Source organism: Lottia gigantea (genome assembly GCF_000327385.1).
Source record: "Lottia gigantea unplaced genomic scaffold LOTGIsca_96, whole genome shotgun sequence".
Classification (NCBI taxonomy): domain Eukaryota; kingdom Metazoa; phylum Mollusca; class Gastropoda; family Lottiidae; genus Lottia; species Lottia gigantea.
Window position 1 is genome coordinate 342,782 of NW_008711113.1, and position 144,179 is coordinate 486,960.

General features: G+C 35.5%; 15 protein-coding genes across 15 annotated transcripts in view; 6 read left to right on the forward strand and 9 right to left on the reverse strand.

The window, feature by feature from the left end:
• Positions 1-7,573: 7,573 nt before the first annotated feature.
• LOTGIDRAFT_135199 (hypothetical protein) lies at positions 7,574-7,978 on the reverse strand (the record flags this gene model as incomplete). Its single annotated transcript, XM_009068915.1, has 1 exon — positions 7,574-7,978. A coding segment is annotated over one exon (405 nt), but the record flags the coding sequence as incomplete, so codon positions are not given.
• A 2,586-nt stretch (positions 7,979-10,564) lies between these two features.
• Positions 10,565-10,972, forward strand: LOTGIDRAFT_135191 (hypothetical protein; the record flags this gene model as incomplete). Its single annotated transcript, XM_009068916.1, has 1 exon — positions 10,565-10,972. A coding segment is annotated over one exon (408 nt), but the record flags the coding sequence as incomplete, so codon positions are not given.
• A 17,842-nt stretch (positions 10,973-28,814) lies between these two features.
• LOTGIDRAFT_135206 (hypothetical protein) lies at positions 28,815-34,065 on the reverse strand (the record flags this gene model as incomplete). The annotated part of the gene is made up of 10 exons (XM_009068917.1): positions 28,815-29,081; positions 29,503-29,562; positions 30,301-30,486; positions 31,194-31,360; positions 31,593-31,695; positions 31,951-32,145; positions 32,457-32,540; positions 32,848-33,021; positions 33,387-33,533; positions 33,889-34,065. Coding segments are annotated over 10 exons (1,560 nt in total), but the record flags the coding sequence as incomplete, so codon positions are not given.
• A 3,550-nt stretch (positions 34,066-37,615) lies between these two features.
• Positions 37,616-43,117, reverse strand: LOTGIDRAFT_135247 (hypothetical protein; the record flags this gene model as incomplete). The annotated part of the gene is made up of 10 exons (XM_009068918.1): positions 37,616-37,903; positions 38,363-38,422; positions 38,747-38,926; positions 39,324-39,490; positions 40,061-40,163; positions 40,627-40,821; positions 41,211-41,294; positions 41,639-41,812; positions 42,218-42,364; positions 42,812-43,117. The coding sequence occupies 10 exons, from the start codon at positions 43,115-43,117 to the stop codon at positions 37,616-37,618; spliced, it is 1,704 nt and encodes a 567-aa protein (XP_009067166.1).
• Positions 43,118-54,917: 11,800 nt separating this feature from the next.
• LOTGIDRAFT_170286 (hypothetical protein) lies at positions 54,918-56,681 on the forward strand (the record flags this gene model as incomplete). Its single annotated transcript, XM_009068919.1, has 1 exon — positions 54,918-56,681. The coding sequence occupies one exon, from the start codon at positions 54,918-54,920 to the stop codon at positions 56,679-56,681; it is 1,764 nt and encodes a 587-aa protein (XP_009067167.1).
• Positions 56,682-58,189: 1,508 nt separating this feature from the next.
• LOTGIDRAFT_65488 (hypothetical protein) lies at positions 58,190-58,933 on the reverse strand (the record flags this gene model as incomplete). The annotated part of the gene is made up of 1 exon (XM_009068898.1): positions 58,190-58,933. A coding segment is annotated over one exon (744 nt), but the record flags the coding sequence as incomplete, so codon positions are not given.
• Positions 58,934-64,685: 5,752 nt separating this feature from the next.
• LOTGIDRAFT_65428 (hypothetical protein) lies at positions 64,686-65,687 on the reverse strand (the record flags this gene model as incomplete). The annotated part of the gene is made up of 1 exon (XM_009068897.1): positions 64,686-65,687. A coding segment is annotated over one exon (1,002 nt), but the record flags the coding sequence as incomplete, so codon positions are not given.
• Positions 65,688-78,315: 12,628 nt separating this feature from the next.
• On the reverse strand, positions 78,316-78,864 carry LOTGIDRAFT_135241 (hypothetical protein; the record flags this gene model as incomplete). Its single annotated transcript, XM_009068920.1, has 1 exon — positions 78,316-78,864. A coding segment is annotated over one exon (549 nt), but the record flags the coding sequence as incomplete, so codon positions are not given.
• Positions 78,865-93,770: 14,906 nt separating this feature from the next.
• Positions 93,771-105,744, forward strand: LOTGIDRAFT_237130 (hypothetical protein; the record flags this gene model as incomplete). Its single annotated transcript, XM_009068921.1, has 8 exons — positions 93,771-93,816; positions 95,581-95,662; positions 96,464-96,544; positions 97,012-97,193; positions 101,982-102,089; positions 103,077-103,206; positions 103,759-103,832; positions 105,668-105,744. 8 exons carry the CDS (start codon positions 93,771-93,773, stop codon positions 105,742-105,744), a joined length of 780 nt encoding a protein of 259 aa, XP_009067169.1.
• Positions 105,745-105,899: 155 nt separating this feature from the next.
• On the reverse strand, positions 105,900-107,831 carry LOTGIDRAFT_237131 (hypothetical protein; the record flags this gene model as incomplete). Its single annotated transcript, XM_009068922.1, has 4 exons — positions 105,900-106,118; positions 106,506-106,635; positions 106,836-106,943; positions 107,756-107,831. The coding sequence occupies 4 exons, from the start codon at positions 107,829-107,831 to the stop codon at positions 105,968-105,970; spliced, it is 465 nt and encodes a 154-aa protein (XP_009067170.1). The 3' UTR covers positions 105,900-105,967.
• Positions 107,832-117,998: 10,167 nt separating this feature from the next.
• LOTGIDRAFT_237132 (hypothetical protein) lies at positions 117,999-127,429 on the forward strand (the record flags this gene model as incomplete). The annotated part of the gene is made up of 22 exons (XM_009068923.1): positions 117,999-118,082; positions 119,656-119,775; positions 119,989-120,052; positions 120,471-120,581; positions 120,856-120,921; positions 121,277-121,348; positions 121,655-121,690; positions 121,984-122,055; positions 122,445-122,480; positions 122,668-122,739; positions 123,241-123,279; positions 123,500-123,571; positions 124,128-124,163; positions 124,478-124,549; positions 124,827-124,958; positions 125,534-125,617; positions 125,712-125,789; positions 126,100-126,135; positions 126,335-126,424; positions 126,578-126,634; positions 126,966-127,055; positions 127,341-127,429. 22 exons carry the CDS (start codon positions 117,999-118,001, stop codon positions 127,379-127,381), a joined length of 1,560 nt encoding a protein of 519 aa, XP_009067171.1. The 3' UTR covers positions 127,382-127,429.
• Positions 127,430-128,869: 1,440 nt separating this feature from the next.
• On the forward strand, positions 128,870-135,620 carry LOTGIDRAFT_170292 (hypothetical protein; the record flags this gene model as incomplete). Its single annotated transcript, XM_009068924.1, has 16 exons — positions 128,870-128,983; positions 129,812-129,869; positions 130,247-130,312; positions 130,550-130,570; positions 130,806-130,838; positions 130,965-131,033; positions 131,359-131,379; positions 131,663-131,695; positions 132,295-132,363; positions 133,068-133,088; positions 133,548-133,613; positions 133,924-133,944; positions 134,614-134,682; positions 135,039-135,059; positions 135,415-135,459; positions 135,616-135,620. 16 exons carry the CDS (start codon positions 128,870-128,872, stop codon positions 135,618-135,620), a joined length of 732 nt encoding a protein of 243 aa, XP_009067172.1.
• Positions 135,621-136,139: 519 nt separating this feature from the next.
• Positions 136,140-138,718, reverse strand: LOTGIDRAFT_198219 (hypothetical protein). The gene is made up of 5 exons (XM_009068925.1): positions 138,526-138,718; positions 137,646-137,825; positions 137,094-137,309; positions 136,610-136,741; positions 136,140-136,390 (listed from the first exon to the last, which is right to left on the reverse strand). The coding sequence occupies exons 1-5, from the start codon at positions 138,689-138,691 to the stop codon at positions 136,203-136,205; spliced, it is 882 nt and encodes a 293-aa protein (XP_009067173.1). The 5' UTR covers positions 138,692-138,718; the 3' UTR covers positions 136,140-136,202.
• Positions 138,719-140,530: 1,812 nt separating this feature from the next.
• LOTGIDRAFT_170294 (hypothetical protein) lies at positions 140,531-140,977 on the forward strand (the record flags this gene model as incomplete). Its single annotated transcript, XM_009068926.1, has 1 exon — positions 140,531-140,977. The coding sequence occupies one exon, from the start codon at positions 140,531-140,533 to the stop codon at positions 140,975-140,977; it is 447 nt and encodes a 148-aa protein (XP_009067174.1).
• A 255-nt stretch (positions 140,978-141,232) lies between these two features.
• The window catches only part of LOTGIDRAFT_170295 (hypothetical protein), a gene marked incomplete at both ends in the record, with an annotated part of 3,484 nt that continues 537 nt past the window's right edge, over positions 141,233-144,179 (reverse strand). Inside the window, 2 exons of the mRNA XM_009068927.1 lie at positions 141,233-141,699; positions 143,687-144,179. The exon at positions 143,687-144,179 is cut by the window's right edge and continues 537 nt beyond it. Of these exons, the coding sequence (XP_009067175.1) occupies positions 141,233-141,699; positions 143,687-144,179 (960 nt within the window). The remainder of the gene's footprint in view (positions 141,700-143,686) is intronic.

The following is a 144,179-nucleotide window of genomic DNA, read 5'->3' on the forward strand; positions in this document are numbered from 1 at the left end:
ACAAAATTACCAGGCAACCAATCAACCAACCAAACATCTACCTTAAGACAACCAAAGTTACTCACAGCATTGTATATCTATTTAGTTGAAATAAAATCGACGAAATGATCAGCCAACCAACCAACCCATTGTATAGTCATATGTCGGCAAAGTGAAAAGCCAACCAACCAACCAATCAACCGTTCCACCCAAAGACAACTCAAACTAACTACCATAAGACAACCAAAGTTACTCACAAAATTGTATATCCATTTATTTGAAATAAAATCGACGAAATGATCAGCCAATCAACCAACCAACCCATTGTATACAGTATAGTCATATGTCGGCAAAGTGAAAAGCCAACCAACCAACCAACCAACCAATCAACCGTACTACCCAAAGACAACCCAAACTAACTACCTTAAGACAACCAAAGTTACTCGCAAAATTGTATATCCATTTAGTTGAAATAAAATCGACGAAATGATCAGCCAACCAACCAACCAACCCATTGTATGGTCATATGTCGGCAAAGTGAAAAGCCAACCAAGACAAACTAAACTACCAACAAAATTGAAATCTTTATTGTTTATTCGGTTGAGACCAAGTCGACAAATCCTACCAACCAGTCAACCAACATGGAGTATATCAGCTCGTCAATGATGAATGATTTTCCTCTTTAATCAAGTCTAATATCCATCAAGTAAATCAGATATAGTTATTGGTATCTTTTGTAATTTATTAGTTAATATTGCCCTCGCGTGCTGATATTGCCCAGTAAGTGATCAATCTTCAGTTTGAAATAGTTAAGAAAGTCAAATAGTTGGTTAACTAATTAGTTAAAAGCTAAATTTGGCCATATACCAGTCAATATCGTAAAAACTGCTCGTGAGTATTCCGACGACTACATTCACGTAGACGTCGAAAAAGGGTAGCTGTCACCTAAGACTACGACAGAAGGAAACCCCACAGAGAATCCGCTGTCCACTGACTTCGAAAGAAATCGACACAACGGTATACCGAGACGTCGACAAAGAGAGACACAACCGTCCTCGTAGACATCACCACAAGAAGACACCGCTGTACAAAGATAAACCACTGTCAAAAAAGAGACAACATCGTCCTCTTAGACATAGACAGACAGAGGATTTCCAGAAAGGCACAGCTGTCCAAGAGACGGCGAAATGAATGTTCTCTTGACATAGAAATGCACTGGCCACGTAGACATAGTCGACATAGGAAGGCACCATGATTGTGAACATCGACATTGGGAGTTATAAGTCATTTAAAATGTCGACATAAAAAGGTACGATCCGAGAAGACATTAGTATACACTTCCATGTCGATATAGGAACCATCGGCAAGGTTACACAGAGAGACACCACTGTCAGTGTTACAACCGACATCGGGAAATGAAATGAAGTGAAGTTTTACGTCCTACTTTTCTTTTCCAGTTTGCGACAATGAAGGCAATTTTTAACAGACGGTGGTATAATTTTGTCTGAAACGAACAACGAACATGGCTGTCCACCTAGACGTAGGCTTGTCAATTCTTCAGACGGTTTTCACGAGCAACGACGTACTTTACACCAAATTAAGACATCGCAACCCAATTGACGAAATTCTTTTTGAATTCCGAAAACAAATTGTTTATAGTGGTGCTTGGCGAATTACACTTGAAGGGGGTCATTATAAGACTTATTCAACACTTGAAGCATACTATTCATGACATAATCAAATTTACGCCCGTATCGTCCGAGTTTGGTTTGAACACTTCACAAAGGCGAAGGCGACATGGTATAATTGCAATTACCGCTAATTGGTACAGAACAAATTTGCATAATTTCTATAGTCCTTTGTGGCATCACGACATAAATTGAAACTGTACATCTAATATTAAAGCCTTGTTCTTTTCAAGCGTCTGGTTAGAGAAACTAAAGAGATACTGTCTAACGTTCTATATTTAAGGCATGCCATCATCAAAATCTTAGAAATAATTTTCACAATTTCGAAAGTTCTTTTTGGCGTAAATGGATACCTTACATTTCAAATGAAAGAGATGTACGGGAAAATAGCGAGTGGTTATTTCAAAAGGGGTAGAAAGAGAGAAAGTTATTTATACAGGGGTACTGGCGAAGGAAAGTTATTTATAAAGGGGTACTGGTGAGAGAAAGTTATTATACAGTGGTACTGGTGAGGGCAAGTTTTTCATAAAGGGGTACTGGTGAGAGAAAGTTATTATACAGTGGTACTGGTGAGGGAAAGTTATTATACAGTGGTACTGGTGAGGGAAAGATTTTCATAAAGGGGTACTGGTGAGAGAAAGTTATATATACAGTGGTACTGGTGAGGGAAAGATTTTCATAAAGGGGTACTGGTGAGAGAAAGTTATATATACAGTGGTAATGGTGAGGGAAAGTTATTTAAAAAGGGGTACTGGTGAGAGAAAGTTATTATACAGTGGTACTGGTGGGGGAAAGTTATTATACAGTGGTACTGGTGGGGGAAAGTTATTATACAGTGGTACTGGTGAGGGAAAGATTTTCATAAAGGGGTACTGGTGAGAGAAAGTTATATATACAGTGGTACTGGTGAGGGAAAGTTTTTCATAAAGGGGTACTGGTGAGAGAAAGTTATTATACAGTGGTACTGGTGAGGGAAAGATTTTCATAAAGGGGTACTGGTGAGAGAAAGTTATTATACAGTGGTACTAGTGAGGGAAAGTTTTTCATAAAGGGGTACTGGCGAGGTAAAGTTATTTATACAGTGGTACTGGTGAGGGAAAGTTATTTATAAAGGGGTACTGGTGAGAGAAAGTTATTATACAGTGGTACTGGTGAGGGAAAGTTTTTCATAAAGAGGTACTGGTGAGAGAAAGTTATTATACAGTGGTACTGGTGAGGGAAAGTTATTACACAGTGGTACTGGTGAGGGAAAGTTTTTCATAAAGGGGTACTGGTGAGAGAAAGTTATTTATACAGTGGTACTGGTTAGGGAAAGTTATTTATAAAGGGGTACTGGTGAGAGAAAGTTATTATACAGTGGTACTGGTGAGGGAAAGTTTTTCATAAAGGGGTACTGGCGAGGTAAAGTTATTTATACAGAAGTACTGGTAATGGACTGGTTATTTGTATAAAAGGGTTTTGGCGAGCAAGTGGTTATTACAAAGGGATATTGGCGAGCGATAGAAAGAAACAACCAACTTTAAAGGATAATAACTTAGGTTCAAAAGGACCCTGTTTATAGCCAGTCCTTGTAACATCTAAATATGATTTGTAAATTGGCAAATTCCCCCCACCTCTTTTTCCGTTTGGTTGTAAAGTGTTGACATTCGGTATCTAACGAGACACTATATCTATCAATTAGCTTGAAAAAGGTAAAGAAAAAAATATGAAAAGAAATTGAAGTCGTGGCTTGTAGAAGTGGAATTTTAACGAAGTGCCTTGCCGATACTTGTTAACATTACCGACGTTTGTTTGCTACAAAATGAAGCCTAATTGCTCGCATTAACATAGTCATTCTGATCATTAGTCCGCTACGCGTGGAGAGGAGTTTATTTTTCCTACCGTCTTAAAGAGATTGTGAAGAGGTTTTCCAAACTTTTTATGTGTATGAGGGCCACTGAGTGATTTACACTTTTCAATTTGTTAGTCGGATGTCTGTGGTTCCTGTAATTATACAATGCTTAACTGTATCGCTAGAAATCATAAGCAGCTTTTGCGATAGTGACGTCATAAAACGCTTAGGTTTATTGGAATTGCAAGAAACACAGACTTCTGAATTGGAATGGTGCAAATTGATGCTATCAGTGTCCCCGATACACATAAAAAGTTAAGAAAACCTCTTCACAATTCCTTTAATACAGAAATACTAATTATTTTTGTCGAGAAGAGCAGCTGTCATTTTTTTACAGCCGTTTTAACCAACGTGATATTAATGAACGCTACCCCATTCTCGACGGACTAATTTATCCATGGAAAAGCTAAACTGTCAACAATCCGCATTGCTCATTAATGACAAGTTTTGTTTTTTTTTTTGGTCTTTCTTACTTTTTAACAAAAAATTATTGGATTGAAGTTTTACAAAAAATTGAATGCCCTTAGTAACATGTTTCGAAAACCGTACTGGTAAGACAGTCCAGTTTCCAAAAACCAGTACAAAACGTAGTGCAAAATGTAAAACAAAGTTTCGCCACCGTCAAGATCTATGAATTTTAGAAACGATCCTTCCACGTGTACAACCAAGTTTCGTCAAAGTGTAAATACTGAATTTTAGAAACGATACTACCCCAGTTTCACCAATGATCCGCAAATTTAAGAAACGACCCTATCCCAAGTTTACAACCAAGTTTCGCCACCTTCAAAAGCCTACAATTTCAACGATCCTACCCCAGTTTACAACCAACTTTCGCCACTGTCTAGATCCACGATTTTTAGAAACGATCCTACACCAGTTTATAATCAAGTTTCGCCTCTGTCAAGATCAACCAATTTCAGAAAAGACCCTTTTTCGGATCGGCCCTGGGTTCATGTGGCATGTCAAATAATTCCATGTCACTCGGGCTACTCCGGCTACTGATGGTGTGATCCGGGATGCTCAGTGTCTGGTCTGTGACTACACCGGATCATCCGGCCATCATTTGGGTCTACTCCTTCGCTCATCCGTATCTTGTCCGGATGTATGTATTTTTCTTAAAACTTCACCCAAAAATCCGGGGAGTGGTCCGGGACATATCGGTGTAGACCTATTTTGTCGTAGGCTACTCCCGGCTGAAGTCCTAGTATGTGGGACTGGGGCTTTAGAAACGATCCTACCAAATATTGCCCTGATTTCGTGTATTATTAGATTTATGTCAATAGAATCAGTTTATTTGGAACTGCCACCTGAAACGACTAATTGGGATTTTCACGACGCGAAAAGAACTAATTTGAAAGCTAATTGTGAAAACAATGCCAGAAGGAATACAACGAAGCAATTTGTGGAAGCTTTGACACCTGTGTCTTATTGTTCATTAGTTTAAAATTACAAGTTTTCAAATCTTCAATTTGTCTTAATGTCTCAAACGGGATTATAGACTTTACTTGTCGACTTGTCCCTTTTATCACCCGTTATCTATAATATTATTCTTCTTTTCAAGGGATTCTTTCCCATAAAAAAATAATTTCGATATCCTGAATACCATACAAATCTTCAATTTGTCTCTCAACGGGATTAAAGGCTTTACTTGTCGATTTGCACCATTATTTTTCTTTTTAAGAGATTCTTTCCCATAGAAAAATAATATCAATATATCTATATCGTTATTCTTCTTATCAAGGGATTCTTTCCCATAAAAAAATAATTTTGATATGAATATATCGCTATATAATTGAAAGGCATTTTTAACTGAGATGCGAAACGAAGATGTCTTGTTGCTTTAAAGGGACAGTTTCGCCAATCGTCTCAAAATCAGCTCCAGATAATAGCAAACCACGGTTTTTAATATTAAAAGACATAATGTAAAAATTGAATTTTTTTTTGAATTAAAGGCATACAATTTTTTTTTTTCAAATTTCTCATTATATTTCCAGGAAACATTCCGTATTATAGTGCATTTAAAGGGGCATTCTTTTTTGTTATTTTTTTTTCGTAGGTCGAAAAATTTGTTGCTCAAAGTTACGAAAACTATACACTAAAATCAAGAGACATGTGTCCCTGGAGGTTTAATTTAACGTCAGAACTATTTAAAAAGTTTACGTAAACTTTTAAAGTTCGTTATGCTTTAGGCCTATTGCATCTGTACAAAAGCAAAATAAACGCCTAGTGTAATATATCTTCAACTTATTCTCCTGCTGAAGCTATTCCCAACGCCAAAACTTGTTAAAGATGGGTTCCCTTATTTTCATTGATGAAAATGAAAATGCTAATACTAATATGAATAGAAAGTAGAGGTGTTCTAATGATTTTGGAAAATACCAGTTAATCTCACATTGTCCATAATTAATTCATAATTAGCTAAAATTAGAAGAAAATTACCAGCAGAATTCCAATGAGTGACCGATCAAGAAAGGTCAAAATCTCTTTTTATTTATCCAGGCTGTACTTACATGGACATTTGTAATTAGTTAATTATATGCAATAAGAACATAATGATATGATTAAGAATACATAATAATTCAATATTTTGTTTAATTTGACACTAAAAAATGAGGAAACCCATCTTTAAGGCTGCTTAATTAATCATTTCTATACTATGTTTTTAATTAACCCTATTAAAACGAATTCAGTTTGATCAAGAAGATACATAGATATAAATAGCATATATATACAATATTTTTAAATATAATTTACGACGTGGCCCTTCAAAGAGACAGGTGCGCCATTTTGGGGGTGGATTTGAGTCTTGAATATGTAGTCTTCAAAAGTACTAGAAATGTACGAAAATCTCACAATTTTGTCAAAAATATCTCAAACTAGTAATTTCTTTAATTATGACTATAGATGTCTTGTCTATATCTCAAGAAACGACGACTCGTCCTTTTAACTTTCATAAGCGGATAATTCTGGGCACATATGGATTTGAAGCCCACACTATTACTGATGGGCTAATCTAAAAAGATATCGTTTCTCAGATAAAGATTGGTCAAAAAATGGCTCAACTGCCCCTTTAAGTGGCGATTGTTTGGAGTACTTTAATGAAATGTTATTTTCACATTAACTTCTCGGCTTTCATCAATGTAACCACTTGAGGCATAAATGAATTCGTCCCAGTCGAGAAATTTCCATCTTCCATCCATCCGTGCCATCCCTTAAATTCAGGAATGTGTTGGAAACGGTCTCAACTGTAATCGTATAAATAATCCAGGTCGGTGTCGATTGGATCTGTATCCTCCCACCAATCATATTCTGGTAAATATGTCCAATCAACTTTTTTCCTAGATTTATTTTTTTTTTTCTTTTTCTTTTCGCCCTGATTTACAGGCGCTGATTCGCTACAAAAGCCAATGGCGCTGCCAGTAGAAAACCCCTGCTCTTTTGTTACAGATTCAGTATTCCAATCAGGTGCATATTTATTCAAAGTTTGTCTTTCTATAACCAATTGATTTGTATATTTCACACGTCCTATCATATGTTGTGATACACGCCGATCAGAAATTTCAAATTGGACGTTTTGAATGGTAGGCAACACAATTGTTTTATCCATGACAGAAAGAACATCTTTTGCTCTTTGAGATGTATTTATCAATTTAACAACCGAAGATTCACTCTTCAGTTTGTCTAAAATGTCAGTTTTGAGTGTAGCAGGAGATTGCTTGATGTTATTGGTTTCGTCTTTGAGCTTTTTTTTACTTAAAATGACGTGATTTCTGATTTCCGCTACAACAGCTTCTCCTTGTTGACGTATAGAAGCACAAATCTCTTCAACATGGTCTGTGACTTTCTTTATTTCCTTTTCAGATTGTACAGAAAGTTCCAACATTTTCTCATCCACTGTTTTTATCAATCCCTTATTTCGTTCATCCATAGCTTCTAATTTGCTTTTTATCTGCAACAATTCCTTTAAAAATCTCTGCCGCGTGTTATCTTCATCCAAATCTAACAGATTGTGTGTCTTATGTGTGGAGAAGCTACATTTGGAACAAGCTACAACCTTGCAGTCAACACAAAAGAACTCAACCTCTTTCTTTGGGTGCTTTTCACAAAAATCTTTCTGGACCTCTTTAGAATTTCCAGGTAAATCTTCAGCAGCTAATTTTGTTTTTCTGGACCTTGATTTCTTAGCATATGATTCATTTTGTGAATTGATGTAAAAATTTGCACTAAATTCACCAACTCCACCAGGGGGAACTTTAACCTCTTTCCTACAAACTGGACAGTTGAATTTATCATTTTTAGATGTATTCCTGATAAAATCGTCCAAACATTTAAAACAGAAAGAATGATGACAACTGATGAGTCTGGGATTCTGGAAAATTTCTAAACAGATGCTACACGGATTTATGTTTCTAGCAGCCATCTTAATTACCTGAAATAAATAAATAAATAAATAAATAGTAGGCTCTATACGCATTAAAACTGAAAGTAAAAGAGGGGCATTCAGGGTCCAAAAACCAAAAATCTAAATTGTCCAAGATAGCTAATTATTGATTTTAACACACAGTATTCCCTGAAGTTCTAACATATCACGTCCACATTTAACATAATTAAAGTGTATCATTAAAATCAGTTAAAACTGTAGTCTGTATTGTGTTCATGAACAAATTTTGAGGCAAGTCAAGGGCAATAACTCAAATGCCGTTTATCAAAAATCGTCAAATTCGAACTTGACCACGATCTCGTTGTTATAGATGATTACACCAAATTTCATTTAAATCGGGTGAAATCTGTAGTCTCTAAGGTGTTCACAAACAAATTGTTTTTACTCAGTCAAAGGCAATAACTCAAAAACTCATGATTTAGAGATCATTGTTTGTATTAACACATTAAAACTGAAAGTGAAAGTAGGATATTCATGCACTATGATAGATTACTCATTTTATTTCCTATTTTTAGAATTTATCATTATAAGGTTGTATTTAAGTTCTCTTGACTGTTGACGTTGTTTCCAGTAGTGAATCAATTATAGCCTAGACGTTTTATATGCCTTCTGAGAAAGTTTGAATACTTCGTAGAGATATAAAACTTTTAGCTTTTAGCCTACCTTTTCGTTGAGTTCACTTTAGTTTCTGTTAATTCCAAGGTCAAGGTCATCTAAGATAACTCTTGTATCATAATATCGATTATTAACCACAACCATAGAGTTATATAATAAGAACTATTTTTTACTTTATGACCAGTTCTACCTACTAAAAGTCTACTGATGGCGTGAGCACATGAACGGTCGGCGTTTTTTGTCGCCGACTAGAGTTTTGTCGAGAGTTTCACCGACCGACTGATCATCAATTGAAAGAAAAATGAATCTGATTGGATGATGACGCTGTGTCTTGGCAAAAGAAAAATTAATCGACGACAAAGACTGTTCGTGTGCACGCATCCGTAATGAGCCACAGGGGGGAGGGGGGGAGGGGGGGCAGGGGGCTAGTTTTTCGGGCAAGGCATTAAAAAAAAAAATTTTGAACGGCCCGATTTTATTTTTTTTTTTTTTGGAATTTAAAAATGAAATCATATCTTGGCCCGAATATCCTATACTATAACTGTATTTTTTTAAATTGATAATATTTCATAATTCATATTATTAAAGGATCGAAATCACTGCCCGAATGTCATTCGTACGATTATATTTTACATATTTCAAAAATTGAAATCGCAGCCCGAAAGTAGAGTTTAGAACTTTTTTTTTACACAACCAAAAAAGGCAATTCGGGCACAGATTTCGATTTTCGGGCAACTTCACATATCGCGTTTCAGAGAATTGACTCTCTAATTCTCTAAAAAAAAAAAATTTCTAGAGGTCCCCAGGCTTAAGAAAATCGTATTTCCAGGTTTCCAATCGGCGTCCTCGGCAGCAATAAAGATAGCAATAACTCAATAGAGAGCAGGGCTGTATTAATACGAACAATTCACAAAGTTTTCCGGATGGGGAGGGGGATACCTAAACTGCCCCTGGCTGGCTACGGGCCTGGTGTGCGCCGACCTTTAATTAAGACAGGTTCATAGTTGAAAAATACTGTCGGCCTTGACCTTGCAATCTAGACTATAGACTCTTCAGTCAGTGTAAACAGGAACAGTTTTATATCTGTTAATATTAGTGAATATTGAGTATTCTAACTGTCTTAGAAGATATATAAATTGAATTTGATTACTTAATTACTCGGAACAATATTGGTACAGTGGCAAATTCTTAAAAGAGAAAATAAAATGAACAATTTAGTAGGCTTTTACGTGTTAAAGTCGATCGAAGTTCTACTTTCACTTTCAGCTGTTATGGTTTTGTGCATAATATTGAACCGTGGGTAAAGGTAAATGCTTTTATACGTGTTTCCCTGAGGACGACTGTATGTATGTATGTTTGGTCCCCCTGAGATCTTTCAACCAATTTCATTAATCCAACAGAAGACCAAAGCCCTATTGCAACTTGTTGATTCATCATTGATTATTAGATTGGTGTATTGTTGATTGCTTTCTTTTTGATTGCTTGATTTGTTGATTCATCATTGATTGATTGATATGTTGATTGCTTTCTTTATGATTGGTTTATTTGTTGATTCATCATTAATTGATTGATTTGTTTATTGTTGATTTATTTCTTTTTGATTTATTGATGTGTTGATTCATCATTGATTGATTGATATGTTGATTGCTGATTGCTTTCTTTATGATTGGTTTATTTGTTGATTCATCATTAATAGATTGATTTGTTTATTGTTGATTTATTTCTTTTTGATTTATTGATGTGTTGATTCATCATTGATTGATTGATATGTTGAAGGGTTTCTTTTTGATTGCTTGATTCATCATTGATTGATTTGTTTATTGTTGATTTGTTTCTTTTTGATTGATTGATTTGTTAATTCATCATTGATTGATTGATTTGTTTATTGTTGATTGATTCTTTTGATTTATTGATTTAATTAATATTTTGTTTATATTTCAGGTAATTAAGATGGCTGCTGGAAACATAAATCCGTTAGAATGTAGCATCTGTTTAGAAAATTTCCAGAATCCCAGACTCATCAGTTGTCATCATTCTTTCTGTTTTAAATGTTTGGACGATTTTATCAGGAATACATCTAAAAATAATAAATTCAACTGTCCAGTTTGTAGGAAAGAGGTTAAAGTTCCCCCTGGTGGAGTTGGTGAATTTAGTGCAAATTTTTACATCAATTCACAAAATGAATCATATGCTAAGAAATCAAGGTCCAGAAAAACAAAATTAGCTGCTGAAGATTTACCTGGAAATTCTAAAGAGGTCCAGAAAGATTTTTGTGAAAAGCACCCAAAGAAAGAGGTTGAGTTCTTTTGTGTTTACTGCAAGGTTGTAGCTTGTTCCAAATGCAGTGTCTCCACACATAAGACACACAATCTGTTAGATTTAGACGAAGATGCCACCCAACAGATATTTTTAAAGGAATTGTCGCAGATAAAAAGCAAATTAGAAACTATGGATGAACGAAAAAAGGGATTGATAAAAACAGCGAATGAGAAAATGATGGAACTTTCTGAACAATCTGGAAAGGAAATAAAGAAAATCACAGACCATGTTGAAGAGATTTGTGCTTCAATACGTCAACAAGGAGAAGCTGTTGTAGCGGAAATCAGAAATCACGTCAGTTTAGGTAAAAAAAAGCTCAAAGACGAAACCAATAAAATTAAGCTGTGTCCTTCCACACTCAAAACTGACATCCAAAACATCCAAAATGAATCTTCAGTTGTAGATTTGATAAAAACAACTCAGAGAGCCAAAGATGTTCTTTCTGTCATGGATAAAACGGTTGTGTTGCCTATCATTAAAAACGTCCAATTTGAAATTTCTGATCGGTGTGTATCACAGCAAATGATAGGACGTGTGAAATATATAAATCAATTGGTTATAGAAAGACTAAATTTGAAGATTTTTGGACCTGATCTGAAAACAGAATCTGTTACATTACAGACTCAATATACTTTTCAAAACTTTTGTTGGAGCTTATCAATTCGTAAGCTTTATTCAACCTTAAGGTTTTATCTAGTTCGAAATGATATTTTCAACGAAGTGCCTGGCGTGCAATCCATTCGCGATGACACAATTCCAAACTACACCATCACGTTACTGAATTTTAATGACCCATCACAATCCATTCCAATAAGTCTGAATGAAGGGAAAGTGTCCGGATGGAAATTTCTCAACTGGGACAGTTTCATTGATCCCTTGAATGGTTTCATTGATGAAAACCGAGATTTTCATGTAAAAATAACATTTTAGTCAATTAAAATTTAACATTTTATCTTCAAAGTTTCTATATATATATTAATTTATAACTTTATAACTGTCATATTTTTGGTAATGTAGTTGATAGGAGTGGTTAATATAAAAAGTCAACAACTGGTTGTCTAGCAAGATACACCCCCTTTCCTCATACATTTTCAGTATATCAAGGGCAGTCACCTATCTGTGTCAAATCATACCAAAAATCTAATTTGTGCAAGATACTGTTGATTTAAAACACACATTATTTAATAAAATTCTGACATAAACTGTCACCTCTATCGCATTAACAAGCCAACAAATTTTGAGGCATTTCTACTAAGTCAAGGGCAATAAGTCAAATTCCGTTGATCGAAAAATCGTCAAATTCAATCTTGACTAAGATCTCATCATTATAAATGATCATACCAAAAACACTTTGTATGGAATGAGAGATATCGTCTAGTATCGATACATGACCTAGCCATACGATAATATGCTTAGCGTGGCATGTCATATCTGGGCATGGTGCCACGCCCAACCCCCACCCTGGGTTAGCAAAAATTAAAAATATATACTTCTTTCACTGCGAAAATTGCGTTAGATGCATTTTCCTAGAGCTGCCTTAACGTTCTATAACTGTCTTAAGCAGTGAAGTGATTTGACCTCCTCAATTGAAGAGTTGAATGAAACACAAACTTCAATTGAAATTGCTTAATGTCCTCAAGCGTTGTGCACAATTGAATAGGGTCACAAGGGAAATAGAATTGATAAACAGTAATTTACTAATATTGAACTATTCTACAGGTCCATACTGAGTGTCAATTATTGGAATAAATATATTCAATCAAAGATATTCTCAGTGTATTCAATGCTAAATTAATTATCTTAAATCAGCCACTTCAATTCCTAACCAATTGTTACATCAAGTTAAGGCAGCTTAACTATCCAACGTTCTTTGAGCTTGGTTTATGTTTTTTGATTGGTGTTCAAGCGGGTATAAAAGTTAAGTCAGCTTTGACATTTATTTCGGGAAATTTCAGAGGTCATAATATATTACCCATGAGCATTATGACAATAATAATAATGGTGGAGATTTGTTCAGAGGAACGCGTACAAGCTTGGTAGCCAGTTTCGTTCAGACGGTCAATCTAAACTGACTTAACTATTCAATCCTGGTTTTAACCCACCTCCAAAGTAAGTCAAAGTAAAGGTAGCAGCTAAGCTTTTGGTTAACCGGTTGCATTCAGGCGGCTAATAAAAACCGTGCTCGAAGAACGGTTAATAGTTAAGCTACCTTAAAGATGGGTTCCCTTATTTTAATTTATGAAAATAAAATTCTATTACTTATATGAATAGAAAGTAGAGGTGTTCTAATGACTTGGAAAAATACCAGTTTGTCTCACATGTCTATAATTAATTCATAATTAGCTAAATTAGAAGAGAATTACCAGCAGAATTCCAATGAGTGACAGTGTATATCCTGACTGTACATTCATTGACATTTATGATTGGTTAAACCCTTTATCATATGCAATAAGAACATAATGATATGATTTAGAATACATGATAATTCATTAGAAACACCAATTAATCTAACAGTTTGCTTAATTTGACACTAAAAAATAAGGAAACCTATCTTTAACTTTAGTCATCTGAACTCACTATAAGTTCGTTCTAGTTTGATGTTCATGGTGCCATTGCACTCATGCAAAAGTTGTCATAATTTATCTTAACGAATCAAAACACTTTTAAAGGTACAAGTCCATCATTCGTTTGACTAATCGTACCTTAGTCTCAGAAATTGAAATTGTTTAGCTAATCAGTAATAGTGTTCACAGCTCACTGTCAAAATCTGAGCCTTCAAATCCATGTGTGTCCAGAATTATCTGCATTTGAAATTTAAAATGATAGCTTATTATCTCTTGCCATATATAGAAAACATATATATAGAAATAGACAGTAAAATTTTAAGATTTTGGTATTTTTGAAGACATTCGTGCCATTCTAGTTTTATCCAAGACCAAAATCAACCCTAGAAATTGGCAAAGCATGGCCTTTAAAAGTATGCTATGAATAAGATTATTAATGAATACCCCACATTTCTTCATTAATAGTCACGACATTTGATTGGTTAATATTTTCATGATCCAGAGCAGGTGCTCCATAAATTTTGTCAGATCATGAATTACAGAAAAAAATATCTAACCAAAAGTTTGATGTGCACTTTAACAAAATTATGAGAAAATGTGACCTCTCAAAAATCAAAACTTAAAATTTGGGAAGTTCATAATTCAGAATTAAAAATTATTTAAAAAAAATATTGACTAAAAATGAAAACTCCAATCTAAGTCATTATTGAACAGAGCATTTGATTGGTTAATATTTTCATGACCCAGAGCAGGAGTTATATAATTTTGTCAGATCATGGACGGCAAGTGAAGACCACCACAGAAAAAATACGCAACGAAAAAAAATATCATACATATTACTGTTTGAAATTCAATATAGAAAAAAATAATAATATACTAAAAATATGTTTCGATAAAAAAATCCCCATTTCAAATTTTGAAAAAAAAAAAATGGAAAGAAAAATCTGAAGAAAAAAAAAACTGAAGAGGCTGGGGCTCACATGGCTCCTGCATCATGTCTGTTTTTTTTATATACATAATTTTAAGTTTAACAAAAGGCAGGTAATCAGTGCTGACTTGTAACATAATAGAGCAAAATTATTGCTGTTAAACTCAATTTATGTCAGAATTTGTGGTGGACGAATACCAACAATCAAAGTCCTAATATAGCATACCCACTGCTTGTAAACAGATGTTTCCTTTTAGAATTTGGATAACTAAATTGAGTTTTATGGGTCCTCGATTGGACATGCAGTGTGAAATGAGGGGAATTTTCTCAGCCCAGCAGCATCTTTTAACGTTAGGAATCTCTAACGTGCACAGCCCGTGCATGCAGAGCCCTTTTAAGTTGTGATTGCTATACTGAGTTTTATGGTCCTACTTTCTGTTCATGATTTGGCTAATGAAGATATGCGTTACCATGCAGTGTGCAATAAGGGAAATTTTGACATGATAGCAGCATTAGACTACTCTTTTCAATTCCTAACTGTAAAGGGATCTTAAACATGCATGGCATGTAGCAAAGAGGAGCCTTTTAAACTTCAGATTACTAAAACCACTTTTACGGACCTACTATTCTGTCCCTGATTAAACTTATTAAATCAACACAACACAATGCAGTGCTCAATAGGGGAAATTTTGCCAGGACAGCAGCGTTAGCCTGCTCTTTTTTCGATTTCCAAATCGTGTCAGCACTAATATAGACAAAATAATCTTACCAAGAAAGGGAAGAGGAGTTGTTTACAACATATTATATTCCTGGAAAATGTGACTTTAAGTAGAAATAGAATTGAAAAAAAAAAACAGATTATGACATGTGATTTAATTGACCCCATTTCAAAATGGTGTAAAACGTCTGCAATATTTTCACTTCCTGATTAAAAATGTACATCTCTATATTTATTGCAGTCTACTACCAGCTGCTCACATGAGATGCTTTTTTTTTCTTTAATTTTTGTGTTCAGATTTTTCAACTAAAGAAAGAAAGAAGCAAACAACTATTTTTTACAAAATCTTCATGAGCATCCTTTCTACTAACTGGTCTGTGGTCAAACCTCTTGGCGTTGATCTTTCCAGAATTATCTGCACCCTTTCACAGTTTGGTCAACTGTAATATTAATGAACTATGTAATAAAGATAACAACAGCTATGATCCCTTCTACCAGCTGGTCCTTGGTCAAACCTCTTGGCATTGATCTTTCCAGAATTATCCCTACCCATTTACTGCATGGTCAACTCAGGTTCACTATGATTCCTTCTACCAGCTAGTCCTTGGCCAAATATCCTGGCATTGATCTTTCCCACAATTATTTGTACCCGTTTACTGCATGGTCAACTCAGGTTCACTATGATTCCTTCTACCAGCTGGTCCTTGGTCAAACCTCTTGGCATTAATCTTTCCAGTCCTGACCCATTTACAGTTGGGTCAACTCAGATTCACAATGATCCCTTCTACCAGCTGGTCCTTGACCAAACCTCTTGGCATTAATCTTTCCAGAATTATCCCTACCCATTTACAGTTGGGTCAACTCAGGTTCACAATGATCCCTTTTACCAGCCAGTCCTTGACCAAACCTCTTGGCATTGATCTTTTGGGAATTATTTGTACCAATTTACGGCTTGGTCAGCTCACGTTCACGTTGAGATCTCAACAGAAAGACCAAGAGAAATGTTAATTGAAACTATCAGTTACTGAATTGAGACCAAAGATTGCAGTGTTTGTTGTGGGTGTCTCTTTCCTACATCTGATAGAATACGTGGAACATACGCTTTAGGACCCATTTTAACCAGACAGAGGCAATGTCGCATTCGATTGTGTTAACTCAAACTATCAGTTACTGAATTGAAATGCCATCAGTAGTCACGAAATGTCTCAAATTAACGAATTCTTGAAGCAGATGGGCTGTCGTCAAAAGAAATTAAGTTCGGTTTCTTCCTGTTCTGATTAACTTTAGTAATGATCGTTTTTAATGAAGAGCAACCAGACTTCATATAATTACAAGGAGAAAGTCTTGTTCAATCCACTATAAGCCAATTACTGAGATGACAACCACTTTCAGTCCAGTATTGCCAACTCTTTATACCAAAATTACCGTTATTCTTACAATTCTAATTGGTAATCAGGGATTTGAACACTTCATTCTGTGGGCAAAGACTGTCGATTGGTAGAGATGCTAAGGAGCAAGGGGGCAGAGGGTGGTTGCACTTCAGGCAGTACAAGAATCATAGATAGGCAAGCCTTTTAGAATGGTAGAGCCAATTCTTAACACAAAATTACTGCTATTTTCACTATTCTTAATAGGTGATTAGAGTTTACAACATTTGCTTACATTTACAGAGACTATCAATGTGCAGAGACTATCAATGTGCAGAGGTAGGAAGGGCTGTGGGGTGCTTTCTATCCAGTGTAGTCATTTTTTTTGTATACAATTACTGCTATACTTTAAATTCTGAAAACACTATTGGGTTGAAAGGCTTTATTTAACTTTCAAGTGCATGGAATTGCACCAATGCAATTTTCAATCAGGGATCTTGCATTTCAACTAAAACTGTTTTTCTAAGCAGCTTTTGAAATAATGTCATTTATATTGTACCAGTAAATTGGAGAAATGTAAATATAGAAGCCATAAAAAAGCTAGAAAATCCCTTTTCAAATTATTCAATAGTACCTAAATACTTAGTTAACTTTTCAAAAGTCAGTCTGAACTAAATCAACATTTGCCATAACATTTGTGTACAACAGGGATTCTCAACCAGAGGTGTGCGCGCCATTTGTTGTGCATCAGCGCAACACATTGGTATTCTTGTATGGAGAGTTGAGGAAATAAATTATCACGAAAACTACAACATCGTATCATCTGAGAGCATAGCATCCAGCGTTTTGCGGCATGTGTGCTTTTTCCTAACGAACATGTTGCATCATACTTATTAATCACGTCCCGCAAGAAATAATCGATTTCCATTAGTTATCCAAATTTGCTAAGGATCGTGGCGCTTTAACAGTTCCAAACAATGAAAGTGGCACTTCAGCTTATTTACTTGAGAAGCCCTGATGTACAGTATCAAGGGTTTGAGATTATGGCTGGACTCAACCACCCTTGGTAAATCAAGATATCAGAAATAATGTTACAGTTCATTATTCCACTTCATTATCTCTACATCATATAATGGTTAATTCCTGAGATTTTTCTATCAAAGACTGGCTAGATTAACTATGTCAATTTCTGATCTCAGTTTTTGTCATATTTAGGTCCAATCATAGCAGAGATAATTCAACATCTGACATCAATATTAGTATTTATTCACAATGGATATTTGTCGCTTGACAGTTTTCATGATATCAAAGGGATTGTATAGAGGTTTACTGATATTTTATATATATTAGGGACACTGATAGCATTCTTGGGTTCTAGGGAAAAATTAAATCACACGATAACGTGCAAACAGTAGATAAAAAGTCGATACAATCAGCTGTAAATGTAGCTATACTAGTGCCATCCCAATTTGCAGTCATCTGTGGTTCTTGAAATTTAAAAGAAAAATTATGCAATTTATGACAACCTCACAATCACAAAGACCTGGAAAATGAAATGAAATGAATGGAGTTTTACATCCTACTTTTCTGCAACATGTAGGGTTAATGTAGACGGGCAACGCCATGCAGGGTGCAATGAGGGAAATTTTGCCAGGACAGCGGCATTAGCCTGCACTTTTTCGATTTCCAACTGTCAAGGGATCTTTAACGTGCACAGCCTGTAGCACACGGGGCCTCAGTTAATTGTCCCATCCGAACGACTAGACACTTTGTCCATATCAGCCCCTCTTATCTGCATCACTGACAGGGGGAAACCCAGGTTGAAAAATCCGAAGGTATTATCTCGACCTATGCCGGGATTGAACCCTGGACCTTCAGGTTAGTGAGCAAGCATCTAACTCACTTAGCCACCGAGACCTATAGACCTGGAGATATTTTCAGCTTTTGTTGTAGTGATGTCATGAAATGCTTAATTCCAGATGAATTGCAAAAACCAATGTCCCTCACTGCATACTGCATGACATTGCCAGTCTTCATTAACTCAATAAAGAGCAGAAAAATTAAACTTACAAAAAAATCTATTTGTATAGCTCAATAAATGGCAGAAATTTTTTGTATGCATGACATTACAAGTTTTCATTAGCTCAGAAAGTTATAAAACATCAAAATTCTATTTTCATAGCTCAAAAAATAGCAGAAAATTTCCCTCATTGCACACTACAAAGACAAATTATGATAAGGAGCAGAATAATTTCCTCACTGTACAGTGCATTGCATTGGCTGGTCTTAAAAGGCCATTTTCTAAATCTGATTAAAGGGAGTGTAAAGAGGTTCTCTAAATTTTTTATGTCTATCGGGGACACTGATAGCATCACTTTGTTCCATTCAAATTTTCAATCAGACGTCTGTGGTTCCTGCAATTCCACTAAAAATAAGTGTTTGATGTCACTAATCGCAAAGGATAATATAAAATAAAGAATATTTTGCCATCAAATACAGCAGGAACCACAGACGTCCGACTAAAATTTGGAACGGTACAAAGTGATGCTATCAGTGTTTCTGATACACATAAAAAATTTAGAAAACCTATTTACAATCCCTTTAAGGGTAGAAATTTTGAGGAAGTAAAACTTCATTTCAATTCATTTACATACATTTGAGGTAGTAAAAAAAAAAAATCTAGTAGCAGCTCGTTTGCCTAATTAAGAAGCTATCAAGAAAATTTGAAGAGTGGTGATTATGATTTAACATAATTAGTCCAATCCATATTATAAATAATTTAAATATATATCATTATTTTCTTGATTGGATATGGACATACGTAGGTATATATCATTTTCGTTAAAATTAATTAAAACGACGTGTTTTCTAACGATGGCTAATTACCAGAGTATGTTTAGCAAATAGCTGACTTATTTTTCCCCTGTATAATTATTATGAACTTCATTAGCGAATATAGGTTTATATTGACAAGACTTTTTCATATTTATTGAAGGAATACAGGCATCAAATTTTTCAATTTCTCAATTTCCAAAGGGATTTGGTAGCTCAGTGCGTTACGCTTCAGGCACATGAACAGTCTTTGTCGCTGATTTTTGTTGCTGATGCGAAAAATCTCCACGATAAGATTATCACGTTGCAGACAGGATTTATATTATCAAACCAGTTTGATATTTGTTGCAGATTGTTTTATCTTCTGTGATACAGATTGTCATCATCCAATCAGATTCATTTGTTTTGTTTTTTTTCACATGTGATTATCGACTTAGTGGAAAACAACCGACTGGAGATTATTTGTCTCCTTGTTTCTCCGCAGGCGGTCGTTGAAACTCTTGACAAGAGTCTAGTCGGCAAAAAAAAATGGCCAACCATGACTGACCATGTTCCTATAGCTAGCTGGCCTAAAAGTGTCTTATTATTCAGATGGGACAATATATCGAAGCCCGTGCTAAAGGTTGTGCATGTTAAAGATCCCTCGACAATTTGAAATTGGAAAAGAGCAGGCTTATGCTGCCAGTCTAATATCACTTCATTTTTAAACATTATCCTAGAGAGATTTAAACACTACTTGGTCCATACATCATTACATTCATTTGCATATTGGAAAAGAGCAAGCTAATGCTGCCAGTCTTAATTTCCCTCATTGCACACTCCACAGTGTCTTCATTAGCAAAATTTGGTACAGTAGGAAGTACAACATCACTTCATTTTTAAACATTATCCTAGAGAGATTTAAAGACTACTTGGTCCATACATCATTACATTCATTTGCATATGAAATATGTATGGACATTGTGGTGGAAAACAAATCTGGAAACTATTGAATAGTTAAAATGATAGTTGTGGGAACTGGGAAGAATAGACTGCCCAGACTTGAATAGCATCTCAATTACGTGTAATTCCCTAATTACGTAACTTGTGAATTGCTAGGCAGCCATTTTCCCATTAAATCAGCCCCTATTGATACGTGATAAAAACGTTTTTCTAAATCAACTTGGTTTGTATGAAAGATAGATGAAGAAATTATTCAAATCAGCCGTAGCCCATTGATGAAATATTTCAATGGTCCAAAATCGAATCATTAACGACTCGATGTAGTCGACAAATTTTCAATAAAATCCAAACAATTTGGCTTGCTGAAAATATTATAGTCTCTTTTACTCTGACAAACTTTGACTTTGACTGCTAACGATAGGCAACAGAGACTTTCAAATAAGGTAGAGACTTATTGGGACGAGTAGGCCATTTTTTTTTACCAATCATACTTTTGTCTCAGAAAGGAGAATTTTTTAGCTGAGCTAATCAGTTATGGTGTTCCAAGCTCACCATCCAAATTAGAGCCTTCAAATCCATGTGTCCAGAATTATCTACGATTGGATGTTAAAATGACGACTCATCATTTTAAGATATATAGAAAAGACATTTATAGAAATAGTGAGTAAAATTCCTAGTTTGAAGTATTTTTAAAGGAATTATGTGATTTTCGTACATTTCTAATACTTCAGAAGACTATTTACAAATATTCAAGATTAAAAGCAACCCTCCAAAATGGCGCACCTGTCCCTTTAAATGCTGATGTTCAAAGAAAACCAAAACTGGAATTTGTAATATTAAGGAACTAAGGATTAAATAGAGTTTTTAAGGGGAATTCAGGATTCAATTTCATATTTAATCATATTTTGAATTCAACTTCCAATTTTTTCAATCAGACCCCTCGACAGAAAGACTGGAAACAATTTGGCTGTGGGTTCGAATCCTCTTCAAAGGTGGAAAAATTCTGATGGCTTGGTTAGTGCTTCTGAAAAACACATGAGTTTTGGTTTTCAATATTTATAAACAACAATTTCGATATATCAGTCAGAAGAACAATTCTAGTCCTATGAAAGTGATCACAGAAATGACTAATAAGTAATCTAATATTCACATGCATATCTATTGCTCTGTCACCTGGGCCAGCGCTTTCATGAATTATCTCTTAATATTGTTCAATTTCATTATGTAAGTCAGAAGAACAATAATCAAATATCCACATAAATATCTATTGCTCTGTCACCTGGGCCAGTGCTTTCATGAATTATCTCCTAATACTATGCAATTTCATTATACAAGTCAGAAGAACGATACTGTCTTCATTAGTCTACATGTTGCAGAAAAGTAGGATGTAAAACTCCATTCATTTCATTTTCAGAGGAACTGTTCTAGTTGGGTGAAAGAGACTATAGAAATGATGAAGAAGTTGGTTTCAATCAGTCATAATTCTCAGTGGAAGAGTAAATCAACGTTTATTCAAACATTCTCTTATCAATATCTCATTAATCTAATCAGTACAAAAATGACTGGTAATTGGGGTGAAAAAAGACGGGTTTTCCAGCCACCACAACTTTACCCCAATTCGTTCAATCATCCCTTATCTTGTCCACAAACTTTTTGATGTGGCACCTTGTGAAATGATTTGCCCCTATCATATCAAGTGGTTTTTTTTTTTTTCTCCAAACCACAGCTTGTTATCTTGTCATAAAGAAATACAATTCATTTATAATGGAAAATGGGGCTTTCTTTAAAATAAAATTTCTGATTCCATGGTTTTGTTCCTTTCAGCATATTTTAATATCTTAAATGATTGTATTTTGTGGGGTTTTTTGGGGGGGTGTACCTTTTTTACAGAAAAATAATTTTTTTACTGTAAACTGAGACGTTTCTTCGAAATAATATTTTTAATGCCATGGTTTTGTCCCTTTCTGCGTATTTTCTTACTGGGTGTTAATACTAAAATATCAATATAAAAATATTTTTAATAATTGTATTTTGTGTTTTTTTTGGGGGTGTACCTTTTTTTTTACAGAAAAATAATTTTTCACAATCACTACTGGGGGGAGGAGGGGTCTTCAAAATAAAATTTTTAATGCCGTAGTTTTGTTCCTTTTTGCATATTTTCTTACTGGGTTTTAACACTAAAATATCAATATAAAAATATCTTTAATAATAAAATTGTATTTTATGGGTTTTTTTGGAGGGTGGGGTGGGGGGGTGTACCTTTTTTTACAAAAAAAAAATTTCATAATGAAAACTGAGACATTTCTTCGAAATAAAATTTTCAACGCATTGGTATTGTTTAAGTATATTTTGTTACTGGGTGATAACACAGAAATTTTAATATTGGAATGTCTTTAAAAATTGTATTTCAAGCATTTCTGATTACATTATTCCAGAATCTCTTATATTATTTTCAATATTTAACCCTGTTCCTTACTACTTGAAAAACCCAGTGGCAGAGTGACATCCTTAATTTCATGCCCATTATTCCATAAATTCCAAAACTTCTCTAATCATCTCAACACATTTAAGAAAATTGTATCCTTTATCAATTTCAATATTTTCTTTAATAACCTCCAACAAGTCGAGAAACTCTCTAGATTTAAAACAAAGCTCATTTGAACAACAAATGTAACCCTTATCAATTTCAATATCTCTAAATAGCACCAACACATTTAGAAACATGTATCCCTTATCAATTTCAAAATCTTCTTTAATAACCTCCAACAAGTTGAAAAACTCTCTAAATTTAAAACAAAGCTCATTTGAACAACAAATGTAACCCTTATCAATTTCAATATCTCTAAATAGCACCAACACATTTAGAAACATGTATCCCTTATCAATTTCAATATCTTCTTTAATAACCTCCAACAAGTCGAGAAACTCTCTAAATTTAAAACAAAGCTTATTTGCACAACAATGTAACCCTTATCAATTTCAATATCTCTAAATAGCACCAACACATTTAGAAACATGTATCCCTTATCAATTTCAAAATCTTCTTTAATAACCTCCAACAAGTTGAAAAACTCTCTAAATTTAAAACAAAGCTCATTTGAACAACAAATGTAACCCTTATCAATTTCAATATCTCTAAATAGCACCAACACATTTAGAAACATGTATCCCTTATCAATTCCAAAATCATTTTTTTATAAAGCTAACATCTTACAACAAAAACCACAGTGTCTCCTACTTGACAAGAAACAAAGACAACTTTTCATAAATTATTACATTTTCTTCCATTTCTTGTCAAATCCATCAAATCATATTGACGTTTATTAAGATATTCTGGAATCAGGGAAAGCCAAAATGACTAACATTTGCCCTCCAAATGTCTAATTAGGCTTCAATTGTCTTGAATGGCAATTAAGAAAAATTAAGCTTAGCATGTCATGTTTATTAGCTGGATGTCATTTCTAAAGATATCAATGTGATCTTCCAGTCAGATATGAACCAAGTTAAAGGGATTGTGAAGAGGTTTTCTTAACTTTTTATGTGTATCGGGGACACTGATAGCATCAATTTGCACCATTCAAACACTTAGTTTTATTGAAATTGCAAGAACCACAGACGTCTGATTGAAAATTTGAATACGACAAATGTTATCAGTGTCCCCAATACACATAAGTGTAAAAAGTTTTTAAAATCTCTTTACAATCCCTTTAAATGCTGTTTATACACTAAATTATTCGTTTCATCAAATTAGAAAAAGGGTTATTGCTCTAACTGACAAATTTGATGACGTCTGGTTTCTCTCACATATAAATATGAGCTTTAGAAGTATTGATCAACTTTTTTTAACGTGAATATTGTGGGTGATCGCTTGAAACCTTGTATAACGATATATGACACAAAATTACTTTTCTAATAATTTTAAAATCTTTTTTACTTATATTTTTTCTGCTATACGTGGTTTTCATTCTTTGACAATTTAAACCTCATATAACATTTTGAGTTCTCTGGCCTATTGAACCAATAACTCGTATATAGTATACAAGGTTTTTCGTTGTTATATCGTGGGTGTCCGCTTGAAACCTCGTATAACGATATATGACGCAAAATTACTTTTCTAATAATTTGTATGCATATTTTGTGAAAATCTTTTTTATTTATTTTTTTACTGCTATACGTGGTTTTCATTCTTTGACAATTTAAACCTCATATAACATTTTGAGTTCTCTGGCCTATTGAACCATGGTTTTCATTCTTTGAAAATTTAAACCTTGTATAACAATTTGATCACTCAGGCCTATTGAACCAATAGCTTGTATAATAGTACAGTATACAAGGTTTTCGTTTTCATCTGCAGAAAAAGGAACATTGAACCCAGTATAATATATTATGCGTCAATTTAAGATACTCTGTGATATATAGAAAAGACATATAATATAGAAATAATGAGTAAAATTAACAATTTTTAAAGGAAATATGTGATTTTCATACATTTCTAGTTCCTCTGAAGACTATTTACATCTATTCAATACGGTACTAAAATCAACCCCCCAAAATGACACAACTGTCCCTTTAACATAGAAATTCATCTTTACTTTCTTAGTTCACTGATACACAAAACACACTATTTTTAATAAATTACTCAAAAATGCTAAAGGAGCATTCTGTTTTTTTCAAGGTCGAAAATAGGCCTATTTTTTGTTCAAATTTATGAAACCTACATACCAAAATCTAAAGAAATGGATATGCCTGAAAAAATTCCTGTTGTTAATTTTTTAACGCCAAAACTATTTAAAATGTTAACGCAAAACGTAATGCTTTTTGATTGGTTTTAGAAAAATACTATGCAGATCTATTCAAATTCTACACCTAATTGTAAAGAAATATGTCTCCAAGGTTTCAATAAGTCTTTATAAGACCCAACACCAAAACTAGTTAGTATACTAGACAGACACTTTTGATAATAAAAAATTTGCATACTGCCCCTTTAAATTTTTAAGAGTTCACTGATACACAAAACACACTTTTTCAATAAATTACACAGTTAAACTATACACTCTTTGTCACACTCAATAATATTTGTGTGCTTAGGCCCACTATGTGCCTTAATCAAAAAAATGTTTCGCTTTTTCCTTAGGGCTGTTGCAATCAACTATCTGTCCCAGAATTAAATTTTTTTCTCCTTCCACAAATTCTTAAAGGGATTGTAAAGACGTTTTCTAAATTTTATTATGTGTATCAACAACACTGAAAGCATCAATTTGCACCATTCCAATTTTCAATTAAGATGTCTGTGGTTCCTGCAATTCCACTAAAACTAAGCATTTTATGACATCATTCACAACGGGCCTCATGTTATAAAGCATTTTTAGCAATTAGTGATGTCATCAAACACTTAGTTTTGTTCAAATTGCAGAAACCTTAGACATCTGATTGAAAATTGGATGATGATGCATTTGATGCTATCAGTATCCCTGGTACACATAAAAATTGTTGAAACCTTTTTACAATCCCTTTAAGGCCCACTATTTGCCGTAATCAACTAAAAGTTTTGTTTCTTAGAGTCCCAGAATTGAATTTCTTCTCTCATTTCAAAATTTTTCAAATCAAATTTTTGAAGTGTATGCTTATAGTCTTAAAATAATTTCAGGTCCATAGAAAGATCAAATTTGGAAAAAGGAAAGCATTAAAATGTATACTCAATTAATTTTGCACATAGGTTCCCTTTTTGGGAAAAATCTGCGTATTATGCACGCAAATATACGGTAATAAATTCTTTACCTTCAGGACAATCAAACAGGCGTTCAACAACAGACGTCGGCGAGGACATTTGTCTGACATGTTGCTCAATTTCCATTTCCATGTCCAAATTACTGAATAATTCCACTCTTTTATCAAGCTATTGTCTTATAGAATAGAATAATGTGTTTAAAGTTCTCCAATTAAACTTCTAGTAGATTTCCACGGTACGTCCACCACGCTTTGTTTACTTTTTTCATAACCTTGACCTATGGTTTTCACGTGCTGGGTCGCGTTCGATTCTGAGCTTCAATAGTTGTTTCTCAGAGACATTCTAAAATGACTTAGTCGTCAAGATATTTGCTTACCAGTTGATATATCCATATCCCTTTAGCCAGATTTCATTTATTTCAAGTAGGCCTAATTTAATTTATCCAGAGGGGCATATGAATGGTGTTTGGTGTTTATAGATTCAGTAAACCTAATGGAATTGGTCGTTTGTCAGAATTTTATAGGGCGGCAATCCATTTTTTCCTGGAAATTAAGCCCTTAAATGCTTCAAATTCATCCCCAGTCATCTGCTATCAGTTGACTTCTAGGTGTCTCTGGCAGGAGATCCCTCTCATTTTTGTCCCTATCCCCGTAGACATTTTCTATGTAGCCCGCGCCCCTGCCTGTATAGACCTATCATTTTAATTGTGTACGAACATAGTTGCAGGTTGTATATCGACAATAATTAAACTTAAGTCTGTTAAAACAATGCGGTATTTCAATCAGAACATGGTCAATTTCATACAAAATACAAAAGGGTTAATCGAGATCAAGCGGAAGTCACGAAGTCAGTGGCTCAACCACCAGGGACTGGTTTAACCAAGTCCACGGACCCCCACCCCAGACAAATATCAGAATTAGGGAGAGGATAATATGTTTAAAAAAAATCGCAGGGGAGAGGCTCCAACCTACATGAGTCCACGGACCCCTATTCATCTTGTTGAACCACTGTCAGCAAAAGGCGACCAGTGTTGAAAATGCGAGAGCTCTTTATAGACCAAGGGAGACAACTACGTTTTTTAATTCAAAATTCAGACCAACATAAATTTAGCACAGAAGAAATTTGACTTGATTTTCGATATAACGAGAATGATGTCCTAAATATTTTGTTTCGTTGATTTTCTGTGGGTTGCTTCAACCATTCTAGAATCCGAGGGTTATATTACAAACAGACAATCACTTTTTCACACACTTCTAAAGTGATTTAAACTGGTTTCCCTTTGTCAGAGATACAGGGCATGGAAAAAGCGTCTAGTCGTTCAGATGGGACAATAAACCGAGGCCCAGTCCTAGTAAAATTTCCCCCACAACATGTCAGACAAATGTCCTCGCCGACGTCTGTTGTTGAACGCCTGTTTGATTGTCCTGAAGGTAAGGAATTTATTACCGTATATTTGCGTGCATAATACGCAGATTTTTCCCAAAAAGGGAACCTATGTGCACACACCTTGGCGTTGTCAGTCTTCATTAGACTATGCAGAAGAGTAGGACTTAGCCTAACATTTCCATGTAAGCTCCTCCGACTTGCAACATAGCCCATGCCGGGATTGAACCCTGGACCTTTAAGTTAGTGAGCAAGCCTCCAAACCACCGAGACACTGCCGCTTCCCAAGACCCTAAAGAAAGAAGGGGAATAAACTGATAGCCTAAGCATAAAGACAAAAACTTTTGATGCTTCAAAAGCACTGGTACAAGACCAATGCTAGTTTATTTTTTTTAGATAAGAAAATCGAAATTCGAATTATCATTTTGTATCTGTTTCAGATAAAGAGGTTTAACCAATAGTTATTCTTGTCTTATCGCAAACATCGAACTTTTGATATTTCTTCGTTATAGTTGGAGGATTCTTCTTAACGAACGAAGACTGAAAATGAAATGACTATGTTACAATTTGAAGAAAAAAGTCATTTGACGTAAAATTGGAAAAGGTACGGGAGCAAAAGTCGACATATTAAGATACGACCAGAGTGTGTGCAAAAATGAGAGTTGTCTGTGTGAGCCGAGGCCCAAAGGACTCAAAGGTTTGGGGGCTGCCAGAGGTCCGTAGAAGCCGACGGATTTCAGATGGCCTGAGATCAATTTTAAGCATTTAAAATAAGACCTTTCACAAGCCTAAGGGAGGTGTGGGGGTATGGTCCATTGGTCCACTCCCTAAATACGTCACTGAATCTGACGCTCTACCCGACTGTGCGACAGCCCGTCCACAAACACAAAACTATACAAGAATGTATAGCAAAGTATTTCCTCCTTATATTTTCTACTGTATCGATAATCCCGCATCGTACTACGGACAAAGGACACCGTAGAACAGACACAGGGCACTGTACACTGTACACAGGACACAGGGCACTGTACACAGGACACAGGGCACTGTGCACTGTACACTGTACACATGACATCGTACACAGGGTACAGGACACTGTACACAGGACACATGATACTGTACACTGTACACATGACATCGTACACAGGGCACAAGACACTGTACACATGACACTGTACACTGTACACATGACATCGGACACAGGGCACAGGACACTGTACACAGGACACAGGAAACAGGACACTGTACACTGTACACTGTACACTGTAGACATGACATCGTACACAGGGCACAAGACACTGTACACATGACACTGTACACTGTACACATGACATCGGACACAGGACATCATTGTATCTAGTCTAGTTGCATCAAAAACGAAAATTAAGATGAAAACACCCCTCCGAAGATCTCACATTTTCAGAAACTTACCATTTTATATCCCTGGTGGCTTCCACAAGACATAACATGCATAGTCTCATCCGTGACCTTCTGGAACTCGGCACGAACTGTTTCATTCTTCCAGTCCCTGGCATTCAATAGTTCCCGGAGTTTAGCTGGTTTATGCTGTGTTTTGTCATCTAAATATTGGTTGTATTGCGGGATACTGGCACAAATGCCAAAGTCCACTTTAGGATAGTACATCAAAAATCCGATACACATTTCTTGCCTGGTGGAAATTCCTCCCTGAAAAAAGGGGGAAATCTTCAAATGAGCAAATAAACAGGACAGGCAAGGTACCATAAAACCAGTTGAAAATGATATTTCAATATACTTTTATACATTTCTGTTAGTAATCTAACAAGTTTACTACAACAAATCCGTTCAAATAACGTTTTTTTTAACCAATCAAATCGTGCCTTGTAAGATTCGTTTCTTGATAACAAGGACGGACTTTCGGATAGAGAAACCAAATAAAGAGCCCTTTTGGTTTTGCTTTTACACAATTCGAATGCTATCCAACAATTCGTAATTGAGTACAAAGGGCCTACATGACAAGCTTTTATTGGATAGAAAGTTAACAGTACGGGACTGTTGTAGAAATTTTGTTAGATTACAATAGAGACTCAATATGCCAGAAAAAAAGAAAGGGAACTAAAAAACTTACCACTGTAATATGGTCTTTATCATCTGATTTATAAATACATTGTGTTTTGATGGTATCTCCCTGAAAGGCAATGCAGACTTTTTTTAAAAAAAGTCTAACGAATGAACGAATGGAGTTTTAGGTATTATATTTTTAAACTAATCGGGCTAGTGATGTTTGTAATATAACCATCGGATTCTAGGATGGTTGAAACAACCAACAGAAAATTTACGAAACAAAATAATTAGGGAATTATTCTCGTTACATCGAAAATCAAGTCAAATTTCATCTGCGCTAAATTTATGTTGGTCTGAATTTTGAATAAAAAAACGTTGTTGTCTCCCTTGGAATATAAAAAGCTCTCGCATTTTCAACGCTGGTCGCCTCTTGCTGACAGTGGCTCAACTAGATGAATGGGGTACTTTACATGTGGGTTTGGGCTTCTACCCCGGGATTTTTTTTTTAAACATATGCTCTCCCGAATTCTGATATTTGTCTAGGGTGGGGCCCGTAGACTTGGTTAAACCAGTCCCTGGTAGTTGAGCTACTGACTTCGTGAATTCTGCTTGATCCCGATTAACCCTTTTGTATTTTGTATGAAACGGAGCAGGTTCTGATTGAAATACCGCATGGGTATTTGTGGTAATGCCTTCATTTTAGGTGAACTATGTAGAAAAGATGCGCATACATCTAACACGACTACCAACAACTACCTAGTCTGTGATACCAGCTTCTGCTGGAAGTGGACGTTAACTTGTCATCTATCAACTAAAAGAGGCCCGAAAACCTCTTTCAATCCCTTTTAATTTCAAAACTTACGGCTTTAATAATGAATTCTTTATTCATTAATCGTGCTTCCTGGTAGTCAAAATCATAATTCTCGTCATCGTTTATCATTAGTTCTTCACCATTACGGACGATCCTGTTCCGCACAGCGTGACCCAACAGATGTGAATGGGGAAAGACTGCAAAAACATGAATTCCCTCTGGTAAATGACCTAGTCGCTGCAATAAAAACATGAATTTCCTCTGGTAAATTACATAGTTTCTGCAATAAAAAATATGAATCCACTCTGGTAATTACATAGTCTCTGCAATAAAAAATATCAATTCCCTCTGGTAAATGACCTAGTCTCTGCAATAAAAAACATGAATCCACTCTGGTAAATGGCATAGTCTCTGCAATAAAAATCATGAATCCTCTCTGGTACATGACCTAGTCTCTGCAATAAAAAGCATGAATCCACTCTGGTAAATGAACAAGTCTCTGCAATAAAAAACATGAATTCCCTCTGGTAAATGGCATAGTCTCTGCAATAAAAAATATCAATTCCCTCTGGTAAATGACCTAGTCGCTGCAATTAAAATCATTAGTACTATATTGGAGTTTCTTCTGAGCTTGCTTGCTTGTCTCTCCTTTTTTATTTAATCAAAATTCAAATTTCCTTTCAGTGGCACAAAATGGTCCATAAACCCTTTTCCACTTTGTAACACGTTGTGATCGGGAGTTAGAAAAGAAAGTTTTGTGATGTACGACAAGACAGTGGCATGAGCCCACCCTTCTGTAATGATTTCTCAGGTATCATCTCGACCTATGCTGGGATATAACCCTAGATATTCAGGTTAGCGAGCAAGCAGCTCACTGAGCAACCACATAATCAGCTATAATCCTATTCTAACCTTCCTTGAACAACAAGCTGGTCATGGCTTACCTTACTGGTGCATTCAGAGCTACAGTATCCAGTAGAAGCAAACTTTGGATAGCCAGGAGGGATGACCTGCATCTCATATACCGCTAATCCAGTATACAGCGTGTCACCGTCTATCTTCCTCAATGTTGGGGTATAGTACATCCTCAATCCAGAACTATCTATCACACCTGAAAGCATCAATGTTCATCTTAGAATATTCTTCACCACTCACACCTGTTAAGTGAGTTTTATTACTCATAAGTCCATACTTCAAATGTAAGCAACTGGTCCTACAAGACACGTTTTGATTGATGGAAAAACAACGTCATTAAAACGGGAATGTGGTAGAAAAGTTGTTAGATTGCAATGAAAACCTCAAATATGAGAAAAAAAAGAAAGGAAATTGTCAGTCTATCGTACCTGATTTTAAAGTTGGATTGTTGTAATGAGTTTCGAGAATAAATACACCACTATCATCGTCATCGCCTAATGGGAATCCAACTTTTTCTGGCATATACATTGGCTGAAAATAGAAATTTTTGAAGGAAATAATTCACAGTGGCTTATCTACCATAGAAACTGGATGAATCATGTCCACGGACCTCCTCCGCCAGAAAAAAAATATACAAAATTCAAAAATATATGTTCCAAAGTAAGCTTATAATTCATAACGTGTTAAAAATTTAGAAATGGTATTTTGTAGAGTTCACAAAGCACTTAAAACAATATCTTTATATCCAGCAAGGTTTATTTGTAGATATATTTTGTTAGAACTTACCCCACCACCAACCGCCCAAGCTAAAAAGGCCGAAGACGTACAATCTCTGAGTTCCATAGGATGTTTGTAATCGTTAGCATAGCATTCGTATTCATTAGCCAGCATGGCATCGGTATAGTTCACATGAGCCGGACACTTATATACAATAATATGATGAACAAAATCTTCGTGGCCTTTTTCTATTGTGGGTTCAAACTGAAATAAAATAGGGGGGTATGTATAGTGGTGAAGCCAACCTCCTGAATCTTGAGGGGACAACTGTGTTGAGATTCCAAACGCCGAAGCCCAGCTCAAAAACCGTTAATCCATGTGTTGTGGAATGCGAATCGAAATTTCATCAATATCAGAGTGCATAAGTTTCATCAATATCGTATTAAATCTACAGCCTATTTCCTGCGAACCAAAAATGTCAACGAACGGGGTTGTGGACGGACAGACGGCAATAAGTTGGTAGATTTCATCTGGATAATTAAAACGCATTGTAAACATCTAGGGTAAAGACGTACCATAACCATGTGGTGTTTCTTGTCTAGTTTAGGTAATCTGTATGGTGTACAGTGGTAGTAGGTGTCTTTATTCGGTATCAACGTCTAAAAATATATCGGAATGGTGTGTTAAGTTGAACTGATTTACCCAAAAGTATTTACTTCATCTTCATTGTAATCTAACAAGGTTTTTACCACAGTTGCGTTATCATGACATTTTTTTAAAACAAATCAAAGCCTGTCATGTAGCACCATTTTATTGATAACAATGAGGAATTGTGGGTTTGTGGAACACAAAGAAGTTGTCATATTGCTCTGCTTTGCGTTTCTATACCGCAGAATTGGCTGAAAATCATTGGGGCAATTGTTGCTGGTCGTTGATTGAAGGTTTACCGTACATGTTTGACCTTACCTGTTTGTTGACAAAGTCAAATTTGATAGCATCGGCTGGAAGGTGTCGGTGTTGAGCCGGACTCAATAATAACAAATTCTTAGCACCTTTATTGCTATCACCATGGAAAGGTAGACCTGTTTCATGCTGAGGATCTTCAGGATGCCACGAAAATATTACTTTAGTGGTACCTTCCTGAAAACCGGAAACAGAAATTAGAAATGATCTATTTCAAGAATACGAGGCAATGATGATGACAAAGATCTTTCCTCAGGAAGAAGGTAACTATGAGGATTTCTCAGTTAGAGCGTTATTTCAATGACTTCATTTGCGTGGTTACGTCGAACCAATGGTGGTCGTAGGTTCTTATTTTGGTCCTTTTGTGGGATGTCTGATGAACTTGAATGTATTAATATTCCAGTCGACACAGATAAGGAAAACATCAATGCCAAGAGGTTTGGCCAAGGACCAGCTGGTAGAAAGGATGAACCTAAGTGAACTTAAGTTGCTATCCTTGTAAAAATGATGCAACTCTGGTCTGGTTGAAAAAAATTACATACTTCGATGCTTCGATCATCCTTGTCACAAGTTCTCAATTTTCTTACAAATTTCAAAATAGTCTTGCCGTTCTCTTCTTTACCAGATAGTAAAATCCAATCTTGCGACTTGTCGATTATTGGTTCATAATGACCGGTGGAATGACGATCCTGCAAAAATGGAATAAAAGTGGAAAATCTTCTATTTATGAAATTTTCTGTACATCAGATTTTTGAGAAAAGATAAAAACCATACACTAAGATACTGAAAAATTGGAAAAAAATATCATGAACGATCCTTCCACGAATGTATACAAATTAGGAAGTCTGTAAGATACAAGAAAAGTTCGTAATGATGTCAAGGTATTAGACGGGAGTACATAATACATTGACATAGTGAAGATGATCTTGGGATGGAACATCAAATCTCTAGAAAATATATAAACGTATTAGCCCACACGGTGCAGAAAAGTAGGACGTAAAACTCCATTCATTTTATTTCGTTTTCTGGAAAATATACACCTACCTTAAAGTGGACAGTTCCATCTTTCACCCAACCAATGACCACATCAGCTGGGAACATCTGACCATGAGGTGAAAGTCCAAAACCAACATAACCGAGAGTCTTGACGTGAGCTTCAAATGTGATGTGGGTATTGTTATACTTCCAGAATAACTCGAAGACACCGTTAGAATCTAGAACATCATAGTTAGTGAATGGTTCTGTGGGTTGACTCTTCTGAAGAACAGGGTCTGAAGGTTGCTCTGGTGGTGGCGGTATGGCACCAGCAGTTAGCAAGATAACTGAGCATAGTAATCTAAAAAATAAAAGATTCCATGGGATGAAATGGAATGAACTGAAATCACCACAAAAGCTAATCTGAAATAAAGATACGTATTCGTTCAATTTCGGCTGAGTCGTTGCTAATAGTATGTCCTTACTTACATTCGGTACATGATTTCTCCAAAAGACGTAGGAGAATTATGAATATCAAGCTTTGACACGGTTTATTATATAACAGCCACATTACATAATACATTTACAGTATTAGTCAACGAATGTAAACGATTTGTTTTTTGTTTTGTTTTTTTTTGTATTTGAAGGGATATTGTGTCAAAATTTCCCTTTGGTCTTTAGCAAGGTCAAGGACTAAATGGTTGTCGGATTTCTTTTCTAGTCTCTTATGCGAAATATCACCCTCTTGACAATTTTGGGGTGCCAGGGGTAGGGGGGTATGTCTGTGGGGGAGGGGCTCCTAGGTGAGGCCCAAGGGCCGAAGACCCTCAGAGGCCCCCGAAGCCAGTGGATTTCAAATGAGCATGTAGCGGGATTCGTTTTCACTTCAAAAAAGACCTTTCACAGTCCTTGAGGGATGGGGATTTGTCCCAATGGCACAGCCCTAAATACGCCACTGGTGGTCCGATCATCTATTCATTCATGAAAAACGCGACTCAGTTCTAAAAATGATGCTGTAGCATGTTCATTATTCGTGAAATGGCACAATCTGTTGGGCATATTCTATGCATGGATCCCTTGAAATACCACCAATGAATTTAAAAAAATGTATATGTTATTGGGCTCATAACTCAAGTTCACATGATCATGAGACAATTCTGTCCTTAGAAGTCCAGGAATTTTTTCTTGTCATACTATTAAAATAATCAGCAGACTAGGTGTTATCAACCCGTGATATAGGGTCGGTAAATAGGATGTTAAGGTCTTATCGCTTCGGTGTACATCGGTCACGAGAAATGCATTGCATCAACGTTAACGTTCCCTCACACCATAGTTATTACCAGTTGCGTATGGTTGCGAATATTGAAAGTGGTCATGAGAGTACCAAACGCAACACGCAACTTGCACGAGAGATGCGTTCGAAACAATGTCTGTTGTTCTTATTCGCAACCATACGGAATTGGTCACCGCCTATCGTTAAAGTTCTGCTAGCGCTCTAACAGATTCAGCTGTACGGAAAATTCCGGAGATTGTCGAATTTACGTGATTTACAGTGATTTTTAGCAGGTCATCATCTCAATTTCTATGTAAACCGGTTTAGGAATTCAAAAATTTAAATACAAGTGGTCGAAAATCGACACCAATCATCGTAAAGTATTCTACAACTGACTTAAAATTCAACCTTTTATAAACCGGTTTAGGAATTCATAAACTAACAAACAAGTGGTCGAAATACTAATCCACCAATGAACATATCGTATTTTACAACTGAGTTAAAATTCAATCTGATTGACACTGATTGGTGATAATTGGTTTAATCAGTCGGCACAATCTGAACCTTAGAGTCACAGTTTGTTCGGAATTAATTGTATCCAACTCGACAAAAATGAGTAATTTTTGTGAAAAATAATTCGATTTCGAAATTGGGATTTTTATAACTAATGATATTCGAAATGATGATTCCAAAAAGGATTCGAATTGAAGATTTCCGGTTTGCGAATTATTGCCTCAAAACTGGTATTTGGGGGTAAAGTTGTATGAAAGTCGCTATTCGCCATTACACGTAAAGTCGCGAAAGTAGCGCTTAAGACGTACAGCGCTTGGGTTTTAATTTGTTGTAGTCTTTATTATCAAGATCACTAGGTCTTCTTCTCACACAACAATCATATCGTGTATGGTTATCGTTCCTAATTTAAATATCACATCTTTATTAGTACGTATATTTCTATATGATGTTACCCTGTTGTCATCTGTATAACTTTATCTTAATACTATATACTCAATTGGACCCTATCGAGAGGTCGTAAACAAGAATAAAATTATTATTATTAATCATCATTATTATAAATGATCATAATTAGTGTATGAATGCGACATTCGATACGGGATCATTCCGAAATTTTACCGAACTCTTCAGGTGCAATGACTCAATTTGCAACTACCGACTCCACTATTGAGAATATATGTTAAGCTTGCATTTGCAGTATGCAATCAGGAAGTGACCATTTCCCCGTCGTTGGCTTTTGTATTAATATTCATATCAAAGGGATAAATGTAATAATTCCAGACACAGAGAGTGTAATTGCAACCAGTTAATGTGCGGGATACATGCAGAAATTCCAGACACAGTTAGTTTTAATGCAACCAGCTAATGTGAGGGATACATGCAGTAATTCCAGACACAGTTAGTGTAACTGCAACCAGTTGATGTAGAGGATACATTTAATAATTCCAGACACATATAGTGTTACTGCAACCAGTATGTGGGGGGTACATGAAATAATTACAGACAGAGATAGTGTTACTGCAACCAGTTAATGTTGGGATACATAAAAAAATTCCAGACACAGTTATTGTTATTGCATCCAGTTAATTTAATAATTTCAGACACAGATAGTGTTACTGCGACCAGCTGATGTGGGGGATACATTTAATAATTCCAGACACAGATAGTGTAATTGCAACCAGTTAATGTGAGGGATACATGCAATAATTCCAGACATATATAATGTTATTTCAACCAGTTAATGTGAGGGATACATGCAGTAATTCCAGACACAGTTAGTGTTAATGTGACCAGTTAATGTGAGGGATACATGCAGTAATTCCAGACACAGTTAGTGTTAATGCCAACAGTTAATGTGAGGGATACATTCAGTAATTCCAGATACAGTTAGTGTTAATGCAACCAGTTAATGTGAGGGATACATGCAGTAATTCCAGACACAGTTAGTGTTAATGTAACCAGTTAATGTGAGGGATACATGCAATAATTCCAGACACATATAGTGTTAATGCAACCAGTTGATGTTGGGGATACATACAATAATTCCAGACATATACAGATGGTGCTATTTATGTGACATACCGTATATAGTAAAACTATGTGCCGTGCCATATACCGTTGTTAATATTTGATAGCAAAGTTTATTAGATAAAAACATAAAATACAAAATCTTATAAAATAAAATGGCTACCAGTTGTAATCTTCAACCAATGGTGATCTTGGTTTGATCACACATGTTCATTTTTTCATATTTCTTGGTTATTGTTGGAGCTGTTTTTAGAACACTTGTATACTGAAAAAATCAAATGAATGGATGTTTTAAGTTTCCTGCATCAGGTAATAAAGATTACAACCAGTGGCGTTTCTGGGAAACACCCATGTGAGGTGGCCGAGCAGGGGCCACAAAATTTTCCAGGGGGGGGGGGGCATATATAACAAAATTTGAAAGTTTGAGGGAGGTTTGGAGGGGTTTGGACCAGCCCCTTGCCCGAGGAAGACATCAGTTTTTTTTCAAGCATAGCTTTCAGAACTCACTGTACAAACCTTCTGGTATCCCGCATGACTTCCACACACCATGTAGTGCTGTGATTCGTCGGTGATTTTCTGGAAGTCGTTTCTTATTGTTTCGTTTTTCCAGTCCCGGCCTTTCAATAACTCGTAGAGCTGCATGTCTTTATGATGTGTGTGTATATCAATGTATTGGTTGTATTGTGGTAAACTGGCACAAATTCCCATTTCTACTTTAGGATAATACATCAAAAATCCGATACACATTTCTTCTCGCGTTGACAAACCTCCCTGAAAAGAAACAAATGATGTAAGTAAGCAATTGATGAACAACTTGCCAATACTCCGGTAAGTAATATATCAACCCAGAACGCTTCTGTATATCAAAGATTGGTACAATAGGAGGACTAAGTGTCCTTCCATGGTCAAGTCTACAGTGGCTCAACTACTATACCGACTGATTGAACCAAGTTAACGGACCAAAACCCCCAGAAACAAAAAACAAAATGAGTGTAATAGGATTAACTACAGACAGCAATCCCCTAAATCTTCCATTAATAGGTATTAAACTAGCTTATACTGAAAAATATTCCAGGGGGTGGAGGAGGAGGAGACCCCAACTAACCTATGTCCACGGGCCAACACTCATCTATTAGAGCCATAGGTTGGGTGTTCTATCACCAAGTTTTGCTTACCTAGCATTTGCTGAACAGAATTTTAGAAAATGTAACAAAACGATAGTTTACTTACAAAAGTCATACGGTCTATATCATCTGATTTATAAATACATTGTGTCTTAATGGTATCTCCCTGAAAGGCAATGAAGAAACTATGCGAAATACATTGAGTTTATACATGTATACCACTTTTCTCTCTTGCGTTTTGCTATACAACATGCAATAAAAGAACTGAAATGGAGTTTTACGTCCTACTTTTCTGTGTCAGATTGGAATATTAAAAGGGACAACACCAGGCAATGTTTATCAAGACTGCATCATTAGCTTGCTCAGGGTTATCGAGTTAAGTGTCTAGGTGAGTCACCGTATCAAAATTACAGACATAATTTCCAAGCCGACATGCATCACTGACAGTGGAAAACCAACCCTTTTTATGCATCAACATTAAAGAACTCACGGGCATGATTTTGATTTCCTTGTTGATAAGTCTGGTTTCTTGGTAGTCGAAATCATAATTATCATCATCAGATATGACTGTTTCTTCACCTTGACGAATGATCCTAGTTCTAACAGCATGTCCCAACAGATGCGAGTGGGGGAAGACTCCGAAGACGTTGATTCCATCAGGACTGAGTTTCTGAAATGAAATGAATTGAACTCATGGCATGAAATGACATTTTAGGGCATTCTTTTTACTCTTAGGGCTAATGAAGATTAGCAACGCCATGCATTTTACAATGAGGGCAATTTTGCCTGGACCTCGACACAAGCCTACTCTTTTTCGACTTCCAACAGTTGAAGAATCTACAGAGATAAACTAGCGACTAGTTAAATAGTGTTCATTTTCAATTTTTACCGGATTCTCATATAATTCATGCCTACCAACAAAAACACCATTAAAGTTTACTCTTTTTTTTATTGAACAGAGCATCTGAATGGTTGAATATTTCGGTGACCTAGAACTCAAGGCACATGGCGAATTTCATGATCACGAATAGCTGAAGAAGTCGACCACAGGAAACACGATTTCTTACCCTATTGGTACAGTCTGAACTACAGAATCCAGTAGAAGAGAACTTTTTGTAACCTGGTGGTATGATTTGTAAACCATCAACCAGCAGTCCTGTGTACAGCATATCACCGTCGTAATGTCTCAATGTTGGTGTATAGTGCATCCTTAATCCAGAGCTATCTATCACATCTGAAATTGAAATGAAATGGAGTTTTATGTCCAAATCTTTTACATCTGTTTCTCCTCTGGTGATGAAAACACAATGCAAAGAACAACAGGAGAATTGTCAGAACAGTGGTAGGGACTGTCCATCGGTCCCAAATCCAGAGCTATTTATCACATCTGAAATTGAAATGGACAAGAAATACACAGAGTTTTACGTCCTACTTTTATGGATCTTAAACATCTAATGAAACACAATACAATGAGTACAGAGATAGATTGTCGAGGACAGCAGTAGAATACTACCCATTTTGATATTCAATTGTCTTTGGCGTGCTCAGCCTATAGGACACCTCGGATGTTCCCCTCATCTTAACACGTAGGCGATTTTCCATGCATGCATTGTCTGAAGGATGAGGCTTCTTAAAATTTTCTCCGCTACAAAATCCATAAATAATCGAAAATGGGCTAAATGTCCTATTATTTGATGTAAGTGGTATAAGCAAAATAAATAATAGAATACAATCTATTTTTAATGATAACATATCTAAATGAAAATCAGTCCATAAAAAAACAAATGATAGACTATGAAAATACCGGATTTTAAAGTTGGATTGTTGTAATGAGTCTCCAGAACAAATACACCACTATCATCGTCATCACCTAATGGGAATCCAACTTTCTCTGGTATATACATTGGCTGGAAGGAAAGGAAGATGTTAAGAACTAATCAGAATCACAAAGATGACACTCAGATAGATAGATAGGGATAAAGATGGAACAACGCTTACAGCCGGTAATAGCGTTGTCGGGATAGAGCCTTGGATCCCAACCTACTGGAAAATGGGGGGGGGGGGGTTACCAAGGAATACAAGCGGGGAAACTCGAGTATCTTCTATACATATTTGGAAAAACAGTATGACATAGGTCGAGGTCCATAGGAAAGCTTTCATCTTGTATTCATAAGTATTGTTGCTTAAGAAAGTAGAAGGTATACTTGGTCAGCAATGAAAGTCAGAATTACGAGGAGTTCGAAAGGTTTGGATCCAAGGTGGTAGAACTTACCCATTCGTGGGAAGTTCGAACTACGAATGAGGCAGTCATACAGTTCATGAGTTCCATTGATACCAAGAAATTTGGTGAAAAAAGAAAAGTTAGCTTACCCCTCCACCGACGGCCCAGGCTAAGAAGGAAGTAGTCATACAGTTCCTGAGTTCCATTGGATGACGATCTTCATGTTCATAACATTCATACTGTTGGCCGATCATTGAGTCGGTATAGTTGACATGAGCTGGACACTTGTAGACTATAATATGGTGAACATACTCTAAGTTGACCTTTTCTATTATTGGTTCAAACTGAAAGATATAGAGGATTGACTTGATAACATTGGTCCTAGAGTTCAGTTCATGGTGGTTTTCAGAAAGCCATTTGCTTTGTTTATAAAGCTTAGGCTTCAGCACAGTTGGTTAGTGGTTAGAGCGATGGGATTTTTATATAGCGTCAGATCCTTGTTAACGTCGAAGAGCAGGTAATAGTGGGTTCTAATTGCGGTCGGTGTGTGAAAATCTGGTGGCCTTTTCTCACTACGGATAATCCGGGAAAGACCAATGCCAATAAGTTTGGTCACGATCAGGCTGCGTGAAAAAAATGATTGTTTCTTTCTATAGAGTAGCAACACAGACAGGGTTGCATCTTCCACATCTTCAGGCGAAGCACATAGAAAGTCAACTGCATTCGGACTTACCATAACCATATGGTGTTTCTTGTCTAGTTTGGGTACTCTGTATGATGTACAGTGATAGTAGGTGTCCTGCACTGGCAGATGAGTCTAAAAATATCAAAGGAAAATGGCAACATTATTTAACGAGTACTTCCACGGAGATCTTGAGGTTCGTCAATATATTGTAATATAACAGCTTCCGGGCAGTTTGGCCTTATACCTTGAGTGGTATTTTCTATCGTGTGAATCGATAAGGACCGTAAACACTCCCCTACACAAATAGAAATGCACATCACAGATGCGAAAATTTAGGAGTATCAGATTCGAATCAGGTCTGCCGAAAAATGAGCATTCCTTTCTCGCTAAAATCGACCATCAAAGACATTGCAACGGAAAATCGGTATACGAGCTTGGAGCTAGCAGATTGAAAGCAGATCTAAATAGTTGGTTACCTTTTTGTTGACGAAATCAAAATGTATAGCATCCTTTGGTAAATGTTGGTTTTGAGCAGGACTCAATAATAACAGACTCTTGGAACCTTTATTACTATCACCATGGAAAGGTAGACCTGTTTCATGCTGAGGATCTTCAGGATGCCACGAAAATATGACTTTAGTGGTACCTTCCTGAAAACCACAAACGGAATTTAAAAATCTGATCTTATTTTCGACATAGAAAACAACACAAATATCGATCAAGATTCATTTGTTATTTTACGTTCGGAAAACCCATTTTAAATCAATCTTCAGAATCAGGCATGTTATGAAAAAATGAACCGAATGGAGTTTTACTATTCTGTTTCTGTTGGAGTTAATGAAGCGGGTAACGCCATGTAGTGTGCAATGGGGTAAATTATTTCAGTCCAGTGGCATTAACCTACTTTTTGTCTAATACCTATATAGCACAGCGGTCTCGTTTTATTGCTCCTTCAAAACGACAAGACAGCACCTCCGACCTGCATCACTGACAAAGGGAACAGGGCATTAACTTCAAAGACATTTGATTAACGTCCAATTCAAACGCGAGTTTACCTCAATATTGCGATCGTCCTTATCACAGCTTCTCAATTTTCTCACAAATTTCAAAACAGTCTTGCCGTTCTCTTCTTTACCAGAGAGTAAAATCCAATCTTGTGACTTGTCGATTATTGGTTCATAATGACCGATCGAATGACGATCCTAAAATAGAAGCAAAAGATGGACTATATTTGATAATGAAACTAATCGTTGATTAAGACTCGAACTAAATTATAATCCCTTAAAAGGTCGAACCATCAACATCAACATCAGTATCATCATCATTGTCATCAATATCATCATCATTGTCATCAATATCATCATCATTGTCATCAATATCATCATAAGCATTATCTTATTCCTCAGCGCAATGCATAGGCTGTTACCAAATTCGACAAAAAATTCAATCCATTGCAACCTAAGTGCCACTTCATTAGCGACTGCTTACAGACATGTAACAAGTGGGCAATATGGACAGCAAAAAAACTGTGAACCGTCCCCAATCTGATACCATCCGATTGGATACAAATAAACACACGTTTCCTGACTGAAACAATTTGGCTGGTGGGCATATGGTATGACTTGTAGAATAAATCAAGAGAACCTTACCTTAAAGTGGACAGCTCCATCCTTCACCCAACCAATAACGACATCAGCTGGGAACATCTGACCATGAGGTGAAAGTCCAAAACCAACATAACCTAGAGTCTTGACGTGAGATTCAAATGTGATGTGGGTATTGTTATACTTCCAGAATAACTCGAAGACACCGTTAGAATCTAGAACATCATAGTTAGTGAATGGTTCTGTGGGTTGACTCTTCTGAAGAACAGGATCTGAAGGTTGCTCTGGTGGTGGTGGTATGGCACCGGCAGTTAATAGGATTACTAAGCATAGCAATCTGAAGTATAACATTCGACGTATTGAATGAAACTTTTCTACATCAAGAATACAAGAAACATCAACTCAGTAATATACCTTTCTGAACCAAGTAATACACCTTTCCCAGTGGCGTGTGAATCAACCATGGAAGAATTAACTTAGTTTCTTCATAAAAGTCAAACCTAGGTATTTCCGTAATCAAACTAAATGGAACCCGAACCTAAAGCTCCGTTCAGCAAGGTAATGAAAAGCCATCGGGCACAATCTCCATATTATTTTAATGTGGTGAAAGTTTAAACATAGAATATTACTTACATTCGATACATGTTTTGTGCGGAGAGGATTCAAACCTATGGACACTTGACGTTCTCGAAGTTCGTTAAATATCGGGAGTATTGCACAACTACGTATACAAAACATAAACAAAAGAAGGGTAGCTGTGGGATTGACTTTTCTGAAACAATTTTTTAAAGATGCGACATGGAAGAGTTTAAGGATTTTTCTCTGAGGCTTTCAAGATTGGTTGGTCGCCAACAACATGAACAGTGAACATGTATCAGACAGAGAATAGCACAGCGGTCGGTTTTTGAAAAGGATTTGTCAAGTGGAATCAGATCAGCCCACTACAAGAATAGCCTCGTAGATACTAGAATCCAATAATTTCAAATTTTCAACAGTATGACATTGAATACATCTACGGCCACCGTTGACGTTACCAATAACGTCAAATTATCGCCCCGTAATGTAATGCAGTAACGCAACAAAATGTAGGCGGACCGATAAGGACAATTCTAAGTTTTGTCCCTTTAAAATAAATCACTCAAGTTATCTCTTCATTTGTCATATGACGAGTGAGTATCATCGTTACTAAGTCGAAGTCTTAGATATTTAAAAATGTAGTGTCACCAGTTCATGTATCATCTACATAATGGCAAGCTATAACGAACTACGTCTTATACCTTGACTGCAATATCAACCTGTCTTGTATCACGGAATGCAGCCATTAGATTGGATTGTACGCCAGCGAATACATCCAATCAGCCCTAGACAGCCTGACTGCTAACATTATGTCTTATTGCTTACAGACATTCTGTCGAGGGCTGATTGGATGTAATTTCTAACGTAGAATGCAATCCAATCGCTGCATTTACAAATGCCAATCAGAGCCCTCGACAGATAGACTGTTAACAGTATGGCTTATTGTTTACAGACATTCTGTCGAGGTGTCTGATTGGCTGATAAGTACTTGAAATGCACGAAAATTGCAAATCCCTTCATATATACCTCACCCTATAAATTTCGCTTTCTTTTTATTTATACATGTCTTTTCTATATATGGCGGAGTCTCAAGAAATGAAGAGTCGTCTTTTTAACTTTCATATGCGGATAACTCTGTACTCAGCTTGAATTACTTGTATCCAACTCGCAAAAAATCAACAATTTTGGCCGAAAAATTGTCGATTTGGGAAGCGACATTGTTATGACGTATTTGGATTGTTATCTTCTGTTCACACTACAAAATGTTTGGTTCAAAAATTTTCACTTTTTGAGATATTAGCCAAAATAGCCAAAAAGTACCTCTTAGCTGTAAAATTGTGTGAAAGATAAGGTTCGACGCAAGTTTTGTCAAGTGCTACGAGTGAACCACTCAGTAATGACCATGCACCTCGTTTTAAAACTGTCATAGTCTTGAACATCCAGTGTCTCGATCATAAGGTAGTAATTTGGTTTTGCGATATGGTAGGTTTGATTCTCCCAAATATACAGGCCTAGGCTGGAAAATACTTTCAAAAAGAAAACGGAATGAACGGTCAGCACACGCTGAATATTTTCCTCTGGTCTGACATTCTGAAAAGTATGACGTAAAACTCATATATGTTCTGAAATTAGATGAAATAATAAACCACCCAATCTTTTTCTGTTTAATTCATCTGGGGTAAATTTTTTGCACAAACTAGTCTATTATCGGACGTTAAATCGATCTTTAAAAATTTGCATATGTAGAAATTTTGTAGGACATTTTGTACGGGTAATTGCACTTATGTAGGCTAAAGAGGAAGGATTATTATTTTTATAAGAAAATGTTTTATTGATTTTTAAATAATAAAACAGGTTTATATTTTTTTAATGATAACCTGAAATCAATGATCTGCATGGAAATATCTTATTGGCATGATTAGCAATTATGGTTTTGATCAATAGAAATGAATTGAAATAGAGTTTTACGTTCCACTCCATGCAGTGGGCAATTTGTGAAATTTTTCTAGGAAAGCGACATATGCATACTTTATTCTTTTCCGTCTGTCGAGAATCTGTAACGCTTGTGCTATGTTCATGAAAAAGCGTCTAGTCGTATAGATGGGACAATCTAAGCTACTATCTGACTTGACTACCTATCTTGCATTTGATTGGATTGTGCGTTAGCAAATACAGCCAATCCGAGGCTTCAATAGAAAACTGTAAACACTAAGCCATATTGTTAACAGTATGTCGAGGGCGTTGACTGGCTGTATCACGGAAGTTTGTAAATGCATCGATTTGGTTGGATTTTACGTTAGCGAACACAGCCAATCAGGTTCCGCGACAGAAATAAGCCATAAACGCTATGATTGGCCATATTTGTTGGTGTATAATCCAATCTAATCGCCTCATTCTGTGAAACAAAAATGATTGTTAATGAAGTCATTTACTCCAAATATTACGAGATTCCTGATTGGATATATCGAATGGTACAGCATGGTCTGCCAATGGAGGTTATTTGTCTCTAATGACGAGAATATGGGATTCTTCAAGCAATGGTTAGATGTGAATAATCATCGTACCGTTGCTAAAGAGACATGGAAGGTGATATGGTCTTGTCTAACATTCAGCCCAATAGAACTAAGGTACAATAGTTTTCAGTTTAGTGTCTCAATGATATGTAAGTACATTATTCTGTTGGCATGTAATCAATGTTTTCATCAGTAAACAATATCTTATATTTTAATTTATTATAGAAATCCATAAATTCATACATCATGTTAATCCGAAAACCTAAAATGGTGACTTAAAGGCATTGTAAAGAGGTTTTCTTAATTTTCTATGTGTATCGGGGACACTGTTAACATCAATTTGCACCATTTCAATTTTCAGTCAGCCGACTGTGGTTCCTGCAATTTCACAACAACAAAAAATATGTGTTTGATGACGTCACTAATCGCAAAATATGCTTGTATCACACAAGGGCCTATAAGCACTTAGATTTAGTGGAATCGCAGGAACCGCAGGCGCCTGGATGAAAATTTGAATGGTGTAAATTGATGCTATCAGTGTCTCCAATTCACATAAACAGTTTAGAAAATCTCTTCACAATCCCTGGTGGAAACAAGACAAAAACACATATCTCGGCTTATTTACTAAACATACAACTAATACTGGTAGCCCGCAGTGGGTAATTATAAACTCCAATTACCATGTAAATACTAGTTATAGTATTGATTGTCCATATTTATAATCTGTCATTTCACTCAATGCCAGACTACTCTACACATATCCCGAGTCTTAAAGACCTTTATTCGCCATTTTCGTGGGGTTGAGCCTTACTTATACGTAAATAGTCTTTAGAAGTACTGGAAGTACACGAAAATCGCATAATCTCTTCAAATTTACTTCAAACCAGAAATTTCACTTTTTTTCCTGTATATGTCAATTAAAGACGAGTCGTCATTTTAACTTTCAAAGGCGGATAATTCTGGACATATATAGATTTGAGGCCTCAAGTTTCGACGACCAGTTGTAGTCTCTGTCTCTGATTGGCTTAGCTAAATAAATTCTCGTTTTGAGACCACTGGTTAAACGAATGGCGAACCCCTCGCTTTAATCTGGTCCTTAACTCAGATGAAACTGAATGGAGTTTTACGTTAACTTAACGATAGTAGATTATTCAGGTCAGCTCAAATTACTGGTCAGCGAGTTAAAATAATCTTTGATCATTATTCAAGTCAGCCCAACTGTAAATGAGTGAGTAAGGATAATCTGGGTGAGATCAATGCCAAGGGGTTTGTCACTGAACCACTGGCAGAAAATGTCCTTGTGAACCTAAAGTGTTATCCTTGTAAAAATGATTGTTTCCCTCTTTTGCTTTTCGTTAGTACACTTAAAGGTTTTGTGTCCACTTTTGGTTCTAATTGAAGTTCGGCATATTCAAAGTAATTCGATATCTGCCACATGTCACGTAAGATGTTAAACATTAATCGTTGAAGCCGTGGAAGAGTGGCCTAAAGAATCAATAATATAGGCCATAGAATACATTTATCTAATGTGTCAACTAGATAATTAACAAGTCTCAAATTCTAGATATGTTTACATTAAGTCAATTGATTAAAAGTGGTCACTTATTATCACGTCAAACAGTCAAAATTTACAGAACTTTCATCTATATTTTTTTCATATGTCACCAAACAAAATCAACAATAATGCTCAAATATTATTTTCTCGTGTTGTGTCAATGTTCCAGTACAAGATTTTTTTGTACAAAAGAATTATATCTCAAATTCTATTATGAATTATATCCCCAATTCCACCATGAATTATATCTCATATATTATGATTATATCTCGTATGTTTGATGTATTATATCTCATATTTACAATGAATTATATCTCAAATTCTTCAATGAATTATTTCTTCCATGAATTATATTTCCAATTCTACAATGAATTATATCTCAAATCCTACATATGAATTATATCTCAAATTCTACATATCATGAATTATGTCTCAAATTCTTCAATGAATTATTTCTTCAATAAATTATATTTCCAATTCTACAATGAATTATATCTCATATTCTACATATGAATTATATCTCATATTCTACATATTATGAATTATGTCTCATATTCTACATATGAATTATGTCTCATATTTTTGATAATTTATGTCTCATATTTTTGATAAATTATGTCTCACATTTTTGATAAATTATGTCTCATATTTTTGATAAATTATGTCTCATATTTTTGATAAATTATGTCTCATATTTATGATAAATTATGTCACATATTTTTGATAAATTATGTCTTGACTTCTGTGACAGAATTATATCTTTAATTCTTCAATGAGATATATCTCAAATATTGCACATTAATTCTAATTAAGGCTCAAACATTGATATATTTTTCAAACGTAAGAACATAGGTATATGTTTACAAACCTTGAGCCAATAACGACCTACAGCGAGTTCACAATGACCTATGAGAACTTCTATAATTATATTGATAATCTTACGACCACAGTTCCATTTCTTACCTTGAATATTATAAATAGCTTATTTTAATCCAAAATCAATAGCTCATTATAGTGTGTCAATTAAAAATGATGACGTTGGTTTTTAATCAGGGACTGACCAGGGCCGAGGTAACATTCTTGGATTTACATGATATACCTTTAGCAGTAATGACAAAGAGGGTCCAATAAAGGGTAGAGACTAAACATGTTAAAAAGCCTATGTTAATGGCAGTGAACCGGAAGGGTAAACGATACGCTCAAAAGATGAAGCTATCGATTTCCAACTGGTAACTATCCATGTTAGCGGAGGACCTGACTGCGGAAAAACATCTAGTTGTTCAGAGGGGACAAATAAACCGAGACTATGTGGGCCACAGGCTATGTACTTTAAAGATCCATCGACATTTGGAAACCAAATCATAAAAGGTGGGTAAATCCACTGTCCTGGCAAACTCTTACTTATTATATGTTAAATTTCCCGTCTTAGATGGGCCAAACTGGGGCAGGGCGTATTTTCATGTCCTTGTGGTTGAAGAAAGGAAATTTTCAGCGGGTTTGCACCTTTAATACAATAAAAACAATTCAGATGGTTGAAAGTTATAACTGGTACTGTAACGACGACAATTATAAAGTCTGATATCAACATGCTACTTTATATAGTTCTGTGCTTAAAGGGATTGTAAAGTGTTTTTTTTTTAATTTGTTGTGTGTATCGGAGACCTTGATAACATCAATTTGTACCATATCAATTTTAGATCAATTGTCTGTGGTTCCTGCAATTCCACTAAAAATAAGTATTTGATGACGTCATTGCAAAGAACCATAAATTCCGCGATTAATGTCGTCATTAATCACAAATATTTTTAGTGCAATTGCAGGAATCCACGGACGTCTGTTTGCAAATTTGCATGGTGTAAATTGATGATATTAGTGTCCCCAATACACATAAATAACAAGTTTAGAAAACCTCTGTACAATCCCTTTAATTAACCATGTACAGTTTTATGTACATTAGATAAATTCATTTGAACGCATAAATAGATGATTACATCTGATGTATCGCTTGGAGTGGAGTTAGTTGAATTAATCCATGTATTATTTGTTTACCATTGTAATAGGATACACGCAATTCCAAATTCTATATAAAAGTGTATTTGCTGCCGGTTTCTGAAAAGGTAATTTGTATATGTTTTTCTCTTTTTTTGGGGGTTTTTTTGTAAAAGGGTGAATTTACAAAGGTTTGTATACGGTGTATGCTTTTTTGTATACAAAAAAGGTAATTGCTTTTACATTTACAAAGGTGTGCATTGTTTGGAAAAATGGGAGATACATGTACATTTATAAAGGATGTATTTGGTATTTGGATTCTGAAAAGGGTAATTGAAATTACATTTACAAAGGATTGTATTTGGTGTGTTTGAAAGAATAATCGGATTACAAAGGACGCATGGTTTTTGGCCAATTGGATATATATCAACGAAGGATGTAATTGGTAATGGATATTGAAAAGGTAATTGTCTTTGAAAGAATATTTGTATTACAATTGAAACATATTTGCTAACCGAATCTACATAAAGAACGCGATTTACCATTACAAAAGCTGCTGGATAATGTTTTGGCTTTTGTATTTCCATTTACAAAGGACGCATGTCTGTTGGCCAATTCAATTACATTAAGCAAGGATATATTTGATGCTTTTGAAAAAGTAATTTATAAACAAGGACGCATGTCTGTTGGGGAATTCAATTACATTAAGCAAGGATATACTTGATGTTTTTGAAAGAGTAATTTATTACAAAGGACGCATGTTTGTTGGCAAATATGATTACATTAAGCAAGGATATATTTGATGTTTTTTGAGAGAGTAATTTATTACAAAGGACGCATGTTTGTTGGCAAATTTGATTTGGGCACGAATTCGCAGGTTTCGATATATTCATTACAAAACTAATTGATTTCAAAATAACATTCGAAGCCTGGGGGAATTGTTCGTATTCATTTCTTTTACATGATACTATGTCTATAAGAGATATCGAACACAATGGATTAAATTGAGTAAGAAGACATGAGAAGACATAGGAAAAATCTATATATTATTATGTACAAAGAATAATAACCTTAAGTTTTCAAGGACCAGCTGGTCTTCCTCTAGACATTGATTTTCAAGGATTACACGTATTCATTTACAGCTTGTTGGGATTTGACCACAGACCGTACCAGGCCTACCTCAATTATCTGCAGATTTCAGCATCTTACCTCAAACTGTTTGGGTAATGAGGTGAGAACTGGTGCAGACTACTACTCGGATGTTCAGACGATAACAACCTAAAGTTTTCAAGGACCAGCTGGTCTTCCTCTATACATCGATTTTCAAAGATTACACTCTACACTGATCCATCTCAGTTATCTACAGCTTGAAGCAGCGACACCAGACCGGTGCAATCTATTTTCAGAAACCGGAAGGAGACGAACACTTCTCAAAATTGATAGTTGTCCTTGGAAGCCCATACCAGGACCTTGTGTTATGCTCCCGAAAAAAATTTTATTTTCAAAGGGTTGGTCAACAATGAATAATGGAAAAGACAATCTTGTGAAAAGACCAGGCATAAAACATTTTATTCGATTACACGTTAACCCATTTTCAGTCACATGGGAATGTATTAGGAATAGTTAATAAAACACGCTGTTACCCATAGTTTCATGCTATGCGATCTTCAAACATCAGACCCATTTATTTCAGCCTTTGTCCCTACTGAAGTTGGACAAGTAGAACTTATTCTCATGTCTTTATTTCAAGACGAGTTCAGAACGTTTGTTTAAAAAAGTGTGATTAAAGGGCATTAATGATGGAAAGCTTTTCATTAAAACCAGCGGCCTATCATTCTTTTAAAAATGAATGCTCACTGCTTTCGCGTCACAATCTTTTTCCTCATTGGACAAAATTCTTCAAAATTTTACTCCAATATTTCCAGATGTAAATGAGATCAATCTTTAATGGTGCATTAGAATAGGATTACCACGTTGTATTAGTTCTGCCTTGATAAAGAGTGATGCCAATCTCTTAAATGAGAAACAATCAAGCTAAATGATTTACGTCAGATTTATTTCGTGCAATATATGAATTAATTGGATTCGTCATGCAAAGTCAACATAGTGAACGGAAATCTCAAGAATATGTGGGATCATATGACAGGCTATGAATCGATTCATAGCACGAACATTGTACGGTGGCTTGTTTAGGAAAAATTATAATTCTAAAAACTTTGGAGGGTAATACAAAATTTTTATTATCAAACACGCTGTAAAAAAATTTCTTAAGCATGTTATTGACTTTTATGGATCAACTTGGACGACCTGAATTAGATTTAAAAGGGCTGATATAAATAGAAGTGTATTATTACGCAAACAGTTTAAACTAGTTTTTGGTATTGGGCCTTATAATAGTTTGCCTTTACTAATTGAAACTTTTCGATTACGTTGGAGAAATTTGTTTTCCAAAGCTAACCTAAAACATAGATTTTTATACACTTTTATTGGTTTACGTAAACATTTTAAATAGTTTTCTAAAAATTAAAGGAAAGATACCTTTACTAGAAACTTTCAGATAGAGAAAGGGACACGTTTCTTAAGATTGTCCTAAACGAACCACCATAAAATTGTATTAATGGAATTAATATATTAAAGTTTTAGTGGTAATTTGAGTAATTGATTTTTATATACTGTATTCTACTGGGATAATAGTCTATTTACCAGTGAGACTGGATATTTGAAAGTTTCCATGAACGGCATCAACATTGCGGTTAAGATTCAAAACGTCACGCCTCAGTTGCGTTAGGAATATTGCGAGCGAGGATATCTTTTCTACGCTTCCAAAAACGGATATTGACATCAGCCTTGCATTTAGTAATCAACACGTTACGACCAAGTTGCGTCTGTACTTTTGAGAGTCGTGCGGTTTTATACATCATTTAATGGTAACCGAAAGCATTTTATTTTCTTATTATGATTATGATATGGATGTTGCGTTTCGTTGTTTTCTTCTGAGGGTTACTACACTTGTCAAGCATAATCTGACTAGATTCTTCCTTAAATAGTGTCCTGTGCCACTTGAAAATAATAGCACCAAAACGTCATAAATTAAGTTTATCATAAGTTAAAAAACACCATTAAAAGTGAATAAACAAGTCAATCTTTGATAATGAATACCTAACATATAACAGCATTTGATTGGTTGAATTTCAGGTGACCTAGAACAGAATATGCATAACAATTTCGTCAGATCATTGATAAAAGGAGAATCACTCGCAGAAAAAAATAAATTTCTAGATATACATTACGTACAGTCAGATATATTTTAGGATGTTTTGTTTGGTTTTTCTGTTGTATATAAAAAAATATGTTTGTAATTGGATTCATTTGAGTTCATTATACAAATCGTTGCGAAACAATTGCGAATTTTTCTATGAATCATTCGTTTCAATACTTTCGTGCCTACGGGTACAGACAAAGCGTTTGTGAGATTGTCTACAAAAGTAGACAACAGAAGATAGTTTGATGTTTCAACTAATGATGTACTTATTTTATTAGTAAAATGGAATAACAATGGGGGAATGTCAGTCTGGCCTTATTTCAACTGCCAGATCAATTTTGAATAAAATTTTGTTAATTGTGTTTTTATTGAGAGAAAAATGTTTATCCTTTCAGGGAAAGAGCTGATTATGCATACCAACAAGCTATTAAACTTTTTAGCAAAGAATTACAATACAATATGAGTAATATCATGATACTAGTTAAAAACTAGTGGAAAAATATTTGTATAACCAAAATTTGGTACAGAGATCCGTAAAATCTGCTTGGGAACAAGTCAATGACGTCAACAGATTCCAACACTCTAACTGATTGAGCTACAAACTATACATAATCCTGCTTGACACTAGCTTGAACCGTAATGCCGGAAATATCGGATCAGTAGCATTCTACCCGACTAAATGTAATTTAACTTCGAATAAGTTGTCACAAGATTTCAACATTTTAACTGACTGAGTTACACCCCGTGCTCAGAAACAAGATGACACTACCTTGACTGGTGTTGTAAATGCAATACTTCGATAAAATAAGTATTCTAATGTGATTTAACCAAGGAAATGACGTCAGAAGAGGCCAACACTTCAACCAACTGAGTTACAACCCGTACTCAGAAACAAGATGGCGCTGCCTTGACTGGTGTTATAATGCCATACTTCAATAAAAAAAAAAAGTATTTTACCTGGTTTATTGTGATTGAACTAAGCATACGACGTCAGAAGATTCCAACACTTCAACCGACTGAGTTACAACCCGTCCTCAAATACAGAATCAGAATGACATTGTCGCATTCAGTATTCTATCTGCTTAATGTGATTAGACTATGAATCTAAGATCGTATCGATGACAGTAAATAAGGTTGAGAGTTTTAGGCTATTAGATATTGAATAATTAACTAGTCTTATTTAGTGTTTGTTTGATCGGCAAGAATTGCTGCCACGTTTTGAAACTGATACGTTGGTGTCGTTTACAGTTACACGATGTACAGAACTGTAAAAGGCATTTGTTGGCGAGGAACTTGTCTTTTTCTTTTGTGTACTTCAGGGTAGAAGCTCCCGATGATGATGCTGTGGTACAAAAGAAGATTTAGTGGTATGACTAATATGCAGTATACAGTTGTGAAGCCGCAATAAGTAAGTGAGCTTATTCAGTGATATGGGAGGTGACTTGGCTTAATGCTAATGACTTTGATGCGCTTGCTAACTTGAAGGTCTGGGGATCAATTCCGGTATTGGTTGAGATACCTTCAAAATTGTCAACCTGGTTTCCTTATCGGCGGTGCAGGTAGGAGGCAGTGGCGCATGTAGGGGAAAATGAAAATTTATTCTATTTTCACTGCCAAAGTCGCGTAAGATGCATTCTACACCTTCCTAGATTAGAAAGTTTACTAGGAGAATCCCGCCTGACCCCCCACCGAGAGGAGTACCCTCTACAATCCAAAGGGGGACCCGAGGTGCTCAGAGGTCCCGCCTCAATGAATTCCTAGCTACGTCACTGGTAGGAGGCGTTGTTCGGTATGCAATAGAATGTGCTAGTCAAAAGTCCTTTCAAATCCTACTTGTGTACTGTCTGGTGTTGCTCGCCTTCAGTAGCCGAATTATTTGCAGGAAAGAGTAGACTTAAAACACCAGTAGGTAAACAAACGACGTACGTGGAAGAATAAATGTAGTGCTAATTTGGATCCCAATGAGCAAGCATAAGAGCTGCGTAGACTCTCCATTTATTTTTTGTCCACAAATGTTCCACCTACCGCTTTTTTTTCAGGTAATTTTCGACAAAGATGTTTTTATTTTGTAACATGGTGTAGATCATGAAAATCATTTTTGTTTGGACTTTGTTCTTGACCGTTACGGACGGTGCGTTGGCTGAAAATGTAACGTATATAAATGAGGAGACAAAGCTTATAAAAGTGCTTTGCGTTATACTGAAAACCTTACGTTGGCGAAACGCGGTGGTATTTTACGATACGTTCGAAGACGAGATGCTAATGGACGACGCCCTGTCTTTGTGTCTAGGTCAAAATAGTGGCTTCATGACCACTCGCTACGATTTAACAAATTCAAGCCACGCTAACATGAAAGACATCCTAATAAACGAATACGACAACGTTCGAAGTAACGTCAACACTCTGCTCGTTCTGGGTCAGAAAACAGCGGAGTTGCTGGATGTGTTCAACAGATCGAAGTGGCCCTTTAACCATTACATTCATTATGCAACCAACTCCAAATGGATTATCATTGACAAAGACAAAAACTTTACCAAATCCCTAGATACGCTGAAGCAAATGAATGTGTTGGTAATTGGGCATCACGGTTCGTGCGTTCACTTGTACTGCCCTATAAACGGAACGGAGTTGGACCTTCGATGTATGGACATGGCGGATTATCAAAACATAAGCATTGGTGATCTTCAAACAGCACCATGTGACGAACGCGACTTCTTTCCAAATCTGAAGAACAAACTCAGTAGGTTGCATTTGAACATTGGTGTTATCGAATCTGTTTCCTTCTTTGAGATTCACGTAGACGGAAACAACGTCACTGCGTATACTGGAATTATTCCGCTGCTTGTAAAAATTCTTGCATATGAATTGAATTTTACGTACTCGTTTGTGCTACCAGCCGATCGAAGTTGGGGTATTAAAGAAAATGGAGAATGGAACGGGATGATCAAAGATCTCATAGAGCACAGAACGAACGTGATTGCGGCTGATCTAACCGTGACTAGCGAACGATTTGAGGTGGTCGATTTTGTGTTCCCAGCAATAATGATACAAGACCTAGGCATCCTTTATAGAAAGGGAATCCAGGGCCAAGAAAGCGATTGGATTCGCGTCTTTGGACCATTGGATCCAAGCGTATATGCCGTAACGTTTTCGTGTCTTATTGTGGTCGGTGTTCTGTTGCTAGTGTTAGATCGGGACCAGAAATCGAACACATTCCTCATGCACATCAAACGATTGATGAACGTGGAATATGTGTCAAGCGTTATGTTGTCTGTGATAGGTGTAGTGTTGCTGCAAGGGAATGGCTTGCGACCGAGAACGGCATCTTCGAAGATGCTGGCCGCGACCTTCTGGATGTTCTGCATCGTCATAACTGGAACATATATTGGCAATCTGACTGCTCGCATGACGATCAGCGTAGTGAGTAAGCCTTTCACCAACCTTGAAGGGCTGGTAGCATCAAAGGACTGGACTTGGGGCGTTGGTGGTGAATTCACTGCGGATATGATTCGTCTACATCAAGAGGTTACGATGAAAAAGGTGTGGAACGGGCTCGTCAATCTCAATAGGACAGTTCCGGGGGTGCTTGATTTTAACAATACATTTCAATTCAGTCGAATCTTAGATCCAAGTCTGAAGTATGCATATATCGTTTTAGACGCTAAGTATTTTGTGAACAACCGGATGGACTGTGCATTTGAGCTATCAGATAGCGTCCTATCGGGGTTGTCGATAGCTTTAGCAGTCAACAAAAACTCGTCGTTGAGGGCCGAATTCGAGAAGGTAATGTGGGGACTCTTCAACAATGGGATTTTGGACAAAATTCACGACGACCACTACCGTGATAACAGACCACTCAGCTGCTTGAAGCCCACACCAAGAAAGACGGTACAGGCAAATGACTTACTTGGTGCAGTTTTGGTAGTAATATTTGGAGTAGGTTTGGCGTTCATTGTGTTGCTTCTGGAATGGATTCCAAGATTCTGTAAAAGCTGTCGTAAAGATGACAATAGACATTGAAAGTGCAAATTTATTAAAATATATTAATGATGAAGTTATAATTATACATCCTATTGGGCCTTCGCAGTAAAACCAAATTTCTAGAGGGGGAGGGGGGTACCTGTATATAAACCTTTTTGTACGACCAAGGCCAATACCATGTAATCTGCAATGAAATATTAAATTAGAATCTTATTCCATGTCATTTCAGTTTAATCATGTGTGGACTGATTATTTATGATATTCAGACAAGTTATCTCCCTTGAATTGTAAAAATTAAAGTTTCTGTAATATTGAAGTTTGAGCCATTAGTTCACTCATTTGATTGGTTACGTCGAGCGAATGGTGGCTGTAGGTTGCGATCTCTATAAGCGTGTGAAACTATGGTGACCTTTGAATAAATCATAATTCCAGTCGACCCAGCTGTACATGGATGCAGATAATACGGGAAAAATCAATGCAAAGTGGTTTGGCCAAGAACCAGCTGGTAGAAAAGATCCGTAACTGTGAACCTTAGTTGTTATCGTTGTAAAATACAGTTGGATCTTTCTTTCTTTCGTTTCTGTAGAATCTGACCAACGTCTACTGTAGATTCTAACGTTAAAAGTAAAATTCCAACAAGAAACCTTGACAAGAAATAAAACGACAAACGACTTTTTATGTAGCGAAATGATACTGAGTTCAACCGGGATTCATCCTTTAATGACGAAGTAAGGGCTGACATGGTAAATACGATGATTGGATGGTTGGACAATTAACAGAACCGCCAACTATGTGCTTCAAAACTGTTGATTCAAACCTAGTTATTATTTGTTTAAATCCAAACATCAATTTACCAACGCAAACAACAAACATTTCAGCATCAAAACATTTACGTAAACCTATTACATAGTTTGTAGCGTCAAGTGTAAAAGACCTTCGGTCTATAGTTTACAAGCAGAGATCACACAACAATTTATAGCCTTGCAGATAGAAGAGAGTTGAATGACATTATCGATGCGAAAACATACATCGGTATTTCAATTAGGCGGACACTTTCTAATCATTTCAAACGAAATTTACTCTTTACAAATCAGATACTTCGGATATTGTCTGTGTAATTCATTAAACAAAATTTCCATGATTAGGATCACAGCCGACAATCCTATCCCGAAACCAAAAATTAACACCAAGCCAAGCATATCATCAACGTACATTGGGCGATTCGTTTTAGACACTTTACAGTGTGTTGGTCGGTGGTCTACGTAATACCCATCTTGCAGTAACTGCAATATACCGTTATTTGACAAAGCCCACATCGTCTGTTCAAGATCGTGTTTCAGATAAGAGTCTTTAGTCACAGCCAAAGCAAGCCCAAGGGAGCTGATAACATTGTCCACGATAGCAAAGTTGCAATGGGTGCTGTTAAACATATAGAATTTGGGATCCAAAAGAACTAAAGCGTATTTTTCCCTCGAATTCAAAACCTTATCTAGTTGGATTTCAAGATCCCACGCAAACGTATTCGGGTCCGTTTTGTTGAACTCAACCATTCCTTTGTACAATTTCTTCATGACCTCTTCCCGAGAATTCTTGATGATGCTTTGGACGAGGCCACCGCCCATCATTCCCCATTTCCAGCCTTCCAAATTAACCAATTCATCCAAACTGGAAAACGGACGCGTTTCGATCTTCTCTGTCAATTTTGCCGTAAGGTTTCCAACGTAAGTCGCAGTTAAAACGACTGCGAAGAACCAAAAGTGCGCTACTAAAATGCGAGCTGACGTTTTCTTAGGCCATAATCCATTTCCATTCAACGATACAAATCCCAAGACGGATGTTAAAGAGGAAAAGAATTTCAAAAGGGTCCGTTTTTTAGTGACATAAAATGAAGAATTTTGATCAAAATTTTCGTCAATCAGGTAAAATAAAATTCCAACAACTATCACAGTCGCAAGAAAACAGACGTAAACGTAACCGCTAAGTGGTCGGAAGAGTTTTATCCAATTGCTGTCCTCGGAGATGTCTTTGCGGAAGATGACTCCCAAATTCTGATTGATATACATGGGCAGAATGAAGTCAATTACTTCCAGTCGTTCACTTGATATGGTAAAATCTGCTACGACCATGTCAACTTTTTGGTAGAACAATTGTCCAGTCAAACCATTCCACGTGCCGTTAACGACAGCGCCGTATCGTCGGTCCGGCGTCTCCACAAACGAGTATGTAAAATTGAGCTGCTGTGCTAGAATTGTAGTTAAGTCAGATAAAATTCCGGTGTATATGGTATTATTGTTTTCATCGTACCTCTTTGAAATAAATTGGTCTATATAAACAGTACCGATTTGAAGATGACGACCATTAAACTTATACTGTATATTTGGAAAGAGTTCGTCAACAGAACACTTGACGTTAGTTTGAAGACATGGAACTTCCTTTCTGTGTTGTCCATCCACGACAGAAGTTGCCTCTAAAGTCCCTTTCTTACACTGTAAAAGTATGACATGTGTCAATTCGAATGGTTGTTCGAAATTAAAATGATCGAAAATAATCCATTGTGAATTTGTTCTGAAATTGGTCGTCCTGTTCGATTCATAATCCAAAACATTTGTCAATTCTAAAAATGGGATAGTGCTTTCATTCAAAATAAAAAGGAACCCGTCCGCAACGTCATACGACGTAAGGAGGATGCGTTTCATATATTCACGACTCTTGTTAGTGACATCATACGTACACATTTGTAATCCGTAAGCCTTCTCGTCTAACGCATCAAAAATATATCGTAAGTCGAAATCGTCTTCTGTCGAATGAATGATTACTACACTTTTCCACGACACTGTACGCATTATCTGCGACAACAATGTATAATCATTTACACAGCAAAGCTGATTCTGCTTGGGCAACTTCTCCAAATTGCTGCCGATACTTAAATTCGATTCACAAACCAGTACCACGAATATAATGGAAATTACAAAAGTTCTGCCACAACAATTAGCCATAGCCTTTTCCCATTTCATACTTAGCACGCTTATTCAAACTACATCCAAAGGAAAATGTTAAGACAAATATTCTAAATTGCTGCCGATTCTTAAAATCGATTCACAAACCATCATCATGAAAGTGAAGAAAATTACAGAAGGTCTGCCGCAAGAATTAGCCATTGCCTTCTCCTATTACATACTTAGCACGTTTGTTTGGGTAATCGTCACGAACAGCACACATTCAATAACAGTATTTGTAAAGCATAAGCTTCTGGGTTGTAATCTGGGTTAGTTTGTGTCAGCCCAGTCCAGGTCAAATCGGCTGTACATGTAAATGGGTACGGATAATCCGAGAAAGATCAATGCCAAAAGATTATACATAATTATTTCCAAAAATGCCCCACCATTACTTTTAATTCCAAAGTTCCAAAACTATCAATACGAATATTTTCGTCAATGTTTATTGATGCCAGATTTCACCGCATCATAACTGAAACTAACGTAATTAGTGACCGCCCACATTTACAAATATCAATATAAAAAATTAATTATCGATCCAGGGCCTCGACATAGTACTACCAAAACTTTCAAATTTAGTCGAACTCCAAGAGCTACATATTTGGTCTACACAAATCACTCATAATTTCCAGTCAAAAATTGAAAAATCCGTCTGAAAGCTTTAAGAACCAGTATGTTTATTTGTTTCTTCACCCTACGTCCAACTTGGAAACGTTAACTCTTATTTCCAGAAAAGCTGTCCTCTGTATCTGTAACACAAGGCGACAGCATTAGATAATCTCTAGTCAATTAAACTCCATTAGTTTATTAGATTCGACTGTATAGCGTACAAATACTTAAAACTGTTTTCATTTCCTCAAGTCCATAACAATTTGCTCCAGTTTATCAAGAAATATTTATCAAACCGTTCTATAATTACATTTAATGTGTTATCAATGTTTTGATCTACCCATACTAATGTTGACAATCTACAACTATTAATTGCGAGAATGTTTAATTAAGGCGGTGCCATAACTTGGTATTTGATGTGATCTGATAAGTCAGGAATATCGGCAATCACATTTATAAAGCTCAAACGCTGTATTTGAATAGCACAGTTTCATAATTCAGTCGTTAACTTTTTATTCGTGTATGTTTACGACGTTTGAATAGCTCAGTCGTTGAAGAGTTGGATTGACGTTTGCTACGCGATTAGATGCCGTAGGTTCAAATCCGTCTGAAGGCTAGCAAAATACGGATACCAATGCTTCCAGTATCATCTTCAAAATGATCAAGGTATTACTAACTTCGTCTTATACCTTGACTGCATTAGCCACTCCTCCGGTATCACGACGACTTGATTGGATTGTACGCTAGAATAACAAAACAGAAAGAAATTATGATTTACTGTTAATAGACTTTTGTCGAGGCCTCTGATAGGCTGAAACTAGTGTTCGCACTAATCAAACACTGCATTTACAAACTTCCATTATACAAGAATAGTGGCAATTGTGGTCAAGGTATAAGCTTAACCGTTGTGAATATGGTCCGGTGTAGGCTTTCACAACCCCTACCCACCTACGTTAACCTCTCTGCTCTTGTTGTAACAATTTTCAAAACATTTTCACTACGAGTCAAAACCTTCCTTCAAGAAATGCCCCTTCTCTTGAGAAACCAATTGATTCAAACAAGACAACCTCATCAAGACCGTCCTTCTCAGTTTCAATCGAAGTGGGCACCAGGTTAATTTTGAGCAGGTGGTACTCAACTGTCATGGAGACTCAAACCACAGTTTTCGTCGCCTACAAGCCTACCACTTGGACGTACAACTGCCCTCTAAGAACAACAACTTTACTGTACAATCTTTAACCCTTACAATAGTCGCATAATAACACATATTATTCTTCAATCAATATTTTCTAGGTAATCAAGTCGGGCGAGAAACGTGTTTATGTCTGTACATCGATCGTCACGATTTATTCATTGATCATGTACAAAGTCCACAAGATTCAAATTTCATCAATTACAGCCATCATCAGATGTTCCACTTAAAGGAAGGTGGGTCAGTAAATGACTAGTTAATGTTCGCTTCCAACGGAGGATGATATCACTTTGTTGGTAGGTGACAAGATAACGTCGCGTCCAGTAGATGCTGGTATCGCACACTAAGAAGTTGTTGGTAGATGTATTTAAACGTCCGCCTAATTGATATCGTAGCCAAGGAAGTTGTTGGTTGATGACAAGATAACGTCCACTTCCAGCTAACTGATATCATAGAATATGTAGTTGTTGGTTGATGACAAGTTAACGTCCGGCTCCAGCTAACTGATATCATAGACTAGGTAGTTGTTGGTTGATGACAAGTTAACGTCCGCTTCCAGATAACTGATATCATAGACTAGGTAGTTGTTAGTTGATGACAAGATAACGTCCGCTTCCAGATAACTGACATCGCAACCTAGGTATATTCTAGTAGATGACAAGTGAGCTTTCATTTGGAAGATGGACCTGGTTAGTTGGTTGATTGGTAGGTGACAAGATAACGTCGCGACAATCAGATGCTGATATCGCAGCCAAAGTAGTTGTTGGTAGTCGTAGTTGGATTGGTTCAATTTCATGACACTATTATTAGTAGTTGAGAATCCACTTCAAGGCCATAATTCATCATTTACGGAGATTTGATTTGAATGCTTGTAAATGGTTTTCAAAAGTACCAGATCGTTACGAAAATTGCGTTATTCCTTCAAATATTCCTAAAACTTCTGTTTTTTCTCCCAATAGTTCTGATCTTTTGCCTATCGGGGTTGGTCGATAGCTTTAGCAGTCAACAAAACTCGTCATTGAGGTAATGTTGGGACTCTTCAACAATGGGATTTGGACAAAATTCACGACGATCACTACCGTGATAACAGACCACTCAGCTGCTTGAAGCCCACACCAAGAAAGACGGTACAGGCAAATGGCTTACTAGCTGCAGTTTTGGTAGTAATATTTGGAGTAGGTTTGGCGTTCATTGTGTTGCTTCTGGAATGGGTTCCAAGATTCTGTAAAAGCTGTCGTAAAGATGACGATATTGATGAAATGAAATATTAGATTGCTTTTTTCCTTATTAAAGTAGACCCTATCCAATGGTTAGAGTACATTTAGAAACAAAACACGTTACGGTTTTTGAAGATTAGTATTAAGTCCATGCATATGACGAAAATCGTATTCCATGTCATTTCAGTTTAATCATGTGTGGACTGATTATTTATGATATTGTTGTCTCCCTTAAATTGTAAAAATTAAAGTTTCTGTAATACTGAAGTTTGAGCCATTAGTTCACTCATTTGATTGGTTACGTCGAGCGAATGGTGGCTGTAGGTTGCGATCTCGATCAGCGTGTGAAACTCTGATGACCTTTGAATAAGTCATAATTCCAGTGACCCAGCTGTACATGGATGCGGATAATCCTCGAAAAATCAATGCAAAGTGGTTTGGCCAAGAACCAGCTGGTACCTACTGTGAACCTTAGTTGTTATCCTTGTAAAATATAGTTGGTTCTTTCTTTCTTTCGTTTCTGTAGAATCTGACCAACGTCTACTGTAGATTTTAACGTTAAAAGTAAAATTCCAACAAGAAACCTTGACAAGAAACAAAACGACTTTTTATGTAGCGAAAAAAAAACCCATCGGAAGCTATATAAGTGTTGCTGCAAACAACGCCCACTCTACTCGGGGAACGTTACCCATATACGTTAACGCCATTGAAACACCGTTCATAATTGAAATGTTTATTGTTTATTCCCATCAGTCCCATACACGTGTAAATACAGTCTGAATACGTTTACAAGACAATATATGACAAACATTGAGTTGATAATGGCACAGGCCTACACGACCACATGTTGACGTTAAACGTTTCTACAGCAGCTTACACGACTATACACGACTACACGATTACACGGTTTAGCTGAAAATACAATAAGGATTTATAAGATAGTGTTTACTCATAAACGTAAATATAACACCAATGCCTTTGGTTAATAAATAAGCTGACATGACGTGCAAATTACAGACACCAAGTAGGCCTAGGCCCACGGTCTACGATACAATGACAAACACGTTAGTTATTTACGTTAATACGTTAAGCTAGCAATTGACCTTCACTATAGTCATACTCTATGCGTTTTGCGTTATTAATATACATAATTATTTGTGACTAAAACTTACAACTTATGAGGGGATATGGGGCGTTATGTATGCGTTCTATTGATTTGTCTGTAAAAACAATGGCGGCGTTATTATTAAAGAAAGTTGCAAGTTCGTTTTGTCTTCATCGTTAAATTAGGGTTGCGTTCGTTTTATACAAATAGGTCTACACGTATCAATTAGACTCTGTCACACAAGTAACTTTTATTTATAACTTTTACATTACTTAGCAATCCATAAATAACTAAAGCAGTTTCCAGAAACAACAGAAGCAACATTTTAATTATTGTAGTAACAATCCTATGGTTTAGTATTATCGATAAGGCTTTTATCATGATGATTTGATCTTGAGATAGGTCGAGATGATAGGCTACTGGGTTCAACTGGGTTTTAAGGAAAAAGAAAGGGCTGACATGGTGAATGTTAAGATCGGATGGTCGGACAATTCAGAACTGTTGATTCAAATCTAGTTATTATTTGTTTAAATCTAAACACAAACAACAAACATGCCGACATTAAAGCGTTTACGTAAACTTATTACATAGTTTGTAGCGTCAAGTGTAAGAGTCTACAGTTTACAAGCACAAAAATATATAGCCTTGCACATACCAGACAGTTGAATGTCGAAAACATACATCGGTATTTCAATAAGGCGGACACTTTTTAATCATTTCAAACGAAAATTACTCTTTACAAATCAGATACTTCGGCTATTTTCTGCGTAATTCATTAAACAAAATTTCCACGATTAGGATCACAGCCGACAATCCTATCCCAAAACCAAAAATTAATACCAAGCCAAGCATATCAACAACGTACATTGGGCGATTCGTTTTAGACACTTTACAGTGTGTTGGTCGGTGGTCTACGTAATGCCCATCTTGCAGTAACTGCAATATACCGTTATTTGACAAAGCCCACATCGTCTGTTCAAGATCGTGTTTCAGATAAGAGTCTTTAGTCACAGCCAAAGCAAGCCCAAGAGAGCTGATAACATTGTCCACGATAGCAAAGTTGCAATGGGTGCTGTTTAACATATAGAATTTGGGATCCAAAAGAACTAAAGCGTATTTTTCCCTCAAATTCAAAACCTTGTCTAAATGGACTTCAAAATCCCACGCAAACGTATTCGGGTCCGTTTTGTTGAACTCAACCATCGCTTCGTACAATTTCTTCATGACCCCTTCCCGAGAATTCTTGATGATGCTTTGGACGAGACCACCGCCCATCATTCCCCATTTCCAGCCTTCCAAATTAACCAATTCATCCAAACTGGAAAACGGACGCGTTTCGATCTTCTCTGTCAATTTTGCCGTAAGGTTTCCAACGTAAGTCGCAGTTAAAACGACTGCGAAGAACCAAAAGTGCGCTACTAAAATGCGAGCTGACGTTTTCTTAGGCCATAATCCATTTCCATTCAACGATACAAATCCCAAGACGGGTGTTAAAGAGGAAAAGAATTTCAAAAGGGTCCGTTTTTTAGTGACATAAAATGAAGAATTTTGATCAAAATTTTCGTCAATCAGGTAAAATAAAATTCCAACAACTATCACAGTCGCAAGAAGACAGACGTACACGTAACCGCTAAGTGGTCGGAACAGTTTTATCCAATTACTGTCCTCGGAGATGTCTTTGCGGAAGATGACTCCCAAATTCTGATTGATATACATGGGCAGAATGAAGTCAATTACTTCCAGTCGTTCACTTGATATGGTAAAATCTGCTACGACCATGTCAACTTTTTGGTAGAACAATTGTCCAGTCAAACCATTCCACGTGCCGTTAACGACAGCGCCGTATCGTCGGTCCGGCGTCTCCACAAACGAGTATGTAAAATTTAGCTGCTGTGCTAGAATTGTGGTTAAGTCAGATAAAATTCCGGTGTATATGGTATTATTGTTTTCATCGTACCTCTTTGAAATAAATTGGTCTATATAAACAGTACCGATTTGAAGATGACGACCATTAAACTTATACTTTATATTTGGAAAGATTTCGTCAACAGAACACTTGACGTTATTTTGAAGACATGGAACTTCCTTTCTGTGTTGTCCATCCACGACAGAAATTGCCTCTAAAGTCCCTTTCTTACACTGTAAAAGTATGACATGTTTCAATTCCAATGGTTGTTCGAAATTGAAATGATCGAAAATAATCCATTGTGAATTTGTTCTGAAATTGGTCGTCCTGTTCGATTCATAATCCAAAACGTTTGTCAATTCTAAGAATGGGACAGTGCTTTCATTCAAAATAAAAAGGAACCCGTCCGCACCGTCATACGACGTAAGGAGGATGCGTTTCATATATTCACGACTCTTGTTAGTGACATCATACGTACACATTTGTAATCCGTAAGCCTTCTCGTCTAACGAATCAAAAATATATCGTAAGTCGAAATCGTCTTCTGTCGAATGGATGATTGCTACACTTTTCCACGACAATGTACGCATTATCTGCGACAACAATGAATAATCATTTACACAGTAAAGCTGATCCTGCTTGAGAAACTTCTCCAAATTACTGCCGATACTTAAATTCGATTCACAAACCAGTATCAGAAATAAAAAGGACACTACAAAAGTTCTGCCGCAACAATTAGCCATTGCCTTTTCCCATTACATACTTAGCACGCTTATTCAAACTACATCCTAAGGAAAATGTTTAGACAAATATTCTAAATTGCTGCCGATTCTTAAAATCGATTCACAAACCATCATCATGAAAGTGAAGAAAATTACAGAAGTTCTGCCGCAAGAATTAGCCATTGTCTTCTCCTATTACATACTTAGCATGTTTGTTTGGTAAATCGTCACGAACAGCACACATTCAATAACAGTATTTGTAAAGGATAAGCTTCTGGGTTGTAATCTGGGTTAGTTTGTGTCAGCCCAGTCCAGGTCAAATCGGCTGTATTTGTAAATGGGTACAGATAATCCGAGAAAGATCAATGCCAAATGGTTCAACCAAGGACCAGCTTGTAGAAGGGATCCTTAGTGAACCTAACTAAGTTATCCTTGTGCAAAATGATTCTTTCTTCATTTCTTTTATATTGTGAAAATCATATTTTACACGAATTAATGCGAAATCTGTTATCTCAGTGTTCAAGAATATATGTGTTTTTTAGTTTCATTTGCTTATAGATATTTCAAAAAGCAGTCCGATTTTCCAAAAATGCTCCACCATTACTTTTATTTCCAAAGTTCCAAAACTATCAATACGAATATTTTCGTCAATGTTTATTGAAGCCAGATTTCACCTCATCATAACTGAAACTAACGTAATCAGTCGCACGCAATTACTAATATCAACAAAGTCTCGACATAGTCCTACCAAAACTTTCAAATTTAGTCAAACTCCGAGAGCTACATATTTGGTCTACACAAATCACTCGGAATTTCCAGTCAAAAATTGAAATTCTGTCTGAAAGCTTTCAGAATCAGTATGTTCGTTTTTTTTGTTTCGTCCAACTTTGAAACGTTAACTCTTATTTCCAGAAAAGCTGTCCTCTGTATCTGTAACACAAGGCGACAGCATTAGATAATCTCTAGTCAATTAAACTCCATTAGTTTATAATTCTATAATTGCAGTTAATGTGTTATCAATGTTTTAATCTACCCTTACTAATGTTGACAATCTACAACTATTAATTGCGAAAATGTTTGATTTAGGCGTTGTCATAATTTGGTCTTAGATGTGATCTAATAAGTAAGAAACATCACATTTATAAAGCTCAAACGCTGTAAGTTTCATAATATGTTCAGTCGTTAACAATTTTATTCGTGTATGTTTACGACGTTGGAATAGCTCAGTCGTTGGGGGGTTGGATTGGCTATTTATGCCGTAGGTTCGAATCCGTCTCAAGGTTAGCAAATTACGGATACCAATGCTTCCGGCATCTACTTCACAATGGTTAAGGTATAACGAAATACGCCTTATACCTTGATTGCAATAGTCACTGTTCTGGTATCGCGACGATATGATTGGACCGTCCGCCAGCGAATTTAGCCAACTACAGCCCTCGACACAAAGACATTATGGTTTAATGTTAATAGACTTTTGTCGAGGCCTCTGATTGGCTGAATTGAATAGTGTTCGCTCCAACCAAACACTTCATTTACAAACTTCCATAATACAAGAATATGGGTTATTGTAGTCAAGGTATAAGTTCGTAATAGCTTAACCATTTCACAACCACAACCCACCTACGTCCACTAATCTGCTCTTGATGTAACAATTTTCAAAACATTTTCACTACGAGTCAAAGCCTTCCTTCAAAAAATGCCCCTATTCTTGAGAAACCAATTCATTCAAAAAATCTCATACTTCTACCTAATGACTACCTCATCAAGACCACCCTTGTCTGTTTCAATCGAACCAGGTTAATTTTGAGCAGGTGGTACTCAACTGTCATGGAGGCTCAAAACACAGTTTTTGTCGCATATGGACGTACAACTGCCCTCTAAGAACAATAACTTTACTGTACTTAGTCTTTTAATTTTTTAAGTCGTTATTGCCAATTTTAACCCTTACAATAGTCGCATAATAACACATATCATTCTTCAACCAATATTTTCTAGGTAATCAAGTCTAGCGAGAAACGTGTTTATGTCTGTACATCGATCGTCACGTATTATGCATTAATCATGTACAAAGTCCACAAGATTCAAATTTCATCAATTACAGCCATTATCAGATGTTACTCTTACAGAAAGGTGGGTCAGTAAATGACTAGTTAATGTTCGCTTCCATCTGAGGTTGATATCACAGACTAGGTAGTTTTCAGTAGATAACGTTGCGTCCAGTAGATACTGGTATCGCAGACTAAGAAGTTGTTGGTAGATGCATGTTAACATCCACCTAACTGATATCGTAGTCAAGGAAGTTGTTGGTAGATTGTAAGTTAACGTCCGCTTCCAGCTAACTGATATCATAGAATAGGTAGTTGTTGGTTGATGACAAGTTAACGTCCGCTTCCAGATAACTGATATCGCAACCTAGGTATATTCTGGTAGATGACAAGTTAACGTTCATTTCCAGCAGATGCTGATTTCGCAGACTAGGTAGTTGGAAGATGGATCTAGGTTGGTTGGTAGGTGACAAGATAACGTCGCGTCAAGCAGATGCTGATATAGCAGCCTAAGTAGTTGTTGGTAGTCGTAGTTGGATTGGTTAAATTTCATGACTCTGCACTATTATTTTAAAGGCCAGAATTCATCATTTACGGAGATTGATTTTGGGCCTTGAATGCTTGTAAATGGTCTTCAAAAGTACCAGATCGGTACGAAAATTGCGTTATTCCTAAAACTAGGCTTTTCACTTATCCTGTTTTTTCTTCCAATAGTTCAGATCTTTTGTCAGAAAATTGGGTACCCGAATTTGTTCGTCTTGTTAATAAAAACTACATTAGGAAATACGGGATACGGATATTTTTTTTTATTATGCAGTCCTACGTCATGACTGAGTCCGAAGTAATGTTCGCACACGGATAACCAGGAATACACAGTTGTCAATCAAACAATTTAAAAGCTTTTCAATGACTACGTGCATAAAGTTGTTAGCATAAACATAAGTTCTATTTACTTGGTGATCTGATAAAATCGACTTAGAACCTGATGTACTGTGGTACACTAATGTCTAACTTGTAGAGTGGTTGTACTTAATTTCCTTCATTTGTGGTATGCCTCCCACGTACTTTTAACTAGTGGTGTGGTTATACTTATTGTTCGTCATGAAATGCGGTGAGCTTCCAACGTACGTCTAACTAGTAGTGTGGTTGTACTTTTTGTTCCTCATGAAATGCTATGTGCTTCCAACGTATGTCTAACTAGTAGTGTGGTTGTACTTAATGTCCTTCATTTGTAGTACACTTTCCACGTACGTCTAACTGATAGTGTGGTTGCACTTAATGTCCTTCATTTGTAGTACACTTTACACTTTCCGTTGCTATGTGCTTCCAACATATGTCTAACTAGTAGTGTGGTTGTACTTAATGTCCTTCATTTGTGGTACACTTTCCATGTACGTCTAACTGATAGTGTGGTTACACTTAATGTCCGCCATAAAATGTGGAATGCTTCCAACGTACGTCGAACTCGTAGTGTTGTACTTCATTTCCTTAATGTACAGTAGAATTCTCGTTGGTCTAGGATCTGGATTTCGATCCTATCATGGTCCCGCATTTTTCAGATTGTCCGCCATAAAATGCGGAATGCTTCCAACGTACGTCCAACTCATGGTCCCGCATTTTTCGGATTTTTTTTATCCGAATCCTTCTGTTAGTGATGCAAGTCGAAGGGTTGACATGGAGTTAGTGTCTAGTCGTTCGTATACGTTATACCTTCACCGTTTGCTATATTACAAACAGCTGTTGTAGTATATTGGCCTGATTATATTTATAAAATGTCAGTTATCTCCCTTCTTTGGGCAACGGGATAAGCTGAAGTTCAGAAATGGGCATAAGAAACTACGTGTCATGTGTGCGTAGTTATAAATGGCTCAACTACCATAGGACTGATTGAACCAAGTATACGAGCCCCCAACCCTAAGGAGGCCCAAACCTCAGAAAAAAAAATACAAAAATTAAAATTTACCAAATTTATAATTATAATCACAATAAGCAACCAATGATATATTAATGAGTGAAATAACTTAACATAAGAGATGTCTTTCAAATTTCAAATTAACAGCCATTAAATTTAATTACAGAAGGGTTTCAGAATGCAGGTAACCATAATAAGTTAAAAAAATTCCCGGGGCAGAGGCCCCAACCCACATAAGTCCACAGGCCCTCACTAAACTAGTTGAGCCACTGGTCGTTACATATGTGGAAAAGTATTCTTGTCTTTTCAGAGCTGTTACTTTTAACAGACAACACGTATTTACTGTCAAAAATCTCCGTCAACGTAACTGTGACGAATGTCACGAATTTCACAACGAATCACCAGCGAATCTAATTAAGAGAAACATATCGTTAACCACTAATGAAAAAAGACAACATAATGGAATAATGTTTTAACACCATGAAGAATCGTCGACGAACATAAAAATGGCAACCCATCTTCACAATGTCAACCTATTACGATCTCAGACTGCATTAACCACGATTCTAGTGTCACAGAAGCTCTTCAAACAAATCATTTGCCAATTTTTAATCAAGGTATAAGACGAAGTTCGTACAAGCTTGACAGTTGTCGATTGAAATCGTAATAAAACACAGAAGCAAGATGCAAGAAGGCAAGAATCAGCGTTAATAATGACAACTCCAATGAACTCCCTAAAAAAGAAGCTGTAACCACACCTCATTCAGTATCATTTTCTAATCAATTTGCGTCCTCTGTCCCTAAAGATAGGATCCCATCTACCAACACTAGAAAATCCAATTATATAAAGGTTTATGTCTCTGCTGTTTTGATAATAATGACAGGCAATGTCATGTAATGAGCGGGAAATATTGCCAGGATAGCGGCATTAGCGTACTATTTTCAAACTGTCGAGGAATCTTTAACGTACACAGCCTGTTGCACACTGGGCCTCGGTTTATTGTCCCATCAAAACGACTAGACTCTTATACCATGACTTGTATCACAGAAAAAAGGAAACTAGGACGTCAGATAAAAACAGTATATTTTTTGCATTATTGAATAAAAAGATTTGATAGCGGATACATTCGAGTCTTGTTCCCATAAGAAAAGGGAAATAGAAAAATATTACTTGTCAATTGTGCGACAAAAGGCATCTTACCGAGCAAGCCGGAGATAGAGAGGCCAAATGAATAGACCAAAACCTCTACTTGTAGGTCAATTTAAACAGATAGCTTGCCATACAAGATAATGAAAGCCCACTGGCAGTTTTGATTTCAAATAAGAATAGTTGACAGTACAGTAACAATTACCAGTATAAAATATAAAGTCATACGGGTTTTAGAACAAGGGCAATGACTCGTACTAAAATATTTTCAATTTTTTTTTATTGTCCATAGGGTTTGCCTTCCAGAGTGTTAACGAGTAATTGTGGAGCGGGGGTGACGCCAATATACGCCCCACATGTCATGTGGGCGTATAAAAGAGGTCATATCTTCGAAATCTTTCATAGCTCTGTGTTCAACTCTTCATTAGGTCTATGATATATAAATATTTCAATGTAATCCCATTCCCAATAAATTAACACACAATGTCATTTGATAATGGAATCATTCCCCTCTCCAGAAATGTCACAGAAATTTAACCATCTTAACCTTTTGTTAATGTCGATCGATGTTGATTTAAACAAATTAATGAACAGAACTGACGTATTGGTTTCGTTCATTACTCAAAGGAGAAACTGCCAACTTGTCACGGTCTGTCTTCCGTGTTACCGAAACAATAAATTTTTGTTCACTTTCTTATGAGGGATTAATTTTTTGACATTTTACACGCCTACATTACATCAGCAAAGTCAACATCGGAGGCGAACTAAACAAGCGTTGAATATAATGAAAATTGAAATGCCAATTATTATTACTGCGATTTGGGATGAGTTATAAATTCTTCGATTCCTTGTTTAAGAGTTCTTGCCCTTGGCGTTATCAAATATTGAATGATAATGGCCATATTGAATATGATTTTGACCATTTTACATAGTAGACTTTTATACGTTGGTGAGAATAGAACTTTAATACCCTGCCGACGTCAGGCTACACCTTGTGGTAGGATCGGATCGCTTAATGATTACTTTGTACGAGAAAGTCCATACATAGGTTAAATTTCCCTCCATGCATTGCAGGCTGAGCGCTAATGTCCCTTGGTTATTTGGAAAATAGCGAGTCAATTTCGCTTTCGTGACAGAATTTGCCTCATTGCACACTGCATGGCATTCTCCAATTTGGATCAGAAAAGTAGGAGGTTTTTTTTTACATTTATAAAATATAATATGTGCACCAGGCCACCCAAGGAAAGATCATTCTTCCACTCCGACCATGGTTTACAATCTCTATGTCCTGAATAAAAACGATCGGTATGCCGATTTGTACTTTTTACCATTCACGAACTAAGATCAAGAAGATAATACTTCAAGTGCTATCAAAGACTTTCCAATAATACAACCTTGGCTCAATGAACAATTTTCTGTTCGATTGACTCGAGTCCCTTGGTAATAATGGTTTGATGAACGAAATAACATCTGAACAATATAATATCATTATGGTCGTTTATGTTGGACTACTAACATGAACTAAGATCCATAATCCATAATAATAACGCTGGAATGGATAACAATGATGGCCAAAAAAAACATAAATAACGTCTGAAAAATGGAACATACTCTTAGTTGGCCATGATTACAAACTAACTGATGTAACATGATCTAAGTAAACGCTGGCGCACACTTGCCGATTTATTTTACCTTACGCGATGCGTTAAATTATCAGTCGGTGCACACTTATCGATTTTTTTATTGCTAGTTGGGAGCCTCTGGCGCCTTCTAGCAGAGCTACCATAAACAATATTTCATCCAGATTGAAAATGAAGTGGCAGAGGGGCAGAAAACGTATACTTTTTGCGCTACGTTTGTCTGGGAATGGGAGATGAAGACAGTGAGTTCGTGAAAACTGCCATGCTGAAGTGAGCACGTGATACGTCAAAAAATCAGTAAGTGTGCGCCAATCTTCTGACTAATGAAATGTAGAACTGAAAAAAAAAACTGGTAACGCTAGAATGTTAATGAATTGAAATTGCTATTTATCAGCTCTTGATAAAATTTAAATGAATTGAAATGAAGTTATACGCCTTCATTGTCTGCATTGATAAAACTAAAAACACAATCCTCACAGTAAGGCGATTCGGACTATAAGGCAATAGAATATTAATTCATTTTAAGGAAACAATGTTATAGTTTTGATCTATATAAGGCGGTACTTGATACATTTATTGTCGACTATGACAATCAGCCTACGACACGCCTCGGGTCGATAAAAGTCGCTGAAAGGACTGGAGTATGGTCCATTCGATTCTAGTAGCACTATGGAAGGATTCTATCACACAGTTTTACGTTATGCAGTTTTTTTCTTATTTTTAATCTGCGTTGCATCTGGTAAGTTTAAAGCTTTTTTCTGATTTCTTAATTCAATTATTACAGGCTCAAAGAAAATATTTTTATGAATCACTTGTAATTTTGGGAATAGTGACGTTGCATTTCATGATTTGTTTTTTGATTACTGCACAATTCAACGAAATTGTCTCCTAATTTTTTTGTTAAGTGCCTTTCCTAGTATACAATGTTCAATTTTGGAATTTCCGTCGGATTAATGACAACTACAGAAAAATATATCCCTTACCATGTCTGAAAGTTTTAACCAGTTAATTTTGAGAACGGCAAATCTATTAAGAAGTTGCTTTTCAATAAGCTCATTCCGTTTTTTAATTCGTGTTTGATCAAGTAGATACATAGAGGTTAAATAGCAAAATTTAGAAATCTTCTCACGTATAACTTAAAACGTTCATGAAAATTGTGCACACTGCCACTTTAAGTGGAATACGGTAAATAAACTTCATTTAGTAAAAAGTCAGTAACATTTAAATGGGTATTCCGCTTTTGGTAAAAAGTTTGTATTTTGGCTCGATGTTATTAGTTGAAACCTTCGAAATACGTAAAAGACATATTTCTCTATAATTATGCGTTTATTTTACTCAAATCCGTACAGTAGTTTCCATACAGCTTCCAAAAAGCATAACGAAGTTAAAAATCTTACGTAATGTTTTTAAATATTTTTGGCGTTTAAAAATTAACGGCTTTATTTCTTTAGTTAAAACTTTCAGATACGCTAAGGGCACATTTCTCTAGATTTTGGTGTGTAGTTTTGACAAATTTGAGTCAAAAAAGCGGAATGTCCCTTTAAATGGTATAATGTGATAAGGAATTTTATAAACAATTTGAAACAGTTATCGTTTTTCTGATCTAATTCTTCGTTGTATTAGCTGGTATTATCAAAGGTACGTTTTCATTTCCGATGTATTTCCGGAAAGATGTTGCCATGTTGCCTTAAGTTCAGATAATGTCATGAAAACGATCTATCAATTTACCTAGATTCTCTTTTCGATCGACGGGGGGTTTCCTGTCTATCTTTAATTCTGAAAATGTTATCTTGATATAATCAAGTAACCCCATAGTGTCTCTATAAATTTGTCGGCAACACTATTATAACATTGTTGTAACAACATCCTGTCGATGTCTTTGATGTATTTCATCATATCTATATTTAGTTCAGCAGGTGTCCAATATGCTTAGTAAGATGTAAGGTTACATGATTTAACTTAATCTAGTCAGTTGCAGACAGGACACTGAAGAGACAACATGGTTGCAGCACTGATGTGGTGTTGTTCTGGTGGCCTGCTGTCCTGTCGGGAGGTTGCAACTCGGGAGTAATTCAAATATAGTCAGATTAGTCGGTATAAGAGAGAGAGTTAGGACGGAAAAGTTTGTAGTGTATGCGCTGCGTCTCCTTGTCTGGGGTGTTCGGATATCTCTGTTGTTTTCATGTGATGTACATGAACTCTACATAAAGTTTTGGATCATTCTAATCTCGTCTGTTTCTGTGTGGAATCAGATAACAATGACGTTTGCATGGACACGTTCGCTGGAATTCTTATCTGATCTTGGGTCAAGCAATCAAATTTGATGCTGACAGTCGAGCGTTCTAGACCTTGATAATCATTCGACGTGGAAGATTGTTTTCGATCGACAGAGATGGGAGTCGGATAAGCTCTGTGTAAGACACCTTGCTTGCTTAGTCTGAGGTCCAGGTACTTCGGAAAATAGGTTGAGATGATAACTTTGGATTTTTTCCACCATCTTCTTCTGTCAGTGAATCAAGATGGAGAGACTGACTTGGAAAATCCGTCTAGTTGTTCGGATGGGACAATAATCAGAGGTCCAGTGTTCCACAGGATTTGCAGATGGAAATCAAAAGATAACCAGAAAACGCTGACGATTTGCCAGAATTTCCCTCATGAATCACTCCTTTGGGACTCCTTCAGAGCAGGAGAAAAGGACATGAAATTGTATCATCTTGACCCAAGCGAGTGTCCAACAAATCTTCAGTTTCAAAAATTCTATCAGACAAATAATAGGATTGACATAGAGTAGCCACAATATGCCGCGACTTTCCCTCATTGATCACTGCTCGACGGCTTCGTTAGTTCAATCCGGAAAAGAAGAATAATACGTTAACTGTATCATTTTGACCCGAGCGAGTGTCCATCCTATCTTCCGTTTCAACAACTCTATCTAACATGTAATAGGTGACAGGTCTAACATAGAGTTCGAATCAGATATTAAGATCAACCACATGACAATGGTGTCAGACTGCCATTAGTGCCAGTCACTGCTAATCTAATAAATTCTAACTTATCAAATAAGAGTTTCTTGAAATGGAATCTAAACTTTGTGCACTTTTACAATATAATCTAAGAAATGGAGCGTTGCACCCCAGAATCAGACCTGAAGTTTCAAATGTGTACAGTGGTACAACACAGTCTAAAAATGTATCGTTTTACAATGTAATCTGAAGTATTTAACAAAATGTACAGTGGTATAACCGAATCTTAGTATGAACCTTTTACAAAGAAACTAAGTAACAGTCTAAAAAATGTACCGTTTTACAACAGAATCTAAATAGCGGTCTTAAATATGTACATTTTACAATATAATCTGACTTGGAGTCTAACATGTGTAAACTTAAAAATCTGAATTACAGTCTAAAAGATGTATAGTGGTACCAACGAATCTCTGTAACAGTCTAGTGTATGAACACTTTACAAAGAACCTAAATAACAGTCTAAAGAATGTACCGTTTTACAACAGAATCTGAAAAAAGTCTACAGTTTTACAGAATCCGACCTTCAGTCTAATATATGTACAGTTTTACAACAGAATCCGACTTTACAATGTAAAAAATGTATCAAATAAGAAAATCTCACGATGTCGTTAAGTAGGATGTAAAACTCCAATCCATTTCATTTCTGGTGTAAACAAATGAAATTTACCCCAGGATGCCATTGTTAACATATCTAATATGAATTAAATTGTAATCCCTTGGCAGTTGTCATACCTTTGTGTACAGTTCTAATATATGAATCATATTTCCTGTGCTTTGTCAACAACAATTGGATCAGGGTAAACAATCAATCTGTATGATTAGTGTTGTATTTAGGTCCTTGATGGGCAGCATGATTGCAGGGTACAGTTTGGACTAAGATACATCATGATTGATTGGTACGGTACGGCATGATTAGCGGTATGATTTGAAATACATCTAAGATCATTAACTGGACAGCATGATTGCAGAGTTGGTATGATTTGACTAGGATACATCATAATTGCGGGGTACGATATGATTTGACTAGGATACATCATAATTGCGGGGTAAGGTATGATTTGACTAGGCTACATCATAATTGCGGAGTACGGCAAGATTTGACTAGGATATATCATAATTGCGGGGTAAGTTATGATTTGACTAGGCTACATCATAATTGCGGGGTACGGCATGATTTGACTAGGATACATCATAATTGCGGGGTACGGCATGGTTTGACTAGGCTACATCATAATTGCGGGGTACGGCATGATTTGACTAGGATATATATTAATTGCGGGGTAAGTTAAGATATGACTGGGATACATCATAATTGCTGGGTACGATATGATTTGACCGGGATATACCATGCTTGCAGCGTATACTAGGTTGAAGGGCATTTTAAGATCATTTACTGGACAGCATGATTGCAGTTAGGGAGTGAGGCATGATTTGGCAGACTGTGATACATCATGATTTCTGGGTTACCGATCTTTTACTCTGAATAACATCAGAAACCTATTGATGGACGCCATGGTTATAGAAGAATGCATGGGGTGACTGACTTTTTAATGATGGCATGATTGGGGTATGGTATGATCCTATTGATGGGCAGGATGATTGCAAAGATCAAAAAATGTGATAATCATTCGGATAAGGATGATCGTGATTGCGGAAATACAAATGTAATAATCGTACGGATAAGGATAACCATGATTGCGGAAGAACGTTCTCATCTCATCATCATGAGGATAATGTGGATGAAATAGAATGAATGATTCGATCGCACAGATATATTGGCTTTGAATGTCAGACTATTGAAACATCACCGCTTTAATAAATTGAAATTACTTCTTAAGATTTTACACCATATTGAGTTTAATGAACTGAACGCTCAATTCGTCGTCGTAGAACTACATCTATAAGGTCTAAACTGACTTTTCCCCCGAAATTTACTTTCCAAGTAAAAGGCAAAAATATTCTCACCTACCAGAGAGGTCATATCTACATTATTTGTCAATGAATGGATGTACTTCACAAAATAGTACCCTTACAATGTTTCCCAATATTTCGAAAACTATAAAAGGAAGAGGGTTCAATATTTTGAAAACTATTAAAGGAAGAGGGTTCAATATTTTGAAAACTATTAAAGGAAGAGGGTTCAATATTTCGAAAACTATTCAAGGAAGAGGGTTCGATATTTTGAAAGCTATTAAAGGAAGAGGGTTCAATATTTCGAAAACTATAAAAGGAAGAGGGTTCAATATTTCGAAAACTATTAAAGGAAGAGGGTTCACTATTTCGAAAACTATAAGAGGAAGAGGGTTTAATATTTTGAAAACTATTGAAGGAAGAAGGTTGAATATTTTGAAAACTATTAGAGGAAGACGGTTCAATATTTCGAAAACTATCAAAGGAAGAAGGTTCAATATTTTGAAAACTATTAAAGGAAGAGGATTCACTATTTCGAAAACTATTAAAGGAAGAGGGTTCGATATTTTGAAAACTATTAAAGGAAGAGGGTTCGATATTTTGAAAACTATTAAAGGAAGAGGGTTCAATATTTCGAAAACTATTGAAGGAAGAGGGTTGAATATTTCGAAAATTATTGAAGGAAGAGGGTTGAATATTTTGAAAACTATCAAAGGAAGAGGATTCAATATTTCGAAAACTACTAAAGGAAGAGGGTTCGATATTTCGAAAACTATTAAAGGAAGAGGGTTCGATATTTTGAAAAACTATTAAAGGAAGAGGGTTGAATATTTCGAAAACTATTGAAGGAAGAGGGTTTGATATTTGGAAAACTATTAAAGGAAGAGGGTTCAATATTTTGAAAACTATACAAGGAAGAGGGTTCAATATTTCGAAACCATTAAAGGAAGAGGGTTGGATATTTGGAAAACCATTAAAGGTAGAGGGTTCAAAATGAGTGTACACATGCGCATTTAAAGCATCCAATCTTATATTTAAAAAAAAGGTTTTTGGTTCTAAGTACCACTGACCTTCTTATCGTCATTTGACATCGGATTATTGATACAGGTGATTGCTTTACGAGTGGACAAAAGTGGGATAATACGTACAAAAACGTCGAGTTATCAAATCTATTTACTCTTAAATACAATGACAAGTCATTTTCAAATTTCCATTTCCATCTATTGGCTTTGATGTTGAAAAATGGCACATTCAAGAGGGATGTGAGGTTATGTTGCAACTAGTTGTTATTTGTACAAATGTGAAAGAATTTGTGAAATAAGGTCGATGGATAAACTGCGTATGATATCGTTTAAAGGAATACTGCCACTTAGAATGGACATAAAATTTCAAGTCTTCAAACTTTGCCTATAGGAGTATATGTTCATCAGTTGGACTTGCCATGACTAAAGAATAGAATTTCTATATAACACGATATAACTATTAAACTAAGTAAAGAGCTTCTAAGCGTATTTCAAAGTTACTATTATTAGTATATAGTTATTACATTAGGTAAGTCAACTGATGAATAAAGACTCATTTGGCCAAGTTGAAAAATTTCAATTCCTTTAGTCAATCATGCTTTTAAATAAGTTTAAAGTTTAAATAAATTCTAAGTGATCATTTCATTGGTTGATTTGGGGAACATCAGTTTCTTGTAAATGACATAAGATTATGAATGAATTAACGTGCAGAATCGGATAAATTTTTCTCGACCAATGCCAAGGTCAAGCTTTGTGATAGGAAATTGGGACGAGGATTAGACGTCAAGCTTCCTGCCTGGCGAGGAATTTCAGCCGATTTATCACCCAGAAAGCAATAGTATTATGTCATGTCATATCCGGTTTGGGATATATAAGTCCCGTGATTTCTATGGCTGATGCTTTTCACGAATGTCATCGAATGAGCTTGTGTAAATTGGGTTTGAAAATGCAAAGGCTAAGCAACTACGAAAAGTCTGTATTCCGTAATGTCCCGGCAAAATTGTCTTTATTGCAGACTGTCCGTCTTGATGAGCCCAATCATGTGCAGAGGTGGAGACGTAAAACTCCATTTCAATTCATTTTTGCAAATTGAATATCAGCTTTAGCGATCGATCAATCACATGGCTATGATTGCTTGACTCATAGTAAACAGATAACGTGGTGGTAAACTCAAGTTTTACCACGATTCATTAACAATTATAAGAAACTACAGTCTATCTGATTATCGCCTATAAATTAATTATTATTTCATTAAACGTCTTGATAATGGCCATTGTGTTGGTGGCTTCAGCGGGGGAGGATGCAAACAATACTAAATTGATGAGAGCTTCTCTGAAAGGATTGGTCATTTCAGACATCAAAATCCAAATCTTGACAAACATAGGTAAGTAGGAGAGGAAAAGGGGATGTCATAAAAAACCAGATTACGTTCGTATACAATCCGAATCTAGACCAACATTGCTAAAGATGAAGAGGTAGATATTTCTTTAAACACATACATTCGTATACAATCAAAATCAGGACAAAAATAGCCATACAAAAACGAAAACGTGGGAAAAGGAGAGGATGTCATAAAAACACGGATTACGTTTGTATACAATCAATAACAAAAATGATAAGGGGAAAAAATCTTAAAAAAGCATACACTACATTCGTATACAATCATTACTGCAGAATTTGTTGTGGTTTGAATCCTATATGGCATGAATTCTATTAAGTTCCTATAGAAAGTTAGAGTAAAATGTCTCAAACATAATCAGATTACTGTGAACCAAACTAGCAAGAAGAGAATCTTGGCTAAGCTTCAAGCGATGACCATACAGATTTAGACAGAAAGCCGCTTCCAATTAAAATTATGTGCTTACAATAACAGAGCGGACACAAATCGTTAAGACGGCAGACTGTGTCTAATCAAATTGTAGTTATTAAAGGACTTAGCCCACATAATTACCATAATGGTTCTGGCGATAGCGAGAACTGAAAATGCGTTGACCATAGATAAGACATTTTGACAGTGACCAGTTGACCGATTTGAATGTAAATGATAAGGATTTAGGACACAATTCGACCAAATATGTTGGTTAGGGATCAGTGACCGGAAATGTGTTATTGAATTCAAATCATTCTCAAATACGAAAACTTCCATCCAATGACGTCACATTTTTGATAATTAAGTTTCCCGAGGATCCGTGAAGAAGAATGATTTAATCAAGGTCATCTGACATGTCGATCGAGATTAGAACTCAAGACCATCAATTATTAGACCTAACCATGTAAAGTTTCTATCTGTCCCTCATAACCACTTTAAAAGTTCGTTACTCGTTCGTAACACCTGATGCAACTGCGTTTTCAACTCGGCATCCTTTTTGGACAGACTATACAGCACAAATTACATGGGCTAAATATATGAGTATGTTCACATGGTTGAATTCCTTAAGTACCCTAGTAATGAACGTGGAAGTTGTAGGTGTTGTTTGCCAGAGGGCCTTGTTAAATCTCATAGTTTGTGTCAAGTTGATCTTGTTCCTTATTACAGGCCATTCGGCAATTCGTAAAACTGAATCTATCTCGGCAATGAATGGTAGATTGGGGTGTGTATTCTAGGGCTAGCTCTTAACTTCCAGCATTTCACAATAATTTGTCAAGTAATAGCAACAAAACATCCAATCGTTCATGATCCTACTGCCAACTACGTAGTCTGTAGTATCAGCCTCTGCTGGAATTCGATGTTAACTTGTCATCTACCAACCAACCAACTTTTTACCCCCCTCTACCTCGTACTTGAGTGTTCCCCACTCAAACAATGGAAACCACCTTCACGCCAGGCCCGCCTGCATCAATTATTATTATCCATTTACATGGTATATTTAAGAGGATTATGATAACGGCATTCACGAGGAAGAGATTATAAATACACTATTATCTACAAATTTTACAGCAAACAAAGACCTGTTTAACACGTTTTAATACATACTTCTATTTCGATCAATATACGTACTTTTGGGACAATTCTCACAGGTATTTGTTCAATGCAAAATATTATTAGAGTCTCCTTTTTCATCAAAATATAGATAATTAAAAATGAAAAAGAATGCAGGTGAATAAAATGGTTTAATTGGCATTTCGTATTATTAAGAACGAAAATTTGCTTGATGATTCCTATGTGCATCGGATAGAAATTTGCTTGGTTATCCTAATGTACATCACAGAGAAACTTGCTTCATGATCCCTATGTACATCAGAAAGAAATATGATTGGTGATCCCCATCTTCGTCCAAAAGAAAACTTGATTGATGATCCCTATGAACATCATACATAAATTTTCATGGCGATTCATGTGTATCGGAAAGAAATTTGCTTGGTTATCACTATGTACACCAGTAAGACATTTGCTTGATGATCTCTTTGTATATCAGAAGAAAATTTGCTTGGTGAACCCTATGTACATCAGAAGGAAATTTGTGATCCTTATTTACGTGCAAAAGGAACATTTACATGATGAACCCCGTGATTCATACGAAGAAACAAGAAGGGAGTAGTCAGACCTTAACTCGAGTGGCTTAGTAAAAATTAAAGATAACAAAAACGGAACGATAGTTTGGACTGAACCATCCAATTGATTTCGACCCTACTATCAATTACCACGACTGCTAGCAGCTACAACGTTTACAATATCAGTAAGCTGGATGAGGACGTGAACTAACCTAGTCTGCGATCAGTAATTATAAGATCTCTTACTAACATTCATTCTTGATAAGAGTTCTACCAGCTTTTCTGTCAAATATATCTATATTGATTAGCTTGTTAAAAAAAATCATCATGAACTATAATACTCGGGATTGAAACACGTCATTAAGCAATTTATTAACAATAGTAATCATAAAATATACATGTTCATTATATTGTTTCTTAAAGTACATTTTCAGATAGCTTTGATTGTATTGTGCTTAATTTGCCTTTTATTAATGTACTGCCATTTTTAGGGGGGAAGCGTTCATTCTTGACGGCCATAACATGCCACCTTCATCATAGTTTGGATAAGAGGGCTAAACACACCCCACGTAGACCATTGGAGAGAAACCAATGACCAGAGACAATTATTCTTGTCATATACGACATAGATGGGTTGGGGGTGTAGTTCAATTTGTTATAGCGCCCGAGATTTTATGACGTCAGTTCTTCAGTGTCACTCGAAGCTAGGATTTTATTTTTATTTTTAAGATTCCATTACTCACAATTTGATCGATCCAAACATCATTCTAAGAATTGATTCGGCTAAAAGTCTTGTGAGTGCGTGTGCATTTTGTAAGAAAAAGTTGATAATACATGTATTACTATTATGTCATCAACCCACTTTGTTTGTCATTTTAAATGCTCTAAAAAGCACGAAAACTTTGTCATCATCTTTGGCCACTGTCAGACTGGTTATGAAGCAAAACAGGCAAAATATTTTGTATTCGCACCAAACACCAAAACGTGTGACGCCTTATGAGCGTTCGTCAACCTGAGCATACTCATTACGACTGGCGCTCTGAGCACTGAAGAAGTTTCGTTCACGTCGGTGCGTTTTAACCTTTACGAAAAGCCATCATGTCTAGTGAAAGGACACCAAGACGCATCAAGTGTAAAATTGATAGTGTTCGTCAACCGGACCAAACGCCATCACGTCTGGCGCGTCAGGGACAAAAAGGTTTTGTGAAGTATTCAATTACTGGGCAGACATAACTCGTTAAGGGAATTCCACGGGGGATAAAATGTCTATTAAGCAGTATGACAAATGATAAGCGTTGCGTTAAAATCGGAGTTTTTAGATTTTAGATTATCGACTTTCTGACACAAGTTTATACTCCCTGTAGTAGTCATTATTTACCGTTAATCTCTTGATGACGAGTTTGACCGGAGATGAGAGAATGGTTCTTTCACCTTAGAGCCTCACAGAGCGTTAAGTCTTTTCCAATCTCTTGATGTCGAGTTTCAACGAATGTAAGAGAATGATTTCATTCATCTTTCAGAGCGCTCGCATTGGTCGTAACGTGGAGCGTAACGGCCATACAAAGTTAGCGGGGCTATTATCTACTGTTAATCTCTCGATGACGAGTTCCACCGGAAGCTTTAGTTTTTAATGCGCTCACCTTCGTCTGGCAGTGATGGCTTAGTGGTTTAGGTGATTGTTCAACATAATACCCGATTTCCTCCTGTTAGTGATGCAGATTGGAGGGGTTGATCCGTAAATACGTCTTGTGTATTGGACAATAAACCGAGGCCTATTGTACAACAGGCTAAGACAGTTGAAGCTGCCGTCCTGGCACAATTTCTCTCATTGCAAACTGCATGGTGTTTCACGTCTTCAATAGCTCAATCAGACTCGGAAAAGGAGGACGGAAAAACCCTTCATGTCACGTGTCAAATAGTTCTCCGTTATGAAACTTGTCTGAAAAGCTTTAATCCAGCTTTTTAAAATTATTAAGTGCGTTTCCCATCATTAGCCAAAATCAGGCGTAGAAATGTTAGTAGGACGTATCAGCTCATTTTATTGTCAAGTTCTGATGCGTTCTATAACGTGTCTAACGATCAATGGCCCAACATTTGTTTGTAATGTAAACATTCCATTTATTCAATGCTTTTAAAAGTTAAATGCCAACTCGTGATTTTATGACGGAGTATATTCAAAAATAGGAAAAACAATTAGATTATTCGACAAGGGAAAATATAATTTTAAACCACATCAGACGGGATATTTCATTAAATTTGAAATGTGTCTTCGATTCCTTTGGGATTAAATTATATAACCAATTCGCATAAATCTTTTCACAATTTATGTATTTTTGAGAATTAAAAAAACGATGAATTTTCTCAGGAATATAAATTTCTACGATTTTCTATATAAAACACAAAAGTGTTCACATGTGAAAGCATCTTATTAAATCGACAGTACACGCAAAATTCCGAGGAACTCTACATACCTCTTCGCATCCTTTATTTCATTCTCGGAACAGGTTCCCAAGAATTGATATTGAACCAGAATTGGCCCCTGCCTAAAATTTTCAATGATTTCTTTGGATTTAGAAGGACATATATCTCTACAATTCGGTGTGTATTTTGCTTAAGTCCGCACAATAAATTTATTACACCTACCAAAAAGCATAAAACATAAAAAGCTTACGTTATGTTTTTAAATAGTTTTTGCGATAAAAAAAAATTAACGATTGTATTTTTTAAATCAAAACTTTCAGATAATGTGAAGGTACACGTTTTTCAAATTTTTGGTGTGCAGTTATTATAAATTTGAGCAAATTTTTTTCGACCTCCAAAAAAAGCGGAATGGCCCTTTAACATTACTGATGCTTTGATGGTCATGGATACGTCGCTGTTTTACGTCGTCTGTATTTGGCATACGGTGCATTGCATGCATAGCTCTCTTTTCAAAAGAATCTAAGTGTGAAAGGGCACGATCATATTCAGAAGATCAAATCCTTTCCAGCTATGCTTTAAAAGTTATATGATACTTTCCTTTTCTAACGCTTTCCTGATCTTATTAGATTAGAAGTTTCTTAGAAACCACATCGCCTTGAGACTTTGAAGCTAGATCTTATAGATTTAAATAGATCTACTCATGCATTGTGTATTTCTTATATGGACACAATTTAAAGGGATTGTGAAGAGATTTTCTAGTCTTTGTGTCAGTATCAGGTACACCTATAGCTTACAATTGATCGAAAAATTCCAAAAATAACACAAAATTGTTTTTTGAGCGAGATTGATGAATTAACATATATATAGACCTATAGGAAGTGTGTCGAGTTGTGGCAAATCCAATGGCAGAGTGGCATCAGGCGATTCAAAAGTGTTATTAGCGTTATGTGCTTTCGTAAAAGGGTTGAAAAGTTCAAATTGTTTTTTTAATATAGCCACTTCAGTTAAAGTCTAACGACAGCTCTCTTGAATGTTCGTCTCATTAACCTTTTGACTCCAGTCGATGACGTCTGCTTTAACCAATCAAATTTATACTCTCTCCAACGCTGGTATTTTGTGACGCGGTTTTTATCAGGTTAGGACAAAAGGTTCATTTGACGAACGTTAAAAAGGGCTGTCGTTAGATCCTAACTAAAGTGGCTATATCAAAATAAAAGATAAACGAAACGAATGTTTGGTCTACTTTTATTATTCAATGTACAAATGATAAAGAAAAACGAGGATTTGGACTTACATATTTTGGAAGCGCATCTTTAATATCTGCAATTTCTCAACAACAAAAAAACAGAAAAGAAGAATTATGACATACAATGACAAGAAATTTTTTTTTTCATCAATTTTATGTAAGAGTTCTAGCACTGTTTTTTCTCTTTCAGATTTTTCTCTCTTTGAAATTGACAGGCTTGAAATTCTTTTCGCTTTCTGAACAATTGTTGGGAATATGGCGTAGGATAATCAAATGTTGAAATTTGTTATTTTTTTCATATTTTTATTATCATTAATATCATAGGGCGTTTGATATTTAAAGTCCAGAACTATTTATTCACGACCAGCTGATCACAATTATAACTAACTGTATCACCTTTTAGCTTGGAAATCAACATTCGGTTCGATGAAAATTCGATTAACACAAACTTTTATTACGAACAGATGCACATTCTTTTTCATAACTGTTGTTTTAGGTTATTCTAGTTCGATCACTTTAACCTCATGCGAGGTACACTAGTGTATCAAGTTCATTTAAACTGGATTACACTGGTGTTATTCGATTGGTTAAAAAAAGAGGTCATTATTCTTACAAAAAACAAAAAGAGAGTTGTCAGACCCCAACTGGAGTGGTTGAATAAAAACGAATGCTGATAAATGTCCTGTACGAAAGTTTGATTCGACTAACCACTGAAATGAATTGTAGGCGAATGTGACGTCAGACAGATTAACAGACCTCTCAAGCAATTCATCCCAATAGAAAAGGCCGTCTAGACGACTTATATTTAATTAAAGAACGATAAACCAAACATTTTTCAATTTAATACAATTCTGTGGAAGTTCATTATACCTTGACGAAAGAGCAATCACTTGAACACTACACACTGAAGAGATCAGTCAACAAATATTTGATAAAAAATGTATGATGTTTGGTGTTTCTTTTTTCCGAAGGTACAATTTTAGTTTTTAATGTCCCAAGACACTGTGTACCAACATGTTTTTGTTTATTGATTCCTTAAGGTAAAGCAACTGAAAGAAAAAAATAATTCCCTCCTGATGAAACAACTTCATCGATTTACGTTACCTGTTCGTGCGAAGAGATACGTTTCACGTTTCTTGCAGTAAAGTCAAATTGCTCTTGGTGTATGCAAGATATAATGCAGGCCTTAATTTTTAAAAGTTCAAGGGGTAGTATGCCCCCTTTTAATGACTGAGATTCGATTAACTTTCTCTATAAGTGTTGAAAAATTGACTCCTTTTTATTGCTTTGCGCCATCGATGGTCTTCAGCCAATAAAAGTTCAAATAACAGTTTATAGAGAGCCATTTTCCTAGCATTTTAATCACTAGAACGGAAATTATCTTTAGTGAAGTGGCGGTAAACATTCATCTGAAACAATAAGAATTTTTTCACTGGCAATGAATCCGTACAATAGTGCAATGTCATAACCTGTTATCTTACAGCATTCGATATTCAATTTATTTCACAGCTGGTGTTGAAAAATTGACTCCTTTTTATTGCTTCGCGCCATCGATGGTCTTCAGCCAATAAAAGTTCAAATAACAGTTTATAGAGAGCCATTTTCCTAGCATTTTAATCACTAGAACGGAAATTATCTTTAGTGAAGTGGCGGTAGACATTCATCTGAAACAATAAGAATTTTTTCACTGGCAATGAATCCGTACAATAGTGCAATGTCAAGTCCGAATAAGGACAATGGAGCATGTATGGAGCACGGATGTATGGGGAATTTAAGGTACCTGTGGAGGTGACACATGATCTGTTGACCATGAATTGAACCATAATATATTGTTATTGAAAGGGGCTTCCGGTAGCTCGAAAAAGTTATCGTTGAGTAGGGGGAAATTGCTGTTGATAAGCATGTTGATGTTGATGCTTTAGTTTGCCTAAGTTTCAAGGAACACAATGTTTCAATTTTCAGGACTTTGTCGTTAGATTGGTTTTCATCGGTAGCACTTCCAATTTTCTAGAAAATTGTCACAAACAAATTTGCTTTAAGACTATGATAAATTCGTTGAAAATCGAAGAATTCTTCCAAAAGAAATTTTAATTGTGATTCGTCGTCATGAAAAAATAAGACAGTGAGAGTATTATACCCTCATTGCGCACTGCATGACGTTTCATCCATAAGGAATGTAGACGAATCTATTCATTTCGATTTCTATTCTGATCAAAACTAATCACAGAGTAGCGAGTTTGATCAAATATTTTGTCTGAATGATACTGTCCTGATTAGACTACAAAACTTCCTGTCTCGCGGCACATCTCGCCACCAATATGATTTATTAAAACCTTCCCTATGGTTAGATAAGGGTAAATTACGACATTGATACTGTCAGTTGAAATTATATTGCCTTGAGAAAGATTGGAACAATTTGAATCTCTTGGTATAGATATAGCCGTCTAATACCTTGATTAAAATGACGAAAATTGGTCTAAAATGTTTCAAGACGTTTAGGTTTTGTCTGAATAAGCGAACATAAATCGGAAATCATTAACCGTCCAATAAAGACACTTCCGGTTTATCTTTTTGGATTTCGGATTCCGGATTCCGGATCCGCCTGGGTCGGAGGTTCCGGATTACGGCAATCCATGAGAAGGCTATTGTCCAGGATGACACTAAACAATTGTCGCAAAATATTGATTATGAGCAAAATGCTGTTAACAGAACCAAATTGAAATCTATACTTACCGAATATCCGTTGTTGTTTCCAAAGTAGAAACATCTCAAGGTATAATTTACTCGCCATAATCTAACTATGACAGCTAAAAACGGCAGCAGTATTTGAGTTGTTTTCTTCCGGCAGCCATCTTTAAAAGAGAAAAATAAACGCTGAGGCGATACTGGTCATATTCAAAACATAAACAAAAGCAGCCTATTGTTTTCGGAAGGGAAGCGGGTGGGCACAATGAAACGTATAATTTTAACAAAGATAATAGAGCATATCCGGGGACAATTCAACATATAAACACGACCAGTCCCCTGGAAAAATATGTAGTTTAAGTAGTAATAGACATATTACAAGTTTGGTCTATAATAGTTTGCTAATAATTGCTAATGTTGTTTGTTTTGAATCTTTACAGTGACCACTTTCATTGTGGCGTTTCATTTCTGCCGACTGCGACAAATCCATTTGAAATGCTTTGAATAGCCAATAGTCCAAAGCAGCTTGTGAGGAAAAGCATGAAATTCGGTCAGACCTGCCTTTGGCAATATAAATCAGCTTTGGCACTATTTTAAAAGTTCAAAGATTTTGTAGACGATAATGACACATGTTATCGTCACTGTTTCATTACAGAATGATTGGCAAATCTTTTTTTATTTAATTAGAACTTTGGCAGTCTTTGACATAAATTGGAACTGTGGTGTTGAGTCGCTTAAAGGGGAAGTATGCATCGACTTCATATGAATTGTGTTATATTTCCTTCCCATATTTGTTCAAGGATTGTCAGGGAGTTTTGTATTTCAATTGCATACTCGCTCTCCCAGAATACTTGACGCCAATCTGCGATTGGATTTGTCACATGGAGTCACTTTCAAGGAGTTCACATATTTTATATTAGTCATCGGGATATTTACAACATGTATTGACTTAATATGTTTTATAGTTAACTGCGAAAGACATTTGCTCGTATTCAGTATGACATTGCTCACGCTTACCGAACACCCTTGGCACTCTGCTATTGGGGTTGTCAACTCGGCATTCCTTTTAGAGAGTCCACATAGACGATATTGTTTATCGGAATATTTACTATTGACCGAATATTTTATAGCATCTCCTAAAGACATATTCAATTTGTTTTGAGTAGGATATTTAGCTTAAGTGGAATTGCAGGAACCACAGACGTCTGATTGAAAATTGGACTTATGCAAATTGATGTTATCAGTGTCCCCGATCACATGAAAAATTTAGAAAACCTATTTACAATCCCTTTAATGGTTTCTTAAGTATTGACCAGACATTAAAGACATTTTCCGTTTTCTCACGAGTAAGATTTAAATTCGGTCAATAATTGCTTTATTTCTGTTAACAAAATCCAATAAAAGAAAAACAAAGACGTTTTGTTCGCGAACATTATTTATTAAAGAGACTTTAATATTAAGAGGTTTAGTATGGCGGAGTCTCTGAAAGGGCTGAATTCCCATAAGATGTTGTTTTCTTTTAACAGTTAATGAATAACGATAGGTCGTTTTTTAAATGTCCCATGTCGATTTTCCAATATCCGGCGCGCATTGACCCGTGACAAAACATCATGTACGTACATATCCAAACCAACTTCCGGGTAATGACCTATAGTTGAACGATGCCATAGAAATATACCTATCCAAACTCAAAAGCAGAATAGCAATGTAACGCCATCTTGAATGTAAACCAGATTTGTTGCTTGGTGGTACATGTCAGAAGACACATGTATGAAAGTATTGCTAACTATATTAAGAATTATATGTTCCAGACAAGGCGAAACTAATGAAATGTCAGGGCTTCATTTAGATTTGTCAATTAAGGCTCCCAATAACACTGCACGAGTTTGAAGCGACAATTGCATGTCATGTACTCTTAGCGTGGGTTAAATAATGAGCAAAAAGGGAGTTTTACGTCATTATTCTTGTTTCTTGTTCGGTTTGATCTGAATAGTTCTATTTGAAAAATTTTGTGTTCATCACAAAGATTAACGTTATAGAAGTTGCGAATCGTGACCGCACCAATACCGTGTACATTATGTTTCTACTTTATCGATAACGACGTACACTACATTGGACATCGCATCTAGGGAATAGACGGACTTCGGATCTGTCATTAGAAAAGCAAATAGAAGAAGCCAATCTTTTTCGCATCGTGTCCAGATCTGTACCCCATGAATTCCCTACTTCAACTATCTAATCGTACACCGTATCGAACACCGTATCGAACACCGTATCTTGTCTATCAGCACCTTGGAAGTAGTGCGGCGTATGGTGCGGGATTGGAAAATGGGACACAACACCGGATTCGGTCTATCCACGCCTAAATAGGGGGGGAGGAGGTACATTAAGTACGGAGTCTGGTGTGAATATGGTACGGAATTGTCCGCGTCCGCATTCTGTCTGCATCGTGTCCGAACTTCTACCTCGAGTATTCTATTCTATAGTCAATAAATATATTTTTCTCTTTAAAATAGCAAATCGTAATCGTCCAGTTTATCTTCAAAATATTCTTCAATATAAACACACACCATATGCATCCATTGACCAGAGATACCTTATTACAAAACCTATTAATTTTATATATAAGAATAGCTTGAAATATAAAGACCCTTGTATATGGAACTCTTTACCTCGATCTTTAAAAAAAAATCAATGTTTGTCAAAACTTAAAAAACAACCCTTTTCTTTCTTGAAAAAATAGAACAACATAATCAGATTAATGATAAATGTCTATAACTGTTTATAGATTTAAGTTTTTGTGATGGCAGTTTTGTTGTTTTTAGTTTCTTTTGTATTTTATGTTGTGTTCCTTTGAAGGACTAAATGTTTACCCTAATAAAGATTTTGTTATTATTATTAGTATTATTATTCACTGTGTTGATAACCCTATATTTGATGGCGCTGTGTCATGCACTGTATCTTAGCACATCAGCCTTCAAGCATGGTCTTGATTTGTGTTTCAACTGAACGATTATTTTAGAATTCTGTCTGCTAAGAACCAAAGCCGATCTCCCTAAGGTGTCAGATGAACAATAGGCCATTATTATCACAACTTAAAACATTAATAAGCTAAAACTCTCTTTACGAATGCACTAAAAATTTGAAATAGTAGTTTTCATTAATTTAGTCACTGTTTATTTATCCCTTGGGGTTGGAAACACAGTTGTACGACCATGTTTATTGTTCGTCCAAACTTTTCAACACACTGTTATTTGGTCTCTAATAGCTGTGGAATTTAATGAAATAAAAAGGAGTTTTACGCCCTACTTTTCTGCAGACAGAAAACTGCATGTAGTGTTCAACGAGGAAAAAGTTTGTCAAGACAGCATCATTACCATAAAACAAGAAGCCGATCTCAATTTGCTACACGTTGGGCACGATGAAGAACCCTTGATATCAGGTAACCGAAAAAAGAGAAGGCTAATGTCGCTGCCTGTAAAATTTCCATCATTGCACACTGAATGGCGTTGTCCGTCTTTATTTGCATATCAGCTACAGACTACTAGAAAGTTCTATCTATTCCATTCATTTGTAGACAACGGTACTAGTTCGACTGTTCGTGAGGAACCAACTCAAGTGACAAGTAGTCACGGCGTGCCATAAGGTGTTCCGGAAGAGAAAACGTGATATAAAATGGACAGGTACTCCCTCGAGATAGGATCAAAATCGATTGACACCGTCAAAACAATATTATGGTGATTATAATTTAGATAATAATATCAAATTATTTAAGCACTAAATATACCAAATAAACAATATTAGCTATCTGGTTTGTACTGTCCGTGAAGGATGCCGAGCTGACACTTCCGGTCTAAAAGAGTGAACGATTGCCATTTTTTATAGCGGCGGCCATGGACCTATTAGTCAACCATAAGTGACGTTACTTCATGGTTGGGTAGGGGGAGGAAAGGTCGAGTAGGGGTATCATAATTGTCAAGTAGTGAGGAAACAGCACCGGGAATTTAAGATGATTATACATGTAAATATAAAAATGTGCGAAGGTTCAAAACTGATTCAGCCTCCGAGGAGCGACATGACAGCATCTGCTCCCACCGGATTTTTCAACCCAGTTCCCCCCTGTCAGTAAGACATGGAAAAGCGTCTTGTCGTTCGGATGGGACAATAAACCGAGGCCCCATGTGCTACAGACTGTGCACGTTAATGATCCTTCGGCAGTTGGAAATCAAAAAATAGCAATCTAATGCCGCTATCCCGGAGAACTTACCCATTTGATACCCTACACGGCGTTGCCCGTCTTCAATATCCAACATGGTATAGAAAAGTAGGACGTAAAACTCATCACTCATGTCATTTCATTTCTCATCAGCAATCAGTATTAATCTATATGGATGTCAGATTGTTTTCTGTGGTATTATAAATATTTTAAACAGTGATTATTGATGGTCGTCATGGGGTTCCAATGTTTTATATTGTTAGTTAAATTGATAGCTTTAAGTAATTTGTTATTTTTACACATAGATAGGACGAATTGATAACCACTTTATTTCAAATAGTTCTATTTACTCTATATTATTCTATTTACTCTAAATTGTTCTATTTACTCTACATTGTTCTATTTACTCTAAATTGTTCTATTTACTTTAAATTGTTTTATTTACTTTAAATTGTTCTTTTTTCTCTACATTGTTATATTTACTCTAAATTGTTCTATTTACTTAAAATTGTTCTTTTTACTCTACTTGTTCTATTTATTCTAAATTGTTCTATTTACTTAAAATTGTTTTTTTACTCTACATTGTTCTATTTACTTTAAATTGTTCTATTTGAAAAAATAATGAAGCGAATAAAAGTACGTAGAATATGTTTAACTAAAAGGAGAGGTCTGTGAAATCTTTATATCATAGACGTGATTGGATGCTTGACTTAGACGTGTGTGCCAACTTTTACAAAACAAAAATGACTCTACCATGATAAAAGTTCTCCCATTGCTCATGATATGCATGGTGCTTTTGGTTTTTCCTAAAGCCTATAAGAGAGTGGGCATCTCATTACACGTCTGTAACATGTGGAACATATTCATATTCACATATGAGAAATTACTTCCAATCAAACTTGTCCATTACTAATGTATAGTTTTTGCCAATTATTTTCTTGCACAACATTAAGCACCTTCGTGATAGTCTTGCCAAGTTATGTTATAACTCTGCAATTGGAACCCATCCTAAAAACTCGGAATAGTTTTTGCCAATTACGTTTGGTTTAAAAAAAATTGTGTTTATAATCATGCAGTCACGCATTCAAATTCATATTCTAATTTCGGATTTTTCGAAAATAACTCAATTTCTGAATTATTCTGCAAATTGAACCCATAAAAAATTCTGTAAAAAGTTCTCGAAAGAGAGGAATGGTCCACTAACCTAAAAATATTTCCTCGTTGCATACTGAAATACGTTGCCTGTCGCCCTACATGGAAAAAGCGTCTAGTCGTTCTGATGAGACAATAAACCGAGGCTCCGTGTGCTACGTTAAAGATTCCTGGACAGTTGGAAATCAAAAAAGATCAGGCTCATGCCACTGTCCTGGCAGAATTTCCCACATTGCATCCTGCATGGCGTTGCTCGTCTTCATTAGCCCATGTGTGCAGAAAAGTTACGGAATTTAAATGAAGTTTTACGGCCTACTTTTATGTTTCACGCTGTGCTAATGACAGATAACGCCATTCAGTGTGTAAATTTTGCCAGGACTGTGGCATTAGCCCACTTTTTTTCGATTCTTACTCTCGAGCTACACCCCGTTTTACGTCTTAGTTTTTTGCCGCATTCGAAAGACAAGACGCAATTTCTCAGATCAGAAAATTATATCATCAATGACTGCAGTATATTTAAAAAGTCACCTTAAAATGTTCATAACAATATCCAATCGGAAGGTTAATAACGGCTTACTAATTAATTATTTTTACCAGGTAGGGTGTTAAATTAATTACAAGCTATTCTGACTGAAAGGGTTAATTGAGTGGTTCAGATAATCTTGTTAGTAATAACCATAAATTCATCTGAAGTTTATAAAGTCGTTGAAAGATGTGTCATATTATTAACGGGAAATACTAAAACTAAAAAAAAATTACGAGTGGTGTCCCAAGAATATATGTCCACATGACAGCTTTTTTTCACCTTTTAGGTCATTGGGAATTACACAACGGACATCTGATAGAAACTGTCATAAGAATATACGCCCACATTTTGAAGTGAACTGCACTGTTCTATCGAAAAAGCAAAATAAAACACTAGTCAATGAAAATCGTGTATCAATGACAAAATATGAAGAAGAAAATATGTTCGAATTTGGTTTTTAAGCACCAAAGAGACATTTGAATAAGCTTGTGCCTAATTACAGCCATGTTGGAAACTTTTCCAATAAAGTTTCCTATTCGTGCGAAGATATATCTCATTTTGGTGTTGTTTCTTGCATTAATGGTAACAATAAAGCTAACAATAAAGTTTTTCCAGGTATTTTTCACGAAGTTAAATGATCTGATAAAGGTTTGATCAACGGACTCAACGAAATTTGACATTAGGATGTAAAACTCCATTTCATTTGAACTTGTATCTTATATTTATGACTGTGATCTATTTCTTTCGTTTCAGCTTTAGATTTTGGTTACGGTAAATTAATAGATGACGAAATTCAAGATGGCGACAGTTCAGAATTAGTATCTGCTGATAAAAGGTAAAGAAAACGTCTTCCTAATATCTAAAAAAAATCCACCCTTTTAGCATATTGGCAAGATATAAAAGTCAACAAAAGTTCTTGACGACAGGTGGCTAAGCTAAAAAAAATCCTGTTTCTGAGACAAAGATTCGATCGGTCAAACGGATGGCGAACCTACTTCGTCTGATTAATATTTCATCGGGGATTTCCATGTGTATTAAACTAATAATACATTGCGATGTTAAGATTGTATCGAATGAAAGGGAAAAATTGGGTTTCGGTGACATTTCTTTATGACCAAAGCCCTAGATTAATGGAACCGTATTAATAATATTTAATAAAAAACGTCTAAGACGTCGTGACATTTTGAGGGTATAACACAAATAGAGAGGGATTTAATTAAGCGGAGGGAAATTGGATTATATGGCAATATCATAACGAATATCTTATCTCGGTTCTCAGATCTTCTTCCGTCTTCAAAATGTCAAGCTTTATAGAACTTCGTCTAATACCTTGACATCATAAGCTACTTATATGTATGAGAGATGTTTGTAAATAGATATGAATTGTAAGTTTCTGAAAACAGCCAATCAGAGTCCTAAATTACATACACGGACAAATCGTTTACAGTCTTTCTGTCGAGGGTTCTGATTGGCTGTATGCTTTATGAAGGGTACAGGGATGGGGGCGTTTATCATTGGTGGATCAGTACCCCAGGGCTTTGAAAACCTACATAACTAGTCGTCCATTGAATACCTTAAACTTGTATCAGTTATTGCCCTTGATAACTGCTAACATGAAATTCCTCCTTAATTTTAGATACGCACGTTTATCGTATTTTCGCCAACCAAAATCCAGATATAGATGGGGCTACAGAAGATCTCGATACTCAAGTTCAAGGTAATTCATGAGGTCACTACTACTGAATGTGAAACCCATTCCACAGTAAACATGTCAGAACATGGCATGATGAAAGAAGACCATTGTTTAAACATACTGCATGTCGATGTAGGTTTGCAAAGTAACACTCCAATTCACATAACTTGCTAAGTCACACATGCGTGGGAACAGAATTGATACTTTTTTGTCAATTCAACGCAGGTGGACTTTGACTTTGCACTAACAAGCGAACCGGACCGCAAAACAAAACCAGAAATCCACAATAAAAGTTTGCAAATTCATTGGTAGCAGCATACGATCCTACGAGAAAGTATATCAATCATAAATGAAGAAGTATATCATAATGAAAAGCCTGGAACCACACTCGCCGTTGCTGCCCAATATTACATACAAAATAGGTAAAAGCAAAAAATTTAGTTTTATGTAAAATCTAAGTGTATGTAATACTATTTCATTTTGTTTTGCAGGAACCATTGGGATTATCTACCTGACAGAAATTGTTTCAGGAACCGTTGCCGCTCAAAATATGACTGCTGTAAACGATACAGTACTTGCGACCCCAGTGCGAAAATCTGTTACGACTGCTGGTACGGACATCCGTGTTCAAGAAATTCAGACTGTTGTATGCGATTTCCGCGTTGCAGTGCCGGTATGTGTACGGAGTGGTAATAAGTGTTTTGAACTGATTGGAGATGATTGCTTAATTGCCTTATCAAAACTTATTTTTTTGTGATTGTGTAGTGTTTCATTTATCAATTCATCATTAGCTTCATCACATTGCGTCAATCTTATCATTATAACTATTTCGTTTCTTTTTTCTGATATATCGACATTTCGTCTACATTGTGATCTGACCGGTTTCTACTGATATCCCATTCAAACAATCAAAGCCAGTCATATTACAAGCACTAAGTTTGCAAACCTAAAGAGATTAGCACATTGCTCTACTTTGAGTTTCGCTATCCCAAAATTCGCCATATTGATGACAGGAGTTGATTGATTAAAAGTAACGTCAATAGAACGTGACTGTTGTAGAAAACTTGTTAGATTACAATGCAAACGAAATATTAGAGAAAAAAGGTACGAAATTGTAATCTATTTTACTAAGGTTGATATTACGTAGGCTACTGCTTTTTTTAGACATTTGTCGACGTTAGAGTTTCACAAGTAAAATGTGTGTATCAATGGGCATGGCAATCGCTCTTGCCGTTAATAATTTGCTAATTTGCAATTAACAACTACTGATATTTTCGGAGGTTTTTTTGCTGATGTAATATTTTGTTTTCCGCATTATTTCAATTTTCTAGCACAATAGACACTGGTGCATGGATTTAGAATTTTATTGTTAATTGTTGGATATGTGAGCTGTACGATAATTGCTACTAAACATAGATGTTTTCGAATCTCGCCTTAGAGTCAAATGAACATGTTTTACATAAATTATCGTCACATTCTTAAACAGACATCAGCGACATCTGATGAATAAAATGTATTTCCGATCTTGGGCCTCGCATTTGATTAACAAATTATTATCAGTATATATACATGTTTAATCTAAAGGGGTTGTAAAGAGGTTTTTGTGTGTATCTGAACTGTTTATCTTCATTCGAAGACACCATTCTCACCATTCCAGGTTTCCATCAGATGTCAGTGGTTTATGTAATAATAGAAATGTATATGACGCCATCAAGGCAAAAACTCTCAATGATAACAAAATGCCTTTGCATTACCTACGGCATGAAACGATTTGTTTTAGTGGAATTGCAAAATCCACAGAGGTCTGATTGAAAATTTGAATGGTGCAAATCAAAGATACCTGTGTTCTTTATACTCATAAAAGCATGGGGAAATCCTTTTACACCCCCCTTAAGCTGCAAACGTAGCCATGTGACTCAACCGATTTTGTTGTTGAATAGTTATTGTAGATCTTTGTTCATTGTTCATCATAATAAATTCATTTCAATCTTATTGTTTCGTTTAATCTTAAGTTAATTCAAACAAGAATTGGGACGGTTATAAATTACAAGGTAGACTGTTATTAATCGACTGAGATATCCCTCTTAGGCTCGGTATTTTGATGCTCTTTAATTTGAGACCTTATTGACCAAATTCTGACACATTTAAAAGAGCTCATTATTATTCATTATTATCACTACCTAATTTTAACCTATAATTATTCAATATTATTTTTACCTAATTCTGGCCCATTATTATTAATTTATATTACCACTTAATTCTGACCCATAATCATTCATGATTATTACTACCTCATTCTAACCCATAATTATTCATTACTATTACCACTTAATTCTGACCCATAATTATTCATTATTATTACCACTTAATTCTGACCCATAATTATTCATGATTAGTACTACCTCTTTCTAACCCATAATTATTCATTATTATTATTAACTGATTCTTACCCATTATTATTCATTATTATCTTACCTAATTCTTACCCATTATTATTCATTATCGTTACTACCTTATTCTGACACAAAATTATTCATTATTATCTTTACCTAATTCTTACCCATTATTATTCATTATCGTTACTACCTTATTCTGACACAAAATTATTCATTATTATCTTTACCTAATTCTTACCCATTATTATTCATTATCGTTACTACCTTATTCTGACACAAAATTATTCATTATTATTTTTACCTAATTCTGACCCATTATTATCCATTATTATTTTTACCTTATTCTGACCCATTATTATTCATTATTATTTTTACCTAATTCTGACCCATGTAAAAGTGCTCATTATTATTCATTATTAGTATTACTACCTGATTTTGGCCCATAATTATTCATTATTATTATTATTCCCTGATTCTGACCCATGTTAAAGAACTCATTATTATTCATTATTAGTATTACTACCTATTTCTGACACATTATTATTCATTATTATTTTTATCTAATTCGGACCCATGTAAAAGAGTTCATTACTTATAATTTATTTAGTATTATTTATATATTCATTATTATTTGACAATTTCAATGACTTAGTAACATAGATTTGTTTTCAACACGAAAAATCGATTTTACTTCAGTTTTTAGTTAAACTGTTTCATAACCACCTGCCACGAAGCAGATTCTGAAAATGTTTTAGAAGCAAGGAAGGGGGTCGATACGTAAATAAAGAGCTGCCACTACTTTGAATAACAGATTAGGGAAAATATTGTAACAGGCTTACTTTTGTCAGCGTGACATTATGAATAGTAATAAGTGTTCTCTTATGTGACATATGTAGTCGTATTCGTATAAACTACTACGTTCAGTCGTAGTTTTGCTCTGATAGTTATAACAGCGGTATAGTAAATAGTATGGGTAAGTATATTTCTCAAACTTTTCTATGGGGTCTTAGTTTTCGTTTTATAAATCAAAATACCTTAGTTTTCGTTTTATAAATTAAACTACTTTTCTCGCCCTCTATTTTTCCAAGGTCGTTGTTTAGTTTTCTTAGCCTTTATTTTTCGTTTTCTACTTTTTCAAAAATTTTCGCGTTAAAAATCAAAATACCTAGTCATTTTGCTTCCGAGTTTTCGTTTACTAATCTAGCTTTTCTAGTTTTCTAGATTATCTAGTTTTCTAAGGCCATATTTTTCGTTTTATAAATTAAAATACTTTTCTCGTCGTTTAGTTTTCTTAAGTCTTAATTTTCGTTGTCTAGTAAAAAAGACATTGACACAAACCTTGCCCTCTTCCTTTTCTAATTTTCTAAGGCATTAGTGTTCGTTTTAAAAATCAAAATATCATGACAAATTGTCTTTGAGTTTTCATTCACCAGTTTTCTAGTTTTTATAAGATTTAAATATTTTTTCGCTCCACATTTTTAGTTTTCTAAGGCCCTAGTTTTCGTTTTATAAATTAAAATACATTTTTCGTCTTAGTTTTCGTTTTCTAGTTTTCTTAGGTCTCAGTTTTCGTTTACAAGTTTTCTTAAAATCTTTTTTTTTTTAGTTTTTCTAGTTTCGGTTTATAAAAAAAAATACCTTGTCAACCCTTAGTTTTCGTTTTCTAGTTTTTACAGACCCATTTATTCGTTTTCTAGTTTTTTCTTGTTGTCTAAGGTCTTAGTTTTCGCTTCCTTGTTTTTAAGGCCTCGTTCTCTTATTCGGCGCATGCGGAATTTCATCAAAAAAAATTTTTAAATTTAAAAATGTAAATATGACACCCGCTAATTATATCGTTTATTTGATATTTACGGTTTAATGATACTCTTTGAAGTCTACCGATAGTGTTGTGATAAAAACGTCACTGATTTCGAGTTTTACCTCATTAAAAAGATCTGCTGTTTACGGCGATACTTACTACACATAAAATGAAGTACATGTTCGGTCTAATTAACATGCTTAAAATTCATCGCAAAATGGTTTGAAGTCGTTTCTGGTTGTTTTTCTGCTCGGTTCCAGGTCGTTTCATGTTTTCGTTGGTCTTGTCCTGTAAGTAGTAAGTACGGTTTACGGCCCTGGTTTTCATAAATGTTGACGACTTTTGATGATACTTGGGGAAAACGTGATTTGATCAAGAAGATTATTAGAAAACCCGAGAAACGGTTCTGCGTTCTTTTAGCAGATCCAAATAAAAAACCTTTTATTAACTGTTCTAAAATAGCGGACAACGCATGAGTTTACACCTGATGGTGCATGTCCAAAAATTATAATATTTGAATATGAAGCATATTTTTCATAGAAATTTAAATTGTTATAAATTCAAATTCATACATTATCTCACCACTTAAATTTAAAACTTTTTTTCATGAATATTTTTAATAAAATAATTGAATAGAACCTGAAAAATGTCACTCAGAGTTTCACGCTGTTGTTGTTTTATCTGAATATCGCAGAGCGTGAAACTCTGAGTAACAACATGTGTTAGTTTCTGTTTTACTATCTACAACAGGTGTATTGGGCACTATTTTAACAGTGGTATTTCTATATCGCTCTACAATTGATGTATTACGCACTATTGTAACAGTGGTATTTCTATTTCGCTCTACAATTGATGTATTACGCACTATTGTAACAGTGGTATTTCTATTTCGCTCTACAATTGATGTATTAGGCACAATTTTAACAGTGGTATTTGTATTCCGCTCTTAATTGATGTATTGAGCACTATTTTAACAGCGGTATTTCTATATCTCTCTACAATTTATGCATTGAGCACTATTTTAACAGTGGTCTATATCGCTCTACAATTGATGTATTGAGCATTATTTTAACAGTGGTCTATATCGCTCTACAATTGTTGTATTGAGCAGTATTTTAACAGTGGTCCATATCGCTCTACAATTGATGTATTGAGCTCTATTTTAATAGTGAAATTATTTTGCTATTGTATATCATGTTATGGTATTCCATTGTGTTATGTGTATGTATAGGCTCATTCATTAATTCATTCATTCAATTCGTTTCAGCTACAATGAATACCCTAGTGTGTTTAGTGGTTCTCTCCTCGATTATGTTTATCAGCTTTGATGCAGTGGAACACAACAGACAGATTGGTGACTTAAGAATAAGATTCAGTAAGTAGTATTGAAATATCAGCTATAACACCAGTCTATCAAAATTAGACCAAACTTTAGTTCTATTTCTTATTAAGTTTTATCTTTAATCCAGCCACTTTAGTTAGGGTCTAAGGACGGACCTCTTTGAACATTCGTGAAGTTGCTAACGCTGCTAGCCAATCAAATTTTTGTCCTTTCCAACACTGGGATTTTGTGACGCGAATAAAATGTTATTCCGAGAAGACACTGAATGCACTTTTTGCTCGCGTCACAAAATCCCAGCGTTGGAGAAGGCAGAAATTTGATTGGCTGGCCCTATCATCAAACTGACGAATGGGCAAGAGGACTGTCTATAGAATTTAACAGAAGTGACTTAATTAAATATAAAAGTTCATAAAAAAGGAACGAAAGTTTGGTCTAATTCTGATTAATGTGCTATGACATTGATTTTTGAAACATGTGTTTTATGTGACATCTTGTGAATTTACTGCGGCGCTATTTATTTTCGAATGTCGGCTTCTTGCATGTTGGTAAGATCTTTATGAGCTAATCTTCTGAAAATGAACTAAAATGTCCTACTTCTCAGTTTTATGCCAATAAATATTGCTGGGCTTAAACTGAAATGGAGTTTTACGCCCTACTTCTCAGTTTTATACCAATAAATATTGTCGGGGCTTGAACTGAAATGGAGTTTTACGTACCACCTGGTAGATTTTACTTTAATATTGTTTAGGCTTGCAACAGCAACGAAGTTTTATGCAGCGTAACTTTCTTTGAATTCGGTTACTGAAGAATGGCAACGTCACACAGTGCTCAGTGGGTTAAAGTAACCAATTTGCGCAACCCAATGCGATCATTTAGCGCTTAGTTCTAGCCTCTATCATCCAGTCTAACTTTGTCTACGCACTGCTGGGAAGACAGAAGAAGTCTGGGTGTCAGGGAATAGATTAGATTTTTATCAGTCCTAATATTCGAATAATATATTTTATTTTATCTATTTAACAGTATCGGGCACATTTCAAGTATACTGCAGGGAAACAGGCACAAACGTTGAGTGGGCTCTCAATGAGAGTAACACAATAAACTGTTTTAATTGTAAATGCAGTGCTGCTAATAGTGGTATCAAATGCACAGGGTTAGATTTTACTTTTATTCAGCGGCGGCGCCTGTTGGTGTGGGTTAGCCCCTCTAGAAACAATTTTGTATCCCCAGTTGTATCCCCGTTTCATTTTTAACACTTCATTTGCATAGTACGTCCAGAATTGAATAAACGGGATCCGGGTTCGGACACGAAAATCGGATGTTGCTGTCTTTGCGGTGTACGTTCTTATTAGAATATGGCCTAAGTATTGTATGCTCAAAGTAAAATTTCAATCTTACGACAGTCATGCGTTTGGACACGAATAAGAGATGTCGTGTATTTGCAATGCGCGTTAGAAAATTGCAAAACTGTATAAACAGGATCCAGGTCGGGACACGATTAACGGATGTCGTGTATTTGCAATGAACGTTCTAGCAGAAATGGCAGAACTGGATACATGATAATACTAACACGAATAACTGATGTCGTGTTGACGTATGACGTTCTTTTAGAAAATAGCAGACTGAATATCCGTGATCTGGATAAGCAAACAAAGCCCCCAGGCGGGACTGAGAGATCAATATCAACATATTAATATATTTTCAGAATAGGGTATCAAGATGGGGCTGTCCCTCCAACAGGATGTATGAAAAGAGCTCTACAAGATTTTGAAATGCAAGGTAATGAGACTTGCTGCTACCAATTTGTTAATGAAGATAACCAAGGTGTGACTTGTGGAGAAAAAGTTTGTCCATAATCGACAACAACGATGAAAAAAAAACAGCTTATTTTCGATTTTGTGAATTTTTTTTCTTCAATTTTTTTGGGATTTGTCCCGTTGTATTTTATTAGAAAGATCTAGCATATAAAATAAAAACTTATTATTAGAAATTTCGGATTTTTTACCTAAATTTTATGTGGATTGGAATTATCTCTACTACCATACATTGATATCAATTCAATTTTATTACCGACAGGCGCACCTGATTTCAGATGAATTTCATTTTAATAAGTGGTACCGGAAGGAACATTTCTTAAAAAAATGTAACCAAAGCCAAAATGCCCACGTCCAGTCCATGTCATCATAAAAAATCTACCTGTGTACGATTTTATCATCATCATTTACCACGATTCCTAATATCTAACAAAAATATAGTGGAAATGGGGAAAATTAGCGAGGGTACAGGGGAAATATTACCAATTTAAAGGAGATCGTTCATCCTACTTATCATACCTTAGTCTCAGAAACAGTTTTTATAAGTAGATGCAAAATAGTTGACGGATGGATGGATAGACATGAAATTTGTAAAATTTAGAAATAAATTTATCACGTCTCCACTAAACTGAATAGAATAATTTCACCTACCGTTTTGAAAATATTTTTCTATGCGCTCTATATAATCGGCGGTTGTCTGAAAAAGGTGCCCATTTTCATCTGTGTTTACCTTTTTTTTTATCTCGTTCATTCAACACCAACAAGGGTTTTATCACCTTCATCCTTGTAAGAAAAGCAATGGATAATTGAAAGTTTCGATGCGTATTGTTGTAACTAGAGCACTCTGCAACTGAGTTTGTCAACCCGGCATTCTGAAGTGATTTCATTGGATTGTACGCTAGCAAATACAGAGGCCTCGACAGAAAGTATGTGAATGCCTTACAGTCTTTCTTTCTAAGGCTCTGATTGGTTATATTTGCTGGCGTACAATCCAATTAAATCGTTACATTCCGTGATACACGATCGGTGGCTATTGTAGTCAAGGTATAAGTACGTAGTTCTTAATAGCTTGACATTGTAAAGATAGGGAATACCACATCATATTGTTTATTTGGTATATCTACGATTAACGCCATGTTTTGTTTTGTGAAACGGTTTCGCAACTGTGAACCACCTCGAAATTCCTTACCCATCTCTGCAATGGGTGGAGTCCTAGATCAAAGTATATAGTATTTATTGATATTGCTGCAAACATACTAGAGTTCATTTAGATTATCTTTCGTCGGGGTTATGTGTTATTTTTATTTCAATATGTACCTGACGGGAAGACACGTGCTCTGAAAACTGGGGGCTTCAGTTCAAATAACTTTACATCGGCATTTGATTGGTTAAAAAGAACATTGCATTCATAACAACCCTAAGCACGCATTGTCTCGTTCTGATAATATTGACGGATATGTACGGAGACGGCCGAAGTTGACTCGGATGTTATTATCTGGATGATCTCGATAGCACTAAAGGCAGATAAACTGGAATAGTCGAGCATAGTTAGACCACAAATAATTCTGCAGTGCTGGATTGTATTTCTATTATTGATCGTGCTATCTTTTTTAGATATTCTTGCCATTTGGAAATTTTCACGGCAATCGTTTGACTGATTGCAAAGCTTAATTTCTCCTACTTTAAATCCCAAAATTGCCAAATGAACAGAGAAGCTACCCCAAACTTCCAGGAATTGTTTACAATATATATACATAAATATAATCGTGTTAAAATAGAGTTTTACGTCCTATTTTTCAGCTCCTGTTTGGGCTTATGGAGACGGCAAACGCCATGAAGTGTACAGGGAGGGAGGGGGTTGTTTGCGGCATCTATAGCATTTATATTCTCAACCTTAGAATGTTCTTCAACTTGCATAGTTCAATCCCAAAACTCTGTCCCTTTTTCTAGGTCAGCCCTCAAGAGAGCTGAACCCTTATGTAGATCATATTCCACCAGAGGAAATCAACCAAAATAAAAACAAAAACCAACATAAATCTAAATAAGTTTTTTATTTAAATGCGTTCTAAAAAGAAGAAGCTTTTCATTTTTTGTTGTCGATTAACCACAAACTTTTTCTCCACAAGTTTCACCTAGGTTATCTTTATTAACAAATTGGTAACAGCAAGTCTCTCCCTCTGACATTTCAAAAGCTTGTAGATGTCTTTTCATACATCCTGCGGGAGGGACGATCCCATCTTGATACCCTATTCTGTAAATAGATGATAAACATTAATGTGGGGGTTTTCAAACTGAGGGTAGTAACTCTCAAGGGGAAAATTTTGATATTTTTTGGGGGGCGTAATGAGGCCCTTTGTAGTCTTTATTAGCATAACATTTTTGGACAATTATAATTGAAGTCGTTCTATTCAGTCAGGCTATTTTCTATATTTTGCCAAATCCATAAAACTAAGTAATTATCAATTAAACTAAGTAATTATCCATTAAACTATGTAATCTGTACAAGTAATTATCGAAAAATGAGTAAGAATGTAGGCTTTTTTTAGGCGCTTTGTAGTCTACACTAGCATAGATGAATAAGACCAGGGAACCCAGCTTTAAGGATTCACGTCGGACTAGTCATAATAAATGTACATACCCTGTACATCGAATTCCTGCATTAGCACTGCTACATTTGCAATGGAAACAATCCAGTGTTTTATTCGAATTGATTTTCCACTCTTCGTTCGTATCGAGCTCTAAACAGTATTCTTCCGGAAAGCCATTGTCTATTAAATTATAAAATTAATCGAAGACGTAAGAAGAAATAGTAAATGGGAATTCAGACCGATCTTGTGAATTGTAGTATAAGAGAGAGTTTGGATTCCTAACAATAGCTAGCTGTCGGCACAGAAAAGTTGAACGTAAAACTCAATTCATTTCAAAACTATTCCGTCACAATATTCTGCATAATTAAAATCATACTAACCGAATTTCAGTCGCAAGTCGCCAATTTGTCTGTTGTGTTGAAATGCTTGAATGTTGACAGCCAACACGGCGCATATAACTGTTAAACAAACCAGTGAATTCATCGTAACTGAAAATAAATTCAATGATGCGTCAAAATGAAATGAATCAAAGGTGTTGGCCATGAGCAATTCTGCTTCGTCCAAACTGTTTCACAATGTTATCAAGATTAAAATTTTATAGCCCGCTCAATGCATGTCATTTAGTTGTGGATGATATATTGAAAACATCATTGTTGGTGAAGCAGTCGAATTTGATTGAATTCTTTACAAGATTGTGCAGATATTTTGACCAAAAATTGCTGCTTTTCATTAGTTCAATATCTTCATGATCTCGTAAAGAATTATATCACATCCGACTTCCCCACCAACAATAATGTGTCATGTCATTTGAACAATATTGTCTTAAGACAAATGCTGTTTTTCCAAAGAAAAATGTAGTCTGAAGTCAAAAAGTTTGTCTAAGAAACCAAAAAGCATTGTGTATTCAAAGCTTTAAGTAAACCACGAAAACATTAAAATGCAGTCAATTTCCATAACAGAAAAAAGTGTAAGAAACCGAAAGCCAAAGAGATTTTCATTCTTCTCTACGCCAAACCGCAATAAATGGAGTTCTTACATGACATGCTTTGATGGGTTAAAAATAACGTCATTTGAATGGGACTGGTAGTACGATCACAATATCAAAAACATCAGAAAGTTGAAAGAAATATTATCTAATTCATATTGTGCTATTATGCAGTTTATTTTCAGAGCCAAATGTAGTTTAAAGTAAAGACGTTTATTCAAGAACCAACAGCATGTGTCTTCAAAGCTGTAAAGGGAGTGTCGGAAACGTGATTTTTTTTAGCTCAGCCAATCAGTAATAGTGTTCACAGCTCACCGTCGAAATTTAAGCCTTCAAATCCATGTGTGTCCAGAATTATCCATGTTTGAATGTTAAAATGACGACTCGTCATTTTAAGATACTACTTGATATATAGAAAATACATAGTGAGTAACATTCCTAGTTTGAAGTATTTCTAAAAATTTCTAGTACTTCTGAAAATTATGTACATATATTTACACTAAAATCAACACCCAAAATGGTCATCTGTAATCCACGTTTAATATTAAACATTAATATACCGTTAGATCTAATTATAATAAGATAATATTTTCTTTTTTTTTTCTGATATTAATCGTCGCCATTGGAATCTAAAAAACATTCTACCGTTCTAATGACATTATTTTTAACCAATCAAAGCTTTTCATGTAAGACCTGTTTCGTGATAACAAGATCGAATTGCGGGAAAGCGAAACCAAAGAAGCTGTCGTGTTGCTTTACATTTCGTAGAAAACTTGATATTGAAAAATATCCGAAATTAAAAAAAAAACAAAAAAACTATGCCATTATGCTTACGTGGGTACTTTTCTTGAACGGCATTAATCAAAACGTGATCACACCTACCTGATAGTACTTACTAGAAATCAGAAAGACTAAAATTAAAGTATTATATTGTAATATTTATTCCCTACCTACAAGCTCATATGTTATATTGCTGTACAATTCGTAGAAAACGAGTTAGATAACAATATTGAAAAATATCAGAAAAATTGAAAAAAAAAATTGTGCCATTATACGGTGCCACTTAGGCGCAATTGTCCGTACTTTTATAAAATATTTCGTTTTAACGAATAAGTTATTTCGCTATTACAAAATAATTATTTCGTTGTTTTATTATTTAAATAAGTTATTCGATTAATTATGATATTATTTCGTTTAAACAAATTAATTATTTCGTTCAAACAAATTAATTATTTCGTTAAAACGAAATATTTCATAAAAGTATGGAAAATTGCGCCTTAGGGTCTGCGTACCATTATGCTTACGACGGTACTTTTCTTATATCGCTGTATTAATCAAAACTTACACACTTACCTTATGTACTGACACTTATAAGAATAGAAGCAAAATCAGAAAGACTAAACCTCAAGCAGTACAACGCAATTTATACCCTACCTCCACGCCCATATGGCACAGTCTAGAACTATTATGACTTTTCATAACGTCACTTTAACAATGGTTAACCTGTTGCATGATTTCTCTATCTTTAATTCAAAGTGGCACTTCAACCATGGGTTATATCGATTTTACCGTACCAACTTTCCAATTTACAATTCAAAGACATTTTATGACTTTTCTTTGCTTTGCGACAGGTGTTTTGTCGAGCATTTTTTTTCGTGTTGCTGAATTAAAATAAGAATCGATTTTAAGTTTCGTGGAACAAATCTTTCGTCAATTTGTGAAATTTGTAAATAAAATCTGAATAAAATGTTTTGAAGCGTTCTAATGACGTGTAAAATTCATATTACACAATGCTAGTAAATTGAGTTCGATGGCATTTAGTCTCAAACCTGACATATTTTTATTTGAAATTTATTTTTCAAAACGGTTTATTTTCAGTCGTCAAAATAATATACGTGGGAATATGACGTCATCATCATGGCCAAAGTGATTCCAATCTACGTTAATGCGTGGCATATTTCATCGTTCCTTTACAGGATTTTTCTTGCGAGTCATTGCAGGTTGCAGAAATTCGCTGATCTGTCGCCACTCCTTGTGATTTTGTCACATTACGACCCAATTGTTACGAGTTATCGCATGCTACGATCACTATTTACGCTAAATTATGCGATTTCCTACGACGTGGCGAGCTGTAAGAACTCGTAAGAGACATCTGTGTAAGAGCAGAGAATATAAGGCATACACTAACTGCCCTCCTGAAATTTCCACCGAATTCCGCAGTGTATTTTTTTTTTATCAAATCAGTCCCTAAAATTATACAAGAACGACCTCCCAGCATCGAATTAAATAGCTTATAAAGACTTGAAATACATACCAACATTGTTTCGTTGATTCCTTCAATTTTATAACATTTTGTCAGACACTATAAAAGCGACTACATAATGTCATTGCTCCGTAATTTTACGTTTAGAATTACTTACATAAAAGAGCTCTGAAAGGTGCTCACCACGCAAGCGTTATGCGAAAGACTGTAAGGTCTATTGGTACGTATGTGCCAATCCCCATTATAATGCACATTTAACATTACCACGACAAATAAACATACCAAAATAAACCAGTTTTCAATTTTGTGGACCGTTATTATATAGAAGTTATGCTTTGACAAATAATTGAAAGGAAAACTGAACCGACAACCAATCCATCAACCAAGCAATAAATTTGGATTCAACTGACATAAAGTGAAAAACAATAACAAGTTAATACAGGTAGGACGGTAACTTATAGTCCATAACTGTTAAGTAAAGGAAAACAACTGTTAGTCCATATTATGGAATTCACACGAAAGTAACTTATAGTCCATATTAAGGAAAGAAAGTTATAGTCATATTTAAGAACGTTAATTAAAGTAAGTTATAGTCATATCAAGGAACGTAAAGGAAAATTACTTATAGTCCATATTATGGAACGTTTAGGAAAGTAACGTTTAGTCTATATCAAAGAACGTTAAGGAAAGTAACTTATAGTTCATACTAAGGAACGTAAATGAAAGTAACTTATAGTCCATATCAAGGAAAGTAAGTTATAGTTCATATCAAGGAACGTAAAGGAAAGTAACTCATAGTCCATATCAAGGAAAGTAAGTTATAGTCAATCAAGGAACGTAAAGGAAAGTAACTCATAGTCCATATCAAGGAAAGTAAGTTATAGTTCATATCAAGGAAAGTAACACATAGTTCATTAATAGGAGGGTACAGGAAAGTAGCTTATAGTTCATATAAAAGAAAGTAGAGAATAGTAACTTATGTTCCATATAAGGAGAGTAACAAATAAATACATATAAATAAAGTACTTTATTTCTTATTGCATGTTTCATAATTTATTATTAAGTCGACCAAAACTAAAAAAATCATTAAAACATTTATACTTACGTTTTATGATATTTCTCTTATAACACACTTGTTTTGGGTCCAAACTCTAATGACTATATATGTGTAGCGTCGAGGTTAGTTATAGTTGTTATCCAAATTAATTTTTAAAAGCTTATCAATTAGATAATGAGGGTTTAAGTGGATTAGGTAAATATTTGATGTGATGTTAATGCATGTTTAGTTTGGTGTAGGTTTTACATAACGAGATGACACTGTACAGATAATGTCAAACGTTAGTTAAAGGAAAGCTGTTCGAAATCACACAAGCTACACGAAATTAGATTACAATACAAAATATCAAAAACTTAACTTATGGAGGCGAAAAGCCTACCCTCTTTGTGGTACTGTGTTGGGTTACAGGGGCATTGTATAGATACCAATATTAAATACAAAATGTGGCTTTTTCACATGGTGAAAGTTCTAAAAAATTAGCGACCCAAAAATGGTCGGAGCAACCTCCATATAAAGTGACACTGGCCCTAAACGAGCTAACATACTATCTGTGTATCACGTCCAAGGATCGTGTAGGGCCCATAATTGCAAGAAATATGACAAAAGTAATTATCTCATCGTTCGAATAGCAATCTAATCTTGGTATTGGTAACTTTGGTCGTAATGTGAATAATTTCTTTTTAGCTGTTATTGTGGTTAAGTCTAAACATTGACAAATGCAGAAATAACAAGTTGTTTTTACAATGTTCCGGGTCCTCAAAAATAAAGGTGTTCTCTTGATAAATAAATATTTACATCATTGTAATGGAGAGTTAAAAATATTGCTTATGGTGATTTGTTTTTTTAAAACAAATTTAACAAGTATAGAAAAACAACAGGACCTACTGATATCATAAAAAATAACAAAAGGATTTTTAAAATATTATATCAATACACCTCAAAGCAATTATCCATTTAAGAAGGGTTTTAAGGGATAATCCGTTTTATATTAAAATACTTTCTGATAACATGTCAGTTAAAATATACTAAAAGCCGAATAATATATACCTGTTACAAAGTAAACTAAACGATTTTATTTGTAAACGGTTTAAAAACTATCGACCTCTCACTGTTATTGTTTACTTTGGTAACTTTTCAAAGAATTGAGAACTTTTGAAGGTCGGCTTTTTCGATTTTGTGATTGTCAGAATCAAGAGCAACTGGATTTTTAATGACTGATAGCAACTGGTGGTATCTGGGAGAACTGCTGGATTAAGTGGCTGCTTTCACTGTTTTTCAAGTTGGATTTGGACGTCGACCTAAGCGGTGAGAATCAGACCACACAATTGATTGCAAGCGGTTAATTTGCAGATAAGATCGTATTTTTATGGATCTGATGCGGTTGTCGACCCCTCTACCTACCTACATCAACTTTTTTCCATGAATGAAATCGTGGTATCAATAAAATCATGACATGAATTAGATCATTGTATGAATGAAATTATGACATCAATATATTCATGCTATCAATGAAATCGTGGCATCAAAAAAAAAAAATAAATAAATGACATCAATGAAATAGTGACATCAATAAAATCATGACATCAATGAAATAGTGACATCAATAAAATCATGACATCAATGAAATAGTGACATCAATGAAATCATGACATCAATAAAATCATGACATCAATGAAATCATGACATAAATGAAATCATGGCATCAATGAAATCATGACATCAATTAAATCATAGCATCAAAGAAATCATGACATCAATGAAATAGTGACATCAATGAAATCATGACATCAATAAAATCATGACATGAATGAAATCATGGCATCAATATAATCGTGACATCAATGAAATCATGACATAAATGAAATCATGGCAACAATGAAATCATGATATCAATTAAATCATTGCATCAATGAAATCGTGACGTCAATTAAATCGTGACATGAATGAAAACAGACATCCAGAAATTAAAGTAGTGTTTTATTGTAACCAAAATGTTACGAATTATATACTAGTGGAAGAGACATCTTAATCTTACGGAGATGATATTTTCTTCTTCCGGACGTGAAACTCTAGTCATCTGGACATGATATAGGTGTACAGTCTTCCCCAGTTTGATTATGTACAAACTTGAAACAACATTTGTCTAGTTTCTTCATAGTACAGTCTTTGACAGCCATTGTCCCAGCGTTATAACCGATCCTAGAAAAGAGATACTAAATGCAATAGAGGTTTACGTCCTACCCATTATGGGTCGAATGGACGTCGTGTAGTGTGCTATTGAGCCAATTTGGGCACACCACGTCGGTTTCCTCTAGATACCTATTTCAAGAAAAGTAAGATTATTTCTTGATGTTCCATCCCCATATTTATTGTTTGAGTACATGCAACAAACTTGATTCTAAAAAACGGTGTTAACGCACCAGATCCGAAAAGAAAAGTCTTACCCACAACAAAATAAACCACTCTTAGTACAACTGCATTTTACACAATCCGAGGTTTGTGTTTTACCTACGGACAGAAAGGTCTGTGATTGAAGCTGACAAATTTCGCGTATCTTGCCATCCACCATTTCACCTGGAATAAAACGGAAAGCTATGAGTAAAAGCTTGCTTCCAGATGTTCCATATAACTGGTCTCTCAACTACCATTGGGACTGGTTGAACCAAGTCCACGGGCACCACGAAATATTCTTAAAAATGTAGAAATGAAATGGACAAGTTGAGCTTCTTGGTGGCAGAAAGGAACAGTGCAAACCTCTTGGCCTGCACTTGAATGATGTGGGATAAAACCCCCCAAAAATGTTTGATTATGCCACAAAAAGATTTAAAATATTTGATACTTACTCCTCATACTACCGTAATAGCAGGAAGAATCGACATTTTGGATCAAAACTAAAGCTGCTAAAACAGCACACGCTATAATCCTCATGCTTATCGTTTAATATCGCAAAATAAACCACCTTGTAATACACAGATAAGAAATACAGATAACAGCTAAAGTCGCTTTGACTTTGTTATATATTTCAGGTTTTTAGGGGAATAATTGCTGCTGTTATCTTTGTTACTCTTTGTTATGAATTGAGATTTAAAGCGTATGGTTGCGAATAATGAAAGTGGGCATGGGTATTGAACGCAACTCACAACGAATCAGATTTGCGTTACCGCTATTCTTATTCGCAACCGTACGCAACTGGTGATCGCTATGGTTTCAGGGCCCTTTAAGACTTGAAAATGAATGTCCGAAAATCTTTCACGAGTTATTGATTTGATTTGTTCAGACGTTGTCAGATCATGGTAGGTGTCAGGAAAACTGAAGAAAATAAACGAAACAAAATCAGTACAGTTGATTTTTCTAAATGAAAATCTTCACACGTTCCGAATATATATCTGAACAGAACAATTGACAGAAAGTTGTCGGAGCATGGTTTGAGTGAAAATAATCGAAACAGAACAAGAAGTGCTGCATATTTCGTAATTTTCACACGTCTTGATTATAGTCTTAATGAACAGGGCAACTGACACAATTTTGTCAGATCATAGTATGAGTGAAGCAACTCACAGAAAGTAGAAGAAACGAAAGATGTATAGTATATCGGCCTTCAATGTCATGTCAATGGTAGATATGAAATTTCATAAAGCAGGTTTTATTTATCGTTTGATCAGCTCTTTAGATATCAATTTAAAAAGTCAAAGACTGATTGCTGTATAAATATCAAGCAATTAAGTTAATCTCCCGTTTCATTTCGACCGAGTGGTGTTTGGTATTAAGAATTATTGACAGGTATATTTGACCAGCTGTACAAATATAAAGAGCATAGATATAACCCTATTAAAATAGGAATCAAGTATACCACGTATATTGTGATTGGCATGTCAAACTGGGTTTACATTCAAGTGGGGGCGTGAGAAGAAGAGCTCTACAGAAGAGTAGCTTTACAGAAGAAAAACTACACAACGAGAACGAAGAATCAACACTCTGAAGACGAATCGGAAGACCTTCTTACTCAAGTTCTGCGATATAGATTTTTTTATTTTCCCCTACTGAAGCGGACATGATCACCAACCAGTAGTAATAGTAGCGACAGTGTTCAACAATATATTGGTTCTGTTAATTTGCTTAAGTTGGTTTAAAAATTAATCATTTGTGTTTTCAGCATTAGCGTTTTGTTCAACTCCCCTTAAGATTATGGTAATATTAAAATAGTTCCAAATATACCCAATACATTAGCGCGTACATGGAGTTTTCTATATGTAAGAAATGGTTAAAGCTGGCTTGCGAAACTTTAAGTCCCAAGACGTTTGAAAGGGTATTATAATTAATAGATAAATTTTGAAGAACATTTATTGCATACATGCATAACATTCATTGCAAATTTGAAATTTTATTTTCTTTACAAGCTGAAGCTAATGCAAAAGCGATTCATTCACATCTTCTAGCACATTACATCAGTACACGGTTTGGTAGAGTTTTCTTCATCAAAGAATTGGAAACAACAGTCGTCTAATTGAACCATGGTGCAATTTTCAACCGAGAAAACCCCGGCGTTATAACCAACTCTGAAATATAGTAATAACAATGTACATTATAGCCAATCCTAAAATAATAACAATTTACATAATTAATAACAATGATTGATTACTGAAAGTGATACCAAAATAACAGTATATATTATAACCAATCCTGAAAACTGAAAAAAAATCATAATGAGTCCTAAAAATAATAATCTATATTATAACCAATCCTAAAATAATAACAATCTACATGATAACCAATCCTAAAATAATACAATCTACATGATAACCAATCCTTAAATAATAACAATCTACATAATAACCAATCCTTAAATAATAACAACCCAATCTACATAATAACCAATCCTAAAATAATAACAATCTACTTAATAACCAATCCTAAAATAATAACTACATTATAACCAATCCAAAAATGATAACAATTTACATAATATCCAATCCTAAAATGATAACAATTTACATAATAACCAATCCTAAAATAATAACAATCTACATTATAATAATTTACGTTCCTAAGATGATAATACATCTTCATTTGCTTGGCTTTGTGGAACATATCGTGGCCATGGGTTCTAATCTGGTTCGGTGTGTTAAGGTCTGGTGAATAAGTCACCTTTCCTCATAGCCAATTCAGTTGCAAATGGGAACAGAAAAAATGGATCAATGTCAAGAGGTTTGGCCTAGGACAGACAGGACAGGACCCTTTCTTGAATTTTTTTTTTTTCATATTTTTTCTTTTTCTCTTGCACCTGACGTAACTTCACGATTGAATATCTAAACGAAATATGGAATGTAAAATATACTGAATATAATATAGTATTACCCATGGCACTGCATCGAATAAGGTCCACAATGGCATTCTTCACAATTATGTCTTCTTGTTTCTCCAACCTCGAACCTCACGTCACCATGCTCGCAATACGCCGTTACTAATCCATTGTCTAAAAAGTTAAAACATCGAAAACCACTGGCAGAAAGGGTAACCTAAGAGTGCTTGTGAAAGGGGAATCTTTTTCATTCAGTTGTGCAGAATCTGGATCATAATTTCTTTGAATGCTCATTGTTCAGGTATCAAATTTAAAAGAGACACGCATGTTTCTAAAAATTTCAACTTGGACGACCATTCATCAGACGATTTTACCCTACCCCCCATTGAGCGCATAGTAATTCATCTGCCAGAAGATGAAACTACGATATTCCGCCAAGAAAGGGAATCCCATTGGATTGAGACACAGCTAGAGCGATAGGATTAAATATTCATCATAATGCAGGCATAACACCAGGCAAAACAATCGAGCAAGTAAGATAGTCCATGCCCAAATTGCCCATTATGAGAGCCGTTAAGAGAAATCCCTCATGTCTTTAAACGAAGATGATTGTTGCATATTCAAAACAAATGACAACTTACGCCCATTAGTAAATTATGGTACTGTTTGTCAATGGACACTTTATATCAAGCCATATAGCCTTTTTGAAGTCAGAAAACATCGATCGCAATTGACCTTATTTTTCAGGACCTTCACGGTATGAAACTTACCTAGTTCAGGACCATTGGAGTATGAAATTGGCCTTATTCATGACTATTGTAGTGTGAAATTGATCGAATTCTGGTACTTAAGGTGTGAAATTGGCCTAATTCTGCATTATTTTTTTTTAATATGATTGACATTGACCTAGTTCAGAAACATCGACCCAATTCGACGTAGTAAAATTTACCTTATTGGGGATACTATGGAATTAACCGAATTCGAGACTATTGGGAGTGTGAGATTGACCTAATTGAGGACCACTGCAGAGTGGAAGTGTCCTACTCCAGGACCTCTACAGTGTGGAACAGACTTAATCTAAACCTTGAGAAATTTTTTCTTATTCCGAACCGTTTTCATGAATCGTAATCAAAACTATGTGAACTAAAGATTTAAATAATACATAATAGCATACAGTACTCCGTACATACCAAATTCGAAATGCATTTGGCCCCTGAAAGTATACCCAGAGGTCTGGTAGACTGCCAATGTTACTATCAAAGCGGCTACTGTCAATTTCAACATTGTCAACTAAAATAAAAAAAAATGAATTAGAACCGACAGTAGTACGTCGACATATGCAAAGATCGAAACCCAAAGCAATGATAATGTTATGTCTACCTATGCAAACATCAAAACCCAAAAGAACCGGAAGGGCTTTGTTGGCATATACCATGATCGAAACCCAACGCATCGGAAGTGCTATTTCCACTTATGCCAAGATCCAAACCAGAGTACCAGAAGTACTATATCGAAACCCAAAAGAATCGAAAGTTCTAGTATGACCTATGCCAAGATCAAAATCCAAGCACTGGTGGTATTATGTCGACTTATGCTTCGATCGAAACCGCATCTACTACGACTTGCAAAGTTATTGGTTAAATGAAAGAAAGATAATAACTCACTTGTTCAGGTTAATTATTTTTTCCGGAGTTTCAACACTTTTCATTCTATTTATAAAGAACTCGAGTGCGATTAGTAAATGTCCTGGCACCATCTTGAAATGACTTGTTGATTTTGGTTTCGCTTTGATAATTAATTACCCACAATTTCTTTTCAATTCAATTTAAAGAAGCCAGAATGGGGAGATCAACTTTACCATGTCAAACTGCGCACGATCCAAACAAATATCTGCATTTAAAAAATATCCGTGAAAAGGACTCTCCTGCGACAAGCGACAATGGCAACCACCACTGGCGTTTTGTACACGATTGTGGCGACCTTAACAAGCTCAGAGCCAAGTTTCCGTCAACGAAACAACGCAGTAAGGACACCTTTCCGAATTCAGCAAAATCAGATCTTAGAAAAATCTGTGGGCGGGCAACATTTTTTTACACGGGACGTCACCTTTAACAAACCCCCATGAAACCAATACATCAGTTTTAAATGAATTAATCATGTCCAAAATCATTCATAATTTCCTGGCTTTGTTTATCTCATCTCAACACTTAAACATGGTAAGAAATCGCCTCAAATAATAAATCATAGAAAATAATATATCAATTGACCCTTATTTGAATAGACCAGGCCAGGCTACAGGCCAGTTCTATCGGTTGGGGCCTGAGAAGATTTATACCTTATCATCATTTTCTACTTTATTTCTTTCGTGGGTCAATGGAAAGTCTTATTTGCTTTGTTCTGTTTTGTTTTTTTGATGAAACACAATACCTTATCAAAGTGTTTATCATAAAAAAAATATTGAAGATCATTAACCAGAAGAATGGCAAAATACGCACCTTCGAACCTTTTTTCATGCAATCAGCTTTGGCTAAATCGACTCACAATCACGTGACTGACAGTTAACGTTAGGATTTTCAAATCAAATTTTCAAATCGCTTCGCTCCCTCCGCCCACTTCTAAACCACTATATTTTTCTTGAATTGAAGGAACTGGAACATTCTTCAGGTGGATAAAAATAAATAATAACCACAAATAAAAAATATAAATGATTAGATAAGTCGAAATGGGAAATGGGTCATATTTTGATTCTAACTAAATTTTGTACTCTATTCCGCAACTGACCGACTTGAACTCTCTATTTTGCAATATTTCTTTCTCTTTCTTTATTCTTAAGAAATTGTAATTTGATATGATATGTGAAATAAACTCATATGGTTCCAAATTCTTTGACATAACAACACAAACTATAAACCCCTTGTCAGGAGCAAAAGTAAAGGCCTTATATAGATGATACCAGTGCAGTACAAATACAATACTTTTTAGTTGTCCAATATATGAGAAACTTTTTACCTATTGGAATAATCTTTGAAATGGACAAGTTGAAGAGCCAATAAGCATTGGTATTTGGTATGGTATGTTCTCGCAGGTATCTAAGAACCAAAACATTCAAATTGGACGCTATTGGTCTTGCTAACCCACCCTATGCCATTTTGCGTCATTGCTCTCCAATTTCCCTACAAACAGTATGCAGATTTCATAACAGACTGTTCTTATCTGATATTAAAAGTCGTATTTCCCATGCCCCTTTGTGTCCTTGTTCTCCAACACTTCCAAGCAAATTTAAAAGACTATTCCTTACATGAACATTCCATGCTACATTGGGTCATTGATCTCCAATTTGTCTCCATGGCATTTCAAATGACGCAAAATCAAGTTTGGCCTCTCTAGTTCTTTCTTGTGCATCATTCCACTTTGGGTGGTTATTTCTCCAATTAACCAACAGGCCAATTTCAAAGAACATTTACTATGAAAAGTACATAGCGTCTCCTAAATTACTGGTATTATTTTGTCCCATTTACTATTCTAAGCTTATGTAAACCAAACATATGTGTTACTATTGTCTCACTTCAGACAGCTCTTATCTGATCTTGTGAAAGTTTCGTGATGTTTTGGTGGAAAGGATTGGTGTTAGAGGTCACACAACTGGAACTCTTGAAGAGTATAAAAGACCCCGAGGTCCTCTCATTCTTCGATTATTAATCCACGACAGATACAAGGTAAGGAACACCTTCTAGCACTTCACACACATACAGACTTGGATATTTAGTTTCTCTTCTGGTGTCCACCACTACCAAGATCTGACAATTTTTTTTTCAACACTTTTTATGTCCTTTGTCTATTGGGGATATGGCGTAATAATTTTGGCACAAGAAAACCCACAAAATAATTAGTATTCGATGCTGTCTCTGACTATATATTTTTATTTGCAGATGTTCAAGCTTATCGTCTGTGCCTTATTTGTAGCAGCCGCCTTTGGTAAACCCCTCGATGACAGTATGTATAGAATTATTATCTCATTGCAATAATGCAATTAATCAAGAAAGGCTGAAATGTAGGTTCGCTTCCAGTGGATGCTCATATCGCAAGGCTGAAATGTAATAAAGCCCTTTGATTTATAGTTGACATGATCACTTTTAAATATAAATCCTGTCGGCAAATTGATTACAATTCAATAATCTAACCAATACAGTCAAAAGAACTAACGTTACTCCAAAATCATATTACGGTGTTTCTGACCAAGACAGGCGAAAATACGACAAGATTGGAAAATAGATACAAAGAAACGGATTAAAAATGGAGTTTGTGATTTATTTGAAATGATGGGTCTTTCCCATTGACCAGAGAACAAAATCTCAAATTACCCATTTATATTTTCTATGTACAATATTATATGTTCATTTTCCTGTTTCAGATCTTTCGAAAAGAGAAAGCATTGGACATCAACTCAAAGAACAGCTTAAGAATGTCGCTGTCTCCTCCCTCACCACTTCCGTTAGTGGTGTTCTTGACAAAGCTCTTGGAGGTAATTTGCTTTTCTTTGTTCAGCTAGAGCGAATTGCTCTACTGTAACGTTTCGAATCTTGGTACATCATTTCATGGCAATAAGGTATCATTGACAGGTTGGTCACTAAGCGCTTGGTACTATCCGCGTTGACATTGCAATGAGGAGATGAAATACAATTTTAAAAAACACTTCACCTTGGCGGTCTTATTGCTCAGACTTTCCAAAGGAAAGATTTGCCAGATTTGAAACCACTGGATTTAATATGGGTTTGATTCATTTCTAACTTTTTCAGCTTTAACCAGCAAAGCTATCGGTGGAATCACCAATCTTTTGGGACATATCCATCTCGGCAAAAGAGGTCAGTAACTTTTAGTGGTTCATTTTCTGCATCGTATTAAGATCTCTTTTGGCAAATCCGTCTAAATGGATCATCAGCAAAACCAAAAGCGCTTAAAATATACTCTTTTCTTGCCTAGGACAATCAGTCCTTAGTTAGTGTTAAGAAAATATATCTACAAAGTTGGTGGTTAAGCTTCTGCTGAGCAGCAGTGTCATTGGTTGGATTAGTGAACCGCCTTACTGACTAAATATGTAACGATCATAGTTGACTGTAGAACATGTAACGCAAAGAGCTGTATTTTCATCAGTTTGCATTTTGGCAGAGAACCACTCTGGTTTACGTTAATGAATTTCGAACATTCTCTGCATTGTAGGTATCTTCGGTGACTTTTTACACGGTGATCTCGTCAAGAATGTAGAAAACTTCATCCACAAGGAAAAAGAATGTAAGTAATGTTGCAAAGCAACCGAATAGAATTAACAGCGACATGTATATAACGCGATAAGTCAAATTCTGACGAAATCAATGCGGTATACGTGAAATGAACCAGCTCTTCGGGACGGGAGAGAATGATTCGGGTTTTGGGGAAGGCATCTTCTCCTACATGTACAATGTACATTCATGAGGTATATCTGAAGAAGCAGTTGAAGCTTACTGAGCATACTGACTTGTGACACAGTTTTCAAATTTAAAAATATCATGAACACCAATGCCCGACCTTTATAATAATCTTTTGAAAATTTGATTTCAGTGTTGAATGAACTTTTACATCACCACCAAACCAGAAGTAAGTATATTTCTCTCAAATCTGTGTTACCTTGTTTGGTAACCACGGTAGTCGAGTACTGTAGTGGCGAGTTAAGACGCTTAGTTACATGAAGACGGCATTTTCAGAAGGATTGGTAATGCAGTTTAACGAACTGTCTTATATTTGGTATCTTGGTAGTTGGTGTGAGACGTCTTTTGTGTTGCAGGCGTGACAAAATGAATATTATATGTGTACCTCGAAAAAGATACGATGACCGCCCGGGAGTAAAAATATTCGTTCAACTGTTCTTATAATCGTCCGTTCTATTTCAGATATCCTCGGTGACTTTTTACACGGTGATCTCGTCAAGAACGTAGAAAACTTCATCCACAAAGAAAAGGAATGTAAGTGTGACGCACATATTTCATAATGACAAAAATCCTGTTGTAGTTGGGGGTCTTATCAACTACTAAACCAACAGCACACAATCATCCAACTGAACCAATCCGACAACCGACTACCAACAACTACCTAGTTTGCAATATCAGCATCTGCTGGAAGCTAACGTTAACTTGTCATTTACCAACCAATCGAGGGATCTGCGGGTCACTTTTGAACTTTAGAATTTCTGGCCTTAATGATGTTTATTCCAAGATTTAAAAACCAGATATTTATATTTAATCTCTTAAAAAAAATAATCAATAAAAGCAAAAGTGTTATTGAATGTTTAAGAAAATGCCGGATACCGATCACTCGACCTTTTAATTTTTAAAAATTCATTTTTTACTTTCAGTGTTGAATGAACTTTTACACCACCATCAAACCAGAAGTAAGACTTCTCATTTCATCCTCAGAAAAAGTTTTGGCTCGAACAAATAACCCGCGTCTAAAAGAAATCATATAAAATTTGGTGTAATAACCTTATGCTATCGTATTGTTGTTCTTTAGTACTGTTTACTTGAAGAATCAAACCCTATTCATTTGACTAACGTTTGTTTTGTTGTTGTATTTTTAAGGTATCTTCGGTGACTTGTTGAAAACCGACATCGTCCAAAACGTTAAGGACTTCATCCACAAGGAAAAAGAATGTAAGTAAACTATATCAACTGCATCAAAAGCTGAACCATATTAAATTTCATATTAATTGTAAATCACAAGAATCGCGAAAAATTTTCAATCGAATTTAGAGCAGCGAAAGGAGTAATTTTTAATTGCAGAAGTGAGCAAGCTGCTACCCTTAAAATATTCGCCTCGATTGGTATGCCATTTTTCATTATGAAATACTTACTCATTTATAATCGATATACTTCCTCTTGTGAAAAGTTCATTAACTGCTACCCATGTTTCGCTAATATGTTCTGTTAATTTCGAGTTTCGTTTTGCTGTTCTGATCGTTAGTATTTGTTTTTATTTTATGTTTATACTGATATGTAAAGGTATCTTCAAAATTGGCATCAAAGTGTTATTGCACAATATCAGTCGATGGGAGTTTTTTTGTGGTATTTATCTTTTTTATGAGCGAAATAAAACGATAGAGTGGTATGTATTGGACCAAATGTACCAAATTAACTTACCTTTTCTATTTTTAGTGTTGAATGAACTTTTACATCATCACCAAACCAAAAGAAGTAAGTCATATACCTAATCATCGTCTTCGTTTATTCGACATATTATCTAAAAGTAGAAATTATTAAAACTAAGGGGATGCAATGAAATGTTTGAGCGCCAACTTCTGCTCGTAGTTCGACCAGTGAAGGGAAGCAACACCATATAATATTCAGTGAGAAGGTGTTTTATGACCAAAGCATCATGGCCATGTATTGAATTGATGTTTTTTATTTTTTACAGACATCCTTGGAGACCTTTTCAGTGGAGAACTGGTTAAGAACGTAGAAAACTTCATCCACAAGGAACAAGAATGTAAGTTGACGAATGTGGGATCATTTCATATTCTTTGGCATTATATTTCGTGAATTTGTCCCCAAAAACAATGATGCACATTCGTTGATTCACCAAAGTTCACCAAAGTTTGTATACATACACAAACGAGTTTGTTAAGCAAGACAACATACGCCCGTGGCAGTAGTTAAAAAGATGATTCAAATTGTTAATGTTTAAATCAATATGTTTATCAATCTATAATATATACTTAACTATACATCCAAGTATTAAAACAATGAACGTAGGTAGTATTCACTTTTTGGACAATGGTCATGAACGCCTTTCAGTTACATTTTCTAGATTCTTTTAGTGTGCATGCTCTTGTAAGGAACAACAGCTAGGTGTAGCGGCACTAGTAACAATTCCGTGCAAAACTAATGATAGTGATAGATTGCTTTAAGGATTTACAAATTTGATATACCAAATACCTTTTCGGCTACTTGGTATATGAACATATATGATTTTCGCCTTATGATGAGGGCCAACTAAACAGGTCTCCTTTAGTAAGATAAGCAAAATATATTCACTATTTCAGTGTTGGGCCAATTTTTACACCACAAACAAACCAGAAGTAAGTATTTCAGTCCTCTAATTTTTTACAGTATCAAACGTAAAGTCGCTTAGATGAGATCGGATATAACATAGTGTCCCCTTAAAGTCTGTTAGTCGTCTCGATTAGCTCAGATACGTGCAAAATACAAGATAAAACAACATTTGTTGTCGGAAAGTGTTTTGGACTTTCAACATGACCTTTGTGATATGAATTAGTTCTCTAGCTAAATGGGACCGGTCATGAAGTTCGACCTTCCCCGTTATTTAGCACGTCGTACAAGAGTAATAGCCAGTCCTCTTATGATACTACATGTATGTTGAATTCTCTTTAAGATATCTTTGGTGACATCTTAAAAACCGACATCGTCCAGAACGTAAAAGACTTCATCCACAAGGAAAAAGAATGTAAGTAACAATACACCTAAACTTCATAAGACCTGGGATGTCCCTATTACATAATACATGGAATAATACGATCATTATATAATGAAGCAAAGGCTTATCAGAGTTTAAGATCGCCTTCTGCAGCCGAACACATTTCTGTTTATGAGGCTGAACAACCATGTGTCGATTTAGCTCATATCATAGTTGATTTATTAATATGATGTGTAGATTGTGGTAGTGGTAGTATACACAATACAACGCTTTGGACTCATTCCAAGTAAATGCATTTCAATTCCAGTATTGAATGAACTTTTACATCACCACCAAACAACCAGAAGTACCGGAAGTGAATTGAGAGAAGCTCTTAAAGGCGCCCTTGTTAGCTCTGCTACTGGAGCCATCAACACCGTTGTTAACACTGCTATCTCAGGTATGAGTAACACATACTTATAAAAAATCTTAATTGGGGACTAAATTAACGAACTTCTGCTAGTCACTTTCCATGGCTACATTTAAAATTTGTTACTGTAGTTAGAGAAATATTTGAGGCTATTGGTGACAATAATCTTGAATATCTAGCCATTTTGTATACGTCTGAGTGAAATGTAGATCTGGACGTGGTTATTCACATAAGTCAGTGTTTGACAATGAATATCTTAGAATTCATCACATATAGCAATGACATCTCTTATGCAACAGAACAATGGTTTTGTTGAATATAATACGACCCGCAAGTGAACAAAGAGATGCATTATGATCATCGAGGGCAACTTCCAGATTTATAATTTGATTAGCTTACTTCATAAGCTTGGGCGAATGGGTTTAGGTAGATGCAGATCAATAGTTCGCGGAAGAACATGGAAGGTTGATCTACCAGCTTATCTGTTATAAAAGTGGGAAAATTGAGTTTATAACAAATCTTGAGATCTAAGTATTTTTTTTACAATCGACTTATCATTTAATATTTTGGCTGAAAATACATGTTACATCTTTTAACATTTTCAGGCTTAACCAGTGCTTTGACCAGTGGTCTCACCAACGTCTTGGGACACATTCACTTGGGAAAGAGAGATTTGGCCTTTGCCAAGGGTAGGTGCTTTTATCATTCTTCGAGAATATCATTTAATGGTTATCTTCATGAGCTGAAATTTTATTCTTAAAATATTTTTTATCCTATTTTCAGACATCGCTGAATTCGAACACAATTTGAAAAATGATTTGTTTGGAAAAGTTCATTCCCTGATCGAAAAGGAAAAACAACGTAAGTTCCCGCCTATACATATTTGTTCATTACATAATGTATATTGTATCTTGGATACTTTGACTCTGTTACTGCTGTTTGGAAATGCGTTTGATCATTCGGATGGACACAAGTGGCATGTGCTGCAGACAGTGTACTTTAAAATCGGTCGACAGCTGGAAAGAGAACTATCGCCACTATCCTGAATAAACGACCGTCCTATCACACATCATAGAGTTGTCCAATCTACGATATGAACCTAGGCTCTTGAATCCTGAAAAGTATCGAAGAGACAGCTAATGATATACATGTACCTTTCGTTGTTTTTCAGACATCATCGATGAAGTTTTACACCATCACCACATTGGTAAGGATCATATAAATACATCAATTTTGCTGAGTTCTTAAGGGTCGTCAGCTGCGACAATGGACCCAAAGGATTTCTTGATGAATCCCCCTGATAGCCCACTACAACTACCTTTTTCTTTTCATGTCTGAGATAAAGCTTAAAATAGAATAATTTTGGTAGTTTTAAAAATCCCATTCTCAATGTAATTTCCTTCCAGCCCGAAGAAACATCTTCGGAGATATTGGTAAAATGATCGGCGGTGAACTCAAACACATTGGTGAAGGTGCTTTGGGAAGTCTTGGACAACGTAAGTATTTTGAATGAAGCTTTGAACTGCGCGAAAAAACTACCGGATTTAAAATTGCTCCACCGGATGCCAGAAAATATTGCTCAGAAGATAATGAACAGTCCTTTATCTTTTTCGCCCATGGTTCAGTAACCATAACCTTTTCCATTTCAGTCGCTACAAGCAAACTTGATGGACTCATCTCCAAACTTGGAAGACGTGAAGCTGAAGGTAAGCCACGTCCTCTCACATTGCAATCATCCAACCTGCCTTAGACTTTCTATCATCCAATTTGCTTTGGAATGACAACTGCACCTAATCAGTCTTTGCTGCATCGACAAACAGCTCCAACCAGTGGTTCTTTGTGGGTGTTCCGTACCACTGAGCCCAAGATAAAACTGGTTATGTTCGGAACAACTTCTATGCCAGAAATCAATCCTAAGAAGCCAATAACAAAAAAAAATCAGACTTCTGTCAGCCAGCTTACCATTGCCCTAACCTTTGCAGTGAATTGACCATGATAACAGTTCCCACGTTAAAGGCATTGTGCTTCTTTTTTCAGATTTAAGCACTGTCTTCGGTGGTGTTGCTGATAAATTTAGCACTGCTATCACTGATGCTTTAGGAGAATTACCACAAATCATTGCCCAAGGTTAGTATTATATATCAGATTGTCTAAAAGTTGATCTCATACGACTGTTAACATTTTGAAACATCTGTTAGATACTGTCGAAAGATGCTCAAATTGATAATTTTATGTGTTGAAATCTCGAAAATATAACCTATAAGTACAAGCTTCATGCTTGATGGGTGTCACAAAGGAAACACTTCAGGTTCACTCTTGAAAAACATTTAAGGCAATGTACCAAAGTTGGTAATTGAACCCAAAAAAATCTTCTGCTTTTGTTTAAACAATTTCTTCTGTTTTTTTTTTCAGAATTAGGTCCATTAATCGCTCAATTCACTGGATCCCAATAAGATGGAACAGAAAATAGTGAAAAATTAAATAAAAAACATAAAAATATTTTTTTGTTTTATATCTTATCAGAGGCAAACGCCCAAAGATAATCTAAGACTGGAAGAATCTTCCCACTTCATCATAAGCCTTCGTGCGGCGAGTCATGTGTAACAACATGACAACTTGCTGTGACCTCGATGCTAATCAAAACTAGTCTTTATGGCATTTGGAAGGGGGAAGGACATAGCGAAATGATCAGATAATGACATAAACACAATGGCTAAACTGGAGTAAATTTAAATAGAACCCCTCAGATCAGATCTTGCAGCTATTGCAATTCCCCCGTGGAATAATCACTCTACCTCTAGTACCTGATTTACCATTTAATCAGAGTATCGTAAAATCGTACGTATCATCAACAGACATAAGCATTAATATCAAGTTACCATAATACCCTGACAAAAAACTGCAACATCCATTGCTTTCACAAGCAGAAGACAACTAGCTGACAGGGGCAAAAACAATATACGTCCACATTATAACGAGGATGAATACATTACAATTACCATCTACCACAATTACCAACAACTACCTAGTTTGCGGTATCAGCCTCTGTTGGATACGGACGTCAACCAATAACTTTAAACTTATTCTTAAATTTTCAAATTCTCAAGAACTCATCTCAGACAGTCGACACGTGTCTCAGATATGATATTATACATTTCAAGGGCAATAACTCAACAGTCTTCATCAAAACTCTCGAATATCTTACTTTTCCGAGGTCTCAACAACATACATACATACAAGCTTCATCGAAATCTTATTAAAAATGTGGCCTTGTCTGGTTATGCCATATCACTGACCTGGAATCATGTCATTTATGATAATATAAAATAAAGGCCAATAGAAACTTTACCAAGGCTTGAAAAAAACACAAAATAAATGGAAATGTTTTTAAGCAGATAGGTCAACGAAATCAGCACATCAAATGACAAATGTATAGCTTCCGGCTATAGTCGCACAAAGTGAGATGATGTACAAAAAAACGGGCTATTATGTATGCATGTATGTACCAATATCATTCCCATTAGTAGTGTATGTGACCACCAAGAGCCTTAACACAGGAGGCAAATACTCACAGAAACACAAAAAATTTAATCAGATTAAATCAGTGGGATAAATAATCATTCCTCCTAGGATGCTGACGAACACGACGATCCATGATGCCCCAGAGTGGACATGACAGGGGGGGGGGGGGGCGTGGGGTCCATGGCAACACATTGATATTGGTGACTCCAAAGAAGATGTATGGGGTCTGTCGTGGTCATGTGGATAAATGACACCATGTTACTGTTGTTGGAGAAATGGTAAGACTGTCGGACTAAGAATGTCATCGATGTAACGCTGGGTTGTCAAGATGTCACTAACGATAACTAGTGGAGTCCTCTCCTGCCAAGAGATCCCTCCCCACACAATGATATTCTCTCGTACCACCTCTTGAACGCAACATGCCGCTGACTGTTCACTCCTTCGGCGATAAACTCTCTCTGCCTCTCATCATCTCTGAACATACAGAACCGACTGATGCGGAACAAGTCTGGTCGTTTTCATCGCCGTACAAGGTGGGCTCATCCTAACCTGACGATGATGTTATGCTGTCAATGGCTGTCCTAAATACTGTCTGTAAGCCCCGATTCCTTGACTTCGGAGCCGCCTGGACATGGTCCGTCGAGTAACTCTGTGATCTAACGCATCAGCGCGCTAATTACGTAGCGTGAAAAAAAACCCTGGTGATATGGATTTGTCTTTTAATTTTTTCTATTTAATGAAGATAATGTTTGCAATGCAATTCGACAGCATGGAATTTTGACATTTTGGCATTACGATGAGTACACAGATGTGGAACTGTGTCAGCTGAAGTAGAGCTAAAGCCAATTTTTGACGAAATGATAAGATAAGGTCCGTGCCAGTTTTTCTATGTTATGTAAATAAACCAGATGTTTTGGACTGATAATCAAAGTCACAACAATCATCACGACCAAGTATAAATAGCTGGTTAGACTGACACTCCTCGATTCTGTTTTCAAATCCATAGAAAGAGAAGGTAGGCACAGTGAACCTCGTTACTTATTGTCAATTTTCAAAGCAGTACGTTTGCATTGGACTTGAAGAACACGTGTTGGCATGTTACCTAGATCAAGCAACTTGCAGTATCACCTACGTCTTGTTTGAGCTACACATTTATTGCTCCCGATTTTTGTCATGTTTTGAACGAGATTTTTGGTTAACGAAGTTGTTTTGCTTGTGCGGATATTTATTCATACCTGCAGTTGATTAAATTTATCAGTTTGCTCCTTCAAAGAAGTCCTTCTTATTTTGCCCATTCTACGTAACAGCATCACCATTCTTCATCTTTCGTGAAGTTAAAGCACTAATTGTTTTTCTTGTAGATGTTGAAACTTGTCCTGTGTGCATTGTTTGCTACTGCAGCTATTGCTGCTCCACAAGGTAACAAAGTTCATATACTTGGTAAAAGAAAAAAACTGAGAAATACGACAAATTTGACTTTATTTTCCAAGCAAACAGCCTTTGAAAATCATATTTTCGCAAAAATGTTGCTCAGAAAAAGAATATGCATATTTTCATGAGAAGAAGGAAGCTACCATTTTTCACAAGGATAACAACCATACTGGTCTGGTCCCTGGCTACTTGCATATATCTATCCCCGATTCTCCATACCCATTTATTGTTCGGTCGTCTAAAATAATGAGTTACAGATGACTGAAACAAGCTCTGTTCAATCAGAAATATATTTTGGTAGCTAGTCCGGACGTCCATCAGTAGATCTTTCCACATAACAAATATTTTTCAATTTTCTCAAATAGAGAGAGGTATCTGGGGAACCGTTGCTAAAGATTTAGCTAAAGAAGCAGCAAAGACTGCTATTGCAAGTAAGTATTAGCATTCGTTTGATGTAATTGATTTTAACGTACGATAACTCTTGATAATGATGATGGCACTCCTACAACTTGAACGCTCCAACCTACTAACTTCTAGGCTATATAACCAAAATTTATGTATAAGTTTAGGGATAGAAAACATCATCATGAAGTTCTGAATAGTGATTCAGATTGCAGTTCATTGTGTAACAAAGCAAAGTATTTATGGTTCTGTTTTTATTTTTGCAGATGAAATCGCACATGGAATCGGTAAGTACATACCGGGTCATACATACCTATTTATTTCTTCAATATTGCAATTGCTGCTTCACATTGTACATTTTCGGTGACGCATGACAAAGAACAATTGTTACATCATGAGCGGCTAAAGAACGACGTACGAAGAAGGAAGACTATCTTTTAAAATTGACTTAAAATTTAAATACTTAAAGATTTAGGAATCAGAATATTATGTACTGATTCATTTTTTCGAATTTTATTTCAGAAAGTGGGGTTCACTATGTCGGCAATAAATTAGGTAAGATTAAGAAAACAATTTGTCCTGATTTTGGAAGGTCATGATATTTTGTCAAATCTTGAGATGAGGGCAGAGGTCCTCATCAAGTCCGAAATTGTCCTTACCATAATATATCGTGTCTTGTAGGACGAAGAGGTATCTGGGGAACTGTTGCTAAAGATTTAGCCAAGGAAGCTGCCAAGACCGCCATTGCCAGTAAGTATTGCAGTCACAGATACTGCTCCTTGATATTTTTAGCACATGAAGATGGTGTCAAAAAAACATCTAGAATTATTCAATAAAAGCAGGGAGAAAGAGTTCACTTTCTATCTCATTATAAAAGCTCTCAGAGATTTGGCAGATATATGAAGAATCCACTTGCTCATTTACATTCTGGGCGCCATAGACCAATTAAATAACACCTGGTCCAAATTAAGCTTTTAAACATTATTATGAAGATCTGAATGATGATCTCAATTGTAGTTTCTAATGTAATGTTTAACGAAACAAAACAATAATGTCTTTGTATTTATTTTTGCAGATGAAATCGCACATGGGATCGGTAAGTGGAAAGCACATTCGTCTCTTCACTATTACAATTACAATCCATGCTGCTTCTAATAACAGTGTACATTACCCATGACAAAAGAACGTCATTTCTTTAAATATAGAGCTGTGTTGAAGAAAATAGAAGGACTAGTCATAGTTGGTATCAGCTTCACGTAAGAATCTATCAATATCATGGGATAGTAAATTAACATCTTTTCTTTAAATATATACCTGCGATATCGTTTTAGAATCCACGTATCGGGTATTGATTCTTTCATTTGCTCATTTCATTTCAGAAAGTGGAGCTCACTATATCGGCAGTAAATTAGGTAAGATTATGGATATAGAATAACTTGTTTGGAGCTTGCACTTTCGCTATCTGGTTGTATGCTTTGCAATGTTATTGGGCAGTTGCATTTATTACGAGCACATTGACTTAATCAAATCGAAAACAGTAGATCAGTTATCATTACTATTTAGAAATAAATTCCACACAGCATGCTGCTCAATCTATGGCCATCAGCATAGACTAGATTTTTCAGTGCTTCTTAGCAGGGGAGGAATGATCTCACTGAGGTTGAGAAGAACTAGACTAGAATATAATATGCAAAGCAATAGAGCGCAAATATTTACCATTTTAAATCATTTCCTTAGATACGAATTATATTCTGTTTTTACTATTTTTAATTCGGTGTCAAAATATGACGTACAAAAAATTGCAAAACCTATCGATGCGTTTTGGTATACGTTTCGACCGAGTCGACGTATCCATGGCAAGTCAAATGTCAAAAATTGCAAAACTTATCAATGCCTTTTTGGTATTAGACTAGTCAAATGTCAATAAGGGCGGTTTTCAAAGAAGAGGACAAAGGCTCTTCTGCTAGAAGTCGCCCTATACGTTGATTTTCGTTTTTGCATCCGATTACAGGAAAGAGAGGTATCTGGGGAACCGTTGCTAAGGATTTAGCTAAAGAAGCTGCCAAGACCGCCATTGCAAGTAAGTGATATACTGATTAATAAATATTTATGGGAAAAGGGTAATAACTCTGTTTCCAATTGCAGGAAAGTTCTAAAATGTGACCATTTTATGACTGGATGTAGTTGTACATTCTAGGGTTCATTCGGTTGAATGGAAAGGATAATATACGCATATATATTAATATTAAAGCAGAAAAGCTCTCGAACATTCCTAACACGAAAATTGGGTTTGATTCTCTCAAATGTACAGACCTCCCTTTGTATCTTAACAGTTTTTGGAAATAACAAAAATCGAACAATTTGCCAAATATTTCGTGGCGTTGTATCGTTTTCTTCTGAAAAGGTTGCATGAAAATTGTTTTATGAAAACGAGTTACTAAGCAAAGGATAATTTACATCTGAAGTGTATCAACTAACAAGGACGAATGAAACGTTTCTCACGCACACAGTCCGTGCGTTTATACGTTTGGGCGAGTAAAATTATAGGGAACCTTTACGTAAAACATGCATTAGGCATCGCGCAAACTCACAGGTCACGTGAATCAAATCATGAGAGGAAACTATTACGCCAGCCAATTAGAACCCTTCAGATTTACAGCGGGACAAGTTCGTTTCATTCAAAATTATGGCCAATTTAAACTTTTTTGCTGCGGTTCGTTCCATTTTTTTTCCTTTCCTCTTTTACTTGACCACTCAACGTAATTATTTTTTTCTATTTTTTAGATGAAATCGCTAGCGGAATAGGTAAGATATATTTCAGTTACAATCTCTTTTTTATGATTTGGTCACCACCTTCAGGAGTACCGTTCGGCGGTATATTTCCTTGTATAGTGCGCAGTTTCATTAATAAATAATAGCCATTTTTTAAGTCAAAAATGTGAATAATGATTTTTGTTTGTTTTTGTTTTTCTCAGAACATGGAGTCCACAAAATCTTTGGTACGTTTTTTTATATCCTTATCAAATCATTTATTAATTAATATTTAATTACATTTAATCAAATTGTTCTTCAATAACCAAAAACATAAACAGCCAAGTCCTAACCGTTAATACCACAGGCAAAAAATTAAAAAATGCATAACACAAGTCTACATAGTGGTCATAAAAATCCAGATCAACTTTTTTTTATGCGTTGCCTATATTTTATGGGAAGAACATCTTTAGGACCAATTCCACCTAAAAAAAATAAATAACCTTTTTGTAGGAAGAGGTATCTGGGGAACCGTTGCTAAAGATATAGCCAAGGAAGCTGCCAAGACCGCCATTGCCAGTAAGTATAGCAGGTTTTGTGAGATGTTGCCATTGAAAAAGCCTTTTGGACAACTTCTATACAGAACGTCCGTACTACTCTGCAACATCCCACGAATGTCAACTGGAAGCAACTGCAGTAGTGTCGGGGTTTAAATATACACAAATTAAAATCCAAAACGCATCAATCATTGGATGAATAAACTTGGACAGCCAATTGAAATCCACCAGATTTAAAGCGGAAGTTCTTGTTATTCAATTCAAAGCCGTTTTGGTTTAGTTCGTGCCTTTTTTATTTTCTTGATTTTAAATGTTATTTCTTTATCTTTTAGATGAAATCGCTCACGGTGTTGGTAAGATATAACTTTATTGTCACTTATTTGCTTCCATATATTTCCTTTATGACAAAATAATTTACGGCACAAATCCTATCTCTGTATAAAGTATATATAAAGTATATTTGCGTGTATAATGCGCAGATTTTTTTTTTGCTTGTCAAACTAAGAGGTGTGCAAATATTCTTGGAACTTTCACACAAGGTCCCTTATCAATACTGCCATTCTTTAAGCTTTTTTTTAAGCTTTACGACGGTTAAGTTCTGTTTTATTTTTACGATTCCAAATCACTATTCCACCCGATACGTCATTAATCAATCAAAGCCCGAATCCGTAATTCATGGCTTTTCAAGTTAGAAATGTGAATAAGGATTTTCTTTTTTTTTTAGAAAGTGGAATCCACAAAATCTTTGGTAGGTTTAATTATAATTTTTTTTTATTGCATTCATTCATAGATTAATTCATTTCATGGTGGGTATTGGTTATATTTCGGGAAGGAAGGGTTCTATGAAGTTGCGTCTAAAAATGGGTTGTTTGCTAATGCTGCTAAGGTCTTAAAAGTCTAAAGCATACGTAGGTCCTTAAAATGTGATAAAAGGCCAAAGGGACGTAACCAATTTGTCATAAAAGTGCAGTTAACCCTTTTTGTGTGTTTAAAGGTCCACTTCCATATCGACTTTCTTGTAGGACGAAGAGGTATCTGGGGAACTGTTGCTAAAGATATAGCAAAGGAAGCTGCCAAGACCGCCATTGGTGGTAAGTATTGGGTATGATTTCTGGGTGAAATCTTGATGTGTTATAAATTGTTTTAACAACCAAGAAACAGAGAGTCTGCACTGAAATGTAAAGTAGAGTCTGTTTTTGGACATCTCGAAATCGTTTCCCGTTAGCCTGGGGGTTTAAAAACATACAAGTGCTCAAACGCATGTTAATAGTATAGCTCTGTCGAGTGGAGTGCATAATCTTCCAGAAAGGGAGAATTTTATACAACTACTGCTGGAACATCACAACCCCCTCCCCCCCCAACCCCCCCCCCCCCCTCACTAGAATATTTCTGACCATGGTATTCCAGGATAAGGAAACCCGTTAAAAAATAATTTTGCTTTTTTCAGGCGAAATCGCTAGTGGAATAGGTAAGTACAGTTTAATCTCTTTCTTGTCATTCGGACGGCAACTGTCGAGGCTGAATTCGAAATGCGTCAGCTCTGTTGAGGAATCAAAGTGCCAAGCCTCTCATTGAGCGTCTAAAGGGATCCCCCCTCCTGTGCACCCACTATTCAAGATTATATTTATAAGCACATTGCTTGTCCATCGTCTCCAGCAGTGTAATGTATATAAGACAAATATTCATGATGCCACGAAACCGGTCACTCAACACGCGAAACGACCAGGAACGGGCAACACCACTGCAAGTTATTCGTCGTCATATACATTTTTTATGATTTTTGTCATATTCTGATCGACTAAATATGTTTATTTTCATTTCAGAAAAAGCTGGACACTACGCCGTTGATAAAATTCGACACCTTTTCGGTAAGCAACTATAATGCTCACTGTGAATTTTTGCTTGCAAATTGTGCCCTTGTCTGTGCAGAGCGTTATGGATTCATTTCAGAACATGTATTTCATCTGAGGGTGATTTTAATATTTTTTTGAATGTATTTCTGATAATTAATTTTAATTTTTCAGGTTAAACGCATAAAGAATGATCAGAAATAAAGGTTTATTTATGTAATCACTTGATAAATTATTGAACGGGGTCAACAAATCCTCTCCCTGGCTATCCCCGCCCCACTCCTTCATTAAAACGAAACCTTATTGAGATAAATTGAGCATTGCTGGAATAGAACCATAGACATTCGGGTTACCTCGATCGTGTCTCCAACACGTTAGAAACTATCATATATTTCTACTGTGTTTCACTGTAGAAGGTAAACCGTATAATCCGGATTCAGTTAATAAAAATTCATGATGTCACGTGATTTTACAAATCAGCCAATTAACACGCTTCCCCATAGGGCGCTGTGTAAATATGAACACACGCTACCCCTATCGTATATTAAGAATAGTTGTATTATCAATAATACATGAAATTTGGATAAAGTGAACCATGGTCCACCTCTTTATTGAAAGGGGGAGGAGGTTTAAACTCAGCTAAAGCTAAATAAAGCAAGATCCGAGTTTTCAGCAACTGGTTTGATTTTACATTTACATGATATATATTAACTTTATTAAGCCAAACAATATGATCACAAAAGCGGACATCGCATAAACGATTAACCTAAGAATATATGTGGTTTGCGGCCTTTGCTTTCGAGACCTGTGACCTTAAACAACGAGCCTGCTAGATCGTCTGTTACATTTATATGACCGGTAGTGACGTAGAGTTCGTCATAGTTATCGCCACCCCAAGCACAAGATGCTATTTGACTTGTTGGTAGCTTGATCCTCGATATTTCTTTACCTAAAAAAACATTACAAAACACAGTACAGATATCGGGGATCGATGACAAAATGACCACTACGTTATGTCTGTTAAAAAGGCGAAATTTTGATGGCGGTACATGGTTTTTTTTTTTAAGTTTTAGCACAACATTTCGATTCTATTATAAACGAGGTAAGCTCAGTTTCCTTTGAAGAACTTTGTGTCGATGAATAAAAAAAACTGTTGTCCAATACAAACCTGTGGTCGTATCATAACGTACAACACAACTACCTTCATAAAAAGCTAACCAGATATTTTCATGAATATCCGAGGTCATACCATCCGGATAACCCAAAGATTCTGGGCATTTGACCAACACTTTTTTGTTACCTGAATACAAAAAAGAGATTGTAGCGTTCTTTCACTTTTAGCAAAGGGGGTGGTTGAACAGTAAAACTAATTTCATCCAAATGGTATCCGCGATAATGAGGTCAAAATATGTGTTGTGGATTTACAAGAACTAAAAACGTAATACGAGAAACTCGCTGTTTTCCACAAAGAAAACCACTGTGGAGTCACATAAAAAAAAATTCTCACAAGTGATCAGGAAGATGAAAGCAAGAACCTTAAAAGTTTTAATTGACGGCTACAACCAGAGAAATTATGTGAATCATTAACATCCGAATCCAGAAGGACAAGTAAAACATCTGATGACAAGCGAGTACTGGAAACAATAACTTACTTAGATTTCCAGATTCCAGATCAAAATCAAAGGCCCAGACCTCTCGCGTTATGGTATCAGTATAAAACATTTTGGTATTATTATTTGTCCATGTTATACCATTGGAGATGGTTATTTTGTCCAAGTGGCGTCGAACCTTCAAATCCTTTTCTAGCGTATACAAAAAGGCTGTTTCCATTTCCGGAAAGACTGGTTTCTCCATATACCCCATTGTTCCTGAAATGTTGGGAAGCATTTATTGCTATATATATTCTGGGTCTGGTGACTTTCTCATCATCTCAGCTCCCGCTCCCGCTGTTTTCAACGACTATAATTTAAGCTCGTGGATTATTTGGATTGACTCATAGGAAAAGATGATAGTTGCTAAAACCCGTGACAGCCACTTTCGGAGAATTCACAAAACTTTAATGCTTATATTGTATTCTTCGCAGTAAGAAGCCTCTCCAACGCATTTCGTCTTTAAAACAGTTTCTTGTCCTTTTACAAAAAAGTATTAAAGGCTGCATCAACTCGACCAATTCAGAAGTTCTTAACTAAAAAGCAACAGATTACCTGCCCAAAGCCTGCCAGAAGCATCACATTTTCCATCATTGAATTGATTCCTTGTACCTTGGTCAACACTGGCGAGGTGCGTCAGCTGTCCGGTCTCCCAGTTTAAATGAGATAAGTTCAAAACATTGGCAATAACATAACCTCCACTCTGCCTTGGGACGATAAGTGATGTAGGTGCATCTGTAAAATAAGTTCACGATTAGCTGATATAATTTCTGGACAAGAGGTCTCGCCTGTCTAACGAAATCTTTTATGTTATTGTTTGCAGGACCCTTAAGGACCACGAATGAAGGGAATTACATAAAAGAATGAGACAAGCATTAAATACAAGGTAATATCTGAGGTTCACGAGGATCCCGTCTACCAACTGTTCCTTAGCCAGACCTCTTGGCACTTGTCCTTCCTGGATATGACAAAATTCATGATATCAAAAGTTTCTGATATGAAAAACTGTTCAAATCATGTTGCTTACAGTATGTTGCGACTGCACGAAATACATAGTCGGGACAGAATTACTGGTCGTCGTACCAGACGTCCTTTCTTGGAAAAGAGACGACGGTAACAAGGTAAACCAGACAATTTCCAGGTCGCATACGGTTGTGCTGTACCATCTGAACCTAAGCTACCGGTAGTGTGCCTGAATATGAATATGCACGAAAAGATCACTAATTATTTTAGTGTCTCGTCAACGCAAAACCATAGGGAAAAGCTCGGTGATGTGTTATACCTACTGAACCCGATATGGTTAGTGAGTAGGATTTGCATACATGAAAATGAAGACCGGTAAAAACTACCCAGAGAAAGTTCGGATTTAACCTTGGCTAATGGTTACTGAGGACGATAATGCATACACAGAAAAGGAACACAAACTAAAGCTTACCATAGTGACGCATCTCATCTATCTTGGTCAAAGTGTTGTACCTGTGAATGTTACCAGCTAGTATGTCAAGGTGCAGTAACATCTTAGTAGCTTCGTCATAATGAGGACCTTCCCCAACTGTAGTGGCTATGTTTTTCAGCACTGTTTCAACTTGATAAGGAGCCATGCTTGATTTTTTTTGTACTGTTAAAGCTAAATGATATAAGAAGAAAACGGAATAAGTGTGAATAACTGATGAAATCTACCCAAATTGCGATGTGACATAAAAAACAAAAAGAGGTAGACACAAGAATATTAAATGATGCCGATGCTATCACAGTAGGGTCTCCTTGGGTTTTGCTAAATGACAAGCTTTAATTGGTTGAACATAACTTCATTAGAACTGTACTATGAAGGAAGGCGCGTTAGATTACAATGGGGACTAAAATTTGACAAAAAACAAAAAAGAAACGAAATTTAAATCACTGATAGGTAAAGTGCTTATTTGGCAGAATTAGAAATTCAGAAATATGCATATAATATACGAACAAGCCATTACTGTAGTGTTGATATGAGAAAAATTAACTTACCACCTAACACCGTATGCAACCTCCGATCTGTCGATTAATCTATTTGTCATTTGTCCTTGAACCACAGTTACCCAACGTTGACAAAAAAAAATATGCAAGATAAAAATCGGCTAATCTATATGAGTGTGTATACGACGTATGGAAAGTTACCTGACGATAAATAATAAAAACTAAATATAAAGAAATGCTAAATGTTTTTATTTCTGATTAAAATGCTGCTGATAGTACTTAGAATTTCACCAGGACTCCTTATAGACGGACCTAGTCCTTAATCAGTTATATAGCATATCCTTTTTAACCCACGACCATTTTCTCACTGGTTGGCTAGAAATAAAGATTACCGGCTGATACAACAGCAGCAGTTAAGTGAACACGCCAAAAATGTGCGTACCTGAACATGAACCTATGTGAATCGACAACGTGAAACGACCAGGTACGAGCAACATCACTGCAAGTTATTCGTCGTCAGATACAATTTTTTTATGGTTTTTGTCATATTCTGATCGACTAAATATGGTTACTTTCATTTCAGAAAAAAGCCGGACACTACATCGTTGATAAAATTCGACACCTTTTCGGTAAGCAACTATAATGTGAATTTTTGCTTGCAAATTGTGCCCTTGTCTGTCCAGAGCGTTATGGATTCATTTCAGAACATGTATTTCATCTGACGGTGGTTTTAATATTTTTTTGAATCTATTTCTGATAATTAATTTTAATTTTTCAGGTTAAATGCATAAAGAATGATCAGAAATAAAGGTTTATTTATGTAATCACTTGATAAATTATTGAACGGAGTCAACAAATCCTCTCCATGGCTTCAACTATCCCCGCCCCACTCTTTCATTAAAACGAAACCTTATTGAGCATTGCTGGAATAGAACCATAGACATTCGGGTTACCTCGATCGTGTCTCCAACACGTTAGAAACTATCATATATTTCTACTGTGTTTCACCGTATAATGCGGATTCAGTTAATTCATGATGTCACGTGATTTTACAAATCGGCCAATTAACACGCTTCCCCATAGGGCGTTGTGCACATATGAACACACGCTACCACCTATAGTATATTAAGAATAGTTTATTATAATTAGTAGTACTAGAGCTTACAGATTGAACGCACGGGGATTCCTCCATTCCATTTCATTCCATGGGGAAAGTGCGTCCAATCTGTAAGCTCCAAAAAAAACCTAAACTACATTCCAGCAATTCCCTCCCAAAAAAAGACCTATACACCCTTAAATTCTTACATTTCATACACCAAAAACACCTTCAATCAATTTCCTACATTCCATCAAAAAAGCATACCCTTATATAAAATAACATAACATTTTTAATAGCCTCGTTTTAAGTAATGTTATTTTTAGTCTAAAAGGGAGATAACTCTTTTTTTTGGAAAAACAATTTTCTACTAAATTTTTAAACCTTAAAAATGGCAAATAAAATATTAGATCCAATCTTTAAATTATACGATCCGATTCGTTATTCATTTAACATGAAAAAAGAGGATTATATTATCATGGAAGCTGGTTCAAATCCGATAGAAACAATTAAACATCCTGGGGAATTCGACACAATGTTGAAAACAGTTTTATATCCCAAAGATTTCAATTCAGTCTCAGGTTGGATACCCGATGATGGCGATGGAAGTGTTTTAAAAGAACCGGTAAGAAATCTTGCAAATGATGCTGATTTAGCTAGAGTGAGAGTTTTTGCTCGAAACACAATAGCAAAAGTAGCACGAGCAGCTAATCATGGATTCGAAAAACGAGTACTTCAGTATAATAATGTTGTTGAGAATAATAGTTGGGGTAATTACGTAAATTGGAAATTATATCCTTTATTCGGTCTGTTGGAACATAGAAAAGTTTCCATATAAAATTCATCTACAAAGAGAAATCAACGATGATAAGATATTCTTTGGAGAGAATGGTTCAGATGCAAAATTAGAAATAACGAATCTCCAACTTTTCATACCCGTAATAACACTATCAATAGAAGTAGAAATGAGAATATTCAACTCATTAACTAAAGATATTGAAATAGCTTTTCTTCATCGTAACACGGTAGGTAGCAAGACTTTAACTGGAGAATCCACCACATGGCCAATCACTAACACTATTAAACCAGCAAGCTATTTAATTTCTTTATTGTAATGATATACATAATACCAACCCTTTAAAGATAAAGAAGGAGCCGTTAGATCATTGAAAATATTCTGGAATACAACTTCTTTCATAACTTTGTTATATTTTATCAAACAAGCTCGAAGACATAACGTATCTCTTTTAGCGTAAGGTTCCCATTCGTGTCTTAAAGATTTTTTCTGTAAATATTCATCGGTGAATGAATTACTTAAAGGTAGAGACAGAATGCCTCTAGCTGTTACTAGTGGACATTGCGTTAGTTTTTTCGCATTTTTAAGCACGATCCAGTTATTAAAACCGCTACCGTTATGCGAAATTAATGTTATTCTTTTTTGATCTATTTTTCCTAAACGTTGTAACATTTGATCGATGCTATCTTTACCCACAAATATTTCTACTATATTCATTAATTTATTATAAAATTCTTCTGGTACAGTATCAGTGGGATTTAAATCTGGAAAGTAATGTTTGATTCTGTCTAACATTTTTCTTAGTTTTTTTAAATTAAATAACGTGCAGGAATAAGGAATGACTTTATTCGTTTCTTTTTCGCTATAGGTTTCACAATCCCATACGTATAAACAATCATCGTGAATTGTTGGTGAAACTTGCGTTACCGCATTATCATCTCTACAAGTTCTCCATACGTTTTCATCGTAATTATCTTATATTTCTGTAATGCCTAAGGTTTTGTTATTTCTTCTTATGAGACAGAAATGTGATTATGTAAGTAAAATACCCAATTTAATTCTTCGGATACTTTCTTTGGTTGAAAATGTCTATGTTTGGGCATATAAATTTGAAAATAAGTATTAAATGTCTTATTAAATTCAAAGATTTTAGCAATTGTCATCACTCCTTTTCTGTTTAATTTTGAAAAACTGTTGATGAAATGTTGAAATTCTCTCGTGTAGTCTTCGTTTAAAACACGATTTACGCACTTTACAGAGCAGTATCCATCGCTCGGTATATAACAATTAATTTATACCGCTATATTCATTTATCTTTTTTGAGTAGGGTAACACCACTACCCTTTTTTGATCTTTTTATTTCTTTGAAAATGTTTCTACGTAAAATGATTTTTCCTGAGAAATACCACTCAGAAGCATCCGATTTTACATCCACAGTTGTGAAGAAATTGTGAAATGTTTTGGCATTAAAACCTGTAAATTTCATGTATTGTTTGTGTTCTCCATCTTGAATTATCTCTCCATCTAATTCAATTTGCCCTTTAAATGTATCAAATTTATCAGAGACAAGGTTAATAATTCTGGAAAAAAGTTCATTCGATATGAATGTTTCATCGTCTAAAATTTCAATCTTATTCATATTTTTTAAGCAACTACTTTTAACTAGGAATTTTTAACTTTTATTGATGATATTTCTACACCAAATTTATCTAAAATTTCATTGAATTTTTCTAATTCATCAATGGTTATGTTCTTATCTTCTCTGGATCTTTCGAAAAAAATGAATAATTTATTAAGATATGTATTTAAAATTTCTGTTTTTTTTATAGTGAGCTTTCTGTTTTGATGTAAAACCTAAAGTAATCAATCCACAAGATGAAGTTTGAACGGCAGTGAACGCGGCTAATACAGTTGGGACAATTATTGGAAGCATTAATCCACCGGTTACGGCTGTTGCCACCGTTATCCCTACTGTTAGAACTGTGATTAATGTTTTGAAAACAGAATCAATTCTACTCCATGTTTTTCTGCATTTGTTGAAGAGTTTTAGTTTTTCTTTTAGTTCATTTTGTTTTTCTATCATGTAGTTTTGTCTGCTTTCTAGTTCCATTTTTTAGGTAATTAAATTAAGTGAACTTCTGATAAAGCAAAAGATGGAAAGAATATCAATTCTTTAATAATAACTTCTACTGATACTAACGACATTTGTTCTTTCGAATCATTAATCTTATTCAGTTGAACTGAAAATTTTGGTTTTTCAATAGAGATTGATATATAAACATGTAACTCATGATCTCTTACTGGTAGTATCAAAAAAATTTGTTTTTGTTGACTTTTATGAATATCAATTGAGGTAAATATATCATTATTAACAAAATATAGTTTTACGTATTCAAAGTCTGTTGCTCGTAAAAAGTGATAACTCTTTTTTATTTTATTTTTTTCTTCTTCTGGATTTCTAATATTACTTACTGATGGTGGACTTTCCGTCTCCAATATCATATCAAAATGACTCAAAGTAAGAAAATCTTTATTTTATTTATCTGGTATGATTAACATTCTAAACCTATCTATATATTTTCCATTCGTTTTAATTTCATTTAAATGATGAGGCTTGTTGTTTTCGTCGTTACTTTCAAATTCTTTAATTTCTACATTTTTTGTACCATTGATAAATTGAAGAACTTTTTGAGCCTTAAATTTATTAGAAGATATTTGGTTTTGTCTGAAGAATATTGTATCAACTTTTACCTGAAAAGGAAAAGGTTATTTCAATTATATGTTTTCCTCGGAAAGTAAAATATGTTGCATGAAAATTATCATCTATATCAAAAAAATCTTGGGGGTAAATAATACCATCTGGAACAGAATATACTCTTATATTTGCTGTAAATCCATATTTTTTATATTTATAGTCTTTTGATTTATCAATATTATCAGTAATGGAAGGATCATCACGTCTCATACCTCCAAATGGAAGATTGAAATAATATGATTCTTTCTTGAAATACTTTTTTTCTAATGCGACTATATTTTTGTCCTGTTTTAAAACTAGGTTATTAATAGTGGTTATCTGTTGTTGAATAACACTATCATCAATATTTTGTATTTGTTGTTGAATATAGGTTTTGATTTCGCTATCATCAATATTCTGTATTTGTTGTTGAATATAGGTTTTGATTTCGCTATCATCTATGTTTTTTATTTGTTGTTTAATATTTCTTAGTTCTTTTTGTAATTCACT

Coding starts and splice junctions, on each gene's coding strand:
- LOTGIDRAFT_198219 (XM_009068925.1), bottom strand. CDS start 138,691: ATGGCTCCTTATCAAGTTGAAACAGTGCTGAAAAACATAGCCACTACA. Junction 137,310..137,645: donor TTCTGGCAGGCTTTGGGCAG/GTAATCTGTTGC, acceptor CCAACATTTCAG/GAACAATGGGGTATATGGAG. Junction 136,742..137,093: donor TCTGGAATCTGGAAATCTAA/GTAAGTTATTGT, acceptor TTTTGTATTCAG/GTAACAAAAAAGTGTTGGTC.